Source organism: Homarus americanus, unplaced genomic scaffold (genome assembly GCF_018991925.1).
Source record: "Homarus americanus isolate GMGI-L3 unplaced genomic scaffold, GMGI_Hamer_2.0 scaffold40248, whole genome shotgun sequence".
NCBI classification, from domain to species: domain Eukaryota; kingdom Metazoa; phylum Arthropoda; class Malacostraca; order Decapoda; family Nephropidae; genus Homarus; species Homarus americanus.
The window spans coordinates 11,036,753-11,180,931 of NW_024712526.1; the positions used below are offsets into that span (position 1 = coordinate 11,036,753).

The 144,179-nt window shown below is 42.0% G+C and overlaps 6 protein-coding genes and 1 non-coding gene across 12 annotated transcripts in view; 4 read left to right on the plus strand and 3 right to left on the minus strand.

The window, feature by feature from the left end:
* LOC121863670 (protein FAM135A-like) overlaps positions 1 to 22,437 on the minus strand; it is a 75,655-nt gene extending 53,218 nt beyond the window's left edge. The window contains 2 exon segments of the mRNA XM_042362422.1: positions 11,268 to 13,293; positions 22,346 to 22,437. Of these exon segments, the coding sequence (XP_042218356.1) occupies positions 11,268 to 11,344 (77 nt within the window). The 5' untranslated portion in view covers positions 11,345 to 13,293; positions 22,346 to 22,437.
* A 13,876-nt stretch (positions 22,438 to 36,313) lies between these two features.
* On the minus strand, positions 36,314 to 52,347 carry LOC121862939 (ribosomal protein S6 kinase delta-1-like). 2 transcript variants are annotated; one of them, XM_042361388.1, is made up of 13 exons: positions 52,247 to 52,347; positions 50,230 to 50,387; positions 49,356 to 49,467; positions 48,022 to 48,083; positions 46,840 to 47,786; positions 43,845 to 43,877; positions 41,385 to 41,497; positions 40,976 to 41,128; positions 40,324 to 40,451; positions 38,269 to 40,065; positions 37,687 to 37,951; positions 37,165 to 37,260; positions 36,314 to 36,787 (listed from the first exon to the last, which is right to left on the minus strand). In XM_042361388.1, exons 1-13 carry the CDS (start codon positions 52,340 to 52,342, stop codon positions 36,686 to 36,688), a joined length of 4,062 nt encoding a protein of 1,353 aa, XP_042217322.1. In that variant the 5' UTR covers positions 52,343 to 52,347; the 3' UTR covers positions 36,314 to 36,685. The 2 variants fall into 2 exon arrangements, with proteins under 2 accessions (XP_042217322.1, XP_042217331.1); XM_042361397.1 differs by lacking the exon at positions 43,845 to 43,877.
* An 843-nt stretch (positions 52,348 to 53,190) lies between these two features.
* On the plus strand, positions 53,191 to 56,808 carry LOC121862961 (protein HGH1 homolog). 3 transcript variants are annotated; one of them, XM_042361425.1, is made up of 8 exons: positions 53,191 to 53,240; positions 53,755 to 53,872; positions 54,037 to 54,239; positions 54,420 to 54,652; positions 54,953 to 55,074; positions 55,376 to 55,566; positions 56,032 to 56,165; positions 56,642 to 56,808. In XM_042361425.1, the coding sequence occupies exons 2-8, from the start codon at positions 53,779 to 53,781 to the stop codon at positions 56,793 to 56,795; spliced, it is 1,131 nt and encodes a 376-aa protein (XP_042217359.1). In that variant the 5' UTR covers positions 53,191 to 53,240; positions 53,755 to 53,778; the 3' UTR covers positions 56,796 to 56,808. The 3 variants fall into 3 exon arrangements, with proteins under 3 accessions (XP_042217359.1, XP_042217352.1, XP_042217367.1); XM_042361418.1 differs by having other exon boundaries at positions 53,205 to 53,284; XM_042361433.1 differs by having other exon boundaries at positions 53,236 to 53,435.
* Positions 56,809 to 57,695: 887 nt separating this feature from the next.
* Positions 57,696 to 62,075, plus strand: LOC121862950 (xyloside xylosyltransferase 1-like). Its single transcript, XM_042361409.1, has 4 exons — positions 57,696 to 58,441; positions 59,931 to 60,113; positions 60,674 to 60,905; positions 61,086 to 62,075. Exons 1-4 carry the CDS (start codon positions 57,962 to 57,964, stop codon positions 61,349 to 61,351), a joined length of 1,161 nt encoding a protein of 386 aa, XP_042217343.1. The 5' UTR covers positions 57,696 to 57,961; the 3' UTR covers positions 61,352 to 62,075.
* A 7,252-nt stretch (positions 62,076 to 69,327) lies between these two features.
* On the minus strand, positions 69,328 to 112,145 carry LOC121862983. 3 transcript variants are annotated; one of them, XM_042361443.1, is made up of 16 exons: positions 112,106 to 112,145; positions 107,391 to 107,426; positions 105,888 to 106,056; positions 103,320 to 103,454; positions 99,492 to 99,638; positions 98,857 to 98,925; positions 97,841 to 98,023; positions 97,099 to 97,275; positions 95,931 to 96,631; positions 91,872 to 91,969; positions 77,388 to 77,565; positions 77,017 to 77,141; positions 76,102 to 76,244; positions 75,642 to 75,774; positions 75,030 to 75,197; positions 69,328 to 74,009 (listed from the first exon to the last, which is right to left on the minus strand). In XM_042361443.1, the coding sequence occupies exons 1-16, from the start codon at positions 112,114 to 112,116 to the stop codon at positions 70,033 to 70,035; spliced, it is 6,450 nt and encodes a 2,149-aa protein (XP_042217377.1). In that variant the 5' UTR covers positions 112,117 to 112,145; the 3' UTR covers positions 69,328 to 70,032. The 3 variants fall into 3 exon arrangements, with proteins under 3 accessions (XP_042217377.1, XP_042217385.1, XP_042217393.1); XM_042361451.1 differs by having other exon boundaries at positions 77,017 to 77,132; positions 112,106 to 112,119; XM_042361459.1 differs by lacking the exon at positions 107,391 to 107,426 and having other exon boundaries at positions 105,888 to 106,059.
* Positions 86,331 to 90,722, plus strand: LOC121863004 (zinc finger and BTB domain-containing protein 8A-like). The gene is made up of 5 exons (XM_042361471.1): positions 86,331 to 87,393; positions 88,287 to 88,554; positions 88,788 to 89,020; positions 89,338 to 89,613; positions 89,880 to 90,722. Exons 1-5 carry the CDS (start codon positions 87,076 to 87,078, stop codon positions 90,363 to 90,365), a joined length of 1,581 nt encoding a protein of 526 aa, XP_042217405.1. The 5' UTR covers positions 86,331 to 87,075; the 3' UTR covers positions 90,366 to 90,722.
* A 26,581-nt stretch (positions 112,146 to 138,726) lies between the features above and the next one.
* Positions 138,727 to 138,808, plus strand: Trnaf-gaa. The gene has a single exon. It is a non-coding gene; the product is annotated as a tRNA-Phe (tRNA).
* Positions 138,809 to 144,179: the final 5,371 nt, after the last annotated feature.

Below are 144,179 nucleotides of genomic sequence, written 5' to 3' on the forward strand. Positions count from 1 at the left end.
GGGGAGACAACACCTCAGTACATGATGATGGTAAGTAGAACAGCAACAATAATAATAATAATAATAATACATACATTACTAGGACATAACATTCATTGCACGTGAAAAAAAAAATACTAACAGGCCAACATCTTTCTACATGTCAACAAATGGTTCACTGCAACAGACACACGACGTCAGTATAGAAATAACGCATGTGTATACCACCCTGAGGCGAGCAACAACCCAGTAATCCAAGGTAGGTTAATTAATAGCTGGAAAGTTATCAGCGACGCATTAAATTCGCTTGTGTTGTTTACGAACGTTGGTTGATGACGTCACGCTTCTCCCCGGGTTGTCATATTTTAATTCCTGGGAAATATATATGAACTCCTCTAGTTATTTTTTCTTTTAATGATTTCTCAAAAAGATATTTTTTTAGAGGAATGAATAGAAATATATTTGTGGTTTGTTGCCAACCGATCAACGGCTCATGCGCGAATGTGATAGATGTAAACAATAACAAAGAGCGTTCGTATTGAGATTATTTCCCTAAATTTGAAACAGACGTCATAATCTACTCCGATTTACGGACCAATTTATATCCTACAACCTTCTGAAATTCACTTCTTTTCCACCAAGGCAAAAACTTGGAAATTTCGGTCGTGGGGAATAGGAATAAAAAAAATGTGAATGAATATATTTTTTTTCCAATGAACGTAAATTAAGCTCTACTGTTTTATGCATCAACGTATATTTTACAAACTCTGAAACGCCACTTCCATTCTGCCTCGATTAAAAAATAAATAAAAAATAAAAAAATCCAGTGAAAACCGTTTCGGAATTATTAGAAAATATATTACAATAGAATTAAATATTCAGAAAACTTTAACAAAAATATATTGTAGTTTTATCCACCACAACAATTTCTGCAGAGAGTATTAAGTGGTCAGTTCTGGGGTTCAAAGTTAGCATGGTAGTGATTTTGGGACACACACACACACACACTTATACAAAAAAATAGAGAGATTACAAACGCTATAAGAGAGAGAGAGAGAGAGAGAGAGAGAGAGAGAGAGAGAGAGAGAGAGAGAGAGTGATGCAGTAGCCTAGGTAGTCATAATGAGGGGAGGGAGAGTCAGGTACTGATACTACTGTCACCTGTACCACACGAGGGAGGGGGAGAGAGGGAAGAAAAGTGGGGGGAGGAAGGGGGAGGGAAAGCAATAGGGGGAAAAGAGAAGGGAATAGAGAAAAGAAGAGAATGAGGCAGAAAGACTATAAAGGGAGGATGAAGAGGGAATGAGAGGAGAGGTGGTGTCATATAAGGTGCAGGTGTCTTAATATACAGGTGTGAGTGGGGACATAGGTATGACACAGATGACACAAGTACGACACGGGACACAGGTATGACACAGGTGACACAGGTATGACATAGGACACAGGTGTAAGGCCACAATCAATGGCTGCTGGTGAACACAACTTTAAGAAAGCCGAGGACCTGCAAGGCTACCATGAAGGAGCACACAGCCCTCCTTCCTTCATTCCTTCCATCTCTTCTTCCTTCCTTCACTCATTCCTTTCCTCCCTTACACTCTTCCTTCATTCCCTTCCTCCAACTATCCTCCCATCCATCACTCATTCCTCTTCTCCCTCACTCCCTTTCTCCTTCCTTCCTCCCCTCCCTCCTTCCTTGCTTCCTTCCCTTACTCTCTTCCTTCCTTCCTCCCCTTCCTTCCTTATCCTCTTCCTTCCCTCACTTCCTTATTAATAAAACAACCACAACACAATGCTACAACAATCACAAGTAACAACAGTTGTGGTAAGCCTATTTCTTCTCTTCCCTCTCCTCTTAATTCTACAACAATAACAACAACTACTACTACTACAACATCCACTAAAACATCTACATTCACAACAACAATTACTACAACAACTAGCGACACACATTAACGCAAACAATCAATAAAACATCTACAATATCTACAACAATCACTACAATCTCTGTAATAAAATACAAAACAATAATTACATCTACAACATCCACTACAATCACTACCTCAGCAACAATAATATCCACTACAACATCTACAACAAACACCACAACTAAAAATCTACTTCAACAATATGCACTACAACAACAACAAGTTATATACTACAATAATTACGTCTACTAAAACGACAACACTATCATCTACAATATCTACTACTCTAATAACCACTAACAACCCCACACCCACAACTACAACCCACTAACAACCCCGACCTCCACAACCACTAGCAACTCCCACAACTACAACCCACTAACAACCCCAGCTACAACCGCTAACAACCCCAGCTACAACCACTAACAACCCCCACCTCCACAACCACTAACAACAACCACAACTACAACCCACTAACAACCCCCACCTCCACAACCACTAACAACTCCCACAACTACAACCCACAAACAACCCCAGCTACAACCACTAATAACCCCCACATCTACAACCCACTAACGACCCCACAACCCCAGCTACAGCCACTAACAGCCCCCATAACTACAACCCACTAACAACCACAGCTACAACCACTGACAACCCCCCCAACAACATAACACTGAGTAGTGACAGAAAGGTTCCTCCCGTTTCCTCTCCTATTTACCGGTATTGTTAATGATATTTTCCGTGAGGGGGCTGAGGGCTGGAGCTAGGGGTTGAAGGTTGGGGTCTAGGGTCCAGGGAAGGGGTCTAGGAGCTGAGGGCTGGGGTCTAGGGGCTGAGGGCTGGGGTCTAGGAGCTGAAGGCTGGGGTCTAGGGGCTGAGGGCTGGGGTCTAGGAGCTGAGGGTTAGGGTCCAGGGAATGGGTCTAGGAGCTGAAGGCTGGGGTCTAGGGGCTGAGGAAGGGTTCTGACGGGTAGGGTTTGGGAACTTTAAGGGCTGGTATAAGGGGGCTGAGGGCTGGATAAGGAAATAAATAGGGAAGTGGCAGGGGAATAATAAGAAGGGAGTGGGAGGGAAATAATAGGGAAAGAAGTGGCCCGGAAATAATAGGGAAAGAAGTGGCAGGGAAATAATAGGGAAAGAAGTGGCAGGGAAATAATAGAGAAAGAATTATGAGTTATATACCGTACACTTACTGTAGATGTAGTGAAAAGCGGTTGGAGATTACCTAAGATTTATTGTCTCTCTAACTATATTATCTCTCTCATTTTCTCTACGTATAATAATAATAATAATAATAATAATAATAATAATAATAATAATAAATAGCATCTGAGCACACATAAATCCTGCCCAAGATCTAACCAGCGACATCATTACTGTAAATTAAAGTAGTTACTCCTGAAAAACTGTCTCATATCATCGTTTTCTTCCAATACTGAAACGCTTGGTAGAAGGGGCTTATGTGATGGTGGTAATGGTAGTAGGTAGGTGGGTGCATATGTGTCGAGGGGGGGGGGGTGGATGGATGGATGGATGGATGGAGTTGCAGACTGGTTGGGGGTTCAGGAGTTGTGTGGTCCATCCCAGCTAAAAATACCCGCAGCATCTTAAAGAGGACATATTACACCACACTGCCGGGACCAACACACACACACACACCTCCTCTTCTTCCTACTCTTCCTCCTCCTCTTCCTCATCCCTCTACCACCACACCACACACACCCCTCCTCCTATATCATCACCACCACCACCACCACTATCAGCACCACATCACCACTATCAACAAGAACGTACGTCATTATCACCACAATTATTATGAAGTCAAATTAATAATAATTATATGAGAGAGAGAGAGACAGAGAGAGAGAGAGAGAGAGAGAGAGAGAGAGAGAGAGAGAGAGAGAGAGGAACATTTTCTACATGCACCCACATTTGTATATCGACCCCCTCCCCCCCAAACTTTCCCCACAAATAATAGATGGGGGACGAGGTGGGGGAGCGATGATGGTGGGGATGGGGGTGAGAAGATGGGGTGAGGGTGGTGGGACAGGCGAGGGTGGGTGGTAGGGGTGAGGACTGTGGAGGAGTGGGGACGGGTGGGGTGGGATGGAAGAGGGTGGGAGAGGTCACAGGGTACAGTGAAGCAGTGTTTGTCGGACTTATAAACATACACACTTACACACACACACATAGATACACCCACCCCACACACAAAGATACCCCACACACACACACACTACAACTACACTTTGCTGTCACTCAGAATCGAGTATGACGATCATCCAGCTATGATACAATAATATGAGGTATTAGGGATGTGAGTTTTGAGGTGACTAAAGAGACGGATACGGTAGCGTCGTTCACATTCGTTGCACATGTGGAGGGCTACATCTACTGCAAGAGGGGCGGAAGCAGCGTCTTTCCGGCGTTGGCGCTTGTCTGCCTCGGTTTGTAGTCGGGCTAACTCGAAAGTATTGACATCTTCTCGTGTGGTGCTCTTCCAAGCTTTACAATGTGGAGTAATCGACTCCCAGGTGAGGGGATCGATTTGGCACTTTTTCAGGTTTGTCTTAAGACTATCCTTATACCTTTTCAGTTGCCCGCCAGCGTTACGTTTACTACTCGTTAGGTGACTATAAAGTAGCTGCTTTGGCAGTCTACTGTCGTCCATGCGGGTAACATAGCCAGTCCAACGTAGTTGTTCATGGATAATGGTAGCCTCGATGCTCCTACAGTTGGTGTCAGCAAGAATACTGGCATTTGTTCTCTTGTCTTCCCAGCGAACTCGGAGGATGGAACATAGACTACGTTGGTGAAAGTTTTGAAGTGCCTTGAGGTGCCTCCTGTATGTGGCCCACGTCTCACTGCCATATAGCATGGTGGGCAGGACCACTGCTCGATATACGTGCAGCTTTGTAGATAATTTCAGCTCCCTACAGCTGAAGACACGATTTCGGAGTCTGCCAAAGGATTGAGATGCACATCTGAACCGATGCTGAATCTCTTCATCGATGTCTGCGGTGGTGGACAGGTGGGAGCCGAGATACCGAAAGTGGGCAACATTAGAGAGGGCAGTACCGTTAAGCTGGATGGATGGTGGAGGGGTGTCTGAACCAGGGGCAGGCTGAAAGAGAATCTGATTCTTACGTACATTCACCTCAAGGCCGAAACGTGAATACGCGTCTGCGTAGGTGTTCAGGCTTTCCTGTAGGTCGTGTTCATGTGAGCAACACACACACACGGAACACTATCTAATACATGATTGGCTTTTCTTAATCATAAATCTTTGTTAAGTGACTTAAATTGGTAAAATGAGAGAATCACCTGGCGATTAGGCACCCAAGTATATTTCACCTGATGACTGAACACCTTAACGCTAAGATAACCTCACCTCACCTCACCAAGTACAGCATCACGGTGTTTAATCATTAATCAATAGGTGAAATAAGCTACAGGAGGGGGGGGGGCTAATTCTCAGGTGACCCCACTAATTATACCTGGAAAAGTTAATTAATAAGGCGACCCTCATAAAACTCGTAGGTAGTTACAGATGGATGACGTGTGACAGATGGATGACGTGTGACAGATGGATGACGTGTGACAGATGGATGACGTGTGATAGATGGATGACGTGTGATAGATGGATGACTTGTGACAGATGGATGACTTGACAGATGGATGACGTGTGATAGATGGATGACTTGATAGATGGATGACTTGACAGATGGATGACGTGTGACAGATGGATGACGTGTGACAGATGGATGACTTGTGACAGATGGATGACGTGTGACAGATGGATGACGCGTGACAGATGGATGACGTGTGATAGATGGATGACTTGTGACAGATGGATGACTTGTGACAGATGGATGACGTGTGATAGGGGAGCCAGGTGCTGACGGCCAAGGTTATTTACTGCCACTGTCACACATGCACGCACGACTGTCACCAATGACACACACACATACACGGGGAGAGGTGTAGCGCCAAGCAGTCTCCGGTACACACACACACACACACGAGGGAGGTGTAGCGCCAAGCAGTCTCAGTACACACACACACACACACACACGGGGAGGTGTAGCGCCAAGCAGTCTCAAGCACACCTATACTACACACACACACACACACACACACGAGGGTAATGTTGCCCCAGGTTCAGTTCATCTTCATATAAATTAACGTCTAGGCACAAATTATGCGCCATTTTAACAGAGTATTTATGAAGGCCACATAAATACACCTAGTAATGTTCTCACAAACATTACCAGCGATGTTAAGCCTCACTACTAATACTACTACTACTACAATACTATTACGACTACTATTACTACTAACTACTGCTACTACAATACCACTACTACTACCTAACAACAAATTTTCTACTGCAACTATTATTATTATTATTCTCTCTCTCTCTCTCTCTCTCTCTCTCTCTCTCTCTCTCTCTCTCTCTCTCTCTCTCTCTCTCCCAAAGACACAACAAACACCACACCTTATTAAAATACAACAACAACAAACCCTCACTGGCAACTCAACGACGCACCTTATTGATAATTTAAATGCGGCCAGGTAACTCATGCGAGGCGAATTACATATACTGTGCACATAACATGAATTCAAACTATATATATACTTTTTTTTTTCAGGGACAAACTTTCACACGTATCTCAAAATATTTCCTATGTTAAAAATTAAAAGTGTGTTTAATAGTTTGTAATGGGAACAGGTTAATTGGCTTCTTATTCTTATCGTCCTAATTGGCCCTTTATCCTAATAGTTTATAATGGGGTCGTGTTCTAATACATACTAAATGGTTCGGTTTGTGTGAAAGTGTCTGTCTGTCTGTTTGTTTTTGTCTGTGTCTGTGTGTGTGTGTGTCTCTGTCTGTCTGTGTGTGTCTGTCTGTCTGTCTGTTTCTGTCTGTCTGTGTCTGTCTGTCTGTCTGTTTCTGTCTGTGTGTGTGTGTGTCTGTCTGTCTGTCTCTTAGCATACCTGATCAGCCTCGGTAATAGGTCGACACTACACAATTTTTGGTCAATTTCAGACAGGGGTCAAGGTCACAGGTCACCACTGTAGGACAACCTTCCTCCCCCTCTCTCTCTCTTTAGTTCCCTCCCTCCTACCTCCTCCCCCACTAATTCCCTCCCTCCATCTTTAGTTCCCCCTTACCCTCCCTCCCTCCCTCCCGGTTGAGGCAGCGGGCTAATAAAGGCGACTTCCTTCCCTTCTCCGACTCTCTCATCTCCGCTCTCTATTGTCTCCTTCCGCTCTTCCTCCTCCTCTTCTTCCGCCCTCTCCTCCTCCCCCACACCTCCTGACAGGGGGGAGGAAGTATGTGGAAGGGGGAGAAGGAAGGAGGGGGGGGAGGGGGAAGAGTGAGGGGGTAAGAGGGAAAAAAGCAAATTGGGGGGGAGGTGAGAGTTGAAGGTTGTGGCAATGAAAGGAAGAGTTGAAGGTTGTGGCAATGAAAGGAAGGAGGAAGAGGGGAGGGGGAGGAGAGGAGGAGGGAGAAGGGAGTAGGAGGGAAAGGAGAGGAGGGGATGGAGGGAGGAGGGAGGAAGGGGGAGAGGAGGGGGGGAGGAAGGAAGGGGTAGAGGAATTAGAGAGAATAAAACAACAGAAAGATAAGAGGAGGAGGGTAAGTGGGGTAGGGGAGGTTAATGAGGTAGAAGTGTAAGGGAGAAAAGGTAGGAGGGGTGGGGAGACAGGGAGAGGGTGGGGAGTGGGGGGTTAGAGATGATGGGGGAGAAAGGAAGGCAGAGAGGGGGTGGAAGTTGTAAGGGGTGAGGGGGAGGAGGAAGGGTGGAGGGAACAATCCGTTATCGATCTAGTAGCAGTGTGTAGAGTGAGTGAGGGGTGAGGGAGGAGGGGTGATGAGGAGTGATGGGGGGGAGGGGAGGGTGATGGGGAGATAGTGGGGGGAGGAGGAGGGGTGCAGTGGCTGGCGGTGCTCACATCACGTCTTACTTTAATACACCTCGCTAATTCATACTCTCTCTCTCTCTCTCTCTCTCTCTCTCATCATCATCATCATCATCATTAGATATCGCCTCATTATTCTTCTCTTCCTACTCCCCCTCATGAGATAACCCAATGCTCGTACGTGTGTGTGTGTGTGTGTGTGTGTGTGTGTGTGTGTGTGTGTGTGTGTGTGTGTGTGTGTGTGTGTGTGTGTTAGCTGAGACAGTAACTCCTCCTGTCAACATTTCACTGACAGTATAATCTTTCTACCTCGTGTCTGTGATAACGTAAGACAGTAGTGCTTTATGTGTTGCTCTTCTTCCCTGGGTTGGGTTAGGTTGGGTTAGGTTAGGTTGGGTTGGCTTGGAGTTGGTTTGTCTTCACCTATTCTCCTCACTTCCCTTCCATTCTCTCTCTCTCTCTCTCTCTCTCTCTCTCTCTCTCTCTCTCTCTCTCCACCGTTCTTCTACCGGCCTATCACATCTGGCCCTAATATTATACACTGTACATATACATTGAATGCCGCATAGCCTGGTCGGTCCCCCCACCACACGCGTACACCCTCACCCCCCACACACACACACACACACTTTGCGTGACACACCGTACCAGGGGCAGGCGCGGTTCAACCTGTAATTACTTTGGCGGTCGTTCCACTACACAGGTAGCCTAAACTCCAGTGAGGGCGTGGCTTTGGGGATTCAGGAGGGGCCTAGCTGGGGGTTTGGGGGAGGGACAGGGGTGAGGGACTGGGGGAGGGAGGGAGGAGAGGGGTGAGAAAGAGGGGGTGAGGGACTGGGGGAGGGAGAGAGAGGGGGTGAGGACTGGGGGAGGGAGAGAGGGGGTGAGGGACTGGGGGAGGGAGGTGGGGTGAGGGACTGGGGGAGGGAGGTGGGGTAGGGACTGGGGAGGGAGGTGGGGTGAGGACTGGGGGAGGGAGAGAGGGAGGTTAGGGGTGAGGACAGGGGGAGGGAGGAGAGGGAGGTGGGGTGAGGACAGGGAGAGAGAGGGAGGTGGGGTGAGGAAATGGAGGGAGTGAAGGGGGGAGACGGGGGTGGGGGGACTCGTCACGAAGCACACTATAAATGTATCACACACGACTGTTGCCTGCCAGTATTAACCACAGGTAACTGCAGGTAAACCACAGGTAAACCACAGGTGAACTACAGGTAAACTACAGGTAAACCACAGGTAAACTACAGGTGAACTACTGGTAAACCACAGGTAAACTACAGGTGAAATACAGGTGAACTACAGGTAAACCACAGGTGAACTACAGGTGAAATACAGGTAAACAACAGGTGAACTACAGGTGAACCACGGGTAAACTACAGGTGAAATACAGATGAACTACAGGTAAACCACAGGTGAACTACAGGTAAACTAGGTGAACTACAGGTAAGCCACAGGTGAACTACAGGCGAACTACAGGTAAACCACAAACACGTGTACACCCACCTGCCCCATGATACACTACAGGTGCTCCTAACCCTCACCGGTTGGCTAATGAGTTAATTAGACCCCAAATTACTTCACCAATTATATAATTAATCAATCAATAACTTAATTCATCCACAAACATTACAACCTTGACCTACCTTGACTCACAACCTTGACCTACCTTGACTCAACCTTGATTCACAACCTTGACTCACAACCTTGACCAACCTTGACTCACAACCTTGACTCAACCTTGATTCACAACCTTGATTCACAACCTTGACCTACCTTGACTCACAACCTTGATTCACAACCTTGATTTTTTACTCAACTTTGACAGACAGACAGACAGACAGGTGAAAACTCGCATTCAGATAGCGTGTGTGAGGTGTGAGAGAATGGGGGAAGTGGTGGGGAACAGAGTAGAACCAGCCAGGGAAAACAAATTAAAACAAAGAGGTCGCGGAGGGCTGAGGTAGAGGATGAGAATGGAGAGGGGTATGGAGGAGGAGGAGTAGTAGGAGGAGGAGGAAGCAGAGACACACCTTGCGGAAGATCAATAGTGTAGTACTACAAGAGGATCTCCTTCCCTGGCCCTCCTCCTACACCGCCTCCTCCCCTCCTCCTACACCTCTTCCCCCTCCCCCTTTCTTCCTCCTACACCTCCTCCGGGCTTGATGACACATGAGTGGACGGACAGACAGACAGACAGACAGTTTGGCTTGTGGTAAGACATCATGTATGGAAAGGTGATTATCAAAGGCTTTTCTAAGATGCTGTTTAGCCAATCAACGCTCGCCAAGTATGAATGGACCAATCAACGCCCGTAAAGTATGGATGGACCAATCAAACGCTCGTGAAGTCTGGATAGCTGGACCAATCAACGCTCATAAAGTCTGGATGGACCAATCATGATCCCACCTCATCCTTGTTTACGATGACGTCATAAAACCTTCACGGGGTAACACAACAAAAGCAAAACAACAACAAAAGCAAAACAACAACAAAAGCAAAGCAACAAACAATTAACAAAAACAATAATATAGTGATTATTAGTCAGTCATTCTACACAATTGACTTCAAAAATAATAGAGCAATTATTATTATTATCATTACTAATATTATTTTCATTCATTACATCATTATCATAAGTTATAGTGACCCAGCAGGCAGCACCAACGCCTGTAACAGCAGGCAACACCCACCCCTACAGCAGGCAACACCCACCCCTACAGAAGGCAGCACCCACCTCAACAGCAGGCAACACCCACCCCTACAACAGGCAACACACCCCTACAACAGGCAACACCCACCCCTACAACAGGCAGCACCAACGCCTGTAACAGCAGGCAACACCCACCCCTACAGCAGGCAACACCCACCCCTACAGAAGGCAGCACCCACCTCAACAGCAGGCAACACCCACCCCTACAACAGGCAACACCCACCCCCTACAACAGGCAACACTCACCCCACATCCAACATTCACCCCTACAGGCAACACCCACCCCTACAGCAGGCAGCACCCACCTCAACAGCAGGCAACACCCACCCCTACAGCAGGCAACACCCACCCCTACAACAGGCAACACCCACCCCTACAACAGGCAGCACTCGCCCCCCATCCAACATTCACCCCTACAGGCAACACCCACCCCTACAGCAGGCAGCACCCACCCCTGCAGCAGGCAGCACCCACCTCAACAGCAGAGCATACCCACTACAGCAGGCAACACCCACACCCCTACAGCAACCTCCCACCCCCATCAACATTCACCCCTGAGCAATATCCACCCCTACAACAGAGCAACACCCACCTCAACAGGCAACAGCCACCCCTACAGCAGGCAGCACCCACCCCTACAGCAGGCAACACTCACCCCCACATCAACATTCACCCCTACAGGCAACACCCACCCCTACAGCAGGCAACATCCACCCAACAGTACTCACCCACGCTGGAACAGATCAACGTTGTAGAACTTGTGTATGTGTAGCGCCAGTTCGACGGTAGCTTGAAGCTCTCCCATGATGCACCGCGGTAGCTGTTCCCCTCCTCCCCTCTGCTTCCTCCTCCTTCTCCTCCTCCTCCACTTATCACCTCTTATCTTGATTTCTTTTGGTTTACCTTTTACCAACTGTTTGGGATTTGCTTTGTTTTGTTTTGGTTCGTGTGTTTTATTTCCACTTGTTCACTGGTTTAGTTTAGTTTTTATTTTGCGTTTCTTTTCTCACTTCGTGTTTGTGTTTTTTCTCACTTGTTTACACTTTTCTTTTGTATTTTTCTCACTTTCTTTTATTAGTTAGTGTTTTTTTTTTTCCTATACACACTTTTGTTATATTTCTCTTACTATCTTTATCCACTTAAGTGTTTTATCTTACCTACACTTTTTTTTCTTACGGTAGGAACACTTAGCACTACTATAGATAATCTTCTTTATAACACAGTACTACACTTCACAACCTAGAGCACAGTGTTGCGACTTACACACACTCACTAGCTATGTAAACACTTTTCTTATATTTACACTTGACACTTTTTTTTCTAGTTTCTTGTACACTTTATTGTTTGTTTGTTTGTTGTTGCACTTTGTAGTCACTGTAACACCATCTAGTCAGGGGTATAGTGTAATACTCACAGCTGGTGTAGAGGGATGTGACCAGCTGTGTGTTGAGGGGATGTGACACAGCTGGTGTTGAGGAATGTAACCAGCTGGTATCCGTGATATCTGAACCTCCTGGTAGTGACCCAACCACCTGCCTTACCAGTTCGAGTTCGTGAGGTTCTGTCCAGCTAAAAGGTTCAGCAGCTGGTGGTGGTGGTGGTCACGGCCTCAGAACCTGGTCTTGAACCCTCCATCCATACATGTGGGGGGGGTGGAGGTTGTGGGGTGTGGCAGGGGGTGGTCACCAGGTCACATCACCCTGGCCATGAGAATACGTCGCATCATGTCAGAGGAGGACCTTATCGACCTTATCTATGCTTCTTGTGGGTAGATTAGGTCTCACACACAAACACTCACTCACTCACACACACACACACACAAACACACACTTCAGCGGTGAGAAAAACCAGAAGGACCACTTTCCACAACACAGACCACCGTTCAGGACCAGTATTGACCACTCACAAAGGTTGGCGAGTTGCTTCAATATCACACACTGGTCACTAGGACGCCTCACCCCTGGCCTGAGGTCGCTGGCGGCACCGTCTGTATACACCCATAGTAAGTTAACTTGTATCTTGTCTTAGCCGTTCACTGTTTATCTTGATGTAGCTGCACCTTCGTCTGGCAGCCAATGAGGAACCACTACAGTAAACATCTGGAGAGTCCCCCTACACACACACACACACACACAGACACACACTCATACACGCGGGTTTTACGTCCTAAGAGTTTTACCGAGGTGGGAACACAACCATGAGAGGTGGGCGAGGAGCTACAGGGTGTTCCTCAGGGCGGCAGTCTTCCCTCATCCTCACTCAGCTGCCACTATCTCTGTCTCGACTCGTGAACAAGTGTCACCATCATTCTTGTCCATCACTTGTAAAATAAAAACTCTAATATAGATTTATATATATATATTTATATATGTGTGTGTATATATATTTATATATATATTCATTTATCTTAATGACAGATGTGTGTGTTGTGTGAGAGAGAGTGCTCTTGGGGTCACACACACACACAAACACACACAATCACACATACACACGCTCTCCACAGGTTTTGATTGTGTATCACATTATTATGAGATCATCGTCGGAGTGTGTGCGGCGCGGCGAGAGGTGGTGGTGGCGGTGTTGGTGGTGGTTGTTGGTGGTGGTGGTTGTTGGTGGTGGTGGTGGGGGTGAGTGGTGGGGGGGCAGGCAGCCAGCGGGTGATGGTCAGAACTTGGTGTGTGTGTGTCGGCGGGCGGTGACCCCCATCCCGCGGACAGTGACCAGCTCCCTGTACGCCCGTCCAACCACCCGCATCTATAACACAAACAAAAACACCTGTTAAATACCTTATAAAGGTGTTATTACGTCATTAACACAACACTGCAGACGTTAAATGGCTTCGCACAGGTGTTGAGGACAATGGCTACCTTATGTTATTAACACAGCATCACACCGCACAATAATAATAATAATAATAATAATAATAATAATAATAATAATAATAATAATAATAATAAAGACAAATGGTATTGTTATTATTATTACTTCTGCAGTAGTTAACTATCCCACGACACCACAAACACCTAACAGAGCCACCACCAATGAGATAGAGTGTCGGAAGTGCCAGGGCCAGGGAGAGCCAGTTCCACCACTCGACGGCCTCTACCTTGGCATAGTTTACCAGGTGGATTGGGTACATGTGGGTGGATGAGGGTGTGGGTGACAGTGTAGGTGTGGGAGCACAGTGACTCAGGTGGGAGAGGCAGGGGTCAAAGGTTACACGTGAAGACAAGGGAGAAGAGAAAGTGTGTGTGTGTGTGTGGAGGTCATGGAGTTTGTTGTTGTGAGGGGGGAGGAGGTGTGGAGGAGGGGGAGGGAGGAAGGGGTAGGGAGGAAGGAAGGTGTGGGAGGAGGAGGGAGGGGGGAGGAGAGGAGGGAGGTGTGGAGGAGAGGAGGAATGTAGGAAGGTGTGAGAGAGAGAGAGTGAGAGGGAGGTGTGGGAGGGGAGGAGAGGGAGGACAGGAGAGATGAAGGTGTGGAGAGGGAGATGAAGAAGAGAGAGGGGGGGATAGGGGCGTTCACTGAGAGAAAATGTAATAAACAACCTCCCTAGACCAGCATCCGCCAGTAGGGTCGGCAGAATGTGAAATATGACCCTCGAAACAGCCATATATGGGATAGGGTTAGGCTGTGGAGTGCCTGTACCGATACACATAAGCGACCAGCCAACCAGAAAACCACCCACAACAACTAACCCAGGACACAACCCTAACCACACTATTAGCTTAACTTACCCGTAGCAAGGCGGTCATCCCACCTCCACCAAAATGTCTTCAATTTCCGAATTATAACTTCCTTCCTTTAATCTTCTTTCATACCTTCTTTACAAAAAAAATTTATATCATTCACAAAATGCCTCCACCAGTACTACCATCATTACCCCTCCCTCCCTCCCTCCACAACCACCATCACTACCCTTCCCTCCACTACCACCATTATGCTAAAGCAACCTCTCCCCCCTACCTCATCTCCTCCCTACCTCCTCTCCCCCCTACCCCCATCTCCTCCCTACCTCCTCCCTCACCCAAGCCCCTACCACCACCACCCCTATACAATTATTTCTGCTCCTCCCTACCAACACCCCTCTACCACCATCTCCCACTACCTGACAACCATCTTCCAAACACAATAACCACAACAACAAAACAACCACAAAAACCACAAATAACCACAATTAACCACAAACATAATCAACCACAACCACATTTCATAATTCCATCAGTATATCCGCCATAGTTGTAGGTCAGCTAACCCCTTGAGTACGATGCCCAGTACAATAAATTAACCTTAACTAACATACATACGTACATATATAACAAAACATACATACATACATACATACAGTACATACATAATTACATACATATAACATAACATACATTCATACATTACATACATACATTACATATACATATATAACATAACATAACATACATACATAAATACATACATATATCATACATACATACTGTACATTACAAACATACATATATAACACACACACATACACACATACACACTGTGACAGGTAAACTACAGCCCATTACATACTAGAATACAAAAAAAATACATCCACTGTTTATGTTTATTACAGACGATTACTGTTGTTTACGTGTGACGTCATCTACACCTCCTCCGGGTACCATTAGAATACAGAATTACTTTTAATTACGGGTCACATACAGAGGAGAGAGAGAGAGAGAGAGAGAGAGAGAGAGATAATAGGAATCACTTACAAAATATATATATTTCAGAATAAAGAAAATGCAGAAATGTGGATTGCAGAAACAAACACACTCACTCTCTCTCTTACTGCAGGGAGGAGCGTGTGTTCCGTCGTTTCTCCCTCCCTCCTACCTTCCTTCTCCCTCCCTCCTCCCCTTGGTCAATTAGAAACGCCCTACCACAACTACCACTACTTTTACCACAACTACCACTACTTTTACCACAATTACCACTACTTTTACCACAACTACCACTACTCTACACATATTAATACCGCCACACATTGCGACTACCCCGCCCCACCCCCACACACACACAGTAGTCAATATATCACCACACCTCGTAACCTATCTCACACACACACACACACACATACAGGTACACACACACAGGTACGTACACACACACACACACACACAGGTATACATACACACACAGGTACACACACAGGTATACATACACACACAGGTACACACACAGGTATACATACACACACACAGTAGTCAACATACCACCACACCTCGTGCCTTGACATTCTGCTTGACAACAAGGCAGCAAGCGGTGACGGTCTCAGACACACACAGACAGACAGACGTTTGCGTGACAATGAGAGGGGGAGAGGAGAGGGGAGAGGGGAGAGAGGAAATACCAACGGCACCACCCAGTCTACCAAGGCATGGCGTGTGGGTACGAATGACAACATGTAAAGGATCACATTGTTGTATTGAACTTCATTCACTAATACCTACCCTTGAATGTTGCCTGCCCTCGCCTCTTTCTCTTCCTCTCCTTTTCTTCATTCTCTCACTCGCATTCTCTCTCTCACCCACTCTCCATCACTCATTCCTTCCTTCCTTCTCTCTCTCTCTCTTTCTCACCTCTTCGCTCATTCTCTCTCATCACCCTCAATCAAACTCTCCCATTATCTCAATAAGTTACCCCTCTCTCTCTCTCTCCGTCACTCCTTGTCTCTCTGCCGCCACACACACTCTCTGTAAGTTCGTCATGTGCCCTCTCATTTACTTTACCCGCTACCACACGCAACCTATATTCTCCCTTCCTCTCCCTCAGTCACTACTTCCCTCCCTCACTATTTCCCACTCTCCCTCCCTCACTACTCCCCTCTCTCTCTCCCTACCTCCCTCCCTCACACCTAAACAGTGATGGTCGCCTCAGTGTTCAGCTTGTCCCTCTGGTTGTGACAAACATTATTTTTTAATGTTTACACTAACATTAATACGGTTTTGGTTGTGTTAGGTTGACTAGGTTAGGTTAGCTTATAATTACCAGGTAAAATAAGTTAAGGAGGTAATAATCAGGTAATCCGATACTGATTGACTAATGAATGGTACCTGTGCAACACCTTTTATTATGGTCTCACTGGCCAACACAGGTAGTAACTGTACACACAAGAGCGAGTTGACTGCCAGTACTGGTCGATCACACAGTTCAAGGTAGTTAAAACACACACACACACACACACACACACACACACACACACACACACACACTGCAGTATTCCTGTACCTTGAGTGGCTGGCAGTTCATGGTTATTTACGTACATATAAACACACACACACACACACACATTGACTCATACATATCCACACATTGAAACACATACTGTACAGTGTACATACATACATAAATAGATACATACATACACACACACATACACATAGTGAATACACACACACACATACAGTATACACACACACATACATATACAGTATATACACACACACACACACATTGACACATACATACATACATACATACACACACACACCTGTTCCTAATAGCATCAATTTACATCAGAGCCCACCACCCAGACGAGGACCAACTCTTATTGATTTTCACAAGTAAAGGTCAAAGGTCAACAGCAGTCCAACCTCTATGACCTCACCACACTTCCGGTCGGTGATTGGCTAGTCGTTTCTACCTCTATGACCTTACCACACTTCCGGTCGGTGATTGGCTAGTCGTTTCTACCTGTATGACGTCACCACACTTCCGGTCACGTGTCTCCCCTACTGTACATGACCTAAATATATTTTTTTGACTCGTGGAAATACAGTAAGATTCAGTTCATTCATTCATGCATTCATTCGTGTTGTGTTTCATTCATTCAATAGCGAGTCTTCCTCCCCACACTTAAATCTATAATACACTGCCGTTTGTTGAATCACACTTAGTCATTCTTTACACTTAAATCAGAATCATTCTCTCACACTCACCAAGTTACTCGAGTTAGGTCACACTGCCCACACACACACATTACCTTCTAGCCAGAGTGGAGACAGTGGGGGGGGAGGAGAGAGTGGGGAGGGAGTGAGAGAGTGGGGGGGAGGGAGTGAGAGAGGGGGGGAAGGTAGTATAACCCCCTCCCCATCATTAATCAATAAACAGACCAGGTATTGGCTGCTAAGGTTGGTGACCTGTCCCACTACCAGGACCTACCACAACCACTGTCAATACTACATCACCACCATTGCCGAAACACTTACCATTGCTACCGACACCACTACTATCACCATCAGCGCTGCTACTATATACACACACACACACACACACACACACACCACATGTACACACAGACACACGTACACACACACACAGGTGAGATAAGATTACCCAGCATACCTGTACTGTACTACCTACTGCCGTAACACCCCTCCACGATACTGTTCACCTGAAGATTACCCACCCTTTTTTATTTTTACCTCACCCCAATGTTAACCTAATCAAACCTAACACTCACCTAATCTATCCTAAAGCTAACTAGGTGTGGTAGGTGACAGGTGGTGTGGTAGCATGACAGGTGGTGTGAATGACGCAGGTGAAAGTGTCGCTGGCCTAAATTAATGGCTTGAACACCTGAGGTCGCTACGCTCAGCCTACCGTAACCACACACAGACACACACGTTATCTGCCTCGCCACAACTCAAGTGTAAGATAGACCGCATTAACCACAAACCACCAAATTTGACCACAACGAGTGAGATTAACATTACGCATCATCACATTCACTAAACATTCCTCCCACACACAGTACCTCCACTAAGCATTCCAACACATAGTACCCATTAAACATTCCCCACACACACAGTACCTCCACTAAACATTCCTACACATAGTACCTCCACTAAACATTCCAACACACAGTACCTCCACTAAACATTCCCACAAACAGTACCTCCATTAAACATTCCCACACACAGTACCTCCACTAAACATTCCCACACACACAGTACCTCCACCAAATTCCAACACACAGTGCCTGCACTAAACATTCCAACACACAGTACCTCCACTAAACATTCTACACATATAGTACCTCCATTAACCCACACACACACACACTCTCCACCAAACATTCCAACACACAGTACCTCCACTAAACATTCCTACACACAGTACCTCCACTAAACATTCCTACACATATAGTACCTCCATTAAACATTCCCACACACACAGTACCTCCACTAAACATTCCAACACACAGTACCTCCACTAAACATTCCCACACACACAGTACCTCCATTAAACATTCCCACACACACAGTACCCACTAAACATTCCCACACACACAGTACCTCCACCAAACATTCCAACACACAGTTCCTCCACTAAACATTCCCACACACAGTACCTCCATTAAACATTCCGACACACACAGTACCTCCACTAAACATTCCCACACACACAGTACCTCCACCAAACATTCCAAAACACAGTACCTCCACTAAACATTCCAACACACAGTACCTCCACTAAACATTCCCACAAACAGTACCTCCATTAAACATTCCCACACACAGTACCTCCACTAAACATTCCAACACACAGTACCTCCACTAAACATCTACACACATAGTACCTCCATTAACTCCCACACACACAGTACCTCCACTAAACATTCCAACACATAGTACCTCCACTAAACATTCCAACACACAGTACCTCCACTAAACATTCTCACCTCCACTAACATTCCTACACACATAGTACCTCCATTAAACATTCCCCACACACACAGTACCCACTAAACATTCCAACACAGTACCACCACTAAACATTCCCACACACAGTACTTCATTAAACATTCCCACACACACAGTACCTCCACTAAACATTCCTACACATATAGTACCTCCATTAAACATTCCCACACACAGTACCTCCACTAAACATTCTACAGTACTCCACTGAACATTCCCAAACACAGTACCTCCACCAAACATTCCAACACACAGTACCTCCACTAAACATTCCCACACACAGTACCTCCACTAAACATTCCAACACACAGTACCTCCACTAAACATTCCCACACAGTACCTCCACTAAACATTCCCACACAGTACCTCCATTAAACATTCCAACACACAGTACCTCCACTAAACATTCCCACACACACAGTACCTCCACTAAACATTCCAACACACAGTACCTCCACTAAACATTCCAAAAGTACCTCCACTAAACATTCCCATACACAGTACCTCCATTAAACATTCCCACACACACAGTACCTCCACTAAACATTCCCACACACAGTACCTCCATTAAACATTCCAACACACACAGTACCTCCACTAAACATTTACCACACCTCCACTAAACATTCCTACACACAGTACTCCACTAAACATTCCAGCACACAGTACCTCCACTAAACATTCCCTCACAGTACCTCCACTAAACATTCCCTCATAGTACCTCCACTAAACATTCCACACACACTGTACCTCCACTAAACATCCCACACACAGTACCTCCACTAAACATTTCCCAACACACACAGTACCTCCACTAAACATTTCCCTCACAGTACCTCCATTAAACATTCCCCACACACAGTACCTCCACTAAACATTCTTACACACAGTACCTCCACTGAACATTCCCAAACACAGTACCTCCACCAAACATTCCAACACACAGTACCTCCACTAAACATTCCCACACACACACAGTACCCACTAAATTCCAACACACAGTACCTCCACTAAACATTCCCACACACAGTACCTCCACTAAACATTCCCACACACAGTACCTCCATTAAACATTCCAACACACAGTACCTCCACTAAACATTCCCACACACAGTACCTCCACTAAACATTCCAACACACAGTACCTCCACTAAACATTCTCCAACAGTACCTCCACTAAACATTCCCATACACAGTACCATTCATAAACATTCCCACACACAGTACCTCCACTAAACATTCCCCACACAGTACCTCCATTAAACATTCCAACACACACAGTACCTCCACTAAACATCTTCCACACAGTACCTCCACTAAACATTCCTACACACAGTACCTCCACTAAACATTCCAACACAGTGCACCTCCACTAAACATTCCTCACAGTACCTCCACTAAACATTCCCTCATACCTCCACTAAACATTCCAACACACTGTACCTCCACTAAACATTCCCACACAGTACCTCCACTAAACATTTCCAACACACACAGTACCTAAACATTCCAACACACACTCCACTAAACATTCCCTCACAGTACCTCCATACCCAACACACAGTACCTCCACTAAACATTCCAACACACACACAGTACCTCCACTAAACATTTCCCTCACAGTACCTCCACTAAACATTCCCACACACAGTACCTCCACTGAACATTCCCTCATAGTACCTCCACTAAACATTCCTACACACAGTACCTCCACTCATCCCTCCACAGTACCTCCATTAAACATTCCTCATAGTACCTCCACTAAACATTCCAACAGCCTCCACTAAACATTCCCACACACAGTACCCACTAAACATTTCCAACACACACAGTACCTCCACTACCCCTCACAGTACCTCCATTAAACATTCCAACACACAGTACTTCCATTAAACATTCCCACACACACAGCACCTCCACTAAACATTCCCACACATATAGTGCACCTCCATTAAACATTCCCCACACACACACAGCACCTCCACTAAACATTCCTGCACACACAGAGTACCTCCACTGAACATTCCCCAACACACAGTACCTCCACTAAACATTCCAACACACACAGTACCTCCATTAAACATTCCAACACACACAGTACCTCCACTGAACATTCCCTCATAGTACCTCCACTAAACATTCCTACACCAACACACAGTACCTCCACTAAACATTCCAACACACACAGTACCTCCATTAAACATTCCAACACACACAGTACCTCCACTGAACATTCCCTCATAGTACCTCCACTAAACATTCCTACACACAGTACCTCCACTAAACATTCCCTCACAGTACCTCCACTAAACATTCCTACACACAGTACCTCCACTAAACATTCCCTCACAGTACCTCCACTAAACATTCCCTCACAGTACCTCCACTAAAAATTCCTACACACAGTACCTCCACTAAACATTCCCTCACAGTACCTCCACTAAACATTCCAACACCGGCAACATTAAGTGAGCGTGATGGTCAGGTCTAAGGTCCGGAAGTGGTCGTTAGGTCATATTGATCACACAATGTGCCTCTTTAGGCTGCTGTAGACCTTCTCTTGGAGTAAAAAACTACACATACTGTCTGATAGAGCAGAGTCCTCCGCGTCACTACCCCCGTGGGAACACAGCGGTACATCAATACCAGCTGTGTCGAGTTACCTGTGAGAAAAAAAAATGATTTCCCTGCAAAAAAAATTACAAAAAAAATGTCTTGCGATCTCCGTGAAGAGAGCGCGCAATTACCAAAGGCGGATGGATTATGAACCCCTTCCTGTAAGACAGGTGGGCAGGTGTGGTGTGGTATGGTGTGAGCAGGTGTGGCACAGGCAACAGCAGGAAGGCCACACCATAGTTGTAAGCACGACCAACACTCCCACCTTCATCCAATGTAAACAGAGGCAGCAGCGACCACCATGATCAGCTGAGTAGCAGACGACGCAGACAACACTCTCTCGCTCACACCGACCCTTGTTTCACCTCCCCTGCACCTCTACCCACCACCATTTCTCATCTCACACATCGATTTTCATCACCAGAACTCTACTGATACCAAACCAGGGTGTCTTCTCCACTAACCATTGGTATTCAGAGGTATTTACAGGGACGCCACACGTACATCCTGGCGCCACTCGCTCAGTGACAAGACTGACGGCGGCGTGCCATCTGTTGGCCGAGGTTCCTACTACCAGCCTGACCTGCGCCAACCAGACCTCAAGGACACCTATGGATTTTCAACAAGTATTCAAAAATATATTACCAATTACCATTTTTTCAGTTGCAATTCATAAACAGTGGATATTGTTGCTTATAGAATTTCTATTTTTGTATAACAAAAATGTTTCGTTATGTTAATACGGAGAGGATTATGAATAACGGTTTCTAGTTACCTTTTTTTTTTCCTTGAGTAAATACGTGGAGGTGGTGCAGTAGAACACCTCACTTGGCCTGGACGAGGGTCACCCCGCACCTCTACTGCCCATTAAACACCTCACAACACAACATAATGAGCAGATATTACACAGGGAGGAGAGGAAGCTTAAAGATGACCTATTGCTTGCATGGTCCCATTATTACCTCCCACCACCACTTCCTTTACGCGGCGTCTTAGTACTGGTGGAAGCGTTTGCCTGGCTGGTGCTGTACCTGTAACCTGATACTCACACTCACCTCACTCACCCTCCACGCCACCTCCTCACAGACATTCAGACCAACTGTACCTTCCTTGATTCAGACGTCCCCCTCCCCCCCAACAGTAGGTATAACAAACATGTCACTTCACTTGAACGAAATTTCAAAAATAATCGCCAAAATACGTCGAAATGTTAGGTACTGAGACTTTAAGATATATACATAGATATACACATACAGTACATACATGATACACACATACCAACTTATCCAGTAATATCGTCACAAAAGTTCACATTGATTCAGCATTTGCACATAGACGTGTAAAGAAGAAAATGTACAGTACGTACTCTACAGTATTATATCGTACTAATGTTATGAAAACCTGAACACAAGTAAACATAAGAAACCTAGTCCATTTGCTGTGAGAAATTGCTCTTTAATTCTATGATACATAAATATTGTCATTGACTTATTTAAAGGTGATAAATTTATGTACATTAACACTTACTTGGATCGTAAATATTACACATGCAACGTCTGAAATCAATTCCTTATTATACTTGTTTACTTACATATTTATTAACTTATTTACTTACATATCAATTTATATGCTTAATTACTGTGTCACCCGTGTGCGTAAGAGGAGGAAGTAAAAGACAAGTAAACTATATCGTGTCGTGTCTCGTGGAACTTATCGACTCATACCTTCACTATTTATAACCACAATACCTGGAATCACTTACTAAATAAACACAGCTGTAATGTAATTCCTTGAGTCCTGAAGTATGTTGTAAGTGACATGTTACAGTTACAGAAAGATAGTCCAGTGCTGTATTAAGGTTGGTATTATATAGTCAATCACACCTACACTAGTCCTTGTTGGCGTGCGCGTGATATACAACAGTGATCCATTGATGGTTTGATGCTGTCTAATTGGTTGATTCGCAAATTAGTGGGAAACGAGCCGCAATCAACACAAACCTGACACACGAGAGGTAAAGATATAATTTGGGGTCCATAAACACACCGTAAACGTCTCTAAACACACACACACACACTTGTTAAAATTACTTCCTGAATAAACTAATGAGACTTTAAGTTATTTGAATGGTTTCTATCACACTGGAGTCAAATTATTTACTTCACAAATACAACCTGAGGTGTTTTTTTTTTTTGCCTAGGCTTCTGTGTGGTGGATCCTTAATAACTACTCAGTAAACTCTGCCACCAACACACACACACACCGCTTCCTAATTCTTGTTTTTTTCTCTAAATCAATCGTATTTCTCGATATATAACTGTACTTATAGATAAATAGATGTATAAATATTCAGTAAAATTGCCATACAGTTTACAATTGGTTCAACGTATCATACAATACGCTGAACCAATTGTATAGATAATGCAGGTACAGTATAGGCCTACAGACTACAGTATAGGCCTACAGACTACAGTATATATTGACAATGAGGATATATAGTTTCTAATGTCAACCTTATTCAGAGTAAATAATTTTTGTTATCACTTATATTATATTAATAAATCATAAATATTCACATAAATATTTGGTCAAAGAGCCATAGGTTAAACTTCCCCCTGAAAATATACGAAAGCCATTGTCACTCAACAGCAATGGATCTCAGAATGGGCGAATCACTTTAATCTTTCTTTAATGTTGATGCGACTTGGCAGGATTTAGTACAGTCATGATTTTTGTGGCTTTACTGAAAAAACAAACCCACAGCTTTTGGAAGCTATAAAAAAACCACTTGTGATAGGAGAGTGGCTGACGTGTTAAACTCCATTTCATTTTACGTAAATGTGAAGATATTTTTTTAACGTGAAACACTATAGTGGCATTAATGGCTTGTTCAATATGATAATGACATTTGGAAGTCTATTATACCCTCAATTCTGTTGTTATAAGCAGTAGATTTAATTGCATCATTTATAAATTTCTTTTCTGGCGTGAAAGGTCAGTGACGTGTTCCTGACCCATCAATAATGTAACACTAACGTCACGGTGACATTTCACAAAGTAGAAGTTACTCTTTTCTGCTTTGTGTTATTATTTCACAAGTTAATTAACGTGTGCATGGAAAGTTCTCCTTGTGGCCGTGTGAGTGCTGAACGAAGTACTGCCTCAAGATGCAGTATCATTGGCTACAACAACGCCTCCATATTTTCCTGTTTGTTTAGTACTGTAGTGGTTATCTGTTTATTTGTATGCGAGAAAGAGAGTTCTGGAGGTGGCGAGAGTTGGAGGGGGAGAGGGAAGAAGAAAGGAGAGAGTTGGAGGGGGAGAGGGAAGGAGAAAGGAGAGAGTTGGAGGGGGAGAGGGAAGAAGAAGGAGAGAGTTGGAGGGAGAGGAAGGAGAAAGGAGAGAGTTGGAGGGGGAGAGGGAAGGAGAAAGGAGAGAGTTGGAGGGGGAGAGGGAAAGAGAAAGAAGAGAGTTGGAGGAGCGAGAGAGAGTTGGAGGGGACTCAGGGGAGAGAGGAGAGAGTTGAATGGGGAGAATGTTCAAGGGGGAGAGGAGAGAGAAACGTTGTCATTTCAGTAGAAGTATTCGCTGGTCCACCATTCACTAGCGTCAAGTATCTGTGAGGGTGAAGCAGGGTGAAGTACCACTCACTCCCACAACTCTCTCCTTTGTTCCCATCATTCACCCCGGGGCATGGTTCTCTTCCCTCACCCACTTCACAGTAAATGATACCTGCTAGAGACCTTTCATCGCAAAATATAGATACCCTCATTCATTAACTGCTAAGCTTAATTGGTGCCTGGAGATTATACATTATGTTTCGTTCACTATACAGATCACACTGTTCTGTATCAGGTTCATCATATAAGTGTTTAAAAGTTCTCATGTGTACAGTTTTAGGTTCTCGAGTTTAGGGTACATGTCTCTCCACCCTGAATGTACCTCACAGGGCTGCCAATGGACCCGCATGTAGTGATGGTATCTCCCCGGTCCACAAATTGTACGAGTAGCTCTTCCCTTTTTCTTTGTCTCAAGGAGTTCAACATTTAAGGTCACCTCTCATGAAGATTAGCAATCCCAGCTTATTTTAATGTTAACCTAAACTAACATTACCTGCTGCTCTACTCTAATTAACCTAACCTTAAATAACATACTGTACCCTAATCAGATCTAATCTAACCTAACCTAATCTAACCTGATCTAATTTAACCTACTAGTATACTCTAATCTTATCTAAACTTCCAGGTAGTGTTAGGGTGTTTAATCATCAGGTGAAATAAACTGGGGGGTACCTGTACAAATTTCCACATGAACCAGCACAGTTGGCACTACGTATATTTATTTCCTGAGACAGGCGAGGTTACACCATCAAATGAAACCTCCATGTCATACCAGCAACCATAGAATATGATGTCCCTCACTCGCCCAAAGAAGCTGGCAACCCAATTTATAGGAGAATGGTCATCTATGTTCGCCATTCAGAAAACATCACCATTCACCCTCACCCCCACACCCATCCCAGTGCGGTGTGTTCTCGTATTACCGCCGTGCTGAAATTACCTTACTTTACCGAACTTCACCTAACCTCTTTCAATGATTCCTGTATTCCCATGGGTACAGATTCAGTACAGTACATACCCCCAGAATCACTAACAAAAATAGACTTTCATGTTATTGATGGTGATTTAAAGAACACCTATGACACAAGACATACATACCTGTACTCAGACTGAAGATATTATCAATTTCCATTTCAAATACTTGGTCATGCGTAGATCTATCACATGACAGAGTGACTTCCCCTGACTGGTTGAGGCTGATTATGTCAAGCTCACGTGCAGAAGATGTGAACATTAAACCCCACGAAATTTACTGCAGCGAACTGAAAACCTGCCAAAGATATACGATTTTTTGTTACTTTATAATCAAAACAACTCCAAAAATATATGTCAGCCAAAAATGCAATAGAATAAAGTATTTCTATTTTTTTATGCTCTATCATCCTATATACAAATTAATATAAGTTCCCATCCATGTAATTAACCAAATCTTAAGCCACTTTTCTTCTATGTAGTTTAACCAAGCAAATATCCTTCATCTTTACCAACTTGTCTTCAAAACACAAACTTAACACTCATCTATTTCAGTTTACAAATCGACATACATGAAACATTTTTAATAGTTTTCATGAAAGGCAACAAATGGTGGAAATTATCAGAACTGCTTGATATTCTTGAGAGATACAAAGATTTAAAATAGATATATTATGAATAATTTTGGGAGTATTTAGCATTAAACAAATCGATATAGAAAATAAATATAATGATTTTTCTGAACATCATTTTTGATCGCTGTAAGTTGGATATCTACTGTATAATATATTGAGGAAAGTGATATTTATGTAAAGAAAAAATTACTACTATAGATACCTTAACATCACACTATAGTTACGCGTTGTTGTTTTTTACTTACACAGTTTATTCAATATCTATCCACAGCTTACCATAACTACCAAACACATTAAAACTTGTACTGTATCACCTTCCTATCAAATGTTAAAAGCCAATAGGAACTTGACAATGAAAGAAAATAATCAGGAACAGTTCTCATATCATCCAAGATACTATGATACTATTATTATATTATTATTATTACTATTATTCCAGATCCTAATTTTCTTCTGTGTCATGTTTCTATATACTTAAGCAGATTACAATTGCTTCAAGTTCTCAAACACTAAGAGATGCTACACTACCCACCTCCTTAAATGTTGACTGACTCCACCACCAGAGAGAAAATGAGAAAACGGTTCCACAAACACAGGTCATCCGAGGCAATAATACCACCATATGGGAGAGTAAGGTATTATTATATTTGCATCTTCAAAAGTATAAACATACAATGGTTCTTAAAGGTTCTCTACTCCACCAAAACAACAAGTAGAATATCTATTTATATTTGTAACAGTTTCATAAGTTGTGTTCTTATTAGCTTCTGGTCTTAATGATAATATATATATACCTGTATATACTGTGTATGTAATTACAAAACAAATGTACACTGGTCATCCTACTGATACTGTACTGTAGTCATCACATGTAACACACTTATTAGCAAACAATACAATCACATTGCAAGCTGTCTAATTGTTTAATTTCCTAAAGGTAAATTAGTATCCTTTTCCAGGTGTCATGAGAGTACAATAGATATACTGTACTTTTTTTTAAAGTTAGCAACTTATTTTTAGCTGTCAGACACAAAGTATCTTATTATTAACAAAATATACACTGTAGTTCATACTTGAAGAAAATAAACTTTGTCTCTTAAATATTCTTATTCAATAAACAGATAAAACTGAGTAATGTACTGTACAGTATTATAATATCATCTTATAGAAGAAAGGTAAATAGTGTGACAATGTGGAACAAGCAGTGTTGGTATTGCCAGTTACTAAGATGAATAAAAATATACAGACAGCACCATGAGAAGGGCTGTAGAGCAACAGTCCTTACACCTATAAAGCTCATTGGCCCCAAAGGAACTATATGAATCAATTGTTAGCTAATCATATAATGTTTAAGAAGATAGGATTAAAATGAAAGGTCAGTGAGATATGTGAATGAAAGAGACATCACAGTTAACATAAATGGCCTCAACTGATAGCTACCTAATGTTAAATCGTCTGGGTTTTTTTATGTGAAAGTAAACCAATAGTGAACATGATGCTGACCTTCCTGATAATATCATAACACTGTCCAATACAAGTTTTCACACAGGTCAGTGACTCAATTTTGAAGTTGTGAAAATAAACAGCTTGTTCCAACACCTTTACACTGAAACAGATCTGGAAGTTTTTCTAATAAATCTAAAATGCCATAAAAAATAGTAACAATATGGGATAAAATGCACTACAGTACAAGAGAGAGACAAAAACACAGACATTAACAGCATATCTGAGTGAAAACAAAGAGAATAAATACAATATGTGGAGAATATATATAAAAAGTCTTTACCTAAAACACAAAAAACGAACATGACATCCCATGAGAAACCTAAAATACAAAATATTTCACATTTACCACAATATCCAACAACATTTACACACACACACAAACAACTACTGTACTGTACAGCAATAAACACAAACAGGTGACACACACAGGTGAAGACAACACACTTAACTTCATCTGAGGCAACTTTTTTTTTCTGAGGACCCTGAAGAGAGGAAATAGTAATCATGTCAAACAATTAATTTATCTAATTTAACTTACTTTTCATGTATACTGTATGTATATATATATATATATATATATATATATATATATATATATATATATATATATATATATATATATATATATATATATATATATATATATATATATATATATATATATATATATATATATATATATATATATATATCATGTAAATGAAAATGGATAAGATAATTCTTGATAAAATCACGAGAAAAGAAACAGGGCACCTTAGCTTTCGTCTTTATTCAAGACATCTTGAATAAAGAATGCAAAGCTATATATATATATATATATATATATATATATATATATATATATATATATAAAATGTCAAAAAGGTTAAGCTGAAGGGACGTACAAGAGGATTGTCAGTGTTGAGGAGGAACATACAGAGTAATTATTACAGTGTTTAAATGAAGCTCCACAGTGGGGTCCTCATTTGGCTCGTGCCCACCACTTGAGTAACAGTAGCTGTACAACTATCTCACAACAAAAGCCGCTTATGAATCTCAATAATACACATTGCACTGATATTTGTACCATATATAATGAACAAAACTGCTAAAGTAACATCTCTTGGTATTATATATTTTCAGATCTCTTATTCGTACTTCTTGAGGTTGCTAAGATATGTATTTGGCAGAACTTGTGGTTTCACACTCAACAGAAGGAATACTCAAACCTTACAACTGTTTCTCAAGGATCCTTATCAATCACTAGTAAAGATATTCTCATCAGCTTGTTTATGATGCTTAGGAGACACTTCACATATACAAAACATCTTTATCCAGAATCCAAGGAAAGTTATATTACCTACAAGCATAAAGATGAGGTCTCCTCACTCTGGAGCCAGATTGACATGTACAATATTAAGGTACAGTGATCCCTCGGTTAACGAGATTTCGGTTAACGATTTACCTTCCATAAGATTCTTAACTTCGGTTAACGAGCAATCCCGCGATTAACGAGTTTTTTACTAGCCGACTTCAACATGTTTTCGCTTGCATTTGGCGGTCCACCAGCTGTAGTATTAGTCCACCAATACAGTAATCAGTTTTAGGGCTTAAATTCCTTACTATTTTAGTAAATATCAAGAAGTTTATACTATTCAATAATTTTAAAAGTTTAATATTAACTTTTTTAGTCATTTTAACAATTATTGAACATAATTGAAGGTAAAGAAACTAGTTTCTGGCATGCCATCCAGCCTGTTAACACACCAGACAGGTGTTAGTCTCTCTCTGTTTTCAGTGGAGGCAACATCTTGCTTGAGACTATCTTCAACTAAATGCTTTTTTTCTGTGTTTCCAAGCAAATTATTGGTCATTTTGAAATTTATTTTACATATTGACAATATATAGTGCAGTGTTGATTTAAAGAAAATAATTTTGAATTACACCAAGAGAACTAAAATTTTATGGGTGAAATGGCACCATGGGGTGACTTCTCTTCCACCCCTATGCCTTCTCTTCTCCCTTCCCCTCCACCCCCATTCTAATTCTCATCATCATCATCATCATCCAGGAGCCTTCTACATACACACCTCAAAGTAAGTGTACTTTTCTACCTTTTTTGTTGAATTTAGACAATTTTCGGTGAGCTGGAACCAATTACCCAAAAACCCATTGAAACAATGGTTTCGGTTAACGAGTTTTTCGGTTAACGAGCAACCTGCTGGAACGGATTGTGCTCGTTAACCGAGGGACCACTGTAATTATATCCTCTAACTGGTGTTATAAGAATCAATTTAAAGTACGAGTTTCACTACAATTCTGATGCCATTTTGGACAGTATTTCTGAGCTTTAGCTTAATTGATACAGTTTGATGTCGTCTTATGTCTCCAGTCATGAAGACCAGAGATACAGTACACTTCTCTCTCTAACATAAGTCCTTTACCTACTGAGACCATCACCAGACAATGTTGTAACCCATCTGAACCCAAGACCATAACCTTGTAAAGTTGTACATATTCATATAAGCTCTACAACACTTTCCTCTGAGGTGTTTTGTTATTAATACACAACAGTTGGTAACACAAGAAATATGATGAGTAACACAATCTATCTCTCTCTCTCTGTTGCCTTGACTCCTCTCTCACTGATGGGCTAAGAAACCACAAAGATGTAATCAATTAGAGGATATGAACCAGGAGAGTGAATGAAGTATCTATTCTTTTATACTTTGTAATGGACTGGGGGAGACACACAGGAGGATATACCCCGACACTAAAGGTAGGTTTGCCCAGAGCACCACACAAGCTCACACCCTCAAAACACGGTGCCTGTTATGTGGATCTTGCATCACGTATCAGAGAGAGGTTATCATGCGGGTCTGGTTATGCATTACATAGCTTCTTAGGATGGGAATGTCTCACAGGAGATAATCATCACAAATTACCTTCTTCATAGTGATTCAAACTAGCATCGAATGAACTACCAGTCCAGTACAATAACTTCTTTGCCACCATTTTCTACACCTGTCCTGCATTATTCTCCCTGTGCCTGTGGCCCTTGATCCATCAAACACAACCATGGGAGATGAGAGGAGACAACAGAAAGATAATGTTGTGTGTCCTCTTTTGGTCACTCATTCGACAACAGACAAAAAAAAAATGTCTAAAACTTACAATTAATTATTTCTGAAACTAACACAGTAACTCTAAAACAGTAATAACACTTAAATGTTTAAAATATCATCAATAATACCTACATACAGAAAGTTCTCCAAGATGGCTTTACTACAACTGATCATTAGTAACATAATGTAATCATACTGTACTGTACCGCCATCTCCTCCTTGTCCTTCACCACAATAACAATCCCAGTAAAAATAAGTAATATCTTCAGTAACATGCTGGTGTACAGTGAGGCAGACACACAGGCCTTAACCTCCACTGTAACAATCAAAAGTGTAACATTATAGTACAATGAAATGTTGTTTAAGAAGTGCTAAGTAATTACACCTTCAGAACATGCCAAAAGATCTAATTATCATGAATGGACATCTATAGTGAACTCGCCATTTAATAAACATTAAATGCCACTTAAACATACCCTGAAGACTTACATTAACAATACTTGCAGGTGAGAGTCACATAAAAAGTGCTTGTAAGTCAACTCTGAAGATCTATGACCATCTACGAGGACAAAGATGTTGCGCTTGACTGCCAAAATATTAAATTCCAGACAAGTAACAGAGATGAAAGAATGACCTAAATTATGCAGATTAAACAGTGCATGTGTTGACTTTAATGAACTACATATATAGTAAAACAATTCTGTGCATCATAGTTCATATGGCAATTACTGTACTGTACTTCAATATCAGTTCACTTCCCCCTTAACTGTTAGTCATCACCATTGACCATCCACTCAATACAGTTGACCAATATACACCAGAGGTACAAAATACAGTACTGTAGTTTGCATGTGAGCTACATAAACACACCTCACACTATAAGATCTAAATACCTGTATATTGCCAACAGATACAAAAAAAAAAGTCACCTTACTAATTCATTTACATGCTGTGTTGGTAGGATTCATATCCACAAAAACTGACTCTACTTCAGACAAAAATGGCACACAAAAAATACACCAAAAATTTTTTTTCACCTACTTGAAATTTTTTTTGGCCAATAGTAAATACATGAGGCCAGGATATACCCCATCACCATGCCAAGTAAAATGTGTAAGACGACCCATTGGGAAGTTTCTCACATTCTCTAATACATTAATTCTAGTAAATAAACTACAAACAATTTACAGTATGTCTGTATTCAACAAATCTGATATTTCTCAAGGATCATCAAATTCTCCCCCAAAATGTCAAAAAATTATGGATTATTGTTAAGATCACTAATAAATATACCAGAAGAAAGAAATCTTGGGGGATGTGTCATGACAGGGGGAGTGTTGTAGGGGAGTAGAGTCCAAGGCTGTTAGTGAGGGTAAGAGTCTGTGGCTCTGTTTTACTCCAGTCAACCTCCCTCCCCCCCCCCTCCTTATATCAGCAGCAAGAGAGGTTTTGGTTTTCAAGAGTAAAGAAAGACTAAAGATATTAAATAAAAGTATTGTATACAGTATAATTAATTCATCATTCTTCTTCCTTATAGGCACAAATGTATTAGTATTTATTCTTAATTTTAGGAAGTTCTCTGCCTTTCATTCATTCATGTCACAATATAATTAATTCTAAATTAGTGGTGGTATATTGTACAAGTCATTCTTATTAATAATCACAGTCAATACCGGTAAATATCATGTAAGTAGTCCTCTCCAATATTATCATAAATTAGCTTTGTCATTATGCCACGGTCAATGTAACGAGAGTACTGTATTTTGAACAGACCCGAACACTCGTCCTGATAATGATGTTGGCATTGGTGGGAAAGAGACAACGCACACACATCACACTACTACGTCATAGGTTCAAATCCTGGTCCGAGATGCACATGGGAAGGATGTTATCCAGTGTGACCCTAATAAAATTGAAGGTTTTCTCTGGGCACTTCAGTTTCCTCCTGTACTAACACTGGACAATAAAGTTAATAACAAAGTAACAAACAATAATGACAATGACAGTATGAAGGCATAAGGGTTTGTTCTCTTCTAAAAACAGACAGTAAAGAGTTAACTTCAGAAAATATGTTTAAAGTGACAACAATACTGACAACTATCATGGGAGGAGGTGGTGTTGGAAGTACTGTACTGTGTTGAGGTTAAGATGTCAGGTTGGCAGCTTGTTAACTTCAGAGGCAAAAGGTGATAATCAAATCTATGATAAATGAAAGGTCAATGGATTATATTAGTCCGTAACAAATGGCGTGTAGGTGAGAATGTGTCGTACACCACCAATGTTGAGATGCAGCCCAGCAAGAACTACCCAAAGGAGGAGTAACAGAACCTTCACCCAGACCCCAAAAATCGGTGCAGTATATTTTTTTCCTCCAGACAACTTATTCTGTCGTCTGGACAGTGTCACACAACAGCCCCAGCTCGTACTCCTATGAACTCCTCAAACTTCACACCATTAAACCAGTAAGACTTTGGTAAATGTTCTTTGTGTTGTTGGGATCATAATACTGTAACTGATATCCTGTACTGTACTGAGGGAAGTTTCACTATGGAGTTTTCATGTGTGAGAAAAGTTGAAAATAAAACTTGTTTAGCTTTTGTGGAACTGATTCATCTCTCATTTTCTGCTGCACATCTCATCACTTCTTATAGCACCAAACACTATATAACCCAGTTTCAGTATCTTAGAAATTAAAGTTTTCATTACACACTGTCTCCTTTTATGTGAATACAGTGAGAATCATCTTGTTACAAATGAACCACAACACAACGACAAGAATCTGATACCTATCAGGGATAAGTTGTGTTGTTACTGCATCAAGGCTAATTTTGATAATAAAAATTAGTTTCCTTAACCTACCAGTTGTGTATTGTATATCTAAATATGGAATGACTGTGAGAGTAGGATATATTAATAATAAAAGGCACCAACAAAGTAATGGTTCACTATAGGTCAGACAGATGCAGCTTCCTTTGCCAGCAATGGAACAACCTGTACCTCCACGTGAAGGATGGACGACACAACAGTTACATACAACAGGTGGCCACAACCTCTATGATCGGGTACCTTTATGGCACGTCTGGGTACTGTCACTCTGCCTGTCACTGACTCTCGGCAACTGACACAGCAACACCTCACCACAATAACTAAACTGTACATAGTAAGATGATATGAATTGTGGTGAAGCAACATTGAGTTTAAGGATTCTGTACTTCATGTGTAAGATAGGAATATGTGGTGTGTGTGTGTATTGATTAGGACACCTTTGTATTATTTCCATCTTTCTTTAAATTATCTCTGCCCCTTCGTCCACCCTTCATAAATGCAGGAAGAATAAACAAAATAGAAAAAAGATTTTGATAACTTTTCCCTCGATGTTGTTTTCTTCATTCAAAATATGACAACATAAAAAGAATCGTCCAAAAAGAATTTATCTTTGTGATAATGTCCTTCTAGATTTGAACTATTATAAAACAATCTTGAACCAAATTGGTAAACACAGCATCACAATAATCTCATTTAGACTGTTTGACTCAACTACCAATTATCACATCACTTACAACCTTAACAAGCACATCTTTCTGGTGTGTTAAGATGACATAGATAACTAAGACACCGTTTAAAACCTACACTTCTGATATTATTGTAGGGTTAACATATATGTTTTAACCCCTTCACTAAGTGATGCCACTTTAAATCTTTTATATTAGTTAATGCCAGACAATCATTACTATAAAGACTTCTGTTCTCTGATCACACAGGAGTGGTCAGGAGTATTGTTAACTTGCTGAGATGAAAAGATACCCGGTATGGCTACTTATCAACAGCTGATTGGGTTAATTCCACACACATTACAGCTGTCAACTTACATGGAGGAGGTTCTGTATGGACCACCCTGGCAGATAGTGGGAACCTACTGATAACTCTACCACACCACACTACTATAAATGTAAACATCAGAACAGAGGTGTGCAGAATGTCAAGCTAGAATACTCATAATAAATGCAGCAATGACCTACTGGACAAATACAGAAAGTTTGGGCCCTATGTGGAATTTGTGAGGTTGAAAAACTCCTGATAAACACAAGTGGGGACAGAGTGAAGCAACACCACCACCCTAAAGTGTCTGATAAAATGATGCCACTATAAGGAACACCAACACTACCTTCCAGTGTCTGGTAATATGGCGTCACAGTATCCCACCTTCTAATCATCTGGGAAATTTTTTTGTGCAAAGCTGCAAGCATTATATATTTATTTACCTCATTGTGAAGTTCCAGCAATATTTAGTTACATTAAGTACTGTATTATAAACACTAAAAAAATGGTAAAAAAAAACACTCGAAAATCTCATACAGCTGATGAGACTGTATTGGTAAAGGGTATGTGTGTGCTTATTCTATGTGATCGAAAAGTATTTAAAATTTTTCTTTCAAAATTTCTGTGTGAATTCTATTTGTAGTTTTAATCCCAAGCTTCAGGAGGATTACCGATGGTTCTTCATGGCATAGTTTGTGTCTACCATGAAGAGATATATCAGGAGTTTGTGTCCCACTTTATTGTATACTGCTGTGAATGTTTCTTTTATATATAAAATACCTGGAGTACAGTACAGTATCTCCATAAAGCACCTTGTCTGAGCTCTCTTGGTTTAATGAAGCAAATTCTATTCACCATAATGCATGTATTGTTTCCTAACACCTGGGTCCTATTCTAGTCTCACAAATTGTCTCTTGTTATTGAGATAAGCAGCATAAATCACCATGCATACACATACACCAAGCCGACTACGTTACTTGTGTTTACGTAAATACACAAAACTTTTTGGCCACTTTGACAAGTTTTATCATTCTCATAACCTACAATACTGTACTGTAGGACCTGACACCAGCATCCTATAATGCTGTCATCATACTTCCTATAATGTAAATGTATAGGGCTATAAAAGCTTGGCTATCACAGATTTCTTACTCTGTCCACTGTATACCCGTGAAGAAGGCGTGGTCCTTGACCTCCTGCGCCCCGGCAACTCCGCCTCCCAGACGCTCCGTTGGGTGAGCACACAGAAGCTGAAAATCCAACATATTGTACTTTATACTCATAACGACTTGCTATAGAAATCACAGGTTATATTCACACACAGAGGTAGAGTGAATGTGTCTGTCACCAAGGTATAAAACTGTCTTTAATAACCATATACAGTACACAGTTATTCATTCTAAATCACTTTCATCACATAGAAATTGGTTTACTAATGGCCTTTAACCAGACAAATATTGGTCTCTAATGTACCTTTTGGTTGATCGGACAACACAAACAACGTAACGAACTTTGGGATCTAACAACCCGACCTTTCCTCTGATTACTGTTATAATGAGGCTACACTGTCCAGTCCTTCCCTGTCACCATGTCATTACCCAGTCATTTTCCTGTCGATGTCACTTACCTGCGAGAGGAGGGAGGCGGCCTCAGCAGTGAGATGTGATGGCATCAACAGCTCTGTGTGTGAGGTGATGCCTGAAGGGTGAGCGGCCCACACACTCTGCCAATTAAATTAAGTCAGGTTAGGTTTGGCTCAACATGTATAATATTCCACTCAACAAACATTTTAAAGCTATTACAAAAGTATTTCTCTTCTACTTGTAAATTTCAATGAGATAAATTATAATGTAAAATTCACCGAGTCTGTTGCCATTCCATTGTACAATACCATCCTCAGTAAATTACAAAACTTGTAGTTTTATACAGCTCTGTTGTATCCACTAACTATAGTACAGTACATGTTCAAGTCCTACGCAGTGACTCTTTACATAAATATTAACAAAGTTCATATAGATGGTGAAAATTAAATTTGAAACAGTTTATTTAGGCAAAATAATAACTGTACAAAGTGAAAGACAACAACAATGATGTGGCGGAGCGAATCAAGTGTTGCAGGTCTTAACAAAAGCATTAAGTGTATATGAACCTGTCCAGTAAGCATGTGGTACATGAGAGCACCGATGGACCACCAGTCAGAGGCCGTGGTGGAAAATGCCAGGGGTGACTTAAGCTCTGGGGCCAGGTACCCCATCTTCTGTTTGGCTCCAGCTTCACCCTCTGTGGGCAGCTCATTCACATTCTTCCAACTCGTGCTGCTCCGCACGTTACGTTGCACTGAAGACCAGCGGCTCTTGTACGTCACCAGAATACTGCCGCCTTCGTCCAGGAGAACGTTGTCAAAATTGAAGTCTCTGTGAAGTAACAATAAGACCATTGATATTTATGTGCACACTTCTTTACCAGCTATCAGTTAGTCACTGTTAGTGTAATCAAAACATATTGTGGCACAGGTGTGGTAGTTCTCACTCAATAATACTGTCAAATGTAGCTACAACTGAAGGTGACAAGATGTGTAATACTAGTGAGTGTAATGGCTGGAATAAAGTTCATAAGAGTCATCCTATGCTCTATGCATTTATGACCTCATAAAAACAAATAAAATTCAATAACATCAACACCTCACTGCCTCTACAGCTTGAGTGTGAAACAAGAATATAAGTGAACTCACCCCCACACAATACCAAGCTGGTGTAGCGCCGTGATGGCCGAGATCACTTGCGATGACCACACCTTCACGATGCCTTCTGGTAACCTCGGCCGTGAGTCGTGTCCTCTGTTTGCAGAATATTTCTCCAGAAGGGCTGCTAACGAACTCTCTATCGGCACGTCGCAGTTCTCTCTTGAATTTAAGTTATTTGCCTTAACACTTTGTGGTTGCTCAGGCTGGACTCTGACATTCTGGTTGGCAGGAGATGGTTCAACACCTTGACCAATGGTGACTCTTTGTGATTTCACTTTCTGAGAACTGACACATTCAGTGGCTATACTTCTCTCTTCATGATCTGCCTCAGAGTCTGGTCGTACTAATAAACTACTCTCACTTTTAACAGCTTTTAAAGTGCTTCCACGTGGCTTTTGGCTATTATTTCTGACCCTCAATCGACTGCCCGACGGCTGACCCTCCCCAATGGCGGATACAGCGAAGGACTGTTTGTTCTGGTGAATTTTCTTTTCATTTTCGGTCTTGGGTGTATTATTTTTACCTTTGTCGGTCTGGTCAAAGCCTATACTGTCACTGTCGTACGGGAGCTCAGAATGGTCAACGGAAGTGCTCTCATCAGAGTCATGACATGCAGTCACACCCTGGCTCTTACTCTGCTGTAGTGTGTAGTCAACATTCTGCAATAACTGTTTGGAATTCCTTATAAGATCATCAATATCTAAAGATGCAAGTTCAGAATCCTCCCGTTTGGTCCATGAGAAGGAAGGGAGAGTCACACTGGCAAAAGATGTGTCAGTTACACTGTTGTCTTCTCTATCTTCCTCCAGGCCCAGGTGTGTGTCTGTTGTTCTTAAAAACAAAGGATCTCTTCCTCCATATCTGGCATGCAGAGTGTTGTCCTGTTTGTTATAATTCATTTCATTTTCTTTCCCATTATAAGTTGGTTTCACAAGTTCATGATCTTGCTCACAGTGCTTGTGTGCACCGGCCTCCCTCTCTCCACCCGGAGGCACGACCCCATCAACTGCATCATCCTTACATTTTGTACAGTGAGATTCTTCTTCATTGTTCATCAAATCTACATTACTCTCAGGTTGTGGGTCATCAGTAACTCTGACCTCTGGTAAAGGTAAAGGATCTGGCAGAAGGTTTGGGACACTGACAGGTATAGAACAACTGAAGTCTTCACTAACACCCGACAGCGTGTCACTTCCGATACTTACTTTATCAGCGTCGTTCATTAAATTACTTCCGTTAAGAAAAATACCATCTTGAGGAAAAAGTTTATCTTCTGTAACCGATAATTTGGCATCATTTTGAGCATCTTGACATATGTCCGAACACCCAGCCGCAACGACCAGTGCCCCGGCACTCATGGATTTAGGCACAGTGTCCGTGGTCACGTTAGTGCTCTGTCCTAATGGAGGGATGACGAGCATGGAGGAGGAGGACGGCAGGCCGTGAGTGTACTCTGAGAAGATCTGGAGGTAACCATCGGGGAGACACGACGACGAAGCCTCGGAACATCCAGAACACCCTCCCAATGAGCTACAACCTGGGACGGTGAGGAGGTTGTTGGTGGACGGTGTTGTGTGGGAACAGGACTGGTGTGATGATAAGTGGGAGGCGAGGGAAGGTGTCTCACAGAGCGACAATGCTTCGCTGGCGAGACCATCGTATTCTGTGGTTTCCTGCAGCAGGCGGCGCCCAGCGTACGTGTTGCTGGAGGTGTTGTAAATCTCGTTTGGATTTGTATTTTCCTCTACAACGTACTTCTTGATGTGGCTCCATAACTTACCACCGCTGTAACAAAGGTGATGAGTCAGAGGTTTCATTTAATACATCAAACTCATTCTTATAACAATAAATTTCTATTTAAGTGAAACATAATGAGATGCAGTTGTGAAATATGTAATTAAATATGTGTATATGCATGATTACTTAATAATTTATGGCTCAGGGATTATCTGTACACCATACAGTTCTGCCAATGATCTTGTGTACAAGTTGAGAGAATCTGGAAGGAACAGCAGGAGATATTGATGATGTACAGTACAGTACCTGATGAACTTAAGGACCAGGTAGATGGCGTTGTCTGTCTCATGATACCTGATGATGGGCACCATGAAGGGGATGTTCTCGGGCACAACGGTCTTCTCTCCACTACCACTGCCGCTCTTGATCACAACCTGCATCGAGGGTCACCCACATTAACTTTAAAAAAACAGTGAACGACCTTTAAAAGTTTTCTTCAGATTTGCACCAATTCTTCTTCTCTAGATAATCTCTGTCTCCTCATCATACCTTTACACTCCCATTGAATTCTCCTATAGTTTGGTTGCCATCACTCTAATATTCTAAGTGACTTCAAAGCACTCTTATCACCCTATTCCCTGTATCTTAGTGACTACAGTATACAATTAAGCCATTCAGGGGAACAGCGTAGAAGACGCTGGAATATAATTTTTTGGAGATAATCGCAGTTAAAGTTGACATGGTTTATTTTCCACTTCTCCACTACCCACCATACAGTCAATAGGAAATTTAGTCTAGTTTAAGGGCACATAAATAAATCTCGAAATGCCTGGGTATAACTATGAATAAAGTCACATTTGGCTCATCCATCAAACCCCCCCCCCCCCTATGAGTGCCTTATACGACCAGACGTAAACAAATATGAAAACCTCAGATGGCAACAATCTCAAGGTAGTACCTTGATGGCAACCGTGTCACCATTTGTAGTGTCAGTGGCGATGATGACAGATCCTGCCAGGCCCGCCACACGGTACCTGGAGAGGTCTGACGCTCGGCACTTGAGTCCTCCTTCACCACTGCTGTTGATCTCTGGTGGGGGACCGTCTGTAAGCTGAGCGAGACGAGAAACACTTCATAATTTATAACATACTGTACGTACTATGAAATGTATCAGAAACGATCATGGAAGCTTTGTTTACCTGAATTTACAAGATTTACAGTAAGATTTATGTCAGGAGATACAACAAGAGTTACATGAGGTACACCAAGAGTTACAGTGAGATCTATGCCAGGAGTTACAGCAAGAGTTTTCTTCGACGACTAACTACGCTCGAGGACAACAAACTCTTTCTTTTTCTAAAACTCACTTGGTCTTTCTTCTTATCCTTACGGGTGAGGCGGGCCACCAGCTGCTCCGCCCGCTGTAGGTACTGAGCGGTCTTCCTTCTGACGGCTTCCCTGCGACTACCATCCCCATCTCCTGCAGCCCAGAACAGACAAGTAGGTTCTTTTAGCATGACCTTAGAAATCCGCACCAACACTCACTGTATAAAATATAACCAGTTTTTTTTTACATCCCAAATAAAAACTTTCAAGAATGTTTACTAGCCAATAAAACTGTTTAAATAAATACTATATAATATCACACACAATAAAGTATCATCAAGCATCACAAGAGGAAATTTAACCAAAGTAATGTTTAATGGGCTAACTGTGGTGGCACTGCATCGTAAGAGTAACAAATAGAAGTACTGTATAATATTTGACAAAAGACTGGAGAGATTATGAGGAGTGAATAATGTGTTAAATGTCAATGTTACTTTATGAATCATACCCATTTAATAAAAGCTAAGAGAGGAATGAAGAACCAGGAAACAAGAATGCTTTAAAAGGATGCAAAAGCTTATTCATATAATATTTTAGCGTACAGTGCAGCAATAACGCTACCAGTACCGTACACTAATAACGACTCTTCAGATTTATCAAAAAAACTTGATGCGGAAAACTGACATAACAGGAAAATATGGATCAATGTGATATTCACAGCCCAACCCTCCCTCCATCAGCTATCATCAACCATCTTTTAATTAAACAACTAATGTACTCAAAGTGGGTAAACCTGATGAGTATTTGAGGTCTTTGCAGTTATAATGATGTGTGTGTGTGTGTGTTGCTCAAGAGTAAGCAACAGCGAGAAACAGTGCCATAAACTGTACAGAAGAAGTAGTGACAGAGAAGCGTCAAAAAGGAACATGCTTTTAAGCAATGGATGTAAAATTTTGTACATTGGAGTATATTTAGAGGTGAGCTGAAGACTTTTATCCTCTTAACAAGTGAGAACCTAACCTAATTTAATCTAAATCTAACTTAACCTAACCTAATCTAACCTAACTTAATCTAAAACTAACTTCACCTAACCTAATCTAACCTAACTTAATCTAAAACTAACTTAACCTAACCTAACCTACTAATACCCTACCCTAAACAACCCACAAGCAAAACTATAGAAGCAAAAAAATAAAGGTGACGTAATATTGTCAAAATCACCAATTCTGTACCGAGAGAGAAAAGACATCAGAGTTATGAAGTAATTGTGGTGTGACGACAAAGTGTTCGTCACATGTGGTTGTTTGTTTTTGTGTGTTATGTGTTGCAAGCAGGATATTGCATGACTCACTCACCAGTCTGGTTACAAAATGCTGTGTCTGAACATAACATATGAGAATGACACGATAACATATTTCCAGTAATTTGGTCACGCACTATGTGTCTAAAACCTTTGTGACTGACGCTCTATTTGTCAAGTTAAGAGGAAATTTGACTGTACGACCACTGGATCAGAAGGGGCCTGAATCCGCCGAGGTGACTGATTGGAGGGACAGCAGGTAACTAAGAGGATGGTAGCGTCAACTCTCCCTTAAGACTGGAGAAGGTGAGAAACAACGAGAACAACTAATTCAACGTCCTCAACCTCGAACCCTATCCAAGTCAAAGTCAATCTCTGGTTCAAAATGAGTCTAATTTTTTCCCCACCTGAATCAACTGGGTGAGAAATATTAACCTGAAGAAAAACTTATCTGGTCTAGTCTGATACTGCCAAGATAGTGTTACATGATATTAAATTGAAGACTCACTCACTCTGAAGGACACTAATGGATAACCTATCCTAACAAATCACCTTTGGGTAATACTATACAATCATACAGTAAGTACCAATTCCCAATCTTATTACAAACAACCAGATATTCAATTTCTGTCAAGTTCAAGGAAAATTATTTATAATAGCAACATTATTTTTCCCATTTTATCTGCTTATAACTTATGGTACAATAGTATTGAGTCATAAGTGAAGGTCACAGAGTAAGAAAAAGAGTTAAATATTGTGTGCAAATCATTCTACTGCCAGCCAAACATCCCATCACTTATAAACACATTACTGTACACATATCCTCAGCTATATATACCTTCTGTTACAGTACTTAAAACATTAGTACTCTACAACAACATTCTACATTAGAGAAACACTTTATAAAGATTTTGGTTTATCTTATGATTGATTAATAAAAAAATAATAAATACAATAACCAGATAACAGGGAATAATTAAGGTGACAAGATACAATGAAGTACAATATAAGCGGCAGCAACAGGAGGCAAGACAAAAATAGTACAGTATAGTAAAAATTGGCTCATATCCTACAGCATAACGTCTAAAGGTTGGAGGAAGAAGCAACAGACAGGAGCTCATGCCTACGGAGACAACAGACCAAGACTCGGCTACTACAGCACGATGCGACACAACGAAGGCATTCACAAAGTTTCTTTTACCTCGTTTCTTTGCATGATCCTCGGGGTTACTGGCTGCACACAGAAACAGAGGGAATTTAATAGTTTTTATTCGCTTACTCTAGCATCTACGCTGGGGGTGGGGGGAAGGGGGGGGGCTAAATAAATCAAAATAACATGTAAGGCAAAACAGTTTATGGGGAATGGATGAGAGGAGTCACTGGAGATGATGCCCAGAAGAGTTTGGATTAGTGATCTGATCTTGGCTGTTGGTGAAAGCAGTCATCAACAAATACCGTGAATAATTATTTACTAACTCATAAAATACCAGAAAAAATATATATAAAACATTAATAATTTTTTTCTGTAATTTAATATTATTTTCTGCATTCCAATTTACAGCTACAGGTAAAAATATAAGATAAAAATGGAAGGTTTTGTGATATTCTAACACACTAAACAGCACCTACAAGTGCGTGTCACAATAATAATCCAATATCTTCCCTCAGCAATAACAGTGGGAGCCTACTGGACTCTTTTGGCTACAACTCCATCATAATACTTACACCAACCTTCCTTAAATGGGTTTTAAATATTTAGTATAAAGAAAAGAACAAATACATAAGTCTACAGAGCAGTCCAATTAGTACAGGTCTTTTCTTTTTAGACATCTTGATATTTTTTATTTTAAATCTCCTAAAAATGTGCATCATTCTCAAAACATGTTGTAGAGTCTTAAAGCCATCCCTGGGAAACAATTGTGTACAGATGGGTGAAAGGACAGACACACACAGACAATCACTATGTTTATATTCCTCTTAGAATGAAGGATCTGATGGGGAATAAGAAACTGGATATTAGTTGGCCAATTAAAACAGGACGAGGTGTAGCTACGTCACATTACAACACAGGTAAACTTCACCACAAGACCTTCAGCAAACAGTATTAAGCAATGTCCATCCCGAGTCAAGACATAAAATCACCTTGCAATCTGGGGAAAGGAATTTGCAACATCTCCTCGGAGTAACTTCACAACAGAACACACCACTATCCCCACACATCTACCCAAACACAAAGACTCACACAACAACTAAACAATGCTGTATAATACTCAACTGCTACTGATATTGACATCTCAGAAACCAATCTTTTTTAAGAAATCAGACTATATCTATTATAACCTTCACTAGACAAATAAGACCACAATATACCACACACCTAAAATCCATTCTATGCGTACAAGAACACTGCCACGTGCCCCACTCCCACATATTATCTCAACACAGACAATGCTTCAATGTCAATTCTGCACAGGACCTCTAAGAGTGACCAGAATACCTGAGGTTCATCAGCATCAGAGTCACGTGCAGCAGATACGACAACAACAACAAGGGTAATGGGGGTACATAACCATGCCACATAGTTAACTAATATACGTACATCAAACATCCTTGACCACCGAAGGGTCAAGACGTACCTGGCGCTCCTCTCGGAGCAGCCAGGTCAACTGTTAAGTTGGCCCATACCAACCCCCTCCCCTGAACCCTCCTCCCCACCGGAATATCAACAAGTTCTCGCCAGAAGTTACAGTTTCATTTCGGAAAGGAATGGAACCAGTGTTAAACAGAGGTGAACAGTGGTGAACAGTGCTTAAGTCAGTGAGAACAACTCAACAGTAACAGTTGTACCCAAGTTAACCTTCACACAGTGAGGTCCCAGGTACCCAGTGATAACGGCCCATGATAACCAGCGATGTGTTAATCCGTCTACGATAGGAAGGCCTGGGACCAAACCTCACTCATATAACACCATCTGTGAGGGAATTACTACACCACATGTCCCTCATAACACCATATGTGAGGGAATTGCTACACCACGTCAAGTCCCTCATCACACCATCTGTGAGGGAATTACTACACCACGTGAGGACCCTCATAACACCATCTGTGAAGGAATTACTACACCACGTGAGGCCCCTCATAACACCATCTGTGAGGGAATTACTACACCACGTGAGGTCCCTCATAACACCATCTGTGAGGGAATTACCACACCACGTCAGGTTCCCTCATAACACCATCTGTGAGGGAATTACCACACCACGTCAGGTCCCTAATAACACCATCTGTGAGGGAATTACTACACCACGTGAGGTCCCTCCTAACACCATCTGGGAGGGAGTTACTACACTACGTATTTGCTGTTCAACACGTACAATCCTACATTAATCTGTATGTTCACTGTATGTTCCTTTACCTTTCTCTAATGAAGGCTTTTGTTAAACCACCAATGTATGTAATAAGTCATTTATGTCCAATGTATATTTTCAGCCTTCGGGCTGCAGAACTTTTTCAATAAACCGTTAATTATTATTATTATTATTAAATTACTCTCGATCACTGAAGGGGCAAGTTTGTGGTTATTATTGTGAGTAATGGAGAAAAAAAATTGCAAATATTAAGAGTAGAATATAGATGAATATAAGAGAAATGCTCCCGAAAACATGAATAAATGTTAGAACTCTCGTCAATACGATGTTAATGAATAGAATTACCGGTAAATAAAAAGATAAAGAATTAAATCCTATCTTCTGCCCGAAAAATACATAAGTTAACGTAAGTAAACAAGCAATATTGTGAGACTAAACTCTGGACACTTGCAGCTATATATTACCTGGGGGTTAGGTTAGATTAGTATTAGGGTGGTTAATCTTAGAGTACCGGCAAAATAAGCTTGGGGGGGGGAGTAATATTCAAGTGATCCTGTAATATTTAGGTTACATTTGTTGTCTAGGAATCACAGTTACATATTTGCTCAGTCTTCCAGTCATTCAAATAATTCACAGTCTGAATCCTCTCTTTGTGATGCAACCAGTCAAGTCAACCAGCCTCTGTTTATTCACTACCGTACCGTACATAGTCTGCTCATACTAGGGTTATAATTCAGAGTAACTACAGTACAGTATAAGTATTAAAGATGAACAATGAGGAGGAGGAAAATGATGAGGACTAAGAACAACTGATAACCCTACACTGACCTTGTACTCCCTGTAACAATGTCCCAACTCCTTCTCGGTACATGTTCAGCGCCTGCTTATAATCCCTGTTTTGTTCATGCTGTTGCGCCTCATTTATCTGTTGAGCTGCAATAAAAACATACTGTGTGTTGGCGACCTCCTGTGGGCTTGGAATCTTGTGTGTTGAGATGACTGGGGTAACAGTGGTGGTCAGGGGGGTTAGGGGGGTCAGGGGCACCGAGTTCTTTCTACCGGAGATGCTTATCCGTCTAGAGATTTCGAGAGGTGGTATTGGACGTGGAGTTTGTTTTACCCGTACGGGACCCAATGACCTGCCGTCCCCGTCGGGAATATGCCGTGGTTCTTCACTCGGGTAGGGTTTTTGGTGCTGTTTAGGGGAATTGTGCACTGGGTTCTCATACACGCAACATGGCTGTGAGGATGAAGTGGACTCATGCCTCTCAGATGGGTGAACAGTATCCTTGTTGTCCTTTTTAACATCACAGTTTCCCGTATGAAAAAAAAAAACATTGTTCTCTACGCCTTTCCCACATGGTAAACCCCAACCGAGATCGCACTTAACTTCCTCCCTTCGTTCGGTATCTGTGATGGTTCTATTTGGCACAACTTTCCAGAAATTTTCTTGAGAATTATATCTCTTTGAGTTGGTTCTTTGGCTAACTGAAAGACCTGACACCCCAGTATGGTTCTGGCAAGCAGTCGTCAGTGTGTCTTTGCCTTCACACGAACCATCGGTTATGGCGACAGCAGTGGACGCTGATGCTACGGCAGAGGGAGCAACGGAGGCGGTCGGGTAAGTCGGGGTGGCACACAAGGCGTCAACGGCTGGTGGGGAGTCGAGGCTGGAGCAAACACTGAAGTCATCCTCGGTGTCGCTCAACTGAGAGTACAGAGACGAGGACTCCTGTATCCCAAGTGTTGAGGCCAGAGAATCAGCTTCCTTTGACCTGGAGGGAGAGACATTTTTAGATCATCACAGGTACAGCACCTTACTAACACTTCACATCTATCTCTCATATATAATTCTCTCTCACTATTACCTAGAATCAGCTTACTGTTTACACTCTAACACCCCCCCCCCCCAGGTACTGTTAGGGTATTTAATCATCAGGTGAAATAAGCTAGATGGGGAGGGTGGCTATTCTTCGTGTGATCCCTTTTACAAAACATTAACTCTCTTACCTTCCCCTGGAGTTCTTCCGTATCTTGTTAAGTGAAGAATGTTTGCTGCCATTATCTTCATTCTGGGGAACAAAACACACATGGTGATGATTTGGGTCACTTGGGATGTTATCTTACATAATATACCAAGGGTTAACATATATATGATAACACTGATTAGGTGGTGGTGGTGGTGGTTGATGATGATGATGACTGAAGATGAGGATGGTGATTCTGGTGGAGGTAATGATGATGGTTGGTGGTGGTGATGATGGCGATGAAGTGACCAGAACAAACGTGAGCAAAAACAGAACAGCATGTGCATGTGTGTGTCTGTGTGCGTGAGTGCAAGAGCCGACACATAACCAACACGGACAAACTATCTGGGAAATCTTAGAAGTATAGAGTTAGAAGAAAACAAGGCAAAAAAAAAAATTATTGAACACTTAAAATTGTGGCTTCACCATCCCTCCTCCCCTTCCCTCTCCACCCAACAGAGATAAAGCAGTGAGGTGTAAACAAAATCTTCATCATGAAATAGTGAAATAGCATATATCATAAAACACCCACCCACACACAAACAAACACCCTAACACATACACACACAAGACTATTACAGCACTCAGAGGTCCAACTATGAAGGGTGAAATTACCCAAGAGACAAGACAGCGAGGTGAAAAGGATGACGATGGTTTCCAGAATGAAACTCTTTAGACACTTCTTCTACATTACCATCATCATCACTCCTCAAGTCACTGGGAGGATTATCTTCTGATTCACACTTGGCTTAATACTCTGATTTCCAAATTTGTCTGGAGAAGCAAGATGAAACAAAATTTTGTCAATGGTGGTTTGTAGTGGATCCATTTAAAACACATATATGTCACAAAATATGGTAAGTGGTCAAATTTCTCAAAATATCATTCATTTGAATCTTATCAAAAACTGATCTGATATTCTAAAAAAAAGCTTTATTTATTTTGTGTGTGTGTGTGTGTGTGTGTGTGTGTGTGTGTGTGTGTGTGTGTGTGTGTGTGTGTGTGTGTGTGTGTGTGTATGTATGTGTACGTGTGTGTGCATGTTTATGTATGTGTGTGTGTGTGTATGGCAAAAGTATACAAAATAAACAAAGCCCCCGAGAGGTCTATTTAACACACATAATAAGACCAAATACAACAATAACACAAACACAAACCATGGTATGAAGGCAGCAGTTATACTATAGCATATCAAGTACAGTTTGGCAATGAAATCCCACACTACAGTTTCCTTCCTTCACCACTGTACACACACACCGACACACTAACTGACTGACCCTCCACATAGGGCGGTATTCTTGCCACTTATGCACGTACCTGAAAAAACTTGGTGAATGGGTCAGAGGTGAAGAGTGGACTGTGTTGACCTATGAACTTCAAGAGGTCGAGTGTAGCTTGTCTCCTTGTCTCCACAACATCTGCTTCAAATCTAAAGAGGAGAAATGTATGAATAAACTTGTAAATGAAAGAGATGAAGCATGAATAATAAATGTCTCACATTTAGATCCATGTAACAGACAGACAGATGGATGGATGGATGGACAGATATACAGATGGATGGATGAACAGACATACAGATGGATGGATATACAGACAGACAGATGAATGGATGAACAGACAGACAGATGGGTGGATGAACAGACAGACAGATGGATGAATATACAGACAGAGAGATGAATGGATGTACAGACAGAGAGATGGATGGATGAACAGACAGACAGACAGATGGGTGGGTGAACAGACAGACAGACAGACATATAGAATGAAAGATAAAACACACACAGACACCAAAATATACAGTACAGTATACCCAGACATACACTCACTCAGTCACTCTCTCTTGCTCTTCCACACAGTAATACCAGCCTAATCATTCATCTTCCACTAACACAAACTAACAATACAAATTCTAATTATGTTCAGCAAATTACTGTACTATAACTTGCAACTAATTAACTCACTAATTAAGCACAAACTATTATTACACTGTCAATCTGTACTGTAGAACTACCCTAACCAAACTTAACCTAACCTAACCTAACCTAACTTAACCTAACCTAATCTAACCACCCTAACTTAAGCCCCCCCCCCCCATAGCATTAGGGTGTCTAAGCTTCAGGTCCTCTGTATTTCCTAATATAATCTGCTGTGTGGTCAAGTGAGCCAAGAAAATACACACACACACACACACCTGTTGAGGACGGTGGCACGAGGGAAGGGCGGTAACTGTCCTGGAAGACCGAGCCTCTGGTGGAGCTCAGATATGGCCTTGTGTAACCGACGTACTTCTGAGTATCGCCGCCAGACCACTACTGACGTTGAAGCCTCTGGACTGTTTCGGGGACATACCTGGAGAAACGTCAAGAATGAGGCATTCCCCTTGTTCCTGTACTGTATTGATATCTATGTTTATCGTCACTTGTAGAAAACATGGTGAAGGTACCGTACCTCTCAGGTCTGCACACTTAACAATTTGGTCTTTTCTAAGTGTTCGATTAAATACAAACAATACCAAGAAAAATTAACATTGAATTTGCTTAAGTAACATCTTTAGTGGATTTACAAACAATTTCACTGACTTATGCTTGATTTTAGGAAGAATGAACCCCTGAGTAATAATTAAAACATGTTGGTTAATACTGGAAGACAGTACAGCACGTTCACCAGGAATTTGAGTAGATTTTTCTGTAAAGGATAAATGTTTACTTAAAAAAAATCCCATAAACTGAAGGAGATTTACAATTTGCTAAATACTGTACCGGTATTATTTTGATGATGTTTTTCATCCTGAATGTTAATCTAAGTTTGATAGGTTAGGTTAGGTTAAATTAGGTTAGATCATATAAAGTAGCACTAGCTTGTAAGATGTTCCTCTGTAGATGAAACACTGTCAGGAGAAAATTGCCACAATTGAGGTCAGTTCAGGAAAAATGTGTTCTCTTAAAATTGCCAAATAATATTATGGAATTTAGTAAGAAAGTTATAATCTTATATTTAAAGTGTTCCAAACTTGCTGGTTTATTATGTATGTGTGTGTAGAGCAATATCTCTTGCACATAATTAATGCATTGTAGTGCATCAACATAATTGGTGCACAAAAAGGAAAAAAAAGTGGAAAAATAAAACTATGCAAATCATAAATCCTTATCGTTTTATGGGATCTTTTTGAGGTTTGAAAAATATCTTAAAGCTCCAGGTTAAAGCATGATACTGTCACCAACTACTACCCCCTCCCCTCCCCCCCTCAAAAAAAACCCCACCCCAGACATTACCAAGTGTGAAAGACTAAACAACACATCAAAACCACTACAGTAATAATTAAGAACATAGCAGTACTGAAACACAATCCACTTCTCCCTCTCCATCCAAATGCATTATTTTGACTTACATACATCAGAGAACAGTAATTCAACAAGAGAGCCCAATAAGCTGTGATACTTTTGGAGACACCATAATACTTTTTAACTCTTCCAACACCAAACATGCTCTTAACTTTTAGCAATTTTTACCCATCAAAAAATATAATAATAATAATAATAATAATAATAATAATAATAATAATAACCGAGGAAATAAAAAGAACTCTCAATATTTAAACTTTCATTCAGTTCAGCATACAGTAATTTCATCTTGTGTCTAATGATTCAGTTAAGTCTGATGAAACAAAAGGTGAAGGTTACTAGAGCACTTTCACCTTGCACCTACCCCTCACTGCCTCCTTCCCTCGCCCCCCCCCTCACTACCTCTCTACTGCCTCGCTAACTCACCCTGCTGCCTCACCCCCCTGCTGCCTCCCACCTCCTACTGTCCTCACCTCCTACTGTCTCCCTCACCCCTCTGTTGCCCCCCCCCCACTGCCTCCTACCTCCCACTGTCTCCTCCTCCTCCCCCACCCTGTCTCCCCACCCTACTGTCTCCTTCCCTCACCCTCCTACTGTCTCCTCCCCTCTGCTTCTCACCCCCCCCTGCTGCCTCCCTCACCCTCCTACTGTCTCCCTTCCACACCCTCTGTTCCCATCCTCACCCTTGTTACCTCCCTCACCACCTAGTTCCCTCCCTCACCCTAGTTCCCTCCCTCAACCCCGTTCCCTCCCACATCCTCTCTTCCCTCCCTCACCTAGTTCCCTCCCTCCCACATCCTCTCTTCCCTCCCTCACCGCCATTACACCACTAATCAACTCCCAAGTAACTAAACAATGATAACTCACACTAGATTTCACTTTATAAATGGTATAGCCTTTGGTGTGTCGTCTGGTCTCCTCCACTTGGAATACTCTCAGCCAGTGATCTGTTTGGGCGGCCATGTTTGTTTACGGAGGGAGACAGACACAAGAATTAACTCACTGGTAAATATTTCCCTCTATTAACTCTACCATTTTTACCCCATTAAATCTCTAAAATTATTAAAATCACTAATAAGATAATTATAATTTTATTTTTTTTATATAGCGTGTCTAAAACTTGTTATATACATTTATAATTCTAGGTAACTAATTCTGTTATTTTACTTCATTATTTCCCTAACATTATTATGAACATTATCTAACTTGGTGTTTAATCTTCAGGTGAAATAAGAAAACACCTGAAGAATCTCCACCCAGCATATTTCACCTCAAGATTAACCACCCTAACGCTGTGGTCAAACGAGGTCAAGTTAAGTTTGGTAAGGTCAAGTAAGGTTAGCATTTAATTAAATTAGGTTAGATAAGGTTTGCGTTAGGATGGTGAAATAACTTGGGTGTCTAATCTTCAGGTGATCCAAAATACAAACTTTAAAAACACAATCGTGGGTTATTATTTTTACTTACGAAACCTTGAAGGAGGGAGAGAAGGAAGGAGAGGGAGAGAAGGAAGGAGAGGGAGAGAAGGAAGGAGAGGGAGAGAAGGAAGGAGAATAGTGACCACTGTAGGTGACCTGGTGGGGGGGGGGGGTTGAGACATCTTCAGGGGAATTCCCATGTTGAAGCAAAATAGCCAAAGTTAAAAATAATACCACGAACATAACTACTATACATCACTTTTTCTAGGGGATGTAAATTTACCCAAATTATATTAAAAATACAATAATACTGTAATATTTAGTTTGGATTGATTTACACAAAGTTTATTTCTACTTTGAATAAATGAAATAATAGCCGTGTTCGTGGTAGTATTTCAGGATTGATCATCACATCTTAGGTCAGCTGATGTAAACAAACACATGTGAGAGTCGACTGCTGTTTAAAAATTATCCAGTTTAATTGACGGTAGGGAGACACAGCCTCTTCTACTTAAACATGTGGCATAGTTTTATGTTAAGTGAAGTATTTAATTCATAACAGAAACTATAGGAAAGAAGCAAAAACCAGAAGTGTTCTCTGACATCAAGAAGGCGGCTCATTGACCATTTGATCAAAGGCACGATCCACCACCAGTGTTTTATATAATAATTACCAAGTTAACAGTTAGATGAAACCTTTGAAAGAGGAAGAATCAATGTGTGGTTAATGGAACTCACAGCTGTAGCTACCACCATTATTAGTCTGCTCTCCATAGTGTACTGTCATGTGTTGAACAGTGATACCTATAAATCCTGTAATTATGTGTTATATAGATAGAATTTGATCATTATTTACAAAAACATACTTGGGGGACTCTGTGATGATTTTATTTTCGGAGAATTATGGTTTTGTGATGATAACTATCTTGTGTATTTAATGGGGAATTATCTTTTTAGGTTGTGGCCTTTTGAAGTTGAAACATGACCAAGGCAGACCAGATCAATGAGCTGATTCAGTTCCTGGCTCCTGAGGGACGAAGGGACACCAAGAGTGCAGCATGTATGACGGCTGCCCGTAAGTGATCACAAACTGTTGAAATTTTTACATTAAGTTGTTGAAAGTTATTTTGGTCACTGAGTATCACCAGACAATTAACAAATGAGGTATTACTGTATTTTAAGGAGATACATTTTGGTCACATGGAGATTTTATGTGTTATACATTATTAACTTTTACAGAACTAACAGGAACACCAGAGGGTCTAAGCCTCCTGTCCTCTCGCCCAGATGCTCTCGTGGCAATTATGCGTCTGATCAGAGACTCTGAAATTTATACAGGCAAAGATGCCATGAGGGCACTGGTCAACATCTCAGCAGAAGAGTCAGGTGCAGCAGCTCTTCTGGCCGTGAAAGATGTTGATGTAGTATCAGAAATGGTCAAGGTAAGATGGTAAAATTTGACCATCACAGAAGATTATTTCTATATTTGATACTTCAGCTTTCTCTTGTCACCAGAGTAGACATCTGGATAACCTAGTCAATTGATTTATCACCCCAGTATTATATTTATAAAGTAAAAATTCTTTAGATCAGTGATTGTTGTAGGCATTATTGTTTTCCAGTGTATTGAGGACCCAAATTACCCACATGCAGACTTTGCTTGTGGCATCTTGGCCAACTTGTCCAAGCCAAAGCATTTGTGCCAGCAGGTGTTTGATCGCATCAGTGAGGGACCCATCAAGCTGGAGGGTCTTGTGTACATACTGTGTCAGATCAACTATAACAAGAAGGGCGCCAAGCTTCACCTCTTGGCACCAGTCATCACCAATTTTTCACAGCTGGCTGATGGAAGGAGGTAATACAGTGTCACTGTTGTTGACCTGTCTAGTGAGTGAAGTGCTTGGAGGAGATTATATAGATAAGGACTTAGCTTGTATTCTTAGGGAACCAGAGCATATGACTAATTTAGGCATTTCGGTTTTGCCATAACACCCATGAACATATAGTCTTATTGTGTCCATACTGTAAGAATGATGGTTTATCATCTTTGAGGCGTCCACTCACCACTTTACTCCATATGAGATTCAATGTGTCACTGCAATTAAGACATTTATGACGGCTGTGGTGTAAGTAATATCTTTCTTCAACACCCCAGACAGATAATGGTCAAGGATGAGTTTGTGTTTCAACGGCTCATAACCTTCATGGATTATAAGGAATCGAAGGGAAGGAGGATGTCAGTCATAGCTACTATCCACAACTGCTGTTTTGAGAAAGGTGAGATATTTATTACGTTAAAATCTCTCAATAGAAGAATACTGTACATAGGGCACTGAGCAGTCTACATTAGTGGAATTTTAAAAGATAATTATTTTTCCCATTGTGTCATACTTGTTGATATAGTATCCTGTAAGTAGAGGCAAAGTGAATCAAGACTTTAACATTACTTAAATCTTAATTTTTTCCCCCAGTTTGAAGGATCACTGAGCCTGCTATCTTCATTCACCCCTTCAGGTATACATAAATTTAACTGCCACTTCAGATTATCTTAATATTTTTGTGTCTGTTAATGCCACAGAATATCATCCATGGTTGATGGGTGAGGACGTGGATCTTGTGCCTCGACTCCTGTTACCACTTGCTGGGCCTGACACATTTAGTGAAGAGGACAATGAGTCCCTCCCCATCGACCTACAGTTCCTCCCCGATGACAAGGAGAGAGAACCAGATCCTGAGGTCCGCAAGCTACTACTTGAGGCTCTGATGCAGGTAAACTTTTGTTCCTCTGAGCTGCCACATTATTTATATATTGTTTACTCTGTTACATGGCAAAACACAACTGATTAGGTAGTTTGAAAGAATGAATGAGGGATGAGTCTCTGATGCTACTGGGAAGGTCTAAGTGTAAATACAATTTACTGTATCTCAGCATCAGTTTAGTTTTTTTGGTTCTGCTGATGATGAGTTCACATCTGTGCTCATTGTAGGGGATTACTGGTATCTACCGGGAGAAAAGTTGCTATATTGAATGAGGAATCTACAGAATTATGTTGAAATCATACTGTATGAAGGTCTTACTGGAGTCAACCTGTATGTGAGAGATTGTATAACTGTTCAATACACTAAATATTTATTCATAGAAGAACATTTTGTAAATCATTATGAATCAGTTTAGTGAAAAACAATGTAAAATAAAAATAAGTTACTGTACTTACTGTTCATTGTTCCACACAGTTGTGCATCACACGCGCCAGCAGAGAGATTATGAGGAGTCAGAACATATACCTCATACTACGAGAACACCACAAGTGGGAGGAGGATCAACACTGTGTCATGCTCAATGAGGATGTAGTCAACCTCCTGCTTAGGTGAGGTTTTATGCTGTACATTATCTTTACCTGTATATGTGAATATGACTTAGTATGTCTGCTTGTACCATTAGTCTCCACCTAACACTGCCACAGCACCTGCCTTATAGTTTGATATAAGTAGGTGATATTATTAAGCTTGGGTGGAGATTCTTCGGGTGATCCTGGCCTCTTAGTTAAACAATGTAAAGATATACTGTGTATAACATGTAGACAAATAATGAACAGAGACAATTTAAGCATTATGTATTCACACAATGTCATAACATTAATTCAGGAAACCATTCAAGGCTTTTTGTGGACCTGTATGAGGTCAGGGGAAGTTGTGTTTTCAGTTATACAATAATAAACAGTAAGGTGATTCAACCAAGGCCACCACTTGCTTCTTACCAGTACAGTACAGTAAGGTGCTTTAATTCTTCCAGTCACATACTCTTGTTCCTGGTCATCGTTATGAGTATTTTTGTGAATTGCAGGACAGAAGAGGAGATTGGCACCGATGATCTGTCAGCAGTAGAGGTGTCGTCAGATATGGCTGCAAAGTTTATTGCTCAGGACATGAAATATCTGTCTGGGGTGTCATCAGATATGAGTTCTCTAACAGAGGAACCAACAAAGGGAGAGAAATAGAATTGAGCTATACTGAGTGTTTTTCATTTAAAAACCTGAATCAGGATATATAAAAATTACCTCTGATGAGATTTTGAATAAATTAAAGAAAAATAAAGACATTGAAAATGTTAACAGTGTAGAGCCATAATGGTTTTTCATAATGTAAAAACAGTTTGTCATAGACTTGGACATCAATGAGTTGAAGTTCTTTGTGACTCCAATTATATATTATAAATACAAAACAGAAATCTACAAGTTTAATTACAACATACTGTACTATATTTAAAATAAACCTGTGAGATTATGACCAACTTAAAAAATATGAGAAACAATTAAAATTTGCCCAATTATAAGTGAAAAATCTTTTTGGTGGATTTGAAGAGCACAGAGCAGCATATGAGAAACTAGATTAAAAACTAGCTTCTTAGTTAAATAATGTTAACAAACAATGAAAAAGAGACAGTTTAGGTATAAGGTATACTGTACACTCAATGCCATTAGCCCGGAAGCCATTAAAACCTGGTGGTCCTGTGGTCAGGTGAAGTTGTTTTCTTTATCTTCTATCTCTGTCTCCGCCCTAACTCACTCTACAAAAATATAAACGCATTACATATTTTATTAATATATTTTAGAAACAAGAAAAGGGATTAAATCATCGAATATAAGTGTAAAACAGGAGAATATAAACAAAGATAAACAAATATACACGTGTCTGTATGACGCCAACACAGTCACATTTACACGGAGTTTTAAATTCACAAAGAAAATATAAATTTACTTAATCATCACATAAAACAATTGAACTGTAGTAATTATATAATTCAATGAAAATATTCAGATAAATGGATTGTATATATGATATTTAAAAATTACGATGAGATTATATAAGGATGTGTGAAGTTATAAATCCACTAAAATGTGGTGGAGGAGTACTGGTGGAGGACGGGAGGGCAGAGTAACACTTGTTCAGTCTTAGTGTTGGTGTTGGAGGAGTACTGGTGGAGGACGGGAGGGCAGAGAGGCAGACCAACACTTGTCCAGTCTTAGTGTTGGTGTTGGAGGAGTACTGGTGGAGGACGGGAGGGCAAAGTAACACTTGTCCAGTCTTGGTGGTGGTGGTGGTGAGGCACAGGGGAGGTGAGGTGTGAGGTGAGGAAGGCATCAAGTCAGTGTATGTGTCTGACATGTTGTTTAGAGTGAGGTTCTTGGGGCAGGCAACTATTCTGTTACTTGTGGTGGTGTGTTTAATACTTTTATCGGGATGGCGTGAGGTGAAGCCCTTAGTGGTGGTTGTCCCATCACCACACCTTCAACCTCCTCCACAACCTCATCCTCCTTCATCACTTCACCTCTCCCCCGAGGATGAGGATGATAGCGTCAACACAGAACAGCAGATCCTCCCCGAGCAGGAGGTGGTCCCACTCGACCCCAGAGAAAATGATTTACTGTACCGACCGCCCCTAGAGGTGGCCTTCATCTTCACTCACGCCAGAGACAGTTACCCCCTACAGAACAAGTTAAGGGTGGCTGTGAGTACCCTACTGGCTGCCTCCTCCGCCCCCCTCAGGTTACATCTCATTACTGATCAGGACGGCTTCCATATTGCCTCACAGATAATCAGACAAGCTCAGGAGACCAATCAGTTAGACTCGAGATATGTTAAGGTGAGTTCCGATCCCTATGTCGAGTTTAACGCTTCCTGGTTACTGTACGTTGATATTTATGTTATTCGGTAAAATTGTCTCGCGCTTTCGCATTATTTCGTGGTGTGCGTAGACAGTGTAGGTGTATAGACCGAGGGTAAAGGCTTATGAAACCGCTGTCACTAAAAGTTGTTTGTTGATTTTTGTTATTTTTGCTTTACTTGTTGTTTTGATGATTTTAAGTATAATAAAATAAATGACAACTTTCTATTATAATTTTTAGTATTTTTTAGGATTTTTTTCAATTACTCTATCCTACGATCTTAAATTCCTTGTTATTTGGGTAGGGCATGAAAGATTAGGGAAATTATGGGGTAAAAACATGGCGAACACTGACGTTATGGTATTAAAGTTACGTCTCGGATGCATTTCAAATGGCACAAACATTTTCTTACCGTAAGTTAGTCCGGCTTCACAATTCCCGTTCCGCCGCCATTGCCGTTCGTGACAATCGTTAGGTCGGGTTTCCTAGGTTATTTTGCTTATTTTCGTTGAGTTATTGGGTTAGTTTGGTTGGGATCTGTGCAATTTGGTTTAAATTTTTTGTACACACTATTAGCATACTATTGAACACAAATGAACACGATAATGCATAGATCCTACTAGAACCTGACCTAATAGGTTGGGTTTGTTAGGTCAGGTTCTACTAGTCGTTTCCATTTCTGTGTTCAATATCATGCTAATAGTGAGTACAAAAAATTTAAACCAAATCGCACATTTCTTTCTGGTGATAGCAGTTTCGTAAACCTTTGCCAAACCAAGGATAGGCCAAGAAACCCGCTGAAAAGTTTAATTTCCATTGGGGTTTTCAGTTGTTATCGTATGTTGTCTCGTATGTTTTGGTTAACATTAGAAACATTCTTTAATGTTTTTGTTTATTGTCTAATATCTCACCTTATAAAAGAAAACCTGTACAGCGTCCAGAAGCTTGTATTATAAGATAAAAAGTTGTTCGTCACATTCTGAATTACGTGTCAAAATTTGATAAATAAAAATTACTTTTTAATATGTCAGTTTGGTATTAAAGTCAATGCAACAAAATGAACCAACAAACCCAACCTAACTTAACCTACTGTAAATTAAGTTAGGGTGGTTAGGTTAGATTAAATAAAGCTCACCTAATAAATAAATTTAATATAAACTGACTGAACCATTTAAACATTACTTTTAATTTACAAAGTATTTTCACCAAAAATGGTTATAATTTTGACTGTTCAAAAATCACACAAAAGTACATTACTCGTTGACATGCTGTACCAAAATATATTTCACCATGTAGGCCTAATATCTTCCAACAAAATGTAAAAGTTGTCACTATAAAGTCTCACAAAACTGTTATAACTGGCTGACAACAAGTTTATGATGTATGTGCTAAGGAGGCTGTTACATCACACATTAAACTCAGAAAATGAGATGTAATAATAACAGTAATCTAACTTTGTCCTTACAGCTTGTGTATGTGTCGGCTGATGACTTCATCCCGGAGATAGAAGATTCCGTCACCATACTGCAAGAATTTTTCACGAGAAGAACCAACGCCTATTATCGAGATGCCCTGTTTTTCTTCTCGCTTCATTTGCATAAACTTCTTCAAGGACTTGATCGTGTCATCCTCATGGATATTGATATTAAGGTACAGTAAGTTGATACTTCAGACAACATGAAGCTCTTAGTCCCCTAACCTGAGATCTCCAGCCAGGTCCTGTACTGTACTTTACTCATAACATTGTTAGATTATTAGATGTTACCAATACCTTATAAACCAATACCTGTACATTCTTTGAACAGTTTTTTTGTGCTGTTCAGTTTTCTTAAAATAATGATAATAATATGATGTATGGGGGTAAACTGACACCCTTGTCATTGCTGGTACAGGTAGTAGAGTACACAGCCATGTTTCCCTCGAGTTGGCTACACTGTGGCCTCCACCCAACTCCTCCACACTTCAAGTCTTAAGTTCAAGTCTCAAGTCATTTCAGGGTTTACTTTATTTAATCTTTTTAGAACTACTGTACTGTATTTGGGGTCAAATCTTATTCAGCACACAACTATAACAGGGTTCCTGAGCATCTCTTCCCTCCTTGTATAACCTGTCAATCCCCCCAATTAGGTAACATTCCTTCAAGCCATCATTACATTGTCTCACTATTTCTGACCAAAAACAAAAATGGTACAGGTATCCTAATCTTGCAGGTCAAAGGTGACATAGCAGAGCTTCATTCCCACTTTGAAAGGTTCAGTCCCAGCAACGTGATTGGCATGACACTGGAGCAGTCATCTGTGTACCGTCACGTGTTGTCTGCCTACCGCAAGAAACACCCCAACACCACTTTTGGCAGCCCCCCTACACAGGGAGGATTTCCTGGATTCAACAGTGGTGTCGTCCTCGTTGACATCAACAAACTACGAAAATCTGATATTATTAGTAAGTAGACGTTAGCTTCCATTGCATCCTTAATACCATTTCCCAAAGACAACCTCATGATCTTGCCCCATCACTCAAGCTTCTAGTTGTTTACTGTTTGTGTTGTATAAGTCAATTATTCAACAGCTATGACACGAAATTGGCCAGAAATATTAAAGGAAATTAATTTTTACTTGGCAGGAAAATATCTATCAAAGTCAAAACTGAGAGAAAAGACAACCTACTACAGTTTTCAAGGCCATTTGGGAGATCAGGACCTGTACACAATGATAGCGCTGGACCACCCCGAGTTGTTCTACACCATCCCCTGCGGCTGGAACCGTCAGCTGTGTACCTGGTGGAGAGACCATGGCTACCGCACCGTGTTCGACCAATACTTTAACTGTACGGAAGAGTTTAAGATTCTCCACGGTAACTGTAAGACTCCAATCCCAGATGACTTATGATAGACATTGTTGCCGTACTTGCCTTCACCAGAAGGGGCCACCATACAGTGTGTTAAATGGAACCTTTGGCCAGGAACATTTCTGGAAGTACTCATCGTACAGTATAAAGTCGTATTCATTTGCACGATCTATTCAGAGATCTTTTAGTCAGGTTAAGCTCCCAAGCCAGATAAGTCATCAGTTATGTCTTGTTTTTATTTGTTTACTGTAGTTTGTTTTCTCTATAAGGCAGATCTCATCCACTTGCACAAATTGTGTCTGCTGTTGAAGGTAGCTGTTGCGTTCATAATTTTACAATGTTCTTGGTACAAAAATTCACCTTCACCGCATATATCTATGAGTAAGTTTTATCAGGAAAACAGGTAGTATGAATATTGCTGCAATGAATTTATGTCCCCCCAAATTTGGATGATTTAGTCTTTGAGAAAGTTTTTGGAAAATTTGTATACAGGTATTAATTAGTTATTTATTATTTATTGTATTGTTTGTTTATTTATTTTTATACATGATACATTTATGTTTTTGTTAAGGAGACTGTTCATCACTTATGGACCATGATTGAGACTGTGTGTGTGTTTACTGTGCATTTTACAGGAAAGAAACAGATACAGTGGTCCCTCGGTTAACGAGCACAATCCGTTCTAGAAGGTTGCTCGTTAACCGAAACCATTGTTTCAATGGGTTTTTGGGTAATTGGTTCCAGCTCACCGAAAATTACCTAAATTCAACAAAAAAGGTAGAAAAGTACACTTACTTTGAGGTGTGTATGTAGAAGGCTTGTGGATGATGATGATGGGAATTAGAATGGGGGTGGAGGAGAAGGAAGAGAAGTCACCCCATGGTGCCATTTCACCCATAAAATTTTAGTTCTCTTGGTGTAATTCAAGATTATTTTCTTTAAATCAACACTGCACTGCATTATATATAGTCAATATGTAAAATAAATTTCAAAATGACCAATAATTTGCTTGAAAACACAGAAAAAAAGCATTTAGTTGAAGAGAGTCTCAAGCAAGATGTTACCTCCACCGAAAAGACACAAACACTGACGCCTGTATGCTGTGTTGGCAGGCTGGATGGCGTGCCACAAACTAGTGACCCTACCTTCAATTATGTTCAATAATTGTTTAAATAACTAAAAAAATTAATATTAAACTTTTAAAATTATTGAATAGTATAAACTTCCTGATATTTACTAAAAGGGTAAGGAATTTGAGCCCTAGAACCGATTACTGTATTGGCGGACTAATACTACAGCTGGTGTACCGCCAAATGCAACCTAAAACATGTGGAGGTCGGCTCGTAAGAAACTCGTTAATCGAGGGATTGCTCGTTAACCGAAGTTAAGAATCTTATGGAAGGTAACTCGTTAACCGAAATCTCGTTAACCGAGGGACCACTGTACATAGCTGTTACAAGAATACTTCTTAACAAAGTCTTAACCAAGATGAGAAAAGTTGTTCTCATAATACTGAACTGTGTTTGTGTTGTCTGAGTTAACTGTATTTGAAACTAATTTGATGGGGGTTGGATTCATCTGCATGTGAACAAAAAACATTTATAGTAGAATTACAGTTTTGTGTTGGAGTTTTGGTGTGGGTAGAAAGTATTGCAAAAGCCAGATGGACGCAACACTTGGGTTATGGTATGCAGTACTGCATTGTACACACTCACCGTCAGGTAGAGATTTTGTTGGGCATCCGTGTGTGGTTATAGATGCTGATTGGTCTTGTTTTTATTAATTTCATTTCATTTTCATTCATACAATCTCTTTCCCGCTCCATCTCAGGTTGGGTCAGATTACTAGCAACACCCCCCACCCTCTCATTCACTGTCATTGTTCTGTCTGGTTTCCTTACTCACCAGATGTGTTTTTGTTTCATAACAAGACTTTAGCAGCTATCCAGATAACACCATTAATTTTGATTCATAACGAGTTATAATTATCGTCATTTATCATACAGTCAGAACCCGAATTATCCAGTTGTTATTGTTTTCTCAACTTCCCCTTGTAGTGGTCTTTGGGACTCGAACAAACTTAGCTAGTCAAATCGGCTTTAGAAAATATTCCCGTGATACATATTGATAATGTACTACCGCTGGTTTACTGGGAGTCACCCTGGTATTGGTAGAGTCAGGGACATGTATGTTTTTATTTTAACAAATTTTGAATAGAAGAACAGGTGATGAATGAACTACTTGACAATGTCATATTTAAGGGAAGGTATTATAAAGTGGATTTTTAATGAATAATTGTATTATTTTAATAATGTAAATAGTTGAAAGGATCCTCAAATATTAAGGAGTGAGTGTGTGTGTGTGATCATACGTATTGTATTTTTGAATGACATAAACAGTTGAAAGGATTCTGGGATGGTGAGGAATTAGTGTGTGTGATTATATTTTACAGACACTGTACTGTAATTTATAATCAGATAAACATTTATACACCCTAACTTCTCACTGCCTTAGAATACTGTACAGTACACAGTTTATCATGTCCATACATCAAAAAACTACTATTAACACTTCTCAGTAATATCTTTAATATGAAACCTGAAAACTCTTATGCATTATCATATTTACATTAGCCGTGATTATTCTTGTATGTGGATTAGCATCATCGTACCTAATTTAGATACAGGTTAATAAAGGAGAAAGTGTTGGGCTCGGGCTTCCAGTAACTTGCTGTGGTAGTACAGTATGTATATGATGCATGGGTTTGTGGACGTCCCCTAGATATAAACTTTCTCTTCTTAGTCATCAGCATATTAAAACTACAGACTATTCTAATTGTCTACCTTGGAATAAAATAAAGTTAATAAATGTCTCATTATTAATACCTGAAATAATGCATCAAACTGTATAGCATTATCTGTTACAAACTGTTCGCAGTACAATACTGTATGGGTATTGGAAGAACTCTAGTAATTATGTATTGTATTACTGATGGACTCTTGGAGTAAGAACAACATCAGGAACATGGATTATAAGAAGTACAAATAGTTCATACTTTCAAACATGTGATGTAACTTTCTCAACAGAAGTTACCTGAGTTTGTGGTCTCGGCTGGCAGAAACTTCTCTTGTGGTATGAGTCAACAGTTATTGAGGAATGAAGAGTTGAAAGTGTAGATACTGTACTTCTGAATTCTTCATAGTATTTATTGTATTCACTGGAGATCTTGTTTGGTCCAGGTTGTGAAATATTTTGCTTCTCCTGGCAAACAATGAGCATCCAGTGTGAACCCCCTGCCATGTGGTTTAATGTTTACAGTATCTTCTGTGCTACTACTTTTGCTATCCTTTGGACTCAATATTCTTGAATAGTTACTTCCTCAGATAGTGATAGTCAGTCAGTGGTGTCTGGATATTCACTAAAGAGGAATGTGGAGAGCTGGTTTGGTGAGACAGCAAAGAGAAAAAGGAACAGAGGTGAGGCATACATTTGTTGCGATACTAAACAGCTTACTGCTGCCCATATTGTGGGCCTGTGTGTGTGCTTGTGGCCACTTCAGCAATGTAGGCATGGACAAGATTAAGGTTATTTTCAACATGTTTTGGGCTATAGGCGATTTAACCAACAAAATGCTTATCTAAGCTTGCGCGTTCAAATTATGAAATGCAGCCATGTCTTGGGTAGGCCTGGTAGAACACTAATTTTCCTCACCAACAGCTCTCCCACACCTTTTCACAAGCAGCCGATCATCAACAGTCATAGTTTTATACTTTCAATTATTTATATTTATTGTTGCACCTGTGGTCATCTTTTCCTTTTACATCATCACACTCATAATCTGCAGCAAGATTCCTACAAAATGAGACCTTACTCATTAATTCTCATACTGTTGCCAACTTCCATCGTTGTTGATACAGGTGACTGCAACTGCCAATGTCAATATTGACGCTCATTTCCTGCCATAATTTTTCAATGCGTATAGTTCTCATGCTTTGTTTTAGGTCTAAGAGTGGATGTATAAGCAGCATCTTCAGTAGACCTTTATCAGACTTGGAGAACAGAACTTCTACATCTCACGGTTCAGAAAAGTGAGGAGAGAAGCAATTCCCAGACCATTACCTGTACTGTGTGTTGTTATAATGGAATTCTGCATGGAGAAGACATCCACCAGATGAGTTATATGGTAAGTCAAGAATTTTTGTTTTTATATTCTGTTATTTTGCATCCTTGTCTATAATTTCATACATAAGGAAATCATCTATTATACAGGTATCTTTTCAGAATACACAGATCACACAATTTTTTCATTGTTGCAGTTAAAATCCAACAATACTTGGTGACTGAATTTTTCCAGGTTGAAAAATTTTGACACTAGATACACATTTTAATTAAAGTACCGGTAGACTTTTCCCTGTCTTGCACCACCTTACATAGTACAGTACCTATTTTCCTCTACAGTTCCAGCTATACTGTATGTTTTTGTCCAAGTCGTCTTCATGCTAACTTGTTTCCCATTCCTTGTCCAGCTTGGTCTTTAGTCATGCTGGACATTTCTTGCACAATATCTTGTGGTCTCCTGTGTAGTTTGGACACAATATATGGACCATTTCTCCATCACTGAGTTTTTCAAACATACGGTACAGTATTGTAGTTCCATTTGATATTGCAGGGAACATATTCTTTATCTTTCCAAGGGAATACAACTCACCCTCCAATGTTCCAACCTTTGACATAAGTGACACCTTGTCAGTCTCAGGATCATCTTGTTCAGAGTCTTATGCTTCCCTATCTTTTGTATTTCCACTGAAATTACGTGTGGATGGTTTTCAGAAGACAGTTTATGATTCCTCATGAAAAGCAGCAGAATTAGTTACCTTAGTACAGTAATCCTTTGCCAACCATGTGTTTACCGACTACAGTTTTGAATCTTCATCGTCGTAAATAGTTTATGGTCATTTTTCACACTCGAGTTGCAAAACCCAGGGTGTTAGCCCAGAAAATACAGCAAGAAACCAGGAGATGGGCACAGCTTTGGTATTCCAGTTGCATTCAGGCATGGTAAGGCCAAGTGACCTTAATGCCAACCAACATTTTGTTTAGTCCACCACTTTACCAACCACAGTATCCAGTTAAAAATATTTACCGTTTCTTGGAGATTTCTAACCCAGCGTCGGGGAAATGTGTGATGGATCAGGCCTATTGAGTAGTTCATCTTGTATGTTCCATGGTTAGCCAACTGCACTGGCTAACCATTACCCCTGAACACGATCTGCAAATCGATTAACATCCAGGTCCCCAATTACTGCTGGGTAGACAGGGGCAAATGGCATAAAGAAACTTGTCCATAGTTTCACCCTGCCCGGGGATCGAACCCGAGTCCACTTGCTTGCGAGGCGAGCATGCTGACCATTACACCACAGGTCGCCATACTACCTTAGTGCACTACTGTATACCTATGTACAGTGTATGAGAATCTTAAGTCACCAGTACTACTCTCCTTCGTATGTGGAAGTTTGGAGCTTGATGAAGTATACTGTACAGTTGAATGAAATTGGTTACTGAAGCATAAGGAGAACATCAGGATCACTGTTGGAAGAGGGTGATGCAATGGTGGTTGGTGGAGAGGTGGGTGGTGGTGGGTCGTGTGGTAGGAAGGTGGGTGGTGGAGAGGCGTGTGGTGTGGAGGTGGGTGGTGGAGAGGCTCGTGGTGTGGAGGTGGGTGGTGGAGCGGCGGCAGCAGCAGCTGATCGAGCAAGTGAGGGAGACAAATCAGCTGGGCGAGTGGCTGGTTCTTTCTTGAAAACATCCTGATTGGTAGTTGTTTCCTCTTGGCTTTGAGGTCTCTAAATGTTTCACTTCACTAGCACTGACACTAGGCAGTCTTTTAGGGGCCATTTCACACAAAAACACTAAAGTTTTCAGTACAACACAAGAGATGCTGCGTTGCAGGCAATCGTTGAGCTCAAACAAAGGGAGAGGAGACACTGCGGGTGCATGGGGGTGACTCATTGCGCTACGGGCAGGCTCGTAAGCTAGCCACCATCTGCTTACCGCTAATAGTTGAAATCGCAAACCCGTGAATAACAAGGGTTTACTGTACAGTACATTACTGTACCAGAACACAATCAGCTAAGAATACACCGTTAAAGTAGTGTTAAGACGTAAACAATTATTACAGTGTACAGTACATTTACTGTAAATTAACATTCTGTAAGTGAGCACTGTACGTATGGTGTTGTTCATAGCAGAATGGACAGTGTTACAAACTGTAGCTTAGTGTGTAGTGTTTGTGTGTACTGTAACTTTACTGCACGTGTACAATGCTGAAAGCTACAGAAAAAAAAGTGGCACCAAAGGGATGAGAAGTCCAACAAAAAGACTACATAAAAGAAAAATTGGATATTCTCAACAAACTTGAGAAGAATGTGTCGATGAAATTGTTAATAGAGGAGAATGGAGTGGGAATGTCGACCAGCTACAATGTAAAATATGGCAAGGAGAGACAAGAACAGAAAGCTATGTCAGACACAAGTGAGGAAGGTTGTCTCACCCATATTCGTATGGATACCTTTAAATATAAAAATGTGAATGTTGTGTACTGTATGCAGCAACTAGCCAGTGGTGTTACTGTTCGTGGCATTGAGCTCTGTGATGCTGCCCAGCGATTTGTTATGCTGCTGGATGTGCCTGACTTTCATGGAAGCTTCGAGTGGCTCACACAGGATCAGCAACAGGCGAGTGGCTGGTGAGAATGCTAGAGTGGCGAGTGTCCAGCCATTCAAAGAGCTGCTGCAACAGCTCATCCATGACAATGACATATCGAAGTGCAAAATGTACAACATGGATGAGACAGGCCTCTACTGGTAGTCCCTGCCTAACAACACCATGGCATCCCAGCACCCCTGGACTAAGGCCAGCAAGCAGTGTGTCAGTGCTGTTGGGTGCCAATGGGCTGGTACCCACAAATTAAAACCCAAGGTGGTGGGAAATGCTGTGCAATTCCATGGATAACCTTCTTGTGTCTTGTCGTGGTAACAAAAATGCTTGATTCACCTGGGAAATATTTGAAGGTTGGTTCCACCATGTCTTCATGCTGCCAAGCACTTCCAGATGCCAGTCCATGGTATCTACAGGCAAGAGGTCAAGGCCTTGCTCATCCTTGACAGTGCACCTGCCCTCCCTCAGGATGACTTATATAGTACTGATGGGTACATCAGGGTAAAGTTTGTGCTGCTCAACACCACCTCACTCATACAACCCATGGACCAGGGCATTTTTTTGGCTTGCAACACTACTATTGGTGTTTCCTCCCAAGCTAATGTGGATTGTTGCTTTGCTACGTTAAGATTTAATCATCAATCCTCTTGAGTGAAGTTTTGGTGGTGGAACCAGTGCCAGAGGGGAGGAAGACACTCTGGAAGCCAGAACACTGCAGAACATCAAGGACTACAACATCCAGTATGCAGTGTTCAACCTGAAGGCAGCCTGGGACAAGATACACAGACATAACTGAAGAATGTGTGGAAGAGGCCCACAGTCTTTTCTGCGAGTGGTGACACTGAGGAAGATGTGGGTGAGTGGATGTAAATGGGTGCCGATGATCCTGACTACTGTACCCTCACCCAGGTTCTGACTGAATTGTGTAGATTGTTCCTAGTACAGGTAATGCTCTATTACATTTACAACCAATTTATAAGTGATGTGTAGTTAACAGTGGGAGAATATGAGCAAGGAAATAGATTATAACTGAAGAGTGCTCGAGTGAAACAGCTTTGTGGTGGAAGAGGGAGATGTGTGTGTTAGAGTCTAGGCAGGTGTCACATCCTAAACTGTCCAAATGAAAGTATATCACAGGAGTGCTGGTCTGTTACAAGTCATTAAAATAGTATACAGGGTATTTGGTAATACAAAATGGCTTGTGTTAATGGTAATCTATCCAGCTACAGTATGTATTGGTATATACAGTATGCATTAGATGTTTTATAACCATGAAGGACATTATTGAAATAAATGAAGAATTAAGTTTTGAGCATCTTTATTTCAACAAAAATAACATTTCTGACATGTAATGATGTGAGAGTTGGGCGGCGGTGCGTAGGAGAGCGTGGGAGGCCGTGGGGGGGACCCGTCCGTCGCATCGCCGCCCTCAACAAGTGGAAGGTCTGTACAATGCGGACTACCCCACGCCACCGCCCAGCCAGGCCGGCCTGCGGGGGCTTTGGAATGAACTTGTCTGAATATAGCAGCGGGTGGGCGCCGTCCGTGCCCCAGTAGGACAGCTTTGTTCTCTACGATGGTCTGTGTGGGCACTGCTGTCACCACCAGCCACAGTTGTAGGCAGCTGCCTCCACGTGGCTGGCGGGGGTGCCAGGTCACGCTGCCACGCTTGCTACACACCAACGTTAATGGCCGGCAAGAGCAGCGGTGAAAATGACAAGGAGAGGTCACCACAGTATTTGTAAGGTTCATAAATATCTATTGGAGAAGAATGGATGATGAGAGCGGGTCAAGGGGGGGAGGGGGCAGGGTGTGGGCACAGCAAGACGTGGTGTAGCAGCAGGGGCCTCACACCCAGAGCCTGAGTATTAACACAAACCACCTACTTACTCCTATATACACATAGAGATGGGGTAGCTTTGTACACCAGAGTGCGGCGCGACAACACTAGTCCACAAAACAGATCACAGATAACACTTATCACGGCAGTTGTCCAGTCCGGGGTTTCAGTCATCGTCACTCACGGGTTCAACGTTTGGTTCGTAGCCTTGGGGGTGGCGTCCCCCACTGGCATTACTACTAGTGGTAGTTGTGGTGGTGGGAGGGGGAGCCCCGGGGCCCCCTACACTCTGACCACCGTGACCACGGAAACCGGGATAGGGATAAGGGTACTGGCTACCCGGCCCACTGCTACCTTGTGGGTAACGTTCACCTGCTTCACCTCCTTTTGATACCACCTTTCCTCCACCCCCCATGTCCCCAGATTTGGAAGTAGGAGGATGATCACGTGGCGACTCGTCTATCACCATCTCTCCTGACTGAGGAGAGTCTGCCACGTCGTCACGTGCAGTTGGCTCTTCCCGTCTGTCTTTCGCCATATCGCCTGTAGACCGTGGACGGGATGGTGGCCGCTGCTCACCTGGATCCGGGCGTGGCCGTTTTTTTGATGGATCCTCCACGTCAAAGTGAGCGTTCTGCTGGGGTGCTGACTGCTGTGAAACTGGTGTTCCAGAGCGGGGATGTCTGCTGTCCTCGTGAACCCGCATCTCCCCGTCTTGTGAATCTGGCGTTCTCATCACCTCAGCAATCTTGCAACGTACATACTCGAACACCTCTTTTGATGCCGCAGGCTGGTATGGCCGCTTGTGGAAATAACAGTGTACATTTGTTTCAGTGTGGTTTGGATCAGAAGTGGACGGGGCAGAGGATGTGGGAGGTGATATTGGTTCTACTGGAAAACTACCCGCAGGGGCAGCTGGAGGAGTACGCATCTTGTGGTCTGGCCTGGGAGAAACTGGCTGTGCAATCCTGATAATCTGCCGTTCATCGGGCGCCAAATGTTGAGCAGAGAGGTGGTGGGTACTGGGCGGTGCTGTGGTGGGTGGCGGGCGGTGGGGCGATCGTGACTCAATTCTTTCTTTGCCTTCCTTTTCTAGGCCGCCCCGCACCTTCCAGTGTTCATAACCCACCTGTGACACCGTCACAGCTGGTGGACCCCCAGATCCAACAATAGACCGCCCCTCTGTTCTTAGAATTTCAATGGCAGGACGGTTGTAAGTCAAGTGTGAAGCGGACATCTTCCGTCCGTCCCCACAATTAAACTCCCTATGAATAATCTGGTCCACGTGAGCTTTCATAGACTTGGGTCCTTGGTGATGAGAAGGTACATGTAGAGAAGGGCCCAACCCCTCCTTGTGATTAATAGGGTTGGGAGGCCGCAGGTCAGGTCCGTCCTCGACCATCACCACCTCTTTCTCTTTTGGTGGAGGACCGGCCGGTGATCTTACACGCTTGTCTAATTCCACTACTGGCAACCCACCGTCACCCTCCCTTCTAATTGTCCTTTGCTCACTACAGCCTCCTCCACTCCCTGCACCCCCTCCCCCTCCACTCCCTGTACCACCACCATCTCCACTGTTGTTGTTGATTTGGTGAGTGATAATTGCATCTATTAAATTTGCAGCTGTCAACGTTTCACTTTGAGGGCGATTATTTCCCTTGGGGGAGGGCGCCGTCTTAGGGTCGTCCTTTTTAAAACATGCTGCCAATCCCTTTGCAGCATCATTTTCTAAATCAGCTTTGGGCTCGTTACTTTTTGCTAAAATTCTCTGTCTTTCATATTCCCTGTGTTGTTCAAAGTAAAGGCGCTCATCAGTATGTGGTGGTGGGATCCGTCCGTCATGCGGTGTTGATCGTATGTCGTGTTTGTTTGGATTCATGGGACGAACACCCCGATTCATGGAATCTGTAAGCTGCTTCTCAAACCCCTCAAGTTGTTGCTGGTCATGATGTGATCTATTTTCCCGTCTAATATCAACAGGATAAGCCCCACTACCACGTTGTGCCACAGCAATATCCACCAGAGCGTGAAAGTTTTCAGATCCCGGAGGATGCCGTGGCGAGTAACCTCCAGGTTCAGTACGTGGCGATGCACTTGTAGGCGGTGGTAAATGAGGAGGTGGCTTACTGGGTGGCCTTCTCTGGATGACTCCAACCCGGGGAGGAGGAGTGGGCGTAGAAACACCTGGAGATCGGAATTCATGCGGTGAAGGAGCAGGTTCACTAGTTGGCGGTGTTGGTGTGGCATCCCGAGCTGAGGCAGGAGAAGGGGGTGGTCTGGACACTCGCTCTTGTGGAAGATAAACAGAAGCAGACTGTGATTGAGGTTGGTATGATCCATGAGGACCGCCCGCCGGGTAGTACACATTGCGGGCATCTCCGCTGCGGGAAAGTTCAACCATTCTGTGTTCTATGGTCCTTGGATCTACCCGTGAATCTAAATTCCGATGATCTATGTTTCGTATGTCGATCGAACGAGGATCCACACTTCTGATGTCTATTGTTCGAGGGTCAATTCCTCTGGAGTCCATGATACGGTTGACAGTGGTGGCCCCGGGTAAAGTACGATGATCGCGCATGTCCTGCTGTGGGCTGTGGTCCCGCCCTCGAGGTGATACTCGTGGGTCTTTGTCATTCACTCGTCTCGGCATTTGTTGTGAGGTCAGGTAATCATTGGCAATGATCTGACGGGAACTGATCTGAGAGTCTATATATGGTGGTCTGGCAGGATATGCATAACTTGGATAGGCATAAGTGGTGGTGGGAGGTGCTGACGAGATTGGCGGTCGTGGTCCTCGGTACATGTCACGATCGTACTGAGTAGTTAATGCTGGTCGAGGGATGATCTCCACGCCACTTCCAGGTCGGGGTTCAAACACCATATCTTTATAGGGATTACCTGTGCCAGAACGCTTTGGTTCATGATGCATGGGTGTACCTTGGGTGATTGAGCCTCCTTCCTTTCCTATACCTGATTTCGGCATCATGTCAAAGCGTGTTGACTGTGACATGGGAATAGACACAATAGATGGTGGATTAACTGGAGTCCCGTGGGTTATTGAGCCCACATGCAGTGGCCCTTGCTTTTCAGGTTTAAGTTGGATCCTTGAAGCCGTGCTGACTGGCTGTGGTGGCGGGTGTTGAGTACGAACAGTAGTTAGTGGTGGTGGTGGGGCCATGCTGACTTTGGGTTTGGATGCCTGTTGGGCATGTTGTGACCGTACAGGAGTTGTGTACACTAAAGGAGAGGCACCACTAGCCACCACACTCGTCATGATTGATGGAGGTTGGTGTGGCATGTTTCTGGAATCAGCAATGAAAGCAGACGGAGACTTGTTACGCAGATCTGTTAAGGTCCAGGATTCATGAGGGGGTTTAGTGTATGTGGTGTTGGAGTGTGCCCGTGGTGGTGGCTCTTTGCTGGTGATTGTCACTTCTGCGCCGCCTCGCACCGTCAGTGTGGGAATATCCCTTGGCGTTGAAGTAGGAGGTGGTGGTGGTGGTTGATGGGTCTGGGGAGGGTGTTGAAGGGGTGGCGGGGGTGGCTGGTGTTGTGGGTGCTGAGGTGGCGACGAGCGATTACGCTTATGAATACTGAGGTCGAGTCCCTCACACTGAACATCATAAACTGGGACATCAGTTGTGGGAAGGCCAGCCCGAGGGTCATTGTATCTACCAAGAACTGGTAATCGCTGTTCACGCGGATACTCTAGACTGCCAGGTGATGGTTGTGGTGGTGCTTGACGTCCATGTGTTGCCTTCAGAATGGAGTGCAAAGTAGGTGGAGACTTGGTAGGAGGATTAGGGATCTTGTCTTCCAACGACTTCTCAATTGTAAGAAATATAAGATCCCGCACATTACTGGACGATGTTGTAACATTCTCTGGCGTTGGTCTGGAATTAGGTGGAACAGCAGGAGCATGTGGAGGTTTACTGGGTGTTGTGGGGGCGGGTCTTCTCTCGCCTGGGTGAGGAATGTGTTGAACCTCGGGTGAATCTCGTCCAACTCCACCCAATCCCTCCTCTTCTGCGCTGGCAGTGGCTGAAGAGTCATAATCTTCCCGTACAATAGAGGGAGGCTGGGTGACTGGTGGTAAGGGCTCCTTCATCACTCCATCGCCCGCCCCAGCAGTCTCACGTTTCTCTGTTACACAGAAGAAAACAGAATATTAGTATTGACGTATAATTGATACAGTTCAGCACAGATTTTGCCATGTGTAAGGACCTGTTCAATTACATCTTTAATTAACAAAGTAGCCTCCAAGATGTTAGACAACACATCAGAAAACAGTAGTTATGTTTGTCTATCAAGAAAGGCAGCGTACATTTTAGTGATGTGTTGGTTTAGTAATTCTTAACTGAAGGGTTAATCCTTCAAAACCACCTATCACTTCATCACCTTCACAAACGAACATTACTCTCCTAAATAAGACCTTTAACCACTGTGGCAACAAATTAAGAGCAAATAGGGGTTCAATATAGATCATGTAACACATTGGGTGATTAGAATCAAACCTGTCACTCAGTATCTCTATCACATGACCTGTGTGAGAAGTGCAATATACTACTGATACATTCCAGGAGCAGTGCACTATGTGAGTTTCTATGAGGGGAGAAATGAGTCCCAGTGTATAGGGAGTAGGCAGCGAAGGGAAAAAGTGAGGGAGCACACAAATTATCAAAGGAATAGGGAGGTAGTGAATGGGGGAGAGGAGGATTAAATAAAATATCAGGGAGAAAGATAATTAACAAAACATCAGGGAGAATGGGGTTAATGAAATACCATGAGAGCAGTAGTAACAAATTCCTTACCAACTACACTATTCATTTTCTACTTGGCAGTCTGCACTGGAGACTAAAACCAATAAGCACAAAGTTTAAAATGAATTACTTCAAAGATCAAGACTCAAGTACAATTAACAAGTAATATGAATAAGTTACTAAAACTCACTCCTTGCTAATACTGTATTCTACAAGACTACAGCATTGCTTGAAAGATCCATTTTGCCTTACTAGCACCAAAATTGTGTGCTGTGCTGACATTCCCTTTCACTGTCTCACTTGGAAACCTCAAACCACCTACAGCTAACTTCCACTGGTAATAGCTGCTGTCCCTACAGCTAATGTCCACTGATAATGGCTGCCATTTTAAGGGTTAACCTACCATCAATGTTGTTGTGGTGGGCTGGACCCGGGGACGGAGCCGAGGCGGTGTCTGAGGCAGAATCTGGGCCAGCAGGAGGGGGCGGGACAGTACCATCTTCATCACAGCTAGAAGTCGACGACCCACTCTCCTCCTCGTCTGTAACTGTGGGTGGTCCGTCGCCCTTACCTGCCATGTCAACAATGTATCAGTAAGGGAGGAGCATTTGTTACTCAAGCACATGTTTCATTAATGTCTTGTACCATTCGCTGTTTCCCCCTCTTTTGAGGATTTCACACTGCTTCATCCTCTCCCTCCACACTAAAGTAGGAGAGGAGTAAAGATATGAGAGATAAATGGACAGATACAGCTAATGGATAAGTAACACATCAAATATACACTCAAGTTATCCTCCATTTTCTCACTCATCTGTACTTCAGCTCCAGGACAAATACTTCCCAGTCTAGACTTACTACATAAAGTCATCGCTAAGGTGCATATTAAAGAACTAAACCAACAAGAACAAATTCAGTTGTCTCTCTGTTGCAATCCTTCACCTAGACCTCCCATCACACTGTTACATCCTGGCCAACAAAGTACAACATATACAGCATTGACACTGTAGGTACTCACCTCGAGCCTTACGGTATTCAGCGACCACATCATCGTATTTGTATTTTTTCTTGAAGTTGAAGTAGAAACTCTTGCACTGCCCCTCTGTCTTGTTGGGAAGTCGCTCAGCAACTTTTGACCAATGACACCCAACCTGTGTTAATTATGATGAGAACTCTGTATTACACTCTTGCCTACACACCACCACTCGTACACATTTAAACTAGTACTGTACTGAAAACAAGTGTTAAAAGAAAATACACACAAACTGAATTTACCTACATCTCATTTTAACATCTACAGTATATTGCGGTCTCAAAAGTATTTATCAATGTATGAGTGTGTACAGAGACCACACAATTAGGAATGACATTTGTCGAGAAATACGTAATTATCAATGAAGAAGAAAAAAGGGCCAAATCAAGATAACATAAACCAACACCGAGTGACCCTTGGGTGACTGGCACTACACTGTACTCACCTCCCTCAGGGCACATCTTAGCGCATCAACATCTTCATCTGTCCAGCCTGTTGGATCCACCGGCTCTTCAGCATCTGGACCCAACTTGCGGGTTATGCGATTGTGACAAGCCGAGCAGCACTTTGTCACATCACTTGGTATCTCTGATGGTGCACGAAATGAATCACATCAATGATTGTACTGAAGCATAGGTGGTGTGAAACATTTGTTGTGAGATAAAATATGTGACTTTGTCAGACAAATTAGAATGTAGTACTGCACTTTCTTCATAAAATATTGATTGTACAAGATCTGCCAAACTTATCATCGAAGCTGCTAACAGTATATGAAGAGAGGTTCAAGGGGAAAATGGCACATATGTGTGTGTAAAACCTGGTAATATATGTGAAGTAAAGTAAAAAGAAATGTTTGGTTGATAACGGATGAGGGAATAGCGGTTAGTGATGGTCAGGGGTATCGTGGTAAAAGTGGATGTGGGATGAACAAGTGTACAAGAGAGATTGATGGAGAACAAGACAAGAACAGACCCAGTCATGAGTTAAATCATAGAGCAAGACAAGCACAGACCCAGAATCATGTGTAAAATCATAGAGGAGGTGTGAAAGGGGGAGAAGAGACAAACATCTGGGTAACATTGATAAAGATTAGGCATGAGACACCCTACTGGATTGTGGATTTAGGTAGACAAAACTACAGACGGTCACCTCCAACCAAAGAAAAAACTTTGTGATGATATAATAGAAACTGTAGTAAAGTCTTCATCTCTCTACCCAGAGCTGGAGTTGCCTTACTACAGAAAACTGTAGCTAATAGGGAAGTGCAGCTGACAGGGAGCTTGAGGTGAGGATTAAACCTTATGACTGACCAATCAATGTATTAGCCTCACAACTCTTAAATGCCGAGGCCTCTACTTACGGAATTCTCTGATGATGGGTTCCTTCACCTCCGGGGGAAGTTCCGCCCACCTTGAGGGTAATGGCCGCAGACGCTTCCCCCTCCACTTGGGGGTTGGACAAGTCGGGATCGGGCATCTGGAAGACCCGCAAGCATAAAGGCATAATAAGATATGAATGTTCAAGAACAATGGTACAGAAAAGAATGTAAACCAAACACAAAGTGTGACAAATTTAAGATATTGTTAAGAACACCATTAAATGGGTCCAGCGCATTTACATTTTAAGACTGTACAATAATCACATCACATATTAGGTGAAAATGTTACATCCTACAGGCTGAACAAGTACAGGTATATCCATAAAAAGTAAACAAGTATAGTGGGGACTTACTGCGTGACCCTCCTGCGCACGGCACGACATCTGCACGCATTACAGACACGAGGATTGGCAGGCAGGTGGGATTCTGAAAGTCCATACTGGGAGGCCTGGCCGGGAGCCACGGGCCGAGACTGACCGTAGTGTTCCAACTGGGCGTTGCACACCAGGCACTCATGAGGACCCCCTTTACCTGTTGACAAACACAACTATCAGTACACACTGTCTTGACAAGACCTGGATAAATATGTAAATGATTATTACATGGTGGGAGACAACTATACAGTTGTTTAATTCAAGGAATAAAATTACTTGATAAAACAAAACCTTTTATACAAGATGGAGTGAGAATCAGAAGGATAAGGTACAGGTTCCTCCACCACAAATACAAGCTACAGGTTCCCCCACCACACATACAAGGTATAGGTTCCTCCACCACACATACAAGGTACAGGTTCTCCCACCACACAAAGTAGAAGTTCCTTCATCACACATACAAGGTAGAAGTTCCTCCAACACACATACACCCACCAATATTGTCAAAATCAATGCAAATACCTGACACCGTAATGACTTTGCCTGAGTCACATATTAGTGGAAATGTAAATAAAAATCCATGTGGTTACTCTTAAGACTCCTCGAATATATAACCAAGAAACTCAACAACTCAAGAGATAAAAGAAAAAAATCCTTTAAAGACAATGAAACTTATTGCTGTTTCTTGTCTACTGACCAGAACAGATGTGACGAAAAACACACCTCATACACCTATCTGCACACACACACACTTGCCGTTCCTCTTAATGTAATGGAATTGATAGTGAAATACTCAAGGAACCACTTAAGTGCTTCAATTGAGTTAATGCCCCCCCCCCCAACCTGGCTTTTACCATCGAACCAACAATTACAAGTCATAAATGATTTACAATGAGTACGTGGCCGCATTATTGATATCCTGCTTATGATGTGTGTTTTGTTTGTATCCCAACCTTTAGTTACTGAACCCGGAAAAAACAAGAAGGTTTAAAGGTCATTTCAATCTGGTGTTGATAGAGATGATGTGTTGGGCAGGTAGAGGTATATTTTGTTTTTGGGAAGAGAGAGACAGGAAGATAGAAAGAGAAGGGAAAGAAACATCAAGAAGGCCCAGGAAGAGTTCAAAATGACCGCCACACAAACATAACTAGGCTGGGATTCATCAGACCAACGTTTTAGGAAGAAGAAAAAAGTTTAAAGTTTTTAAACTACTGTATGCTTGTGTTTACCCGCACTTAAGCCGCACCAGAAACTCCCACACGCAACACCATCACCTCCTCTGATAACTAACCCAACCCATTAGTACAGGCCACCTACGTCTCTCTTTTTTTTTTTACAATGCAAAGGTTTCTGTACTAAAATTAAACACTTCTTGCCACAAAGTCTTCATGTGACACGACAACCTAACCTACCCCCCCACCACCCCTCTATCTTGTCGATGAAGAACCCATTAGTCTGTACATACACGATCGAGTCTTCATTTTGCAGTGTAAATATTTCGAGTTAAGTTTTCCTTCATTAAAAAAATTATTATTATTATATATATATATATATATATAGATATATATATGCAAATCAATCACTGTAGGTGCGCGTGATCCAGGTATATCCTTGTGGTTATCAGCATATATTTCATGTAGATCCACAATGAAAACGTGGATAAGATAAATCTTGATAAAATCACACGTGTGATTTTATCTATATATATATATAATTACTTTTCTCCGTCTTATTATTATTTACTTCTAATAACCTATCTTTACCTATTACCTAAGGAACTTCTGAGAGATTAATGTACAATACCGTCTTTTATAAATCTTAAAACCAATATTAATTTCCGAATTTTTTTCCCTGCCACAACACCCACACTTGTCAGACTTTCACTACGCTACAAAAAACAACCCAGAATTTACGTACAAAACTCGAACACATTATACCACCTTAGTCAAAATTAACCTTAAAATATCACAAGACTTAAAAATACACATATACACAAATCCTAGCGTTTTAACCCTCCCCCCAACACTTGATTCTTAGTAGCATTTAATTCCAGTCACTACACAACCTTTCCCGCCATCGATAATTATAATTTCTCCATTAGGCTGCAAGACTAGTCACTTGCCTCCTACAACTGTGTACACTCCCCACGTTGAAATACATCACTAAATAAATCTTGGGAGTTATATATTATTGTGACAAAACCCCTAATTTATTCTACTCATTTGATAAATGAACACACGAAAATATCTTAACGATAACAAAACACAACAATAATTAATAAAGCGTGTTTATAAAGTAAGTTCAGACATCCAAGCAGTTCTTCTGTAAGTCCTAAACAAAGATCTATATATTGTAATAGGTTCTACAATTCTATATCCACGACACATCAGTGGACTAACAAACAAGACGAAAGCTAAGGTACTCCGTTGTTTCCATTTTCCCGTGTGATTTTATCAAGATTTATCTTATCCACGTTTCCATTGTGGATTTACATGAAATATATATATATATATATATATATATATATATATATATATATATATATATATATATATATATATATATATAACAATCTCAGTTGATTCAAATTTAACACACAACAGACATCTAATACAATAGACAAACACAAATGCGGTGAGTGACTTTGAGGGCAATAAATGCCAAATGTTATTACGGTGACCAACTGACCATACTACAACTCCTATGACGCAGTCAACACATGTTCGGCCCTGGTCAGTGCGGCCTGTTGAAGTGAGCTATAACGCTAAATATACCAAAAAATGAAAGCAGATATAAAAACGCATAAACAAATCTCCATTTGGCATTAAGAGAATTTATATTTCCGTATGTATGTGTGTGGTGGACGACGCTATTAGTAGTGAACAAGGGTCGCCCTCCTGCCAAGTTACGTCAATTTTCCCTAAAAACGTGTTGTTTAATAATCATTACGGCCGCTTCTCGACAAAGGCACAAAGAGTGTAACATGTATCAGCGGGATGGCAAGTTAGTAAAATAACATCAAGCAAGGGGAGTTTGCTCTTTCACTAGAGTCAGAGAGCCAGCAGCAGCGCCGCGCCCACCTCCCAGATACCATAAACACCATGTAAAAATGGCGGGAAAAATCTTGCTTGCCGCCCGCCAGTAAAACCTGCGGGGAAACAGCCCTCCTTATTGACTGTGGGTAAGATTAATATGCACACATGTCAAGGAAGGGCGCGCGGGTGATCGGTTTAGTGAAGTTAGGCTGCGGTGGCGGTAGTGGCGGTGGTGGTGGTGGCGAGGGGTCCGGGGAAGGTGTGTTGACAGAAGCATTTGGCGGATGAATACTGTGAGAGACGCGTGTTTGCCCGCGCTCTCCCGCACTCCACATAACACAGATTAGTCCCTGAAATATGCATGCTCTACCACTGCTGCTGCTGCTGCACGCCGCTGCTTCTACTAGCCCTACACTACCACAACTACGATCACCACTGCTAACCTAACTACCATCGAAACTTATACCACCACAGTCCAACTACCCCACACATATACACAGTAAATATAAACTATCAACCACTACAAACCCCGCCACTAATCACACACAACCACGACCATAAACGTACAGGGATAACTACCACCAATGCATCTACACAAATACCAACCCACCCTCACTGTCAGTCAACTTAACCTCCACCTTCACGCTGTATACAACTGTACATGCAAATACTTGTTAGTACCATCATACACTAAAATGCTCATACAACAACTACTACAATAATTATGTACATATTTTAGAAACGTTTCAACACACACAACAAAAAAATGTGTTATAAATGCGTACATAATTCCCATTTATATTCTGATATAATTACAACGTCATTATGTTATAATTTAAATGTTATGACAAATAAAATCTTCATCGCGAAAAGGAGCAGCGTTCACTACCTTAATAATAATATGACCCACAAGTTGACTCAGTATTGACACGTGTACAGGGAAATTTGTCAGCACCTGCACACCCTAACCTGACCCCTTATACGCTTATTTTTTTCTACATACTGTATATTGAACAGAGCCTTTATTTTCTTTCTCTGTCACTCACCTACCTACAGTACACCCCCCCCCCCCACACACACACCATTAGCCCAGGTCTGTCAGCCATCAATTATCAACAAGAAATAGCACAGTATACAGTATTGACAGCCACGCATTTACTCATTCACTCACGACACCATTTAAATACACTTTACACGCCTCAGTAATTACCAGAAACACCTGGCGTGAGTGTATACAGGTGTAGCGAGGATGTGTGTGTGTGTGTGTGGTTCTTTTTTCCCTGATTTTCACACCTAACTCGAGCTGCTGAGAAATTTGACCAGTTTATGGGTAGAGATTTTAGAAATGTATTTTATCTCTCTTTCTAAACAAACAAACAAACACACACACACACCTTCATCTACCAGCCAACTAACCCACTTTCCTTACCCAACCTACCACCATCATAACAGACATTACGCATCCTATCAACTAACTCACCTAAAACAATCACAACAAACACTACTACCCCTCCCCTACACCTACCACCATCACAACTACTACCCCCTACCACCATCACAACTACTACCCCCTACCACCATAACTACTAACCCCTCCCCCCCTCAGGGAAACCCTCCACAAATTTCAATTATCCGATTGATTATGAATAATTAAGGCACTTGGAGGTGAGGAGCGGCGCGGTGCCTTGAGGTGAGGCACATGTAGGGAAAGAGAGAGAGAGAGAGAGAGAGAGAGAGATTCTTGTATTTTTCTTAATTTCTCGAGTCACACCACCTAAGACCTCACCCCCCCCTCCCCCACTCTTCCTCGTCCTTCCTTCTCCTACCTCCTTTCTTCCCTCTCCATCCCCTTTCCTCTCCTTCCCCACCATTTAACTCCCCCACCTCCTCCTCCTCTCACATTCCTTTCCTCACCACCCAGTCCTTCCTTCCTCCTCCGGTAGGTGCAGGAGTACTTGAGGATCTCGTGTGTCTTCCTCCTTACATCCTACACAACTGCTACTGAAGGAGGGGTGTCTTCCTCACTCCTACCATACCCTCGGTCCTCCTCTACCTCACTCCTACCCCATCATATGAGAGAGAGAGAGAGAGAGAATAGAGAAAAAGATGGGTAAAGCTAGCTCACTCCGACAAGCCAGCACCAGCAGGAGGGAGGCCAGGCCAGGCCAGGCTAGGCTATGCAAACCCAAGCTGAATAATTGAGTTAGGTTCTAGCTTCAATTAATTAGCGGGTAATAGCGTAATTAAAGCCGTTAAACACTACAACTTACCCGGAGAGCAAGAAACAGAAATTAGCCAATATTTGGCCTTCATTAAAGTGAAGCCTCTGTATTAACTAATTACCAAACCTGCCCTGCCCTCGCTCCTACCGCGGCTGGTGCTGGCGGGGGGAGGGTGTTGGTAGAAGGGGGTGGTAGTTAGAAATGGTGGTGGAAGGGGGAAAGTGGTGGTAGGAGGGCTAGTGGTGGTAGGAGGGAAAGTGGTGGTAGGAGGGGTAGTGGTGGTAGGAGGGGTAGTGGTGGTAAGAGGGGTAGTGGTGAGGGGGTTGTGGACGGGGATCGTGATGGTGGTAATGGTAGAAGTGGCTTTGGCTCTTACATACTAACAACAAACTTAAAAAAAAAACCCGCCCATTTTGGACCATATCAACGACATGCGCTGTACACACTGTCCCATCTATATGTGTATCAATGCGCAATGGGATTATATTATATTTTCAATAACCAGGAGAAATAGTTTTAATCCACGACAACCGATAAATATACAAGAATAGTGAAATATTACCTTGATCTAACCTAACCTACGGGACAGTCACCACACTCTTCCTATACTTACGTCCTAAGAAAAGTTTGGACTGTACACGGGGAAAGATAACATGAACTATCAAAAGCTTTAATAAACAGTAAAGTGGTTTAAAAGTTGTATTATATTTCTCTATATATTTATGCACTTAAAGGTCATGCTTGTGTATTAGTTCGACCAATCACAATCTAAGCCAGTGTATTAATTCAGCCAATCACAGCCAACGTCACGAGTCATGCCTCCAACGTATTGTGTTCAGAGAGACCCTTGATGTTTGTGTTCAGAGACCCTTGATGTTTGTGTTCAGAGACCCTTGATGTTTGTGTTCAGAGACCCTTGATGTTTGTGTTCAGAGACCCTTGATGTTTGTGTTCAGAGACCCTTGATGTTTGTGTTCACAGAGACCCTTGATGTTTGTGTTCACAGAGACCCTTGATGTTTGTGTTCACAGAGACCCTTGATGTTTGTGTTCACAGAGACCCTTGATGTTTGTGTTCACAGAGACCCTTGATGTTTGTGTTCAGAGACCCTTGATGTTTGTGTTCAGAGAGACCCTTGATGTTTGTGTTCAGAGAGACCCTTGATGTTTGTGTTCACAGAGACCCTTGATGTTTGTGTTTACAGGGTCAGGGGCCTCTGTAAACACAAACATCAACGGTCTCTGTAAACACAAACATCCTCCTCCTCTTCTTCCTCTACTACCAGCCCTCACTCTTCTTCTTCCTCCTCCTCCTTCTCATACTCTTCCTTCACCTCCTCTACTACCAGCCCTCACTCTTCTTCTTCCTCCTCCTCCTTCACCAGCCCTCCTCCAGGTCGTACTTGAGGCGGGGCTGCTGGAGGCGGTAGGAAGGTCTCGGAGCGGTCGACGGAGGAGAGGATGAGGGGGGTTAATTAATTTATAAGCAGGCAATCTGTTAATTAGGCAGGTGAACCGGGGCGCTCATCCCGTATGCCGCGGAACAAACACTCCCCACGCCCGCCGCCACGCCCATGCCGGGGAAAAATGCCCACGCCAGGATAAAAAAAAAGTGTCCCCCCAGAGGTCTCACTAAACTTAAAACCCACGCCGGGGTAAAAAAAAATGACCCACGTTCAGGATTTAGGAAAGGGAATGGGGGTTCCTTACCACGACTAACCACCCATCCACCCACCCATTAAACCACCCGCCCAACCACCCACTCGCTGCCCGCCCGCCCACTCGCTAGCCTGCCCGCTGAACCACCCGCTAGCTAGCTAGCTAGCTAGCTAGCCCGCCCGCCCAGCCACCCACTCGCTAGCCCGTCCATTCGCCCATAATCATACAGCAACTTTGTCTTAATTATTGGCGATAAAAACATTAATTCTTTAACGTGTGTGTGTGTGTGTGTGTGTGTGAAAATCATGGTATGGTAGTAATGGTGGTAATTGTAGTAATGGTAGCAACAATGGCAGTGTTAATGGTTGTGGTTACAATGGTAGTAACGTTCAAAGTAATGATAGGAATGGTAGTAACAGTGGTTTAAATGGTGGTAGTCGTGAGCCATTGTAGTAGCAATGGTGGTAGTGGTAGCAATTGTGGTAGGAATGAATGGTAGTGGTAGAAGAAATAGAAGTAGGAATGGTGGTAGCAAGTGACTGGAATAGTGGTACGAGCAACAGTAGTAGGAATAGTGGTAGGAAGAGTAGTAGGAATAGTGGTAGGAAGAATAGTAGGAATGGTGGTAGGAATGGTGGTAGCAATAGTGGTAGGAGCGGTGGGGCCATAAGTAAACACCATTAGGTATATTGTGTTGATTCATTCAAAATGCTGCTAGCTAGGTGGTGGTGGTGGGGCGCCTAGGACCGATGTTCACATGTGTAAGCTAACTCACCCCCACCCCCTCTCTCTCACCTGCTCTTTCTCTCTCTTTAACCCTTACCTTCCTTCCTCTCTTTCTCCCACCCTCTCTCTCTCTCTCTCTTTACTCCTCCCTTACTTCCCTCCTCTTCCTCTCTCGTTCCCCCTCTGACCCTCACCTTCCCCTCCCCTTTCTACGGATCTATACCCCCCACCTCCCCCTTCCTTCCTCCCCCTCCTGTTAACACCACCACTCTTCCTCCCTCCCCAGTCACCATCACCCTCCCTGCCCACCGTCACCATCCTTCTCACATCTCACCGACAGTCGTGCACGCTTAATTCTGTAATGGATCGCCTTTCTCCGAGACCTTCCAACTCAACTTCTCCAAAGAAAATACAATTTGAAGTGTGTCAACATGTTTTGGGTGTACAGGAGGGGGTGGACAGAAATGATGGGAGGGAGGGAGGGAGGGAGGGGAGGGAGGGAGGAGGAGGGAGGGAGGAGGGAGGGAGGGAGGGAGGAGGGCAGGGAGGAGGGAGGGCAGGGAGGAGGGCAGGGAGGAGGGAGGGAGGAGGAGGGGAGGGCAGGGAAAAGGAGAAAGGAAGGAGGGTGTAATAAGGGAGGGACAGTGGAGAAAAGGAGGGAGCAAAGGAGGGAAGGACAAGCGAGGAAAGGAGGGAAGGACAAGGGAGGAAAGGAGGGAAGTAGAAGGGAGGAAGGGGTTGGACAGAAGGGGAGGGAGAGGAAGACTAAAGAGAGAGGAATAGGCAAGCCGTGGGGGGAAAAGAAGAGACTTAAAAAGATAGTGAGAGAGAGACGGAGAGACAGACACTTGCTATCACCTAACACCACGAACACCTGTTAACATCCCACTGGCACCTGCTAACTCACGCACACCTGTCACGACGATCCCAGAAGCTCACTCCTTCCCCACGACCCCAAAATGACCGCCAGTGGGTCAGTCTGGCAGGAACAACTCTCGGCTGTATTCAATTCCCAAAAGATGGTAGGGTGGGGGAGGCTGATAGTTGGGGTGGAGGAGGTGGGAGGGAAGGAGGAAGGGGCGACCCGACCCACCGGCCTCTTATTTGCTTGCCGCTTATTGGCTCCCGCAGAACGAGGCAGGCCAATCACGCCGCACCCACGCCAAGACTTATTTATACATCACCCAACAACGTGGACGTCAGTCTGGGCCAAACCACCGACGGGTGAGGAAGTACTTGTACCTCAGCTCCTGGTAGACGTCACACACCAGCCTACCCCCAAAGCGATTCATTAAAAACAGCTCTACGAGTTGATGATGACGTGTACTGTTGTTCAGTTTTTCAGGACAGCTGTGTAAGAGTGTGCTGTCGGTGCTGACATACGTGGCGAGACTAAATAAAAACACGTGTAAGGAAACGTTTGATGATACTCCATCTGATAACATCATGCATGAAAACGTTTCTGGGGAACTAAGAAACAACCACGTGGGTGAAAACGTTTCTGGAACTACCACTGACATCGATGTATTACAGAAAAAGTTTATACAAGACCAGAGAGAACCACGTGCGTGAAGACGTTTGTGGGAAGGATTAAACACAACCACGTAGGGGAAAACGACTCCAAACACAACATTGATGACACCCACTTGTAAGAACAAATTTGTGGGACGTACAAGTTAGTGTAAACCAGGTGTTGGAGACTGGCGCTGACAACCACGAGGCAGACCAGTGATAACCCCCGCACAAAAGGCCGTACACAAGAAGGGTTGAGAAGACACGAACACAGGTGACGAGTGTAGATAATGTTCATCGGTCACTCAACCAAGCGAGTCTTAAACAGATCAACCAAACAGTAATAAAAATAAACACCATCACCTAAACGAAACGAGACTCGTCAACTTCACCCACAAAAGGAACCCACCTACAGGAAGGGGTCCATCAAGCTCACCCTACCACACAGGGGCCTGAACATCCCACTACACAGGGCCCAACCAGTCAGTCAGTGAGCAAGTGTAGTAGAGGTAGGATGAGTGAGACCAGCAGCAGTGGGCCGACTCGTCCACCTCCCCCACTGTGTCCCCTGCTACAGGAGGACGAGGATTACGACGCCTGGGTCCTGGCTGGTGGCCGACTCTTCCGCGCCCACACCTCCGTCCTCGCCTCCCACAGCGCTTACCTGCGGGGGGCGGCTGTGGGAGCGGCGGGAGGTGGCGGCAGCAGCAGTAGCAGTGGCCAGAGGGACGTCAGGCTGCTCCTCCCTCATGTACCGCCGGCGGGTTTTGCTGCCGTCCTCACCTACATGTACACTGGCCGTCTGCCACTCACTCCCTCCACCCTGTATGAGGTAAGTGTCGCCCTCCACTCCACTTCTCCTCTCTCTCCCTCACACCTGTCACTCTGCTATAGCTAATACATACCCTCCCTGCTTCCCCTTTCTGGCCACACTCCTCCTATCCCTCTAAACGTTCTCAAACTTGCCTCTACTGTCTTCTCCTCTCTATCTTTCTCTGGTCTAGTCAGTTCAATACATATACACACCATGACAACTATACACATACATTATTGTATTAAGCTCAAGAACAATGTTGCGATGATACGGATAAGAAACAGGGACAATAGACTCAGACAGACAGACAGACAGACAGATACATCAACAGGAACCACAATAGAGTAACGAGGACCCTACCATTGCCACCCTCCTTCATTAAAGCCTCTACAGCACACACACTGTAAGAGTGCCACCACCCAATTTGGTCTTTGTTTAACTTCTATCAATAATGTTCTTACTCCATCCAGTGTTCCCCCCCCCCCACCCCTCCCATTTGCCTCCCTTATAACACAGAGCAAACAAACTTCACATCAGTCTTGTCAATCTACTCCCAACCTGACCTAAAATATCATGTGGTCTTATTTACTTATTTTTATTTTTTCATAGTTTTTACATTGGTCAAAAGGTCACTCACTGCTTCCTCCAGTAAGTCCAACCAACTGACCACCTCCTCCTTGTAAGTCTAGTGTGGTGTTAGTATTAGTCACCTGTCCACTTCAGTCTCATTTAGAAAATCAGTACAGGAGTTACATAAAGTTAAACATGTTAACTGCCAGTAATAGAGGTGACCCAATAATCTAATAGTAGAATGTTGTTAGGCTGTGTGGTCACTGTCATGAGGTGTTTGGTGGTACTATCATCATCTCTCTCTCTCGTGTGTGTGTGTGTGTGTGTGTGTGTTTGTGCAGGTGCTGTTGGCCGGCCACCTGCTGCAGATGGCCGGGGTGGTCTCGCTGTGCCAGGCCCTGCTCACCACCACCACCACGACCACCACCACCACCTCCTCCCTGGGCCTGTCCGACGTGCCACCAGCCCTCAGTGTGTGGCGGGGACTGGCCAGGCTCGTCCCCCCACCCCAACACGCAGCAGCAGCCTCCTCATCTCTTCCCACCACCATCGTCAGGCCCACCCCAACCAGACCCCGCCCACCTCACCACCCACTCAACCCACCCCAAGGTAATGTCGTCACAGCTTAGTAAAAACTTCTTGGGTAGTAATCAGTCTTCTCGTCATAGCACCACATTGCTGCGTATCAAAAGAGCTCGTTCAAGTCCAAAAGTCCAAAATACAATTCTCAACTCGTTACCTGTTCTACCATAATGTGAAAAAGTTTATTATAGAGAGATATTGGAGGAAATGTAAGTAGACAGTGTTATGAGAGAGATCTTTTATGACCATCTATGGAACAGATTTGACGAGAGAGACGGAGACAATGGAGGAGGGTGTTGGAGGGGAGGAGAGGAGGAACACAGCGCAACGCTCGGATGAAAACAGATCTCCGGACGCCAACCCTCGCTACCCCCACAAAACGGCCCTGGACGACGGAGGGCAGGTCAGCACGGGAGCTGTGGTCATTGACGTGGCGGCGTGCGATGGCCCCGTTTTCTTTGAGCGCGTCATCAACAGGGCGTACAAAGCTAATGTAAGTATCTGAGGGTTGGTAACCACGGCCCTGGACTCCAAATATTTTCTGCGCTGTCTTTAACATTTCTTCTATATTTTGTATACCAATAGACACCAATGTTTTAATACACAGCAATTCACCCCCCCCCCCTCCGACCTTCTGCTACCTGTATCTCTGCCCCCTCCCCCTCATTTATTGTTTCATTATGAGGCCAAATCATCTCACTGTCTATGTTCTATAAAAGCATCTCAAAGATTTACTGACAGCCACTAATGATAACAATTGATCAAAAAGTCTCGTGATTGTACTAACATGAATCAATATCTTCCCAACAGCCTCTACTGGGCCACGATGACTCCGAAACAGAGACCGAGATCAACGTTGATGACATAGACTCCTGCGACGATAACAGCAGCCGGGCACAGACTGGTGGGAGTCCGCTAGGCGCTCCGGAGAGGAACGGACTCGCCAACATCCTACGGCTGCGCGCTGCTGGAGACGCACAGAGGAATGCCCTGGCCGCTTCACCCCCCATGCCAAACAACCAAGTCAGTCGCACCTACCACTGTGTGTACTGCAACCACACCTTTAAGAGTCACTACTGCTACCAGGTGAGGCTTCTTCTAACTGCATGCACACACACCATATCTTGGTATTACAGGTATAATTATAGCATCTGTAGTAAATATAAATGTCAGTATCATTCAGTAGTTGTCACAAAATAATTATAAAATCATTTTCAGTTGACATGTGTTGCATGACACTAACAGTACTGATGGGTCATATATTATTTAGGTGACAAAACACACACCACTTTTTGCTCAACTCTTGGAGGCAGAAGATGGACAAGTGTCTGATACATTCTTTAACTTTTCAGAAACACATGCGTCGCCACATCAACCCCATCACAGTGGAGGTGGATAAACAGCAAGGAACAAGCAGCTCTTCTCCCAGGACTGTGGAAACCTCCTTGTCAGATGGTGGCAGCCAGGCGGGAATGCGAGAACGGGTGGGAGAGAGCAGCAACTCTGGGGCAAACAGTTCCATCATCAACGAGAGCATCAAGAGTGGCAGCGTGTCCCCCTTCAGCGGCAGGACCGTCTCTCCCGCTCCCTCGGAAGGACTCAAGATCCTGGACCTCAATGTGCAGTACTTCCCCTGCAAGACTTGCGGCTCAAAGTTCCCCAGTTATTACTTCGTACACAAGCACCGCCGACTGTGTCACCAGGAGGAGGAGAGTTCCTCCTTCAACAAGAAGAGCAACAACAACCCCACCCCCTCCACTAGCACCTCTACCACCCCCACCCCGACGCCCGTCAACACCCCGGCCAGCACCCCCACCATCACCACCACGGCAGCATAAGACCTCCGTGTACCGTAAACACAGTCGGTGACTATGTTAGATGTAAGTGTAACCACAAACTCATTCTATGGCAATAAGATCAAACCTAAAGCAACCCCAATAGTGTACAAACTTAGGGCAGCACCCGTCATCCCACCACGTGTGTGTGTGTCTCTAATGGCAAACTCCCCCCAGTAGATATCTTACACAGGAAGCACCCGTTAACCACCTAGTAATGATCACTCTGTACCAACACTAAACCTAGAACTCAGCGCTGTCATTAGAACCTTATGATGACCTTTCTATATACAGTATATAGATAAGAATCATCTATACTTTATCTATGTACAATATCTATAATAAAGTCTATCACCATTACATCTGATCCTCTTTCATAAACCAACTTCAGAATTAAGGAAGCCGACCTAAAGCACAACATTATCCCACGTTGTCTTGCTCTACAACCTACCACAACCACTCATTACAACTCCTACATTCTAACCTGGATGTAATTTAAAAACAAAATAAATGACAGTTCTGTAAAAATTAATATCACGTAACACAGAAGAAGAACCACACACACACATATACATACATACACACAGCCAACACCTAAATTACCTTCAGTACCTCCATGATACTGTGTACTACTACCTATATCAACCACACACCACCTCTCAACACACAGCTGAGAACAGGTACTTGGTCCTTAGATAAAATAGCCAAAACAAATCATATATATATATATATCATCTCCCACCGTGGAAATAATACTAATGTTATGATTATCTGTTTGTGTTCTAGCACGAGGAACATCTCTAATTTGTATAGTCTTTTATTATTCAGGTGACGGAGAGAAAGTTATGTTTTAATTGGTGCTCGAAGGATTGAAACTCAAAGACAGATTAGGGTATAATGATTCATCTTATCATCCATTAACTAGGAGTAGAATAGGTAAATAAAGTCCTCACAGTAACTGACTTTGCTCACTAAAGAACCTTACCCAAATGAGGAAGCATTAAGGCATGATAAAATCCACCTCTGTACCCAAGTCTTCGTCCTCATTCTCTAGCAGCACAGTGTGTGGAAAGTACGAGAACATCGCCAAGACCTACGACGTAAACATGGCTCCCTCACCTTCTGGCTCCGAAGGTGGCTAGATACCCAGATCACACTACATCACGTTACACCACAAGACGTTAACATCACATCCAACATTAATGATAATTTTCCACTCTCTCTAATCCTCTAGTCTATACACCCGTAACACACAGCTCTTGCAGTTTTATTTCTCCCATCATAAATTTCTGAGGTGCAGAGGGAATGGTAAAATAAACTCATATGAAGATAATACTGTAGAGTCGCTTCCCTTGTTGGGAGTTGTTATACAGTTCAGTATAGTATTCACAAGTCTCCCAGAAGCAAGGACATAATACGAGATTTCCTATGTCCTCCTCCAGGGATGGTAGGTGGAGGAAGAGGGATGGGGTGGGGCGGAGGAGCCACAGGTGAGTGTAGTGTACTTACCGTGTTCCGCAGAATTATCGTCATCGCTGGAATCCTGGGCATCTTTGGTCTTGTCGTCCTCTTTATTCCGTATGCGTTCTCTTCTGCCAGGCTTGTCACTGTCGGGAGGAAGAGGTGGTTATGGATCAAGTCAGTCTCGATACATTCTTACTTTAGGGTCTACAGTACGGTACAGTAAGTGTCACCGCACCACATGACTCACAGCATTTTATAACTAATGTCGACACACAACTAACACACAACCAGACTCTATAATAATCCTTATCTAATAATATTTTCTTAAGTTTCAATGGCCAACATTTCCAAGCTCCAGTATATGGGAAGGCAGAGCACTTACTACCTGGAGCCTGTGTCATGTTTCAAGGTTTAAACCAACTTATAAATCAAGCAGGAGCTGGTGGTGCTAAAGGTTGACCTCTAAGGTGACCAGCTTAATGTGTACAAGGTGGCCAGCTTAATGTGTACAAGGTGGCCAGCTTAATGACCTCCAGAGTCATAATACTGATGTGAAAACGTTATGTTGAAATTGCTATAATAAAGAGTTATAAGAGAGACTGGCACAATATAGAAACTATAAAGACCAGTACAGTACAAATTTCCCACTATTATTTTAACATTTACAACACATCCTCCTTGTCCGAGTCAAGGTTGTAACCCCTTCACTACTGGGATACCATTTTTAATGTTTTATTTGGTTAATGCCTGACGATTTTAATCAGCACAGAGAGAGAGACCCTGTACACACAAGGGGTTAACAACTCATTACAACATTGAATTTAACAAATCCAAATGTGATCTCTTCAGTTAACTCCTTCACTGTCCTTTACACAAACTGCTCCGAACATGGAATGAAATATATCACAAGCAAAAAACATCTTAACTTACATACATCAACCAAAATAATAACTTTATACAGCAGAAAACATTCCTGGTGAGGCAAGAACCAAAATGCTTGGGGGACAACCACCAGTTATTGTTCTAGTGTACAGTACAGGACCTCTTATCCATAACATACACTAGTACCTCAGCCTCCACAGAACACTGTATGGGTGACTATATGGTGATGGTGCATAAAGCGAGACATTACTTCTCTGCAATATGAGAGAAAGAAAGGCGTGTGTAGTTGGTAAATACAATATGGAGTAATGATGTAGAATGGATAATAATCACAGAAGAAATACGGGTATCCCAAATCAGACTGGGGAAGCATACATACTGTACTAACAAAATGATACTGTCGAGTTCTACATTCAAGAGCTGTCAACAATGAGAGTCTGAGAAATGAAAAAAAAAAAAAAGTCTGGATATCTATTATGTTGAGTGACAATGAAGACATTAAGAACAGTGTAAGTATTAGTGTAAGTATTGGAGGATCAAGAGGACGACCGAGGCATTGTATTGAGCGAGGAAATTATAAGCGGACGCCAAGAATACCAAAGATGAGGCAGAGTGATGCAAGATGGGAGTAAGGAGTCTGACCTGTCTTCCTGGAGGACTTTTAAGACTCAACAGATCATAACATACAGCAGAACTTCACCACCAGATCAGAGGAGTGATTGGAAAGATAATTATGAAACAAGCAGACATATAAATGTTCTCTCTTCTTTCAAACCTATAAACTCTTTTTCCCACAAGCCGACGCAAGAGTGGGGAAAATGGCCATATAAAACGTGTGTTGGATTACTTGTTATGTCTTTTGATGAGGTGGCAGTATCTGTGATGTACGGTATGTGGTCACAGCTCTTAGGCAAGTCTGAGGGAGCAGCATACACTGAAACACCACAAAAGTACGATACAAGACAAGGATCGGATGGGCGGATTTAACATGTCACGTGCATTAATACTCTTCTGTATATTTTCATTAAAGCTCTCCCATTTTTTAGTTTTTTGGTGAAGAGAAGGTGATCAAAGAGTTCTGAATGTATCACAATGAAATCCGACCATTGGAGAAGATAAAACACGGATGAACGAGAGGTTAGGTTAGGTTAGGTAGAAACATTTAGTGAGTCAAGAGGAAGGTAAGTGTAGGAAGTGAAAGAAAGAGCCAAGACAACAAGCACAAACAATCCCCACACACACACACACAGTTACCCACCAACATGCACACAGTCACCCACACACACAGTTGCAGGCTTAAGTGTAACTACATTATTTAAACACATATCCACAAATCTAAGAGTAAATACACAGGCAAACACACTAAGTACACAAGAACGTGTTTAAGTGTAGGCTACGAGAACCTAACCTAACCTAGCCTAGCTTAGCCTAGCCTAACCCAACCCAACCCAACTTAACCTAACATAACCCAGCCTAACTTAACCTAGCCCAACCCGACCAATCTTAATAAGTTATGTAGAGTTAGGGACCAATCGGGACTGGGAGGTACAAATGCAAACTGAACTGCCAGACAGAAAGACAAGTTACCACGGCGATGTTTATGAAGAGCAGTTATTGATGTAAAATAAAAAATAAAAATAAAATCTAAATATGTGTACAGATTATAAAAAAAAATATGGAGAAGAGATAGACAGGTATATACACTTTCACCAAACACTTCTCCAATACCTGGGCACGATGATGCAAGAATGAGCAGACTGGGGATTGTCGTCTCGGAATGGTTTCAGATTCTTCGTTCATTTTTCAGACTGCATAGTGCTTACAGTGTTCGACAAGATTTTGTTGAGAGTACTGCACCATAGCTATAACTGACAGCTGTGAACAAGCCCCCAGGTATGTCCATAGTGAGTGGCAGTAGGTTAAACAGCTAAGAATGTTGTAATGCAAAGAAGATAAAGGCCACAGGTGTTTTGACAGTCTAGATGATGGGAAACACCAGAAACGATCTCCCTGTACTTTATCTTGAATTTCTTTACTGGACTTAACCAATGTTGTGTTCTTTCCTCTAATTCCTTTTGTAATATGTGTAGCCCTAAGTACACTAATAAAACAAAACTCTCAATGTAACCTGGAATCGTAAGGAACAAGTTGATATTTTACTGAGAGCACGGCGACACGTATAATGCCACAGTTCAGGAATCGTGATTAATTTGCTGTGCGTCTCTTCAGTTCGGCAGATTAGCTTTCACTCCACCGACCCCAAGTGACTGCTGCTTCTCTGAAGTTCGTGTTAGGGGCAAATAGTAAGTAGCTAAATGCATTCCTAACTGTGTGAACAAGAGTACACCGCATTCTTACTACTGATTCGACTGTATTATATTATGTCATCAGACACAAAAGAAGTAACTAGACTGTTAGACAACCACCTCTCATGTAATAATGCTATAACATACTGTGGGAAGGCAAGAAGTTAGGTTATCTGTGTCATGTCACCCATCACCCAGCATCATTGAGAACCAGCTCCTCTCTCTCTCCATAAACCACAAGTTGTCATGACTTTGGTTTTGTGTGCGAGGGAGGGAGGGGAAGATTGGATAAAGGATGCACTACTGTATAAGCGAGTGGATATGAGCATCCAGCAATGTGACAGCAAATAGTGGTTTTTTGAGTGGTGCTGTACTTTATAAGGATGAATGTTATACTCATGGTTGTAACTGGATTATGTGATGCTACTGTACGGGGATGAACCAAAACAACAATCATGTGACCTGGTTCTGGAAAGGGAACACCACAGCACAACACATCCATCACAGTAGTATAAGAAAGAATAAATGAGAAGAGTCTGTACGTTGACCTCAGTTGCAGACACCTCGGAAGGAAAAGGTTCGCAAAGGAGAAAAAAATCTCAATTCACCCAATGTAATACGAAGAAGTACATTAGTATACATCATTTATGGGGAAGAGAAGTAACCTGACCATGTATGTGAGGAAACAGACTAGACAAAATAATGGAGGAATCCACTATAGTGATAAAGGAAGAGTTGATCACAAGTTTCACAGTTCTACCTTATATGTGTCAATAAATTCTAACACCATACTGCTACCTCACAGATGGCAGAGATCCCCCCCCCCTTTGTGTTGTGAGGGCAGTGTAGCCTCGAGCAACATGAGGGTGTGCTGTACCTCACACACATAATAAAAGACATCTCTAATTTGACTCACCTGACAGATAGGTTTTCCTTGTCCTTTTCTTGAACTTCTTTGCTGGACATAGTGGATGTTGTGTTGGTAGTCGCGGTGCTACAAGACTCGGCGGTTGTCCCCATAGAGGTGGGGTGGTCCATGGCGATGCTCGGGCCCGGGGAGGTGGCCGGGGTGTTGTTGGCAGTGACGGAGTGGGAGGGAGTGTTGGCCGCGCTGGAGGGGGGCTGGCCGCTCACTGTGTAGTTCTGGGGCTCGTCCTGTCCTCCGGTCATGGAGATGGTCGGTCTGTTGCTATTAGAGGGCTGTTGCGTCCGTAATGCCGCCACCGAACCTCTCGTCGTCACCCCCGTGGAGTTCATGCCCAGGACCACCTCGACCGGCTGGTTGTTGGGTTTTCGGGGTCGTCTTATTCGCCGTTTCACTAGCATCTTATAATTTTCTTTCTTTTTGGTGCTATAATAGTATTGGATACAATCACTCACTGACTTTCTCTCTAAATAACTTGCTATCACAACAAAGTTCTTCGGGTGTTGTAAGTATTTATCACGAAATATTTCCCTCTCCTGCTCGGTCCAGATATTTATATTTTTGTGATCCTTATACTCACTAATTGGTTCTTCTATTAGTCCATTTTGGTTAATATAACGGTGCCGTCTCTTTCTCTCCTCCAAGAGGATTGGGGGAATGACGGCATAGGCTCGCATCTTCTTATCTTCATTCTGTGGAGGTTAGTCAATATTAGCCACTTATATTCAGAAATCTAATAAGTATGCTTGGGCCAAACTTTCCAATCAAGTAGCTTAAATAGCAAAAAAGATTCCTGTGAAATTGTACAGTAAACCATATTATACTTTATTAAAAACACTGAATGAACTTAAAGATTTAAAAATTTATCTTTGCTCTGAACCCCCACACTACTAGACCCCTGAACCCCCACACTACTAGACCCCTGAACCCCCACACTACTAGACCCCTGAACCCCCACACTACTAGACCCCTGAATTACCCTTAAATTCTCCCATTCATTAAGTTCCAATTTAAAACATGCAGGTTGGTGGTGAACTTGAGCCACCGGGGAGACTACTGCAAGTTGACCCTCCAGCCGCTCTTTAAGGAACAGTACCAGCAAGCCTCCTCCACTCTCCGTGTCGCCTGGCTCGGAGAACAACAACGGGGAACAACTCACCTCCTGTTCCTGCAAACCGTCCATGATCTCCTCCATCTCCGCGTCGCTCTTGACTCTTGCGCCGACCCTGGAAAACCGCTCCTTCTCTTCTCGCTGTTTTCTCAACTCGGGAAAGACCTTTTCGAACAGTTCTCGGTTCTTGGCCACCTTTTCCTTGTGCTTTTTAGAGTTTTCCACCTGTAAATGGAGACTTATGTTAAAAAGAGACTCGAGAGATTGTACGGTCAGTTAGGATTCTGGATGACAATACACGCTGTGAAGAACTGATGCATGATGTAAATATCTAACAAAATTGGCTTGGACTAACTGGACAAGGAGTCATCCCATCATCATGTTCATCCCACCTTGACTAATTGATCCCTTATCATGCCCATCCTAACTGATCCCAACATCATACCCATCCTGCCTTGACTCACTAGGCATCCACCTCTCATAGGGAGTCAAAGCAGTGCAGGTGAAAATTCTGGTTGACTTCAGGATCCAGCAACTTGACTCTTACCAGGAGAATCACAGGAGCACAAGTTCTCTAAAGTCCTAACATTCCTAAGGCTAACCAACCCCCATCCCCCCTCCCTCAGGTAACAACAGGAGGTTTTAATCGTCAGGTGTAACAAGCTTGGGGGAGGTGGAGGGGAGGAAGGGTTAATCTTCAGGTGATAAGATACATTTACACACACACACACACACAGACAGGTATCCTCTCCTGTACACCAGTAACCTCATCACCTCACTCTTATCTTACCTTTTCAACTTTCTTTAGCCACTCAGTCATAAGTTTGGAGTAAGTCTGGGTGAGGTGTGAATCCCGCTCGTTTTTGTTTGCATGACGTTTCTTGAAGTACTCCACCAGTCTCCGCTTGAAACCTGCGTACTGCCTTTTGTTTGCCATGTAGACCTCTGTGTCCGTGGGCTGGTGGTATAGCGGCTGAGGGAGAAAAAATAAATATCATAATCCCTCTCTCACTATTATTACCATTTGAATTACTTACACAAGAACAGTATATAAAATCTTGCCTCTAAATACAAGCATCAAGGGAGAAAAATTAACATTACAAACTCCTCCTGACTATTATTATCATTTGATGGACACTGAATTCATATTAATGCAGTGAAACTTCTATTTAACGGATTATATGGTGATGAATGTCCGTTATATCGAAGGTCCGTTCAATGTGAAACCCCCCCCTCACCTAACAGCTACTGTAGTATATAGATATGAAAGTTCAATATATCAAGGGTCCATTAGTCGTGAACCTCCCATCTAACGGAGTACGAGGAGAGAGGAGTCACTTATATGGAGGTTTCACTGAACAATACTATTTGCCTCTAGATACAGGCATTAGGTGTACACTGTAGCTGCCCACCTCGACCCCTTCGTTATGGGGACGCCATTTGTATTACTTAATTTGGATAGCGCAAGATGATTTTAGTCAGCAGAGAAGGGACCCCGTACGCGAGTGGGTTAACCTCGTGAGTACGGTGTCATCACTCTGAGTATGATGAATTAGCCTTTTGAGTACAATATATTTTTAATCCTTTGAGTGCATGTTAAATCCTAAAGTCATCATATGGGGTTAACTTCTCGCACTCGTGGGTTAAGTTATCATACTCAAAGAAAAGGAAAACACGTAGAAAATCTTAAGCAATTAAATTTAAAAATTCCTAAAGTTCAAAGCTTTTATGACAGGAGCTTAAATTAAATGATCCCCGACAGCATTTTTCAGAGTCAGGTCTCGAGAACACAGTATGAAGACTCACCAACACAGTCGGCACATCTGTTGGCGGCATCAGCTTATCAAGTATATTATGGGACTCCTCAGCCTTTTTCTGTAAAGGAACAAGAGAAATGAACAAGAGAATTACACAATATTCTCTAACATAACTAAATGACATCTTATCAACGACCCCCACAATTTTTCCTCATCATTCAGTCACCTGTACAGACTCTCTCCACTAATGGTCACTTCTTATGATTGGTCTATTGAAATGTCTCTTTTTACTAATTTACATATTCACTCTCCTTGTATCCATCAAACTTGAGCTCTTGGTTGTTACTCATCATATAAATTAATTCATTGTATTATTCTTGTAGTCACTATCTGCCTTCACTCTCACACATCCATACCCTAAGTTCTTTTTAAGTTTCATATTTAAAAGAACAAAACTCTTAAAACATTCAACACATAAGAGCCAACAAATACAACTATGATCACAATATTCTATTAAAAATGGTTAAATTCTCAAATAATTTAATAATAAAATGCAACAAAAGCTGAGGGAGACACATCACAGCCATACCATTACCTGACTTCAAATTTGTGGGTCTTGAACATAAACACCAACGGCCTCGGTGACTTACAGTACAAGACATAAGACACATGACGTCAACTTACTCTATTTTCAGCATAAATAATCTGCGCTATACTATGATGTCTTGGCTCCTTGGTGTCCTCCTCTTCTGGCTTGGCTCCGTCCCCCTTCGCTGCCGCAACTTGCAACTCTCCCTCTTTTTTCCGCAGCTTGGCTATACTAGACTCCGCCTGTGGGGAGTGAGAGTAACCGTTAAGAAGGGATAGTCTGCCACAAGACATACTCCACAATCATGGATGCATGCAGCGGCTATTCAATTCTGCTAGTTCTTCACACACGTACACACCTTCATCAACTATGCATTATCAGGTATTGTATTTCTTAAGTCTACTACTGAGAGCACTGCAAGTAACAGAATATGTATACGGTATATAAAAAAGAAAAGACTACGATCTGTTAACTGTTGGTCTCCGAGCCAAGTATGGTATGAGACATATACAGTATTTAACAAAACAGTGAGAAAGAGAGCATCAATATTTTCTCTTTCAGAGAGACATAATGAGTATTTCATTATCCATAGATGAGTAACAAGTTCAGAATCTAAATAATATATATTAATCATGGGGTACAGTACACCAATTTCCCCATTAACATTGTTTCACTCAACGTTGTTAAAATATGTAGGACAATTTAAAAAATTCGGTACGAAGACGCTCGGCACCTGCTTGTGATAACAGCTGACTGTGTAGGCGAGCAGTGTGGGCACCATATTTTTTTTTATTGTTCAATTGTTGGTTGATACTCTTCCAACATTCACTTAAAATCCAATTATAAATTTATTTGAGCCCTAGAACAAAGAGTGCTAAATGTGCATTATGGACCACTACTGTTTGTGGTCACAGAAAGAAGAAGTGTTACATTAAAAGTAAAATTAGATGTGGTAAAGAGATTTTAAGAAGGACAGTGAGCTGTGAACATAGCAAGAGGTGTCAATTTGCAGTCCACAACTGTAGTTAAGAACAATTTGTGGAAATGCAGAAAATATCACACAGTCAACCCTCGCTTTACGCGGTCCCACATTCCACGTTTACGAGGTACCCTGCCGAAACCGGAATGCTCACATTCCGCGGTGCGTGTACCCCTTTACGCGGAGAGCGGCTGGCGAGCCGCGCCATTTTTGGATCCAAACCTCCCGCCATCCGCTTGTGTAAGCGGCGCGAGCAGGGTGCACACAAGGTCGCCCAGTCATCAAAACATTACCGAGTTCTTCACCCGCCGCCCACCACAGCCGGCCCAAGTCAGTGATAGTGATAATTATAGTGAGGATATGGACTTATATGGATTTTGAGGGGTTTGACAAAGAGGCCCTGCAAGCCTCTGTGGTGGATAGTGATACAGGTGATACAAGTGATACACCTGAGGGCCAATAATCTGCCCTCTGCCTCGGAACCAAACCCCCATCCCCGTGTGCCCAGCCATCTTTTATACTAATGTAAGTGTTAAAAAACCTAATATTATTGATATTTCTCTTAATTATTGTGTGTGCATACCATCATAAAATTAAGAAGTTATTTTTACTACAACGTAGGTATTGTGTCTGAAATAGTGGAGTTTGGGGGTCGGCCCGGTCTCTATTTCAATTAATCCCATATGTTACGTTGTTCACTTTCCGCGGTACCCTGTGGGTTGAATTAACCGCGTAAAGTGAGGGTTCACTGTATTATGTGCGAAAAGTGTTACTCCATATCTGCTAAAAAGTTAACTGGTAACATAAGTGGCATTATGGAAAATATGCGAAGTATGTTGAACATGTGGATTGAGGATCAACATCAACAAAACTTTCCATCTTCGTAGCTCTCCATACAGGCGAAAGCTCTAAGTTTATTTGAAATTTTAAAACAAGAAGAAGGTGACAGTGATGAAAGTGAAACATTTGTGGCAAGTTGTGAGAAAATTTTGACCAGAAATATACCCAAGGAACATAGCCCCAATTTATATCACTGTGTCTATGGTAAAATAGTTTTCACTCTACGTCGTTTCACTAAAATTGTGGTTTTCAGGAACCTAACAAGGACGTTAATGGGGGAATTGGTGTATATTGTATAGTCTGCCTTACCAATCAAGAGTATTATCCATAAACAAGCTTCAAATTCATAATTTTATGTCATATTGTAAAAGAAAATACAGTACAGTAATATATTAACATTGGGTGTTTGCGGTGTAGCTCGGGATGATGGCATTGACCGGGATTATCACAATATCTCACTGGTGCGGTCTGTGACATCCTACTGATAGCCCACAGTTACTCATAATCTCTGTTGCACTCCAGCAAAACACCGTCACTTGTCCTACACATCCTAAATCCCATTATCTAGTACAGTACAGTGACATAATGAAGGAGCCCCTCAAACATTCTTCTTACATGTTATTCTGACAGCTGAAGATGACGCCAGTTATTACTCATGTTCACTAAACCTTATGAGAGTTCATCCTGACTAATAATAATGATGTCTCTATCTTCATCCACGTGGTGTTGAGAAGGCACTCCCACACCTTGCCTACAACAAAATGATCTACAGAAAATAAACTAGTCATGCCAATCCATATAGTGTTTCAATAAAGAATTAAATACAGTACAGTACTGTAAGTCATATTTTCAAACATGATTCAGCATTTGAAATAAGCAATGCACTTTAGCCATTACATATAGGGCAAAATACAACATGGCTTATACAGAGTGGTTGACCTGCTAGAAGGTAATAATATAAAGTGGGTGACTTGATATTAAATGCCAGCCAAGATACTGTGCCTGAAGACCTATAAATTGAAGTACAGGTACTGTACAATACCTGGAAATGGGAATAAACATGAAAGAATTATTCTGTCCACAGCCAGATAGACACACACAACACCAGTGGGTGACTCCATCACAAAGGCTTCATTGTCGTCACCGTGAGGAGCCAAACAAATGTAAAATGACACAGCAATTGTTGGGATTCATTCACTCGGCATCGACTCAAAAGATCTTGTTCTAGTTTCAAAACTACGCTACTTTGCCATCTGGATACAACAACTTCATAAAAATGATTTGTGAAAGCTCAGCTACTTATGGGTCTAGACTCTAGCAAAAGTGATATTTGGAGAGAGGAACCAGCAAAGGGAAAGAGGGTGGTAAGTAGGTGGGTGAGTGAGTAGGTACTGTAAGGAAGGAGGGGGTGAAGGAGGGAGGGAGGGAGGTGGGTGGGTAAAGTAATGGTTTATTTCTTTCAGACAACTTCCATATGACGACAATTATATAATGTTTGTCCACGAGTGGCTTACACAACAGTGGGGTGTGACACATCAGGGTACAGTATATGTAGCTACACTATTAGTACCTCTTAATCTACAGCTGTTAGTTTTTTGTATTTTTCTTTTGTCTTTTCATGGTGTTTGACTGATTTAGATTTGCAAGTGTTTTGTTTTTATTTTTGTTGTGTTTAAACTAATGCGTAGAATTATTTTAATTTGTTTTTGTTTTCATCATGGTGTTAGACCGACCTAATTTGCAGTTGTTCTTTTTTTCCCCCAACGGTGTTTGACAGAATCATTCATGAGACTTTTATTCTTATTTCTCAACCATGTTCGACCACTGTGTTAAACTAATACAGTGATCATCAGTAACAAAAATAACCTTTGTGATAGTTTTCAGTGTAACTCCTTGAATCACCATTACCAAGATTTTTTTTTAGATGGTGTTTAAATTCATACTAATAGACAAGTTTTTTCTTTAGTTATATAAAATTATGCATTATACAGTTGCATTTGTTATTATTTTCCTCGAATATTTGATACTGTGAGAAAACAGAGGAAAGAGAGAAAATAAAGAAAAGAGAAAAAGAGAGAGAGTTAGGTTATGACTGAGGCCTCACCTTGGCAATCTCCCGGTCTACTTGTTCAATATGTTTTAGAAGATCGTCTTTGGTGGATCGGAGCGGGGATTCATCTCTGGGGTCCGACGGCAGAGTGGGGGAGATAGCTTCTACTTGCGGGGTGTACGTGGACTCCTGGAGGGACGGCAAGGAGGGGTAGAGCATAGTTAGCGAGGTGGTACAACTAGAGAGTCCTTGTATGTATTACATCTACATCACTATACTGTATATAATCTAAAACATGTCAATTATCTCCACACAAAAGCATTTAAAAACTATAGGCAACCTGGGCAGAATCTTCACTATATAATAACGCGCACACGCACACACAGACACACACACACATTATCTCCTGACAGATTGGCCATTCTTGTTATCATCATCATCATTATTCAAAATCTAAAAGGCAATTCTGTAATCAACAACAACAAACATGACCCCCCCCCCCAAATTTTTTTTTATATAGATCCCATTTTGAGTCTATGGAAATCACTCGGCAGTAAAGAATTTAAGAAAAAAAATAATAATAATTTCCACTCGGCATAACAACAGGGTAACACAACTTCCTCGGGCAGATGAAGTGCAATGACTGAATCCCCATCACACCCCTGAATCGATGACTTTTAAGACATCACACTCATGAGGAGGTTAAGTCATCGTATTAGAGGGGTTAAGTCATTATTCTCAAGGGGTTATGTTGTCATACTGTGGGGATTTTGTCATCATACTCAAGGGGTTGAGAGAGAGAGAGAGAGAGAGAGAGAGAGAGAGAGAGAGAGACGCTGGGATACTGTAACCACCCCTTCAGTTAGGAAGACCTGTAATCTATATCATAATCTTCTACAACTTTTGTGTGGGGAGGATCAGAAGGAACAAAGACCTTAAGAACAGGGAAGGAGGGGGAGGAGGGAGGGAGGGAGGAGGGAGGGAGGAGGGAGGAGGGAGGGAGGGAGGGAGGAGGAGGAGGAAGGAAGGAAGGAAGGAAGGAAGGAAGGAAGGAAGGAAGGAAGGAAGGAAGGAAGGAAGGAAGGAAGGAAGGAAGGAAGGAAGGAAGGAAGGAAGGAAGGAAGGAAGGAGGGAGGAGGAGGGAGGAGGAGGAGAGGGAGGGAGGAAGCCTTAAGAACAGGGAAGGAAGGGAGGGAGGGAGGGAGGAGGGAGGGAGGGATGGTGAGACTGAGCGATGCAAAGACAAGTAGAATGCTGTATAGGAAAAGACTACATTAACAAACATAAGAGCTACTACACACCCACAATTTAATCTATACAGTACTGGGGCTTCATCAGGTTTCCATTCTCTCTTTTTCATTACATCTAATACAATATACAGCCTTTTCCTCAGTCCAGTAAATTACCTCAATATTCCCAGGTAAGTTTATACACCTGCTTTTATCTCTTCATCTGACCTAACACGGGGCACTGGAACAACTACACTGATAACTACGAACTAATAATTCACGTTTACTACTATCATCGAGGTATTGACATTTAGTTCATCTGTGTTGAAATGGATAAATAAAATACTCTGGGACACACAGTACATACAAAAAATTTCAAGTGGTTGAAACATGAGGTTGGAATGACCGAGAGAATGATTGTTTCCACTAAGGGGTAGACTCTTCCCCTTATCTTATATCAAACATTAACACCACAAGAGAAGGAATGATTGAGGTAATAGATGTCTCCTTAAAGGGTTACAATCATGCCCTATCTTATGGCAGCAAAGTCTAAGGGTGCCATTATTATCACCATAAATAATACTGAAAAATCAAATCAAATACTATACTGTTGGTCAAACTATTATGATACATTTCTACAGTGTCATTATACGAGTACACTTGCACACAGGGAGTCTTATATATCGTCTTCCACATGAGCAGCAGAATACCTTAGCTAAGAAACAGCATCGTCCACTGTCACTGACTTGACTTTATCCCTTCCTTACTTGATGATTGAGGTTGATTTATGTCTGATGGCAACAGATTATACTAAATACAGTAACAGGATGATACAGTACAAGAGGAGAGAACTGTGAGCTCTTTAAAGGTCTCTTGCTGACTGATGGGACACAGAACTGGGTGCTGGATGAGGAGAAAACAGCAATGACCTACAGTCTTCATCAGCGAGGTTTGGTTGATTACAGCTCTCTCAGTCAGAGTCAGTTCAACCACAGTTTTCTCAGTCAGTCAACCACAGGTCTCTCAGACAGTCAGGTAGTCAGTTAGTCAAGCAATCAGTCAATCAGGATTAGTTTTGATAAAAGTGACAGACAGTTCAGTATGACTACAGTCTCAAAAAGATTCTGCAAAAGCTATTGAGGGTTACATCATCTAAGGTGTTTACTAAAGCAAATACAGTAATGCATACAGGTAGGTGGAGCAACATCAGGTAGGTGAAGCAGCATCAGGTAGGTGGAGCAGCATCAGGTAGGTGGAGTAGTATATACAGTATACTGTTGAGGCAAGTGGAGCAGCAGTACAGAAGAAATAAAGTTAGGTGAAAGTCAAGTGAAGAAAGTGGCACTAAAGTATACACTTGACGGGGCACAAGCTGCGGCAGCCCGTCACTCACCCTGTTGGTGTGGTTGTTGTCCGAAGTATCAATTACTAAAGGGACGCGGTTATCGGGCTTGATGGGCGTGGAAAGCTTGATCCTTTTACTGGAGTCTATGGTGGTGCTGATGGCTAGGGGGCTACTCGGGACCAGGGGCATCATGTCCGTCCGGCCGTGGGCATAAGGCCTGCAAAGGGAATCTCGGATTACTCGTCTCTCCGTCCCACCTCGGACGCACTGCTGCAGGACCTCTACTGACCTCCCTGCAGGCGAACATTTTTTTTTTTTTTTTGACAGACACTGTTTACCAATAGTCATCCCACTCAAACTACAACTGAACCTTCAACCAAACTAAGTATAAATAAAGATGGACTCAAAATTATGTGGCATTACAGCAGGAACTAACATACAGAAAATATCTCTAAACAACCACAACAACAACAATAACTTTAATAATAAAAGAACTTAAGAAAGAAAGGAGGGTTTTGGTTAAAAGTATTACCTTAATCTAAACTCTTAACATTATCACAGGCTAGGAGGAGGAGGAGGAGGAGGAGGAGGAGGTGAGCAGTATACAATAACTGGGAAAATAAGAATTAAAGTCATAGTGGCCACAAGGGGAGGTAGAGGAGGGAGGGAGGTGAGAGGAGGGAGGTAGAGGAGGAAGGAAAGAGAGAGGGAGGGAGGGAGGGAGGAAGGGGGGGCAGTATGATGGCCTCATGGGTTCTGTACAAGTCTACGGAGATCAAGGCTCATCCTGTAGCTGTTGGGATTCTCGCTTAGGTTAAAGAGTGAGTGATTGAGTACATAAATGAAGGCACTACAATACAGAATTAAGGGAGTGCCGTGTGGGATGTGTGTGGTGAGGAGGGGGGGGGATGGAAACTGGAATGCAAGTGCTCGGTGGAAACCAGGATTGGAATGTGGCTGCTGCTTGTCAGTGAGGAGAGGGATACGACATTACAGATCTGGCTGTCTTAGGGCTGGGCAGTGGGGGTGGGTAGTGGCCTGGAGTACTGTACTGGATGGATACTACAGAACATTCCTGAGGGTGAAGGAGATACCAGTACTGAGGGACCAGGAATGTCTTGATGAATAAGCTCTAAGTGTGTCTGCAGCTGTAGTAAAATTTAAGAAAAACAGTTACAGTAGTATATGGGAAGTTAGTTAATTCAAATATAATAAGAGGTTAAACTACTAATACTGTACACTATATCCCCACATACAAAATTTTGAGAATGGAAGAGATATGAGAAATAAAAAAAGGGGGTTTTAGTGGTGGGGGTTCAAAGGGGGGGACGGGAAATACAGTTAATACGTTGAGAAAACTGTCTTCTTGGCATCTAAGTACTGTACTGTACATTACATTACATTACATTACCCCAATCTTAACTTAGAAAGAAACACTGGAGACAATGAGATGCAGAAGGGAGGGAGGGGGAAGGGAGGGAGGGATGAGAGAGGGGAAGGGGAGGGAGGGGATAGAGAGCTAGCGTCACCATTCTGTTCATTGTCACATACCATAAGATATCCGCCCCTGCTCGCGAGTAGGGCCTGCGGAGGGAGGGAGGGGCCAAGTTAGCGGACTGGTGTCTGTCTAATGGTTACACACACGCACACACACACGTAGTAGCTAGTACAGGAGAGGATACAAGGGGGGGGAGCTAGGGTGGGGGCACACAAGCCAAGCGGGTGCGCTACTACCCAACTTCTGAGTGGTGGGCGGCCCCTTGGTTCACTACACCCTGGTTAGCCCTTATTAGTCTTAACTATTTAGCTCAAGCTTACTGTATTATCAAAACAAGGGGACAAACAACTCAAAACAGTTAATGGGCAATGTTTAATACTGATATATAATCAACAATACAGCCTTAAATAAACATATAAATAAATAAATAAATAAATAAATAAAAACAATAATAATCGTTTTATCATAATCTTTAATGTTAAAATAAAATTAAAAACAAACAACAAAATTTCCAAAAAGACTTAAACTTGGCTGAAAATAATGAAATCTAACTGAAATAGTAACTGAAATTAAACAGTAACATCCTGTAGCTATTAATCCTCATCCTATACAAAAAAAAAAATTTTTTAAAACATCCTAACAATTTATCACCTTGTTACTCTCCTAAAAAGAAACACATTTATTATTATTATTATTATTATACAGTCATTATCATCATTATTATTACAATATATAGCTGTATACACTCTAGTGAGGAATTTGTAGTACTGTACAAGCATGTATGTGTACAGTAGGGTAAAACACCTTGTCTTAATTAGTTGTACGTACATATACACCCGCTCCAAAAAGTATCTTAGCACAATATTGTGTGAGACAAAATGACACAACGGGCGAAGGATTTTGACAACCCTACCGAGACAACAGGAATCGAGGTGTTCATTTTGTAATCATAGGACCCCTCCGTAAATAAACTCTTTTGAGCGAGTCTGCAGGGTTCTGGGTTAACTGTGATCAATCCTGTGAAATATTCTCATTACATTCCGACACACCAGAGAACACTAACCCAAATGTAAATGAATAATTATACAGTACAGTATAGTCTTCATTTACGCGGTCAATTGAACCCGTGGAGGTCCGCGTAAAACGAGAAACGCGTAAACGAAATAACAGAACATTTGGGATTAATCGAAATAGAGATTGGGCCGACCCCCAAACTACACTTTTTCCGACACAATACGTACCTTGTAGTAAAAATAACATCTTAATTTTATGATGGTATGCACACACAATTAATATTTAAGAGAAATATCAATAATATTAGGTTTTTTAACACTTACATTAGTAGAAAAGATGGCTGGGCACACGAGGATGGGGGGCTGGTTCCGAGGCAGAGGGCAGATTATTGGCCCTCAGGTGTATCACTTGTATCACCTGTATCACTATCCACCACAGAGGCTTGCAGGGCCTCTTTGTCAAACCCCTCAAAGTCCATATCCTCACTCTCACTGTCGCTGACTTGGACCGGCTGTGGTGGGTGGCGGGTGAAGAACTCGGTAATGTTTTGTTGACTAGGCGACCTTGTGTGCACCCTGCCCGTGCCGCTTCCCACGTAAATGATGGAATGAACCGTGTAAATAAAAATTGTCGGTCTGGCAAGGTGCCGCGTAAATGACCAAACGCGTAAACCAAATCCATGTAAATCGAGACTATATTGTACTGCGAATACGATGACTCGGCATACACACAAGGTGACTTTAGTGATGAGGTACAGCCCACCATAATACAACATTGCTCTTTAACCCCTTGAGTACGATGACTTGACTGCATGAGTACGATGACCTATTCCTCAAGTACTCAAGAGTTAAGACTCTTCACAGTCAAGAGGTTTAGTCATCGTACTGAAGGGGTTAATTCATCGTATTCCAGAAGTAAAAAACAAAGATATACTGAACAGGAATACTTCTTAACCAACTAACTCATGGGAAATAGGCAGACAGAAGTTTTCCTCCGTTTCCTTATACAATCACCATCGTACCTACATTTACTATACGCTGTACAATATTTCCTTGGCATACGCTAGGGGCAACATACGGTACTCAAGGGTCAGAAACATGACACGATACATCAATCATAATCCGCAGACATTGTAAATTTGTAATGGATATTTTTGGGTTTTGTGACAACGCTCTCAGCGAGTCTTTGTAGGCAACGAAAGCTAACGACTCGGGCAATTAGAAAACATCCCTTCCCTGAGTCAGCCGGCAACCAGGCGACTGCACCGGTAACATCAAAGGCCGTCACATAATGCACAATTCATTTTCATCTCCAATTTAATATAACACCTTTTTCTTGCCTTCTTTTTAACTTCTCTTTCAACAGTGACAATAATTAAACCATTTTTTCTTCTCTCACATATTGCAATCTGACTCAAGTATTTTAAATCATATACAGTATAAAACCATTCCTGCATACCATATTATACAGTACAGTATATACAGTAGTATTACCCTAACACTATACTGTAAGTAATTTTTACAGTATTATCAGTTTCTACGACATACAAGCACACATTGTTATTTCTTTAAATTGGGTGGTCACAGACCACCCATAAAATATGTCCAGTGAACTAAAAATACATACAAAATACAAATATTACATAAGTCTAAGCATAAAAGGGGAGCACTGTCCTGTTCACTTTGGCACTGATGTTACGCAACAGGGAGATAAAGAATTGGACGCCGGCCAGAGTAAACCCAGTAACGTAAGCTGACGCACCTATGTTAGGAATGTTAAGTCAAGGTAGTTCTGAGTTGTGTGTATTGTACAGACAACCTCTTGTCATAATTACATGTACTGTACTGGGACCTCTCTAAAAGAAAGATGGTGATTGTTACCCAACATGTACTGTATTTCCTTATATAACTACAGTAGTGTAATAATGGGTTAGGTTATGTAAGGTCATCTAGTGGGGTCGGTCAGGTTAGTTAGTAAGGTGAAATGGGGGGTTGGGTAGAATGAGGTTGGTTGGATTTGTAATTATAGTAGGAAATTCATTATAACTACAGGTACAAGGTACGGACGGCACAGTATACCCCCAGTTAAAACAATCTTCCTTTTTGTTAGTGAGGTACATATGTATTTGTAATGAAGTATTGAAAGGTACATCGACTAATTAATGTTTGTATACATGTGTGAGTGCATATGCTGTTTCTGTGTACATACATACATACACATACATAATTATTCACAAACCTTTTATTCATTTCTATTCAGTTTATAATGTAGTCAACTTGTTTCAAAACACTACACTACTGTTCTGCACAACTTCATGTACAAATATACTGTACCATGAACAGGTATACAGTATAGTGTACTGTAGTATAGTACATATGATTCATGTTATCTGTACAGAACAAAATGCAGTACAGTACAATATTCCATCACAGGTGAGAGTGAACCTAAGGACATGTTGACCATACTACACTGTATCACTCCACACTGTGTTGTTAGCCCATGTGACTACTAAAACAGTATAGTACAGTACTTCACATGAGGATGTAGTATCAAACATTCATCACCCAATGCAGATATAATAAAAACTTTAATTTGACATTGTCCATATTGAGTGGTTCTAGGGTTAGAATACTGTTTAAGTGAGTGCACAAAATAAATATGTAAATAATCCCCTGTAAAATAAGTAATAATAATAATAATGATAATACAGTAAAATAATAATAATAATAGGCTAATAATAATAGGGCTAATAATAATAATAATAATAATAATAATAATAATAATAATAATAATAATAATAATAATAATAATAATAATAATAATAATAATAATAATAATAATAATAATTAAATAGTATAAATAAATTAGTAAATAATTTCATCAAATTTATGTACCTGTATATACAGTATGTCAATTTAAGAGAACGTCTTCATCATAATTCCTAAAACAAAAAACAAAATGTAAACTAATAATAAATACACTAGTGATCTGTATAGTAACAAAAGGTCCAAGAAACATCATCATAATAATAATAATAATAATAATAACTAATAATAATAATAACAATAATAATAATAATAATAACAATAATAATAATAATAATAATAATAATTGGTGAGAAATAAAGCAATGATGTTAGTTTGTGTAGTAAATGATCCCCTCCCCCCCCACACAAACTTTTTTCTTTCAATAATTATCTCATTTAAAATCGTTTCTTGTACGTCTTAAGAACTGACCATTTACTCTCAACCATTCAAAGCGACAGCTACCAATGCAAATGTGTGTGTGTGTGGGTGTGGGTGTGTGTGGGTGGGTGGGTGTGTGTGTGTGTGTGTGTGTGTGTGTGGGTGTGTGTGTGTGTGGGTGTGTGTGGGTGTGTGTGTGGGTGTGTGTGTGTGTGTGTGTGTGTGTGTGGGTGTGTGTGTGTGTGTGTGTGTGTGTGTGTGGTGTGTGTGTGGTGGGTGGGTGTGGTGTGTGTGTGTGGTTTAACCTCCATAACCACACCTGTTAAGACACTGATCTAGAAACAACACAGAATTAATTAACGACAGAGCCATCCTCTTTTTAAAACACAATTCATAAGTCTTGAGCACTGTAAGAGTATGATAGACCTTGAACACTGTGTATTATGTATGTATGTATGTATCAGGTTTTGAGGCACTGTATACTTGTCGAGGGGGTGTTTTGAATAATATATACTGTAAAGTGTACTATATATATATATATATATATATAAAGTATTCTCTCTCATCTGTACGGGCCCATGATGGTCGGTCTTCTGCTGTGGGTAGCATCACAGGTAGGCTCAGACTGGAAACAAAGTAGAAAAATAGTTAGTTACCTTAGATTGAAACAATGATAAATGGTGACAAACAAAATATATAAGGTAAATATATCCATTATTCCCACCAACCACTTGATTCGAGTATACTAAATGAACTTCTACATCACGTGAAGATTAGACACCCAGAGTTTATAGATTTTGTTTTTCATCTGACATTTAAACACCCTAACGCTACCTGACAGAGTAGGAGAGGGGGGGGGGGTTAAGTGTGGTTGAACTAGTGACAGTGTTTCATTAATAATCATCATGAAATAAACTGGGGTTTAATTCTTAGGTGATACAAAAGCTTTTAAAAAATATACATCCGAAAGCAAACTGTACACTTTGGCAAATCTTAGTACAGTAGCTACAGTAGTGGTACCACGGTAGTTATGTAATAAAGCCTTGTGTGGACTAACATCCTGTACCACGAACCGCTAGCTTGTGTTTCAGCTCTTAAGATTCTTCTGGACAACAGGACTACGACACGCCACAACACCACAACTCGGCAATATAACAAAGACACCCTTTACCAATATAGCTTATCATATGTATACTGAATATAGAATAACCTATGTGTATACTGTATTTTGAATATTCTAACAGACTCGTAGTTACAGTATATAGTCATCACATTACTACAAACTGTTAAGTGAATATTATCATGACTAATCTAAACTTATTTTTATTTAGTCAACAATGTCTAAATAACAAATGGGTTTTTTTTTACAGTATGAGCAAATTTTCCTATAATTGCAACAAACAAACTATGAAATAAGTTTCCTTCAGTTCTAACACACACAAAGTTACCTCTCGCTGACTATAAAAACGTTAGTTGTATATTAAAGCTTAAATCATTCCTAAAGTGTGAAGCATACTGTGTATTAGATATTACTGTACTGACATATTGTGTATATATATAGTTACTTCCTATACTCGAATGTAAATATTTAGCCGACAAAGAGCTAAACTGACAACAACAACAACAGCACAGTTAACAATGCACTTAAGCACTTAAATTATGACGTGTAACGGAACTCTCCAAATTTATGTAAATGACAACAATAAAATACATATATAGTAATTAAAACAACCAAAACTGCACCATTACCGATACTCTTATCTCCTCACTTGATCACTGCATTCACCATGAACAAACATGGAGTGTACAGCTTTCAGAACACACTACAGTGCAGGCTCTCAAACATGATATACGATTCCCAGACTTACTCGCTGGCCTCTTCAAACATAACATACGATTCCCTAGACTTTATCTGGGTCTCTCTCTCCAAACATGACATGATACCCCAGACTTATCTCACCTGCCTCCTCCATAGCCAGGTGAGCGAGTGAGTGACTTTAATAATTACACACTCTTCACGGAACACCTGGACGATGACATAGCCTACAGGTGTGACTGGCTGAGTGGGCTAGCTAGGTAGGTAGGTATTTTAAACACACCTGGACACACACACACACCGAGCTCATCCTACACCTCACACACACACACACACACACACACACACACACACACACACACACACACACACACACACACACACACACACACACACACACACACACACACCTATACAGTCTACGTACATGATGAACCAATGTTAGTGAATTGAGACGATTTTACCCAATACATTATCTATTACCCTTTGGTCACAGCCGGGTCGATGTTGGGTAAGTTCTACGACCCACATAACCATATATTTGTTTATTTTGTAAAGCAGACACCAACCAAACCTAACCTAACCGAGTCAACTTTAACGACACTATGGTAGTTATAATAGGTTAAGGGAGTTTAAGAAATTATTAGGCCTTGGTTGTTAGGTTAAATGTAGCAATGGCCAGGTTAGGTTAGAAGAAGAAATTCCAGTTGAAGTTAAATTAGTTCTACATAAGTTAGGTTAGATTAGGTTGAGCAAGGTGGATGATACAGCACCTGGTCACTAAAATACAGAATACAGTACATCATCCACCGTCATCATGTAACCTTCTGTATTCTCCAAATAATTCAATCTATGGTTAAAACAGCACAAACCATTCTTTTGAAACAGGTAAAACTAGTCCACCAAACTTGGCCTATCTAACCTAACCTAACCCAAACTAACCTAACTTAAACCAAACTAACCTAACCCAAACTAACCTAACTTAAACCAATCGGACCTGACCTAACTTAAACCAATCTAATCTAACTCAACCTAAAACCAACCTAACTAAGCCTAACCCAATTTAACCTAACTTAAAGCCAACCTAACCCAAAATTATCCTCCTAACCCAACCCAGATAAACCAAACCTAACCTAACCTACCTGTTGTTAAATCCAGTTCAAGTCATTTTAGGCAGTATAGACTTTTCAAACAAACCTTTTACTCTCAACACTTACATAATCTTCGTAACAATAAAACAAAAAAAAAGACTTAACCCACCAAATCCCTTTATACACGAATACAAGTCACCTATTGTGTGTGTGTGTGTGTGTGTGTGTGTGTGTGTGTGTCCCCAATCTATTTCTCCTTGTACTACTTGTTCTGATGTTATATAAACGTTCCATTTAGTCGACAATGTTTACTCTCTCTCTGATACACCCATCAGAGCAAAACATCACTGGCACCTGTATACACCCATCAGAGCAACACAAACGTCTGAAACACCCTGTATACACCCATCAGAGCAACACAAACGTCTGAAACACCCTGTATACACTCATCAGAGCAACACAAACAACTGAAACACCGCACACCATCAGAGCAACACAAACATCAAACGCATACATCAGAGCAACACAACAACTGAAACACCTGTATACACCATCAGAGCAACACAACATCTGAAACACCCTGTATACACCCATCAGAGACAACACAAACATCTGAAACACCCTGTATACACCCATCAGAGCAACACAAACAAATGAAACATCCTGTATACACCCATCAGAGCAACACAAACATCTGAAACACTGTATACACCCATCAGACAACACAAACATCTGAAACATCCCATACACCCATCAAACACCCAACAGAGCAACACAAACATCTGAAACATCCTGTATACACCCATCAGAGCAACACAAACATCTGAAACACCCTTGTATACACCCATCAGAGCAACACAAACATTGAAACACCCTATACACCCATCAGAGCACACAAACATCTGAAATCTATACACCCATCAGAGCAACAAACATCTGAAACACCCTGTATACACCCATCAGAGCAACACAAACATCTGAAACACCCTGTATACACCCATCAGAGCAACACAAACATCTGAAACATCTGTATACACCATCAGAGCAAACAAAATCCAAAACATCCTGTATACACCATCAGAGCAACACAAACATCTGAAACACCCTGTATACACCATCAGAGCAACAAACATCTGAAACACTGTATACACCCATCAGAGCAACACAAACATCTGAAACACTGTATACACCCCATCAGAGCAACACAAACATGAAACACTGTATACACCCATCAGAGCAACACAAACAACTGAAACACCTGTATACACCATAAAACAACATCTGAAACATCATACACCCCACAGAGCAACACAAACAATCGAAACATCCTGTATACACCATCAGAGCAACAAAACAACATCTGAAACATCCTGTATACACCCATCAGAGCAACAACATATGAAACACCGTATAACCATCAGAGCAACACAAACATCTGAAACACCCTATACACCCATCAGAGCACAAACATCTGAAAAACCCTGTATACACCCATCAGAGCAACACAAACATCTGAAACACCTACACAATCAGAGCAACAACATCTGAAACACTGTATACACCCATCAGAGCAACACAAAATTGAAACACCCTGTATACACCATCAGAGCAACACAAACAAATGAAACACCCTGTATACACCATCAGAGCAACAAAAACAAATAAACACCCTGTATACAACCCATCAGAGCAACACAAACATCTGAAACATCCTGTATACACCCATCAGAGCAACACAAACATCTGAAACATCCTGTATACACCATCAGAGCAACACAAACATCTGAAACACCTGTATACACCCATCAGAGCAACACAACATCCACCACCTGTATACACCCATCAGAGCAACACAAACATATGAAACACTGTATACACCCATCAGACAACAACAAACAACTGAAACACCCTGTATACACCCATCAGAGCAACACAAACATCTGAAACATCCCATACACCCATCAGAGCAACACAAACATCTGAAACATCCTGTATACACCCATCACAACACAAACATCTGAAACACTGTATACACCCATCAGAGCAACACAAACATCTGAAACATCCTGTATACACCCATCAGAGCAACACAAACATCTGAAACACCCTGTATACACCCATCAGAGCAACACAAATGAAACAACATCCGTATACACCAACAGAGCAACACAACATCTGAAACACATCCTGTATACACCCATCAGACAACACAAACATATGAAACACTGTATGCTACACCACAGAGCAACACAAACATCTGAAACATCCTGTATACACCCATCAGAGCAACACAAACATTTGAAACACCCTGTATACAACCCATCAGAGCAACACAAACATATGAAAAACCCTGTATACACCCATCAGACAAAACAAACAACTGAAACAATCCTGTATACACCCATCAGAGCAACACAAACAACTGAAACACACTGTATACACCATTAGAGCAACACAAACATCTGAAACACTCTGTATACACCCATCAGCAACACAAACATCAGAAACACCTGCATACACCCATCAGAGCAACACAAACATCTGAAACACCTGTATACACCATCAGAGCAACACAAACATCTGAAACATCCGTATACACCCATCAGAGCAACACAAACATCTGAAACACCCTGTATACACCCATCAGAGCAACACAAACAACTGAAAATCCGTTACCCATCAGAGCAACAAACTGAAACACCTGTATACACCATAGACAACACAAACATCTGAAACACTGTATCACCCATCAGAGCAAACAAACATAGAAACACTGATACACCCATCAGAAACACAAACAACTGAAACACCCCATACACCTCAGAGCACAACATATGAAACACTGTATACACCCATCAGAGCAACACAAACAAATGAAACAACCTGTATAACCCATCAGAGCAACACAAACATCTGAAACACCTGTACACCCACAGAGCAACACAAACAACTGAAACACCCTGTATACACCATCAGAGCAACACAAACATCTGAAACACCTGTCTACACCCATCAGAGCAACACAAACAACTGAAACATCCTGTATACACCCATCAGAGCAACACAAAACAACTGAAACACCCTGTATACACCCATCAGAGCAACACAAACAACTGAAACACCCTGTATACACCCATCAGAGCAACACAAACAACTGAAACACCCTGTATACACCCACAGAGCAACACAAACAACTGAAACACCCTGTATACACCCATCAGAGCAACACACATCTGAAAACCTGTATACACCCATCAACAACACAACATTGAAACACCCTGTATACACCCATCAGAGCAACACAAACATCTGAAACACTGTATACACCCATCAGAGCAACACAAACATCTGAAACACCCTGTATACACCCATCAGAGCAACACAAACATCTGAAACACTGTATACACCCATCAGAGCAACACAAACATCTGAAACACCCTGTATACACCCATCAGAGCAACACAAACATCTGAAACACTGTATACACCCATCAGAGCAACACAAACATCTGAAACACCCTGTATACACGCATCAGAGCAACACAAACATCTGAAACACCCTGTATACACCCATCAGAGCAACACAAACACCCTGACACCCACCCCCCCAACTGTTCGTGAATAAAATATCAACATTGTTCTCGTTTAACATGCAAGATGTAATACTATTAGTAGTTCAAGTGTCATGCTAATCACAGGTGCAGTTGGCAATATATATATATATATATAGTATATAATTACAGGTTTGACGGATTCCTGTGATAATTTCTATACCTTTTTTTGCACCTTTGGTAAAAATTTTGAGACTTTCTACTTTTATCCATCCTTGAAAAGTATTAACCCATTTTTTCACTTGTGTTTGAAATTATAAAAACTTTTACTTTATCACCCCCTAGAAAAGTTTTAAAAATTGTGTCAATATTATAACAAGTATTCATAGTACACACAAACAAACGACAAACAACAACAACAACAGGTTTACACATGCGACTAGTGAGAGGCCGTCAGCCACGTTTGTGATTGGTCAGGGAGAAAGTGATGTCATGTCCTGTAAAGCTGACTACTACATGGGCCAACCAATCCTGACCCAGACTACCCGAGCTAAGGTTAGGTCAGGTAAAGTAAGGGTAAGTTACGTTGGAATGGATTAGGGTAGGTTTAGTTTGGGTAGGTTAGGTTAAGCTGATTGATGAGTTAGGCTTCAGCAACACACCACCAAACCCTGCCACCAATCACACGCTGGCTGACGGCCTCTAACTAGGCGTATGTCAGGCTTTACTACCCATGCTCACAAGGCCTGCCATAAACACGCACAAAATATTAATAAAAAGTAAAAAAATAATCAAATAATACCAATACTGTAAAAAAACTACAAAAATAATAATAATAATAATAATAATAACAACAAAAAATATAATAATTCATTATTGACACTTGACAAAATTCAGATTACAAAACAAAGAAAACTGGTCAATACATCAATAAATAAATACCACCATTCCTACAAGTGGCATAATACCCTCAACCAGAAACATCACAAAATAATAACAATAACAATAACATATCACAAACTACATACACAAGACAACCAAAATTGAACCAAATCAACCCAAGCTACCACAGGATCTTCGATTATTATAGCCTTCCTCAGCAACCAAAGTCATTGTTGCTTGGTAGGTTATGCTGGTTTGGTCGGGTGAGTGGCAGGGCAACTCTAACCAGCAGTCACCTGGCCAAACCATCGCTTGTGGACAGTTACTGAGGAGGCCAAAAATGAAGCCGGGAGGAGCGGGAATTGATTGGTCAAATTAATTCACTTTCTATCCAATCACCATCAATATAAGCAGAGAGAGAGAGAGAGAGAGAGAGAGAGTATGAATGAATATATCACAAAACTTAATATTACTACTACTACTACTATTACTACTACTACTATTACTATTACTACTACTACTATTACTACTACTACTACTATTACTACTATTACTACTACGGATAAGTTAGTGTAAAGCAAAGACGAATGAATGCACAAATGAATGAATGAATGATGGAACACAGAGAAGAGGAGAGGAATCAGTGTCCATAAACGAAAAAAAACGGTAAAAACAGATAATTTACGTGTTTAGTGAATGAAAGAAAGAATGAAAGAAAGAAAGAAAAAGAAAGAAAGAAAGAAAAAGAAAGAAAAAGAAAGAAAGATGATTACCGAGTCTAATTAAAGAAAATTTATGAGAAGTGAAAAAAATATAAGATATGATAATTTATGAGTCTAGTGGAAAAAGTCTGAGAATAAAGTGTTTGGTGGAAGAATAAAGTGAAGGAATAAAGTGTTTGGTGGAAGAATAAAGTGTTTGGTGGAAGAATAAAGTGAAGGAATAAAGTGTTTGGTGGAAGAATAAAGTGAAGGAATGTTGGAAGAATAAAGTGAAGGAATAAAGTGTTTGGTGGAAGAATAAAGTGAAGGAATAAAGTGTTTGGTGAAGAATAAAGTGAAGAATAAAGTGTTTGGTGGAAGAATAAAGTGAAGGAATAAAGTGTTTGGTGGAAGAATAAAGTGAAGGAATAAAGTGTTTGGTGGAAGAATAAAGTGAAGGAATAAAGTGTTTGGTGGAAGAATAAAGTGAAGGAATAAAGTGTTTGGTGGAAGAATAAAGTGAAGGAATAAAGTGTTTGGTGGAAGAATAAAGTGAAGGAATAAAGTGTTTGGTGGAAGAATAAAGTGAAGGAATAAAGTGTTTGGTGGAAGAATAAAGTGAAGGAATAAAGTGTTTGGTGGAAGAATAAAGTGAAGGAATAAAGTGTTTGATGGAAGAATAAAGTGAAGGAATAAAGTGTTTGGTGGAAGAATAAAGTGAAGGAATAAAGTGTTTGGTGGAAGAATAAAGTGAAGGAATAAAGTGTTTGGTGGAAGAATAAAGTGAAGGAATAAAGTGTTTGGTGGAAGAATAAAGTGAAGGAATAAAGTGTTTGGTGGAAGAATAAAGTGTTTGGTGAAGGAATATAGTTTGTGGAAGAATAAAGTGTTGGTGATGAAAGTGTTTGGTGAAGATAAAGTGTTTGGTGGAAGAATAAAGTGTGAAGAAAGTGTTAGTGGAAGAATAAAGTGTTTGGTGGAAGAATAAAGTGTTTGAAGAATAAAGTGTTTGGTGGAAGAATAAAGTGTTTGGTGAAGGAAGAAAAGTGTTTGGTGGAAGAATAAAGTGTTGGTAAGAATAAAGTGTTGGTGGAAGAATAAAGTGTTTGGAAGAATAAAGTGTTTGGTGAAGAATAAAGTGTTGGTGAAGAATAAAGTGTTTGGTGGAAGAATAAAGTGTTTGGTGGAAGAATAAAGTGTTTGTGGAAGACTAAAGTGTTTGGTGGAAGATTAAAGTGTTTGTGGAAGACTAAAGTGTTTGTGGAAGACTAAAGGTTTGTGAAGACTAAAGTGTTTGGTGGAAGAATAAAGTGTTTGGTGGAAGAATAAAGTGTTTGGTGAAGAATAAAGTGTTTGGTGGAAGAATAAATGGTGGAAGAATAAAGTGTACGTGAAAGACTAAAGTGTTTGGTGGAAGACTAAAGTGTTTGGTGGAAGAATAAAGTGTTTGTGAAATAAAGTGTTTGATGAAGGAGGAGAGAGAGAGAGAGAGAGATATATGAAAAAAAATAACATTGACACGATTCTAATAAAAAAAACATTACGAATTTATAAAAAAAACCAAAAGACAAGACTGACAGACAAGAAAGAGTACAGACAAAGACACACGAAATATAATAATAATCATAATAAACACATAAATGAAATGAGAGAAAAATAATCTGATAAATAATAACAATAATAATAACAATAATAAAAATAAAGAAAGAAAGGAGAAAATAAAGATAATGATGATGATAGAATGGAGAAGAGAACGGACTTAGAAGAATAAACAATAACAATAATAATTAATTAATTATCTTCACATAGAGAACAAAGAAGAGAATTAATTGATAAAACGCAGCAAGAAGCATTATTTATAGGAGAGGTGGGAGAAGGGGAGGGAGGGAGAGAGATAGGGGAGAGGGAGAGAGAGAGAAGAGGGGAGAGAGAGAGAGAGGAGGGAGGAAGAGAGAGGAAAACGACGAGGAGAGCAGAGAGAGAGGGAATGAGAGGGGGCTAGATTGAGTATAGCTCCGGGGTCCAGCTGAACACCCGACACGAAGATCTTGAGATACAGACAGACACAAAAGAATAAGAACAAGTAGCAGAGGAGAAGGATGGATGAGGAGGATGGAGATGGAAGAGGATGATGGAAGAGGATGATGGAAGAGGATGATGGAAGACGATGATGGAGGATGAAGGCGGAGGTAATAGAAGCAACAAAACGTACCAACAAGTAGGAGATTCGTCTCTGGCCACCCGTCTGAATGATGGAAAATAGTAAAGGTTATACACGAGCCTTGAGGTTACCTACACACACACACACACACACACACACACGTAATCAAGACATAATTAACAATGATACCAGTTTTGTAGGCCTATAAACATGAACAGTTTATAGATATATAAACATGAACAGTCTATATGCCTATAATCATGAACACAGTCTATAGGCCTATAAACATGAACAGAATCTATAAGATTTTATAATCATGAACACAGTCTATAGGCCTATAAACATGAAATTAGCTGTATATGCGAGTATCAAGTCTATAGGCCTATAGTCATAAACACAGTATATACATAGGCTTATAATCATAAACACATTTCAAATATAAACAAAGTTTGTACATAACACGTTAATCACACACACACACACACACACACACACACACACACACACACACACACTACTCACCTCGTTAAATATCGATTTCACACAAAGTTCATATTTTCCATTAAAAATTAAAATAGTTATAAGATACAGGTATACTGTATATTGAGCCCGACACCTGAAGACTTAATTAAGATACCCCAGCTTATATCACCTACTAATTAAAACACCCGAATGCTGCTTGCTTGCTATGCTATGCTATGCTAACCTAACTCAACCCAACCTATCCCAACCTAACACGAACGCTGATCTTGTTGAGAGCAGAAAGAAACCATTATAATTATTTTTTTTAAGCATTTGTAAAAGATTCTCCTTTACAAATAAGTGATCAAACTTTTAAGACAATTCAAGTCAATGTTTAAAAAAAAATCACCTTCCAACACGCACTTTTTGTTTTGGAGCCATATTGAATTGTGACGTCATCGACCCAGCGTTCGTAAAACACCAATTTTAAAAAATATTAATAAAACAACATAAATGAATCCGTTCCCAGTGATTTACTACAATAAATTAATACGTTTGGGTGATTTACTACCATGAATAACTCAAAGTCTGCAAATGATTTAGTGTCATGAATAAATTATATTCTCTTTGGCTACGAGTGTGTTAAATTTACGAGAACAAATTGTAAATAAATAATAAATAAATGCTCAGCTAAATACAAATACATTCTATACCAACTGCCTAACACACTGTCACTAAGTCTCTAACTGAGTGTAATATCTGACTGGCTTATAAATACAGCAGTCTTGTAACTGGATATTATATTAACTGACTTAACACATACAAATGTAACATACTGCATCTCACACAAACAGTCAGTTATACAAACAGTACTACCACAGTCAGTTATAAAACAGTACTACCACAGTCAGTTATACAAACACAGTACTACCACAGCCAGTTATAACTAGTACTACCAGTCAGTTATACAAATAGTACTACCAGTCAGTTATACAAACAGTACTACCACAGTCGTCACATACTACCACAGACAGTTATAAACAATTACTACAGTCAGTTATAAAACACAGTACCCACAGCCAGTTATACAAACACAGTACTACCACAGTCAGTTATACAAACACAGACTACCACAGTCAGTTATACAAACAGTACTAACACAGTCAGTTATAAAACAGTACTACCACAACAGTACTACACAGTCAGTTATACAAACAGTACTACCACAGTCAGTTATAGAAACAGTACTACCACAGCCAGTTATACAAACACAGTACTACCACAGTCAGTTATACGACTACACAGTCGGTTATACCAACTACCACAGTCAGTTATACAAACACAGTACTACCACAGTCAGTTATACAAACAGTACTAACAGATCAGTATACAAACAGTACCTACAGACAGTACTACCACAGTCAGTTAAACAAACAGTACTACCACAGTCAGTTTAACAGTACTACCACAGTCAGTTATACCAACCATTCACAGTTATACAAACACAGTACTACCACAGTCAGTGATACAAACACAGTGCTACAGTCAGTTATACAAACAGTACTACCACGGTCGGATATACAAACATAGTACTTACAGTCAGTTATACAAACAGTACCACAGTCAGTTATACAAACATGGTACTATAGTCGGTTATACAGTACTCACAGTCAGTTATACAAACCAGTACTGCCAGATCAGTTATACAAACAGTACTACAGTCAGTTATACAAACACAGTACTACCACAGTCAGTTATAAACAGTACTACCACAGTCAGTTATACAAACACAGTACTACAGTCAGTTATACAACAGTACTACACAGTCAGTTATACAAACAGTACTACCGTCAGTTATACAAACACAGTACTACCACAGTCAGTTATACAAACAGTACTACCACGGTCAGTTAAACACAGTACTACCACAGTCAGTTATACAAACACAGTACTACCACAGACAGTTATACAAACAGTACTACCACAGTCAGTTAACAAACAGTTCTACCACAGTCAGTTATGAAACACAGTACTACCACAGTCAGTTATACAAACAGTACTACCACAGTCAGTTATAGAAACACAGTACTACAGTCAGTTATACAACCAGTGCTACCACAGTCAGTTATACAAACAGTACTACAGTCAGTTATACAAACACAATACTACCACAGTCAGTTATACAAACAGTACTACCACAGTCAGTTTACAAACACAGTACTACCACAGTCAGTTATACAAACACAGTACTACCACAGACAGTTATACAAACAGTACTACCACAGTCAGTTATAGAAACACAGTACTACACAGTCAGTTATACAAACAGTACTATCACAGTCAGTTATAGAAACACAGTACTACCACAGTCAGTTATACAACCAGTGCTACCACAGTCAGTTATACAACAGTACTACCACAGTCAGTTATACAAACACAATACTACCACAGTCAGTTATACAAACACAGTACTACCACAGTCAGTTATACAAACAGTACTACCACAGACACACAGTCAGTTATACAAACAGTACTACCACGGTCATTATACAAACGAGTACTACCACAGTCAGTTATACAAACAACAGTACTACCACAGTCAGTTATACAAACACAGTACTACCACAGTCAGTTATACAAACACAGTACTACCACAGTCAGTTATACAAACAACTACCACAGTCAGTTATACAAACATAGTACTACCACAGTCAGTTATACAAACAGTACTACCACAGTCAGTTATACAAACAGTACTACAGTCAGTTATACAAACAGTACTATCCAGTCAGTTATACAAACAGTACTACCACAGTCAGTTATACAAACACAGTACCACAGTCAGTTATACAAACAGTACTACCACAGTCAGTTATACAAACACAGTACTACCACAGTCAGTTATACAAACAGTACTACCACAGTCAGTTATACAAACACAGTACTACCACAGTCAGTTATACAAACAGTACTACCACAGTCAGTTATACAAACAGTACTACCACAGTCGTTATACAAACACAGTACTACCACAGTCAGTTATACAAACAGTACTACCACAGTCAGTTATAAAAACACAGTACTACCACAGTCAGTTATACAAACACAGTACTACAGACAGTTATACAAACAGTACTACAGTCAGTTATACAAACACAGTACTACCACAGTCAGTTATACAAACAGTACTACCACAGTCAGTTATACAAACCAGTACTACCACAGTCAGTTATAGAAAACACAGTACTACCACAGTCAGTTATACAAACAGTACCACAGTCAGTTATGAAACACAGTACTACCACAGTCAGTTATACAAACAGTACTACCACAGTCGGTTATACAAACAGTACTACCACAGTCAGTTATACAAACAATACTACACAGTCAGTTATACAAACAGTACTACACAGTCAGTTATAGAAACACAGTACTACCATCAGTTATACAAACACAGTACTACACGACGGTTAAACAGTACTACCACAGTCAGTTATGAAACACAGTACTACCACAGTCAGTTATACAAACGGTACTACCACAGTCAGTTATACAAACAGTACTACCACAGTCAATACAAACAGTACTACCACAGTCAGTTATACAAACACAGTACTACCACAGTCAGTTATACAACCAGTACTACCACAGTCAGTTATACAAAACACAGTACTACCACAGTCAGTTATACAAACAAGTACTACCACAGTCAGTTATACAAACACAGTACTACCACAGTCAGTTATACAAACACAGTACTACCACAGTCAGTTATACAAACACAGTACTACCACAGTCAGTTATACAAACACAGTACTACCACAGTCAGTTATACAAACACAGTACTACCACAGTCAGTTATACAAACACAGTACTACTCAGTTATACAAACAGTACTACCACAGTAGTTATACAAACACAGTACTACCAAGTCAGTTATAAACACAGTACTACCACAGTCAGTTATACAAACACAGTACACAGTTATACAAACAGTACTACCACAGTCAGTTATACAAACACAGTACTACCACAGTCAGTTATACAAACACAGTACTACCACAGTCAGTTATACAACACAGTACTACCACAGTCAGTTATACAAACACAGTACTACCACAGTCAGTTATACAAATTTAACATACATCTATACAGTAGAATCAATCATACTATTATACCATCAACCATACATACAATCACTTAACCATAGAGCCATACAATCATACACAGTGGCATACACTCAACAGCCTTCATACTGTTAAGACATATCTTTACACGACCAGACACACAAAACACACACTATTAACAGACACACACACACACACATTATTTACAGACACACACACACTATTAATAGACACACACACTATTTACAGACACACACACACTATTAAGACACACACACACTAACAGACACACACACACACTATTAACAGACACACACACCCACACAGACACACACACACACACTTTAACACACACACACTTATTAACAGACACACACACACTAGTAACAGACACACACACTATTAACAGACACACACACACTATTAACAGACACACACACACACCTTTAACAGACAGACACACACACACACACACACACGCTATTAACAGACACACACACACCACACACACACACACACTATTAACACACACACACACACGCTATTAACAGACACACACACGCTATTAAGACACACACACACTAATAACAGACACACACACGCTGTTAAGACACACACACACTAATAACAGGCACACTATTAACAGACACCCTATTAAGACAGACAGACACACTATTAACAGACACACGCACACTATTAACAGACACACACGCACACTATTAACAGACACACACACACTATTAACAGACACACACACACACTATTAACAGACACACGCGCTATTAACAGACACACACACCAGCAGACACACACACACTAATAACAGGCACACTACAGACACCACAACAGACAGACACACACACCATTAACACACACACCACACTATTAACAGACACACACACACTTTTTACACACACACACACACTATTAACAGACACACGCGCTATTAACAGACACACACACACACACTATTAACAGACACACACACACCATAACACACACACACACACACACTATAACAGACACACACCAATAACAGACAGACAGACACACACATCGCCATTAACACACACACACACTATTAACAGACACACACACCATTAACACACACACACACACAACAGACACACACACAACACACACACACACACACACACACACACCATAACAGACAGAAAGACACACACATGTCACAATACACACACACGACACACACACCATTAATACACACACACACACTATTAACAGACACACACACTACAACACACACACACTAACACACACACTATTAACAGACACACACACTATTAACAGACACACAACTATTAAGAGACACACACAACACACACACACACACACTATTACAGACACACACACACACACCCACACACACACACACACTATTAACAGACACACACCAACTATTAACAGACACAAACACACTAACAGACACACACACACTATTACCACACACACACACACTATTAACACACACACACACACACACTATTAACAGACAGACACACACACACGCATTAACACACACACCAACAACAGGCACACTATTAACAGACAGACACACACACACACACCATAACAGACACACACACACACGCGCGCGACACACACACACACACCATTAACACACACACACATACACCAACACACACACACACACCATTAACAGACACAGAGACACACACACACACACCATTAACAGACACACACACACACCACAACAGACACACACACACTATTAACAGACACACACACTATTAACAGACACACACACACCATTAACAGACACACACACACACACTATTAACAGACACACACACACTATTAACAGACACACACACACACTAACAGACACACACACACACACACCATTAACAGACACACACACACACACTACACAGACACACACACTATTAAGACACACACACACACAGACACACACACACACACACTATTAACAGACACACACACACACCATTAACACACACACACACACTATTAACACACACACACACACACACACACACACACACACACACTACTAACAGACACACACACACTACACACACACACACACTATTAACAGACACACACACACTATTACAGACACACACACACTATAACAGACACACACACTATTAACAGACACACACTATTAACAGACACACACACACTATTAACAGACACACACACGCACACTATTAACAGACACACACACTATTAACAGACACACACACGCACACTATTAACACACACACAAACCTCACATTAACAGACGCACACACACTATTAACAGACACACACACACGCCATTAACAGACACACACACACGCCATTAACAGACACACACTATTAACACACACACACACTCTACTAACAGACAGACACGTTATTAACAGACACACACACACACGCTAACAGGCACACACACGCTATTAACAGACACACACGCTATTAACAGACACACACACACTATTAACACATACACACACACTCTACTAACAGACACACACTACACACACACACACCACATAGACATACGCACACACACACACTATTAACAGAGACACACACGATATTAACAGACACACACACTATTAACAGACACACACACACACACCATTAATAGACACACACAGTATTAACAGACACACACTATTAGACACACACACACGCTACTAACAGACAGACAGACAGACAGACAGACAGACAGACAGACACACACACACACACACACACTACTAACAGACAGACACACACACACACACACACACCACATCACACACACAGACACACAGACACACACACACACACACTACATCACACACACACACTACTAACAGACAGACAGACAGACAGACAGACAGACAGACAGACACACACACACACACACACACCTGAGATCCCTAGCCTGAGAATTGCTGTCTGACACCACAACCGCATCCAGCCCATACGTGCACGAACTGATCGCTATAACAACAGCCCAGTCCCAACCATTGTAAAAATTATCAATAACTTGTAATAGACCAGTGTATTCACTCCCAGTAAACACTACTCCCTGCACTGTCACTATGTTGAATGAACTGTAGTTTGAGCTTTTCCCCATCTAGTTATTATATGTCTTATTTGTATCACTTATGTTACTTGTATATTATTTGTAATTCGAAACCCATTCCCCAAATATGTAACTGTATATTTTCAGCCTTCTGGCTGCCAAGCTCTTTCAATAAACCGTTAATTATTATTATTATTATTTACGTACAACACACACACCCTCTTACAAAACACACTCCCACACTCTTACAACAAACACACACACACACTAATACTATAAACAAAGAAACAAACACACACACACAAATACTATAAAACAAAACAAACAAACAAAACAAACAAACAAACAAACACACACACACACACTAATATTATAAACACGCACACATTCTTACAACACACACACACTCATTAAAAACAGACACACACACTAATACTATAAACACACACACACACACACACACACACTAATACTACAAACAAACAAACAAACACACACACACACACACACAAGAACCACATATACTCACCGAAGGTCTCACATAGTGGGGGGTCTCCCCGGTAGGGGACGAAGGGCGCCTGCTGCATGTAGCGCCCACCCCCGCCGCCCACGTGACCGTCCCCCGGCGCAGGATAGGCCGGATAGCCGCCCGCACCACCCCTCGATGCCATGGGCGGGGAGATGGGTGTCTTATATGGCGACCTTGTAATTTTAGGTCAGGCTGTACTGGTTAGGTTACCTATATATTATACTGCTTATTAGACTACCTTCCTATATTAACACTACATGTAAATAAAAACAAACACACAAACTGTAGGTCAGGATAATTCACAGGTCAAGGTCACAAAGAGAACAGGTGTGTGTGTGAACCTCAAACTTGCCAACCAGCACAACTCAAAGTCTTTAAATTTCTTGGGAAAAATCGATATGAATTTGCCAGTGCGTAAGATAAGCGTATGTTTATTTTCTCATGTATGTATGTATGTATGTATGTAGAGTATGTATGTATGTATGTATGTATGTATGTATGTATGTATCATTAGGTCACAGCTCGAAGATAACCCTCCCCCAAGATAATTGTTTGGGGTCATTTGAAAATATACTTATTAATTTCTATTGTTGGTCCATGAACGTATAAATAAACGTACATAAAGTGACGTTTAAATTGACTTTAAACAAACACACATAAGTGTTAGGACAAAGATAATATTTACGTTCACGAATACTTGTACGTACACACACACACACACACACACACACACACACACTAGGAAAATATATACACACCAGTAAGGAAAGCCATGAGACACACACATACACACATCCAAAGATGTCTCGAATGTATACACACCATATACACACACAGAACCAAGAATCTATACACAAGCGTAAACACGACCCTTGAGTATACAGTCATACACAATACACACCATTAGTCACATACAAACTCGAGCCCTGTGACCCTAGGAAAGGAAGGAGGTGGAAGGAGGAAGATGAGGGAAGGAGGAAGATGAGGAAAGGGAGAAGAGGAGGAAAGGAGGAAGAGGAGGAAAGGAGGAAGAGGAGGAAAGGGGTCAGAACAATCACCATAACTACCACCTCGCCAACCCACCACCCCCACCACTACCCACCTCACCACAACCCACCACCTCACCACTACCCACCACCCTCACCACTACCCACCACCCCTCACCACCACCACCCAACCACAACAACCCACCACCATCACCACACCCACACCACAACCCACCACCATCACCACCACCTCACCAAACCCACCACCATCACCCACAACCCACCACCTCACCACAACCCACCACCCACACCACAACCCACCACCCACACCACAACCCACCACCCTCACCACAACCCACCACCCTCACCACAACCCACCACCCCTCACCACTGCCCACCACCATCACCACTACCCACCACGATACACCACCTCACCACAACCCACCACCCTCACCACAACCCACCAACCTCACCACAACCACCACCCTCACCACTCCACCACCCTCACCACAACCCACCACCCTCACCACAACCCACCACCTCACCACAACCCACCACCTCACCACAACCCACCACCTCACCACAACCCACCACCCTCACAACAACCCACCACCATCACCACAACCCACCACCATCGCCAACCCACCACCCTCACCCCACAACCCACCACCCTCACCACAACCCACCACCCCACCACAACCTACCACCATCACCACAACCCACCACCATCGCCACAACCCACCACTCAACACAACCCACCACCCTCACCACAACCCACCACCTCACCACAACCCACCACCTCACCACAAAACCCACCACCCCACCACAACCCACCACCTCACCACAACCCACCACCCTCAACACAACCCATCACCTCACCACAACCCATCACCCTCACTCACAAATCCACCACCCTCACCACAACCCACCACCACCTCACCACAACCCACCACCATCGCCACAACCCACCACCATCACCACTACCCACCATCACCACAACCCACCACCTCACCACTACCCACCATCACCACAACCTACCACTCACCACACAATCCACCACCATCACCACCACCACCACCACCAGCAGCAGGAAGGCACTGCCACTTTATATAAGGAGGCTGCAATAATTACTAGGTCTGCCGTCCTCTCTCTCTCTTGCTCCCTCTCTCTCTCTCTCTCTCTCTTCTCTCTGCCCTGCACGCCAGCACAACACACACATGGACATACACCCACCACACACAAGCACACACACAATCCATACGTACACACACCCACAACAGTTAACAACACGCACACCACCACTACCACTTTAACCTCTACCACCAGCACAACACGACCAGCATCACTATGACCAGCACCACCACACCACTATGACCAGCACCACCACCACCACTAACCCCCACCACCAGCACCACCATGACCAGCACCACTATGACCAGCACCACCACCAGCACCACTAACCTCTACCACCAGCACCACCACGCCACCACTCACAGCACCACTAGACCAGCACCACCACCAGCACCACTAACCCCACCACCAGCACCACTTACAACCACCACTACCACCAGCACCACCATGACCAGCACCACCACCACTAACCCCTACCACCAGCACCACCACCACCACTATGACCAGCACCCACCACCACTAACCCCACCACCAGCACCACTACCACCACCAACCCCACCACCACCACCACTAACCCTACCACCAGCATCACCACCACTAACCCCCACCACCAGCACCACCACCACTAACCTCTACCACCAGCACCACCACCACTACCCTTCCCACCAGCACCACCACCACTAACCTCTACCACCAGCACCACCCCACTAACCCTCCCACCAGCACCACCACCACTAACTCCTACCACCACCACTAACCTCTACCACCACCACCACCACCACCACTAACCTCTACCACCAGCACCACCACCACTAACCTCTACCACCACCACCACCACCACCACTAACCTCCACCACCACTAACCTCTACCACCCACCACACACCCACTAACCTCTACCAACACCACCACCACTAACCTCTACCAAGCACCACCACACCAACCCCACCACCAGCACTAACCTCTACCACCACCACTAACCCCACCACCAGCACCACCACCACTAACCTCTACCACACCAGCACCACCCACCACTAACCTACCACCAGCACCACCACCACTAACCCCACCACCACCACCACTAACCCCCACCAGCACCACCACCACTAACCTCACTCACCACCACCACCACCACTAACCCCCACCACCAGCACCACCACCACCACACTAACCCCTACCACCACCAGCACCACCACCACTAACCTCTACCACCAGCACCAGCACCACTAACCCCACCACCACCACCACCACCACTAACCCCACCACCAGCACCACCACCACCACTAACCTCACCACCAGCACCACCACCACTAACCCCACCACCACCACCACCACCACTAACCTCTACCACCAGCACCACCCCACTAACCCCACCACCAGCACCACCACCACCACTAACCCCACCACCAGCACCACCACCACTAACCTCTACCACCACCACCACCACCACTAACCCTACCACCAGCACCACCACCACTAACCTCTACCACCAGCACCACCACCACCACTAACCCCATCACCACCAGCACCACCACCACTAACCCCACCACCACCACCACCACCACTAACCCCACCACCAGCACCACCACCTAACCCCACCACCAAGCACCACCACCACTAACCTCTCACCACCACCACCACCACCACTAACCTCTACCACCAGCACCACCACCACTAACTCCTACCACCACCACCACCACCACTAACCTCTACCACCAGCACCACTAACCTCACTACCAGCACACCACCACTAACCTCTACCACCAGCACACCACCACCTAACCTCTACCCACCAGCACCACTAACCTCTACCACCACCACCTAACCTCTACCACCACACCACACACCTCTACCACCAGCACACCACCACTAACATCTACCAGCACCACCACTAACCTCTACCACCACCACCTAACCTCTACCACCAGCACCACCACCACCTCTACCACCAGCACCACCACCACCTAACCTCTACCACCACCACCACTAACATCTACCACCAGCACCACCACCACTAACCTCTACCACCACCACCACCAACCTCTACCACACCCTAACCTCTGCCACCAGCACCACCACCACTAACCCATCACCAGCACCACCACCACTAACCTCTCACACCACCACCACTCCTCTCCACCAGCACCACCACCCCCCCCACCCCCCCTCTACCACCACCACCAGTGTTATCTCACAAGACACGACTCCCCTATCTCGCTTTTATCTCCCAGGCCACACACTCCAGGCAAGTGACCCCCCCCACCTCCACCACACTTCCCCTCACCACCTCAACATCTCCCCTCACACCTCCCCTCCCCTCACTACCTCCACCACACCTCCCCTCTAACCTCCACCACACCTCCCTCCTACCTCCACCACCTCCCTCCTACCTCCCCACCTCCCTCCTCCCTCCACCCACCTCCCCCCACTACCTCCACCACACCTCCCCTCCTACCTCCACCACATCTCCCTCCACTACCTCCACCACCTCCCTCACCTCCCCTCTCTCACTACCTCCCACCACTCCCTCACTACCTCCACCACCTCCCCTCACAACCTCCACCCACACTCTCACTACACCTCCACCACATCTCCCTCACTACCTCCACACCTCCCTCACAACCTCCACCACACCTCCTCCACCTCCCACCCACACCTCCCCTCCCCTCCCTCCCTCCCCTACCTCCACCTCCCTCCTCCCTCCCCACACCTCCCCTCCCCATCCCACACACCTCCCTCCTACCTCCCCACACCTCCCTCACTACCTCCCCACCCACACCTCCCTCCCCAACCTCCCATCACACCTCCTCCCCTACCTCCCCACACTCCCTCCCCAACCTCCACCACCTCCCTCTATCTCCCACCCTCCTCCCTCCCCTCCCCCACCTCCCCTCCCCACCTCCCACCACCTCCCCAACCTCCACCACACCTCCCTCCTACCTCCACCATCTCCTCACCACCTCCCACCACACCTCCTCACAACCCCACCACATCTCTCCTACCTCCCACATCTCCTCACTACCTCCACCACCTCCCTCACCTCCACCTCCCACCCACCTCACCACATCTCCCTCCCCTCCCTCCCACCCCCTCCACCATCTCCTCACTACCTCCACCCACACCTCCCTCACCCCCACCTCCTCCACTCCACCACCTCCCTCCCCTCCACCACCTCCTCACTACCTCCCCATCTCCTCTTCCCCTACCACATCTCCTCACTACCTCCCACCTCCCCTCCCCAACCCCACCCATCTCCTCACTACCTCCCCATCTCCCTCACCCTACCTCCACCACACCTCCTCCCACTACCTCCACCCACACCTCCCTCAACCCTCCCCACCTCCCTCCCCAACCTCCACCACATCTCCTCCACTACCTCCCACCACTCCCTCCTACCTCCACCACCTCCTCACCTCCCCAACACCAAGCCATTATCTTGTAAACTAATAGACTGGAAAGGGGGAGAGAGGGAGAAGGAGGGAAGAAGGGAGGGAGGGAGAGAAGGGAGGAGGGAGAAGGGAGAAGGAGGAGGGAGGGAGAAGGGAGGAGGGAAGAGGGATCGATCAGAGGAGGGAGGATGGGGAGGAAGAGGAGGAGGAGGAGAAGGGGAAAGGAGGGAGGAGAAGGGAGAAAGGAGGAGGAAGAGGAGAAAGGAGGAGGAAAGGAAGGAAGGGCAGGAGGAAGGTAAAGGGTAGATGGTGGTGTGAGGAAATGATGGAGGGGGAGGAAGAGAATGATGGGGAGGGTAGGGGGAGGAGGTTAAGATCAATCAAGGGGGAGGAGAACTCTACCAAATACGGCTTAAAAAAAATGACCAGGCCCTCTCTCTCTCTCTCTCTCTCTCTCTCTCTCTCTCTCTCTCACCTCGCTTTGTTTACAGTGGCGTTTTAAAGGCAGGCCAAGCAAGCAGTCACGTACGTCAATTAAAATAACACTACCATTGATCCTTGTCTTTTTTTGTTGTTTTTTTTTGCTTTGAGGACGAGTTGTTTTTGTTTTGATTTTTTTTTTTTTGGGGGAAGAGACACCAGTACAGTTGTTAGTGTCAATTAATGCCTGTCTATATTGTTTATTCCTCTAGTTTGTTAACACAATCATCTGGTAATACAAGGACTGGTTAGGTTAGTTGCTGTTACGGCTGGGACAATTTGACCATTCCGCTAATTAGTACAATATAATAAGAGACAGACAGACAGACAGACAGGAGGGAGGAGGGGAGGGAGGCAAAGTTGTGTGTGTGTGTGTGTGTGTGTGTGTGTGTGTGTGCGAGGCTGGACGGAGGCTCTGGGACCTACAACAGAGAGCCACAAAGAGACCCCTCAGGGTACTTCGGCCCGAGAGAGAGAGAGAGAGAGAGAGAGACTGCTACCCACCTCTCTCTCTCCTCTCTCTCTTCCTATTCATCCACGCTATTTATCCTCCCGTATTTTTCTACCCAACATCTTAATAATCTTTTACCCCCCCTTTACCTGGAGGGAGGAGGAGGGATTGACTCCACTTGCCTGAATCAGTCACCACGTTCCTGTCGCCTTAAAATCAATGAGGCCTTTGTATGTGTGCGTGTGAGTGCATGTGAGTGCGTTGTCATACGGTTTGGTGAAGACTTGATACCTGTGTGTACATTTTAGTGCGTATGTAGTTGCCCGTACACACACATACATACATGTCCACTCACTCATTCTCACACACAAAAAGTTGCATACTTTAGTGTCATTCTTCACCATTTTCCCCTAAACAATGGTTGTCCAGGCGACCACCACCAAACACCACTACCATCATCCCCCTACTACTATCACCACCTACCACTAACAACCACCACCATTACTACAACGCATATCACTTCTACTACTACTACTACTACCACCACCACCACACGCCTCTGAAACTACCACAGCCCGCCACCACTACCACCACCACAGCTCCCCACCACCACTACTACCCAACCCCACTACTACTACAACCCACTGCCACCACAACCTACCACCACTACTACCACGACACACCACTACTACCGACCCCACCACCTACTACCGACCCACCACCACTACTTACTACCATGACACCACTACTACCATGACCCACCACCACTACTACCACCACAACATATAATTAATGCAGAATGAATCCAGAGCAACAACCCCCACCTCCTCCTTTTCGTGTTGGAAGAAGATGGAGGAAGAAGGGGAAGTGAGAGAAATAAAGGGAATGAGGAGGGAAGAAAGGGGAGGGAGGAGGGGAAGGTAGTGGTTGAGGTGGGAAGAATTGAGGAGGAAGTGGAGGTGAGGTGAGGGAAGGGGGGTGAGGGGTGATGAAGGTCTGGAGGAGGCGGAGAAGAAGAGGAGGAGGAGGAGAGGAAGAGAGGAGGAAGAGAAGAGGAGGATGTTACTAAGACAACCTTGAGCATTAGTTCACGATCGACACTCAAGCCCAGAGACTAACGGTCTCAACACCATATAGCCAGACACCAACAGACAACAAATATATTTAGGTCCCTTCCGCTGACAAATACTGAAATTCTTCCTGTCTGTCTGGGGCAAATGTCTGTGTCTACTTCACCCTCTTGATGTCAGTATGTCTAACTTTATCCATCCATCTATCTATCAATCTATTTATCTATCTACCTAAATAAATCTATCTAACCTTCCCAATATAAATCTATCAGGCAATCCATTATATATCTACGTGTGTGTGTGTGTGTCTCCACCCGGTCACAACCATTCAACAGTCACACCTTCCCAGACTATAGGACGCTCGGTTACACGCTTCTGCCAGTCATCATGTGAGGGAGGGAGGAACGTTGTGGTGGTGGAGGGAGTGAGGGTGAGTCAGGGAATTCACCACCGTCGTCAAGGTTCTGCCACACACACACACACCTTATAAATTATTTAACACCTGTACAGTATATTGTAGTTACAGGTAGAATATATACTGTACAGGCAGGTGAGTATTAGCAGAGAAGGGAGGGGAAAGGGAGGGAGGGAAAGGAGGAGGGAGGGAGGGAGGAAAGGGAGGAAAGGGAGGAAAGGGAGGGAGGAGGAGGAGGGAGGAGGAGGAAGGAAAGGAGGGGGAAGGAGGGAGGAAGGGAGGGAGGAAAGGGAGGAGGAAGGAAGGAGGAGGAGGGAGGAGGAGGAGGAGGAGGAGGAGGGAGGGAGGAAGGAAGGAGAGGGCGGGGGCGAAAGAAAGAGAGAGGGGTACCTTCCACTCACACCTTTAATTAAGACACCTCCTACCTGACACACACACCCCTATACTGCTTCATCCTCTTACCTGTGGAAGGGAGAAAACAAACGTTAGAAACAGTTCATATTAATTCAACTAAATATAAATTCATACACATTACAGGATATATATAAATTACTATTCGTTAAAATGCTACCGTATACTATAGCCATATACTTGTAGAATAAATTATTAAATTATTATATATAAGACGAAACAAATTGGTCTCCAAAATGCAATAAACAATTCAGAACTTTAAAACCATACAAATAAAAAAAGCAGTACTAAGTAAATAAAACATATATATATATAGAAATAAAACAAAACTAAATAATTTATAAAACAACGTCCTGAGAGAGAGAAAATAAATGCAGTATATATAGTATTAAAATAACCATACTGCTGTATATCTTAGCACAAACATACGTTTCCTATAAATGGAATTTTTATGTTTTTTTGAGAAGGGCGCGGTGTCCGAGTGGTTAAGGAGTTAGACTGAAAATCTAATGGGCTCTGCCTTCATGGGTTCGAATCCCATTCGCGCTGAAACTTTTCGATATCAAGTGCATTTTAACAGCACTCGTGTTAAATGAATTACTGTATTTTAAAATTATATAAGATACGAGGCGTTAAAAGCATATTATTATATAAATTAGCATCACACTACAGCAGAGGGTGCTTGTTGAAGTGGGTTCGAATCCCGTTCACGTTCACAGTATAGGTCTGTCCAACAGCTATTGTACTATTATTAAGTGTACAACGTAGCAGGGTTGTCTTACTACTCTACTAACAGCTACTGTACCATCAATAACCAGGTGCACACAATAGTGATTGACATTATCTGTTTGTCAACAGAACAACTTCCGTTTTCTCTCATGGGGAGAGGGGTAACTAATACTGACCTTGATAAACACTCACCCGATAATTACTGTATTTATATGTCTGTGACTTTCCACTTTCAGGACAGAGCGAAAAAACTCAAGTGTATGAATTAATAAATTTATTCCAGAAAATAAACAAAACTGTTAAGAACAATAATATTAAGGTTCGTAAACTATGGTGGTGGTGAGGGAGCGAGAGACTTGTTCACGACGTGTTCAGTACCGGCTGCCAACGAGCCACCAACAAGATAACAGGTCTTGGCTCAGTTATCCCACACACACACACACACACGGCCAACAACCTTCATTTGAGTCATCGTCATTAATGTAGGTCAGTGATTCTTAACCTTGGGGGAGAGGGGGACGCAAAGTAATCAACAAGCATCCCATTGAAATAAAATCACGATTCAAAAACTGGCGCTACCGAGGAAAATATTACCATCGATATTCTAGACTTGAAGCAACACGAAAAATGTTATATAGAGTATTTCCAACACTATATCACAGTAAGAGAAAGACTGCTATTATAACTTAGAAAATAGTGAACTTAATAAATATCCTCTAGCCATTATATACAATACCTGGTTCATATATATATATATATATATATATATATATATATATATATATATATATATATATATATATATATATTATAAAATACAGATGTCGACTAATTAGGACACCTGCCAACATTCCCTCCGTAAGGCCTGAGTGACCTACTGCCAACAATAATGCAGCTACTCTCCTTGTGTTAAGGCAGACGCTGGGAATACGTTACCCAAAAAAAAATGGCAGCAAATTTCAATGATAAGATTCCCTGAGTTGCTTACTGAGTCTTTGGATTTTGTTCAGTTTCTGTTCAAGACACATAAAACAGTGTGGCTCTTTTGTCCTCGAAATACCAGAATTACAGGATGATAACGAGGCAAGGGTGAATTTACCATCTATGATGACATCAATGTTTTGAGTTATTTATCAAATTGATCTTCAACAGGTAAAAATTAAACTATCAAGATTCTGATGCAATTTGGAAGCTCCTATGTCTGTGAGGCAGCTTTCCTGTCAGTAGTGTAAATTAAAAAAATATTACCGTAAACGCATATCAAACTTAAACTTAGAAAATTGTCTGTTATGCTGTTTAATCACATAATTATACCCCCCAGTTAACATAATTTCTTTTAATGATAATACACACACGTTACATATGAATTATGACATGTAACTTGTATTGAAAATTAATTATAAGCTGATGCACACATGTCACATACGTAATACGTACTGCATGGCATAGAAAATTGTATGATATGTTGCTGAACCCTGTAATTATATCCCCAGGTACAGAACATTAAATGATCAAAACAACACGTCACATATTAAACATGACAGAGTTGTAGCCTGTTTCTGCCGGTGTTTTTTTAGACTTCTCAATTAAGTTATACATTTTCCTTACTTGTTTTTTTAGTTAAATACGTATATCATTATGTCCGTATTTACTCTCAAGATCCTCGTACAGCGTATGTAATGACTTGGGGGTCGCACTGGATAGGCCACAATACTAGACGGGGTCGTACTAAAACATGCTTGGGAACCCCTGTTTTAAATCAACACAACAAATAATACATTCTTAATTAAAACAACTACCAACAAAAAATTTCAAAACACAATACTTATAATCTTATTTTCCTTATTACAATACATAAAACAATAAGTACCCATAACAATACTATTCTTAACATCACCCATAAATACAGTTCTTAAGAAGCTACAGAAATGTTGACAGTAATTCACCAGCAATGCCAACAAAATGGTTGTACCCTAAGTCGACTGCCAACTGTATGGCAGTGAGCTGTCAGTAATATTTCACAATAACATTGCCAACAACACTATATAGCTAATACAGTCCTTTCAACATTATTATCAAGTGCGGGCAATTATCATCCACGAGACCACAACTGCCAACAACACTATATACTTCTTCAAACAACTATAATAATAATAAATAATAACAATCAACAAATAAATCCAACAAGAACACGCCACATACTTAAAATAATACAACAGTACAGTATATTTAAACAACCAGTACTACTACTTACTGTAATATCAACACAGTAATCGAATTTGAGGTCAATACACCCACACTCACAAAGACACACACACGCCACGGCAGACGACAATATCCCTCACCTAAATTATGATGCGTAGTAAAAACATATATATAAAAACGTACTTCATGATTGATTAAAAATTAAAATAAAATAACCAACGCTCTTTACTACGAACAACTAAAAAAAAACTGCTTTTTACAACTCCAAATAAGCTCAAATATATTACGAATGCAATAAAAAATAACAATATAATTTTAAAGATAGGGAAAAGCACTGACATACAACCAAAATTCCAGAAAAAAGGACTAATTAAAATCTTAAAATCCACACGGGGTCATGAGAACGATTATGACCTTGACCTGACCTAACCTAACCCCTCAACGGTCTATTCATTATATACCTAAAATATATGGTTACAGCACAAATAGACAGGATGATAGCTATATTACGTTTCCAGTTACAAGTGAATAATAACAAAAAAAAACAACCATAATAATAAAATTTCACAAAAAATAGTAAACAATACAGAATAACAGTAAATTCCTCCTAAAAAAATAATAACAATTACTTGGAATATCCAAAGAAACGTCACAATAATTATATACTATGAATACAATAATAAAACAGGTTCTAACTGGTAATCAAACAGCTGATCCCTTAAATAAAATAAGCTATACTCCAACAGCTAAAACAAACACCATTACACACACACACACTGTTTGCGTGTTTAGCTGATCACAATCTTTAACTCATAAAGACAAAAAAATAATGCCACTCGGGCTAAAAATCCTGTTACATACATCCTATACTTGCGTTAATAAACATCCAATCATAACTTTGACCAACCGACAATCGGAACCACTGTTAACACGCACCTAACAAATATATTTCCTCAAAACTATAATTTGAGAGTTAAAAGGAACATAATGACCAAATTCACCTGGCACACGCGCGCATACACATTCCTCAAAGCACGACTTATGGCAGTTCAAAACAAATGTCAATACACACCTGACAATAATACTTCCTCACAACTACGACACCACAGCCTTACACACCAAAACACACACACACTCTCTCAACTACAACTCACAGCTGTTCAATACCACAAGGTAATACACACCAAACCAACATATTCCGAAGCCAATTTCCCTAAAACCCAATCAAATCGTATACCGGCGACCCTACTGTTTATAATAATACTGTAATCTCAAACAAAACCGTGAAATGCCAACAACAGACCATTACCAGAAACAATAGTTTATATCACCTACCCACATTAGTACACCATTGAAGTGACCCCCAACAATCTTACAAATCACAACCCTACAAAACGACTATCACTGCTCCCAATGACCTCACGATGACCATACCAGCCCGCCAAATTGGAACATGATAGGAAGAAAAAAATAGTAATTACTCGCAATATAGACGATACAGTGTGTGTGTGTGTGTGTGTGTCTCATCTTGGATCCACAGGTAAACAAAAGGAACTGAGACACACACAGAGGCAGGGTAAGAAGGCAAGCTAAGCTAGATCCCAGCGGCCGGCCATTTTATGAACCGCTGTACTTGAGTCCTTCCTTCATCGTATACTAAACTACTCCCTAACACAACAGTACTCTAGAACAATAATAAACACAACCTAGACTCTAGACTCCTTACTTTCTCTAGACAAGTAAGGAGAGTAAATCACATTACAAAATTCTCAAGTTTACAAATTAGAAGTATTTCCTTTCTAGATAGAGGATAAGCAAGGCTAGATCACACTAGATTACAGGATTCCTATGATAAGAGATAAGATTACAGGTACAGACATAGACAGACAGGTTCAAACTTACATAAATACAACAATATTTAGTCACGATACCTCCACTAGAATAGATGATCAATAATAAACGCTCCTGTCGTGAACTATATTTTCTGAGAGAGAGAGACTCAACACACATCCAACACTTCTCTTGCACAAACTGATGATCAAACCTCACTTAAACTAACACTTCACTAGCCTAATTACGCTCATACTAACACTTCACTTAAAACTAATATTACACAGCTTTGAGTATACAGTACAAGTACATACACCACACCTTGTAACTGGGTTAGGTTGGAATGAATTTTTTTTGTTAAACAAGGGGACTACATCAATTTCAGGTAGATTAGTATTTCAACTCTGTGTGTGTGTGTTTAGATCAACTCCTATATACTCTACTACTTCCTACTTACCATACACTAGCTACTGTATACATTTCAACACCTTATCTTCCCCTTCTACAGTAGTATGGAACTGAAGACTTGACGCCCTAGTTTATTTCATCTGAAGATTAACCACCCTAACGCTTCCTGGGGTTAGGTGGGATAAGGTGATTATTCTTCATATGAAATACACTCGAGTGTTTAATAGTCAGAAAAATATCCTAATGTATACAGTATATTAACAGCATTCCTCCTATTGTAATGACTCTACACTAAGACTCGCAACAAGAAAACGTATCCAACACTCATTTTTCCCATAAAGTCGTCGTCTGGTGTAGAAAGTGACCCCGCGCTGTGAGCTTTAAGGACACCGGCTGTGAATACACTCTAGTTGTCAGAGAGGCGCCACGCTTACACCTGCATTATATAACCCAAGCGGCGTGAAAATAATGAGTGAAGATTAACTGTTAGTGTTAGATAATGTACCGGTATATACACTACAAATACATGTCTATTGTCACCATTAAAAAAAACCGGTGATACCGTAAAACTTATGATAATAATGATGACAAGAATGGGTAACAATAAACAAGCAACCAAAAAATACACCATTAATAAAGATAAGATATCGCTGAAAGTAAATAAATATAGCACTGATAGCAAAAATAGAGTACCGTAATAATAATAAAATACTAATATGATCCCAACAGAAACAGCAAAGCGGTTAAC

What these genes read in the sequence shown, in the direction of transcription:
- LOC121862939 (XM_042361388.1), bottom strand. Translation starts at nt 52,342, where the DNA reads ATGGCCGCCCAAACAGATCACTGGCTGAGAGTATTCCAAGTGGAGGAG. An exon ending in CGTGCCACCGTCCTCAACAG is followed by an intron (nt 49,468 to 50,229) that starts GTGTGTGTGTGT and finishes TCTCCTCTTTAG; the next exon opens with ATTTGAAGCAGATGTTGTGG. An exon ending in ACCACATGCTTACTGGACAG is followed by an intron (nt 37,261 to 37,686) that starts GTTCATATACAC and finishes TTTAATTGGCAG; the next exon opens with AGTGTGTGGGCCGCTCACCC.
- LOC121862961 (XM_042361425.1), top strand. Translation starts at nt 53,779, where the DNA reads ATGACCAAGGCAGACCAGATCAATGAGCTGATTCAGTTCCTGGCTCCT. An exon ending in CAACTGCTGTTTTGAGAAAG is followed by an intron (nt 55,075 to 55,375) that starts GTGAGATATTTA and finishes TTAATGCCACAG; the next exon opens with AATATCATCCATGGTTGATG. An exon ending in TACTTGAGGCTCTGATGCAG is followed by an intron (nt 55,567 to 56,031) that starts GTAAACTTTTGT and finishes TGTTCCACACAG; the next exon opens with TTGTGCATCACACGCGCCAG.
- LOC121862950 (XM_042361409.1), top strand. Translation starts at nt 57,962, where the DNA reads ATGTTGTTTAGAGTGAGGTTCTTGGGGCAGGCAACTATTCTGTTACTT. An exon ending in TAGACTCGAGATATGTTAAG is followed by an intron (nt 58,442 to 59,930) that starts GTGAGTTCCGAT and finishes TTGTCCTTACAG; the next exon opens with CTTGTGTATGTGTCGGCTGA. An exon ending in ACGAAAATCTGATATTATTA is followed by an intron (nt 60,906 to 61,085) that starts GTAAGTAGACGT and finishes TTTACTTGGCAG; the next exon opens with GAAAATATCTATCAAAGTCA.
- LOC121863004 (XM_042361471.1), top strand. Translation starts at nt 87,076, where the DNA reads ATGAGTGAGACCAGCAGCAGTGGGCCGACTCGTCCACCTCCCCCACTG. An exon ending in CCCACTCAACCCACCCCAAG is followed by an intron (nt 88,555 to 88,787) that starts GTAATGTCGTCA and finishes TCTATGGAACAG; the next exon opens with ATTTGACGAGAGAGACGGAG. An exon ending in AGAGTCACTACTGCTACCAG is followed by an intron (nt 89,614 to 89,879) that starts GTGAGGCTTCTT and finishes TTAACTTTTCAG; the next exon opens with AAACACATGCGTCGCCACAT.
- LOC121862983 (XM_042361443.1), bottom strand. An exon ending in TTATTTATGCTGAAAATAGA is followed by an intron (nt 98,926 to 99,491) that starts GTAAGTTGACGT and finishes GTTCCTTTACAG; the next exon opens with AAAAAGGCTGAGGAGTCCCA. An exon ending in GGCTAAAGAAAGTTGAAAAG is followed by an intron (nt 97,276 to 97,840) that starts GTAAGATAAGAG and finishes CTCCATTTACAG; the next exon opens with GTGGAAAACTCTAAAAAGCA.